Raw genomic sequence first — 144,179 nt, forward strand, 5'->3', positions numbered from 1 at the left:
GGCGTGCTGCAATTCATGGGGTCACAAATCGGACATGACTGAGCGACTGAACTGAACTGAACTGAACAGAGATTAAAATAGAATTCATCACTAACAGACCATTCTTCAAAAATACTAAAGGGAGCCCTTAAGCGTGAATGAGAGGACAACTAGACAGTAACTTGAATCCACACAAATAAGTAAAAAGTACCTGTAAGACTATAGAGAAGTATGAAATATGGTTTATGTATTTCTGTTAAATAGTACCTCTTATTTCCTAAGTGATTTACAAAACAACTGCATAAAGTAATTATAGATATGTGTTGATGGGCTGAATATGTAAAAACATAATTTGTATAATAACACAAAAGGGTGGGAACTTTGGAGCAAAGTTGTTGTTATGTGCTAGGTATTAAGTTATTTTGTTAAGTTAATATGCTAGTTGCAGTTCCCAGGGTAACCACTAAGAAAACAGCTCAGAAAATATATAATAAAAGAAACTACAGAATTAAAATGCTGTAATAGAAAACAATTAAAAGAAAGCAGCAATGGAGAAATAGAAAAATGAAAAAGACATACAGAAAACCAATAGCAAATAGCAGGCAAAAGTCCTGCCTTATCAGTAATTACATTGAATGTAAATAGAATAAATACTCGTATCAAAAGGCAGAGATCAGCAGAATGTATATTAAAATATGACTCAACTAGGTGCTACCTGCAAGAGAAACACTTTATATTTAAAGATATAAAAAGTTGAAAGTTTTAAAAAATGAGATAAATTGTACCATGCAAGGAGTAACCAAAAGAGAGTTGAGTTTCTCTAGTTGCAGACTTGCCCCCTCTCACTGAAACTAGAGAAAGCCCATGCACAGCAAAGACCCATTAAATATAACCCATTTAAAATATATACCTGGAAATTAAACAACACACTCCTAAAAACCCAGTGGGTCAAAGAAGAAATCACAATAGATACTAGAAAATAGGTGAATGGAAAAAAGAAAAAAAAAAACACAACATACCAAAATAAATGGGATGCAGCTAAAGCAGTTCTTAGAGAGAAATTTGTTATACCTAGAACAGTCTGAAATCAATAACCTAACCATCTAGTTCAAGAAACTATAAAAAAACACCAAATTAAGCCTAAAGAAAACAGAAGACAGGATATAATGAGAGAAAATATGTAGGGGATAGAAAATCAGAGAAAACCCGGCTGAACCAAAAGTTGGGTCTTTTAGAGTAACAAAATAGACATACCTTTAGCTAGACTGTTCAAGAAAAAGAGAAGACTCAAATTACTAAAATCAAGAATGAAAGAAGCGACAACTACAAACTTTGAGACCTAAAAAGGAAGCTACAAAAATGGCCAATAAGCACATGAAAAGAAAACATTAGTTATTAGGTAAATGCAAATGAAAGCCACAATGATATACCACTTCATAACCACTAGAATGGCTGTGACCAAAAGATAGAGAACGTGTTGATAAGAATATGGAAAAATTGGACCCCTCATAATTATTCTTGGAACTGTGGAATGATACAACCATTTTGGAAAAGAGAAGTTGACACAAAAGCTTGTATGTGAATGTTCACAGCAGCATCATTCATCAAGAGCACATATTACATGATTGCATTTATATGAATCTCCAGGATAGGCAAATCTATTGATATAAAAAAAAGTAGATTAATGGTTACCTGCATCTGGAAGGGCAGGGGTTAGAAATAAAAATAACTGCTAATGGGTATGACATATTTTTGGGTGATGAAACTGTTATAAAATCTGATTGAAGATACTCAGAATCACTCAACTTATACTTGAAATAGGTGATGTTTATGAAGCGTGAATTATTTCTCAATAAAGCTGTTATCTTTAAAAGTGAATTATTAATATTTATTATGAACCAGGCATTTCATTTCACATTTTTATCCTTATATAAAGGTAAGTTATAGAAACCTAAATTTTTAACATTTTATAATTTTAATATTTGATAAGAACAGTGTCTCCAAAGATGTATTGTTCTTTTTTCTTTTTAAAAAATAAATTCAGCTGGACAACTTAGCCAGTCGGCACATTTAGCTCTCCAACTGCCATATAATGTACTTGGCTTAGGTCGAAGTGCCAATTTTCTTGATCATCTTTATGTTGGTATTCCACGTCCATCTGGAGAGAAGGTGAGTAAAAATTTACAAGTAATCTGTTTTTTAATATTTACTGTTCAGATATTTGAATCTAAATATTTTCATTTCCTTTAAAGAATTTTAAAAATTCACTGGTAGTGACTGATATAAACTTATCTTACATACAGAACATTATAATTTGAAAATATACCTTAAGACTTCCTACCCCTCTTCTTCCCTGCTTTTTCTCATTTTCACCATCTACCATACCAAATATTTTTATTTTGATTACTGTCAGATTCCACCTCAACTTGAATTTTAGTTCCAAAGCAGCATTTGTACTTAACACTTTGAACAGTGCCTGCTACAAGAGTGTTCTGTAAATACTAGTTAAATTAATGTATCCATAAGACAGAAATATAATCCTTCTCTGAAAAAATGAAGAAATTTTTGCAAATAGGAGCCCTATTTGGAACCTTATATATATAAATTTAGCTTAATCCATACCTAGGATTTCAATTTATCAAAGTATACTTAAGCTTTTTCCTTATTTACAATAATCATGTTTTTAAAGTGTATTACTGAATGTTAAATGTTCTTATTCTTTTCCTAGTCTGTACGAAAACAAGAATGGACTGCAATCATTCCAAATTCTCAGCTAATTGTCATTCCATATCCTCCCAATGTTCCTCGAAGGTAATGTCCTTGCTTGAATTGAATTTGGTAAAAGTACTGTCAACTCTGAATCATAGATACATCTTTTTAAAGCTCTGTTTCTGTTGTGTTCCTATGAGTGTCATCACTTAAGTTTGCTTATAGCAAACTTTAAATGGCTAAACATACCTATACATAAGATCCCTGACATTTTCCATGAAGATTAAACCTTATTAGAAAAACAGCAGGTTAACTAGGGATTTATACATGTTCTGATTAAATAAGCTGGTTTTCAGTTATTAAATAAGCTGGTCTGATGTGAAGAGCTGACTCATTTGAAAAGACCCTGATACTGGGAAAGATTGAAGGCAGGAGAAGGCGACGACAGAGGATGAGATGGTTGGATGGCATCACCAACTCAATGGGCAAACTCCAGGAGTTGGTGATGGACAGGGAGGCCTGGCGTGCTACAGTCCATGGGGTCGCAAAGAGTCGGACACGACTGAGCGATTGAACTGAACAGAACTCAGTTTACTGGCCATAAATTCTAAACTTTCAGGCTGCTAAACTTCACAAGCAATGATCTTTTTAGCAAATGCTTTGAGAAGTGGTTTATGTCCCACAGTGGTTAGGCAGAAATTTTGAAGTTCAACATACCCAGGCACGAAACTCAGATCCACTGCTGGCTGACTAAAACAGGAAGCTAGTCCTTGTTGTCTCTGAAGGACTGTACAGTCCATGGAATTCTCCAGTCCAGGATACTGGAGTGACTAGCCTTTCCTTCTCCAGGGAATCTTTCCAACCAAGGGATCGAACCCAGGTCTATTGCAGGCAGATTCTTTACCAGCTGAGCCACAGGGGAAGCCCTTCTGCAGTGTAGAATGGGAGTTAAAATACCTGCCTTAGAAGGATGAGGATGAAATGTGCTTAACACAGTGCCGAGCATATATTGTTTTCAGTGAATGATAGGTATTTTTAACCTTACTAGCAACATGTTCCTTTTATAATGTAGCATTTAATTCTAAATCTTTATCTGTTCATTTTTCTTTAAATTATTTGGTTGATTCCATTATTTCAAAAAGTAGGTGATGAAGGTATTAACATTTAAATTTCATTGGGAAAAACAGAACTTGTTCTTAAGGCCATTCTGATGTCAATATGAAAAAAATAACCTATGAGTATGTAACTAGTGGCTTATTATATTTCTTCTCAAAATACAGGCTACACTGTTTTCTTCTTCCGGTTTTATTGAGATACAATTGACATACAGCACTATGTAAGTTTAAGGTATAGGGCATTATAATTTGACTTAGTTACATCATGAAATGATTATCACAGTAAGTTAAATGAACATCCACTATCTCACATAGGTACAAAGTTACAGAAACAGAAAAAATATTTTTCTTGTGATAAGAACTCTTAGGATTTATTACTCTTTTAACAAATTTCATATATAACATGTGGCAGAGTTAATTCTGTTTATTGTGTTGTGCATTACATTCCTAGTATGTATTTATCTTATAACTGGAAGTTTGTAACTTTTGACTGCCTTCATCCAGTTCCCTCCCCTCACACTTCCCATCCCTGGTAACCACAAGTCTGAGCTTTTTCTATGATTTTTTTAAAAATGTAACTAACCTACAACACTATGTTAGTTCCTGTTACACAGTATGTTGTTGTTTAGTCACAAAGTCATGTCTGACTCTTTGTGCCCTATGGACTGCAGCATGCCAGGCTTCCCTGTCTTTTACCATCTCCCAGAGTGTGCTCAGACTGATGTCCATTGGGTCAGTGATGCCATCCAACCATCTCATCCTCTGTCTCCCTCTTCTCCTCCTGCCCTCAATCTTTCCCAGCATCAGGGTCTTTTCCAGTAAATTGGCTCTTCATATCAGGTGGCCAAAGTATTGGACCTTCAGCTTCAGCATCAATCCTTCCAATGAATGTTCAGGGTTCGCTTCCCTTAGGATTGACTGGTTTGATCTCCTTGCTGTCCAAGGGACCCTCAAGAAGCTTCTCCAGCACCACAGTTTGAAAGCATCAATGCTTCCACATGCAGAATACAGTGATTCGATGTTTCTGTACATTTCAAAATGATCACCACAGTCAAGTCTGATTACAGTCTGTCATCAGACATTACATAATCATTGACTATATTCCCCACATTGTACATTTCATATCCGTGACTCATTTACATTGCAGCTGGAAGTTTGAACCTCTCAATCAACCTCACTCATTTCTCCTTCCTCTACCCTCCCTCTCCCCTCTGGCAAACACTTAGTTATTCTCTGTAACTCTGTTTGGTTATGTTTGTTCATTTGTCTTTTATTTTTTAAATTCCATATAAATGAAATCATACAGTATTTATCCTTCTCTTTTTTCACTTAGATACCCTCTAGATCCATCCATGTTGTCACAAATGGCAAGATTTCCTTCTATTTTATGGCTAAGAAATATTCCATTGTGTGTATATGTATAAATGTGTGTATGTGGAAAGAGAGTGAGGACTCACATTCTTCTTTATCCCTTCATCTATTGATGGGTACTTAGGTTGCTTTCACAATCTTGACTATTATATATAATGCCGCAGTGAACATAGGGTTGCATGTATTTTTTCTAATTAATGTTTTCATTTTCTTTGGATAATGGAACCAAACTATTTAAGTAGTGGAACCAAACTACTTAAGAACTCTATTACAGCATTATGTTTGAATTAGGATACCATCAATAACTCCAGTTAACATCTGAGTTCAGACCTTTTTAATGAGTCTATTAAAATTTTGAAATTTATAACACAATGAATCTACACAAAAAACTATATGAATCATAGTACTTCTAGATCATGTAATATCATGACATAGAACAATATCTTAAGAGTAGTAAAATAAAAGACAATAAACAGAAAATGCACTTAGAATATTTATAAGCACTGATTTGTGATTTTAGAAGATATCTATGCATATAGATAGATAAGATATAATGGTCATCTGAGTTAAATTCACCCATTCCAGTCCATTTTAGTTCGCTGATTCCTAGAATGTTGACGTTAACTCTTGCCATCTCCTGTTTGACCACTTCCAATTTGCCTTGATTCATGGACCTAACCTTCCAGGTTCCTATGCAATATTGCTCTTCACAGCATTGGACCTTGCTTCTATCACCAGTCACATCCACAACCGGGTATTGTTTTTGCTTTGGCTCCATCCCTTCATTCTTTCTGGAGTTATTTCTCCACTGATCTCCAGTAGCACATTGGGCACCTACTGACCTGGGGAGTTCCTCTTTCAATATCCTATCATTTTGCCTTTTCATACTATTCATGGGGTTCTCAAGGCAAGAATACTGAAGTGGTTTGCCATTCCCTTCTCCAGTGGACCACGTTCTGTCAGACCTCTCCACCATGCCCGCCCGTCTTGGGTGGCCCCACAAGGCATGGCTTAGTTTCATTGAGTTAGACAAGGCTGTGGTCCTAGTGTGATCAGATTGACTAGTTTTCTGTGATTATGGTTTCAGTGTGTCTGCCCTCTGATGCCCTCTTGCAACACCTACCATCTTACTTGAGTTTCTCTTACCTTGGACGTGGGGTATCTCTTCACGGCTGCTCCAGCCAAGTGCAGCCGCTGTTCCTTACCTTGGACAAGGGGTATCTCCTCACCACCGCCCCTCCTGACCTTGAACGTGGAGTAGCTCCTCTTGGCCCTCCTGCACCTGTGCAGCCACCGCTCCTTGGACAGTGGGTAGCTCCTCCTGGCAGCCACCCCTGGCCTCGGGCGGGGGGTAGCTCCTCCCGGCTGCCACCCCTGACCTCGGACGTGAAGTAGCTCCTCTCGACCACTCCTGCGCCATTGCAGCCTTGCAGTACTTGGATGCAGTCTCAAAAAAGACAGAATGATCTCTGTTCGTTTCTAAGGCAAACCATTCAATATCACAGTAATCCAAGTCTACGCCCCAACCAGTAACACTGAAGAGGCTGAAGTTGAACGGTTCTATGAAGACCTACAAGACCTTTTAGAACTAACACCCAAAAAAGATGTCCTTTTCATTATAGGGGACTGGAATGAAAAGTAGGAAGTCAAGAAACACCTGGAGTAACAGGCAAATTTGGCCTTGGGAGTACGGAATGAAGCAGGGCAAAGGCTAATAGAGTTTTGCCAAGAGAACGCACTGGTCATAGCAAACACCCTCTTCCAACAACACAAGACTCTACACATGGACGTCACCAGATGGTCAACACCAAAATCAGATTGATTATATTCTCTGCAGCCAAAGATGGAGAAGCTCTATACAGTCAGCAGAAAGGAGACCGGGAGCTGATTGTGGCTCAGATCATGAATTCCTTATTGCCAAATTCAGATTTAAACTGAAGAAAGTAGGAAAAACCACTAGACCATTCAGGTATGACCTAAATCAAATCCCTTATGATTATACAGTGGAAGTGAGAAATAGATTTAAGGAACTAGATGTGATAGTTAGAGTGCCTGATGAACTATGGACTGAGGTTCATGACATTATACCGGAGACAGGGATCAAGACCATCCTCATGGAAAAGAAATGCAAAAAGAGCAAAATGGCTGTCTGGGGAGGCCTTACAAATAGCTGTGAAAAGAAGAGAAGCGAAAAGCAAACGAGAACAGAAAAGACAGAAGCATCTGAATGCAGAGTTCCAAAGAATAGAAGGAAGAGAAAAGAGCCTTCCTCAGTGATCAATGCAAAGAAATAGAGGAAGACAACAGAATGGGAAAGACTAGAGATGTCTTCAAGAAAATTAGAGATACCAAGGGAACATTTCATGCAAAGATGGGCTCAATAAAGGACAGAAATGGTATGGACCTAACAGAAGCAGAAGATATTAAGAAGAGGTGGCAAGAATACACAGAAACTGTACAAAAAAGATCTTCACGACCCATATAATCACGATGGTGTGATCACTCACCTAGAGCCAGACATCGTAGAATGTGAAGGCAAGTGGGCCTTAGGAAGCATCACTATGAACAAAGCTAGTGGAGGTGATGGAATTCCAGTTGAGCTGTTTCAAATCCTGAAAGATGATGCTGTGAAAGTTCTGCACTCAACATGCCAGCAAATTTGGAAAACTCAGCAGTGGCCACAGGACTGGAAGAGGTCAGTTTTCATTCCAATCCCAAAGAAAGGTAATGCCAAAGAATGCTCAAACTACCGCACAATTGCACTCATCTCACATGCTAGTAAAGTAATGCTCAAAATTCTCCAAGACAGGCTTGAGCAATACGTGAACCGTGAACTTCCAGATGTTCCAGCTGGTTTTAAAAAAGGCAGAGGAACCAGAGATCAAATTGCCAACATCCGCTGGATCACTGAAAAAGCAAGAACATTCCAGAAAAACATCTATTTTGCTTTATTGCTATGCCAAAGCCTTTGGCTATGTGGATCACAATAAGCTGTGGAAAATTCTGAAAGAGATGGGAATACCAGACCACCTGACCTGCCTCTTGAGAAACCTGTATTCAGGTCAGGAAGCAACAGTTAGAACTGGACACGGAACAACAGAGTGGTCCCAATTAGGAGAAGGAGTACGTCAAGGCTGTATATTGTCACCCTGTTTATTTAACTTATGTGCAGAGTACATCAAGAGAAACGCTGGGCTGGAAGAAGCACAAGCTGGAATCAAGATTGCCGGGAGAAATATCAATAACCTCAGATAGGCAGATGACACCACCCTTATGGCAGAAAGTGAAGAGGAGCTAAAAAGCCTCTCGATGAAAATGAAAGAGGAGAGTGAAAAAGTTGTCTTAAAACTCAACATTCAGAAAATGAAGATCATGGCATCTAGTCCTATTACTTCATGGCAAATAGATGGAGAAACAGTGGAAACAGCATCAGACTTTATTTTTCTGGGCTCCAAAAACACTGCAGATGGCGATTGCAGCCATGAAATTAAAAGAACGCTTACTCCTTGGAAGGAAAGTTATGACCAACCTAGATAGCATATTCAAAAGCAGAGACATTACTTTGCCAACAAAGCTCCATCTAGTCAAGGCTATGGTTTTTCCAGTAGTCATGTATGGATGTGAGAGTCGGGCTGTGAAGAAAGCCGAGCGCCGAAGAATTGATGCTTTTTAACTGTGGTGTTGGAGAATACTCTTGAGAGTCCCTTGGACTGCAAGGAGATCCAACCAGTCCATGCTAAAGGAGATCAGTCCTGGGTGTTCTTTGGAAGGAATGGTGCTAAAGCTGAAACTCCAGTACTTTGGCCACCTCATGTGAAGAGTTGACTCATTGGAAAAGACTCTGATGCTGGGAGGGATTGGGGGCAGGAGGAGAAGGGGACGACAGAGGATGAGATGGCTGGATGGCATCACCGACTCAATGGACGTGAGTTTGAGTGAACTCCAGGAGCTGGTGATGGACAGGGAGGCCTGGCGTGCTGCAATTCATGAGGTCGCAAGGAGTCGGACATGACTGAGCAACAAAACTGAGATAGATAAGAAAGTGAGAAGAATGACTGCTTCTGACTAAGAAACTGAGTATTGGCCCTTTGTTGAGTATTTTTTATTACCAAAATTCCTTTATTCATTTTTAATCTATTTTTAAATTAGAACCACCAAAAAAATCTCATGAAAGGACTTTTTCTTAAGTATGAAGTAAGGTACTGAGAAGAGTTATCCTCAACTAGTTAACAGTATTTAAGGTTTTCTTCCTCTGAGTTTCTGGGAAATTCTGTTGTAGCCTTTCTTCCATAAGCTCAACATTTTTCATGTTTCTCTTGCTCTTTCTGAAAAACAAATGTTCTTTTCAAATTTATGTACATAATAAAAACCAAATTGATTTTAGTTTGAAGTATACTTTGAGATTTATTGACTAGAGGTTAACTTACAGATCAGTAAATTTTAATTATCCCCACATAAGTCAATCACTGCTTGCAATTTATCAGAATAATTCTTAGCTTTATTAAAATTTAAAATGAAAATATATCCATTATCTATTTTCAGAGAAACCAAAAAGTTCTTTACATATAACCACCTGCAGTGTTGGTCATACAGACTTCAGTTTTAGGTTTTTCATGGTTTTCAAGGGTTTTGAGGGTTTTATGTGGACTGTTTTAGAAGAAAGAGCTAGTTATATTATTTATGCTAATGTTTGTATATTGCCATTGAGGGAATAAAATCATTTTGTAAGAAGTCTCATAGTGCCATTGTAATATTGTAAACCTTCCAATATGACACTTTGCACAAGTACTTATCTACACCTGCTTGGACATATGGTTATTTTACTTAGTCATAGTAAACATGTGAATAAGGGTCAAAAAATAAGATATAGAAATCTTATCAAAATCATGTGACAATTTAACCTTAAACTTCAAGGTTTCAAATTCAGCACGTCAAACAAGACATAGAAAGAATGTCTAAAATTGCCCAAAGTACCCTTAATAAGTTTGTCAGTGGTGGTGGCGGTTGTTCAGTCACTAAGCGTGTCTGACTCTGCAACTCCATGAACTGTATGCAGCACGCCAGGTTTCCCTGTCCTTCACTATCTCCTGGAGTTTGCTCAAGAATAATTCTCACAGGAGCAAGGAAAATTATCAAAGCATTTCAATCAAAAATTGTTTTCTGTTTCATTTCTTGAAGTAAAATCTGAACTCTGCTGGTTTGTCAATATTCTTAACCCTATATAATTTTAATTGCTTTTGTTTCACTTGTAATGAATTGGATCGAGGTGGAAGAATTAATGAATGACTGAACTGATTATTGATTAATAAGAACTTTTGCTTTTTGGTCACAATAGAATTTTGTTATTTTTAAGTTAAAATGTGTAATTTTAATTCTTCTCTTTTCATCTACAGCTGGAGTGCCAAACTGTACCTTACACCAAGTAACATTGTTCTACTTACTGCTATAGCTCTCATTGGTGTCTGTGTTTTCATCTTGGCAATAATTGGCATTTTGCATTGGCAGGAAAAGGTTTGTTCACTTAAATGAAACTTTGATTATTTATAATAGTAATATGTTGCTTTTTTAACATTTTTTAAATCAAAAAACTATATCTTCAACTTTTTCACATGACTAAGATTTTCTGATTTTTCAAGTTCTGTCATATTATTGATGATAATTTCTTTCATCTCCTTAAGTTACTAATGTCTCAGCAATTCCTACAAATCAAAGAAAACTTTGTATTTTAAAATTTTGATACTACACAAAAGTAATAAAGTGAATACCCTCAAATCAACATGTATATCAAAAAGCTTAATTAGAAGTAGTTTCATAATGGCCTTAAAAATAATAATCATTTCTTAAGTGAACTTGTGTTCATTATTTGCTATTAATAATAAAGCCATGGACTTTTTTCCCAGGGAATAATAGCTATCTCTTTATAAAAAATTAGAGCAGAGAGAGTTTATGTGGGAAGTAACAAAGTGATAAACATCCTTTCCATCTATTAATAGAAGGTATTCTTTGCATTAAACAACACTGATTTCTGTTCTGTAGTATAACACCATAAATAATAATTAAAAACAAAACTCCAAAAGTATAATTTTATATAATATTAATGAGAAGCAAAGGGCTTTCACATAAATTTATTAGTAATTTAGATATACAGGAAAAAAGTTAATTTCTATTTGTATATGAATTCATTACACAATGAGGAGGTTCCAAAAATGTTCTCCAAAAAAGGGCTTCTTTGTCACAAAAATGTCTTCCTTTTTTGCACCTATTCCCTTTAGTTTGTTATGCTTATAATGATCATTTTTTAATTAAAATTACCATCTGTTTTATGTTACCAGTTTTAACTATGAAAGAGAATGTATTATTGTTCTAATAAATGTTCATAGGTTTGTCTGTCCAAAAACCACTCCTTCCATATAAAAAATGATAACAAAGTTACATATTCAGTTGATTTTAAAATTGCAACTTAAGAAGTAAGATCATGGCAGAAACCAATGCAACACTGTAAATTATCCTCCAATTAAAAATAAATGTTTAAAAAAGAAGAGGTAAGATCAGAGGTGACCCTATTTACTTTCATCTGAAGCTTCAGAACATAGTATGAAATATTATATAGCTCTAGACCTATGAAGGAAAAGAATTTTATTAATTTTACAGTAGGTCTGATTACAGTATAAACAGACTCACAATGATGATACAATGGCTAAAAACTGAAGTTTTAAATACAAGAATGGATCGAAATTCATATTTGTAAACTGCCTCTTCCTATGGTACTGTGGTTCTTCTTCCCCTTGGACCACTTCTCTTTCACCTATTGGCTGTTCTTTCTGCCACAGTGTCTGCCCTATGCCCTCTTCTTTATACACTTCTGCCACTTTGTTCAGTTCAGTCACTCAGTCTTGTCCAACTCTTTGTGACCCCATGAACCACAGCACTCCAGGCCTCCCTGTCCATCACCAACTCCCAGAGTCCACCCAAACCCATGTCCATTGAGTCAGTGATTCCATCCAACCATCTAATCCTCTGTCATCCCCTTCTCCTCCGGCCCTCAATCTTTCTCAGCATTAGGATCTTTTCCAGTGAGTCAGCTCTTTGCATCATGTGGCCAAAGTACTGGAGTTTCAGTTTCAACATCAGTCCTTCGAATGAACACCCAGGACTGATCTCCTTTAGGATGGACTGGTTGGATCTCCTTGCAGCCCAACGGACTCTGAAGAGTCTGCTCAGCTTTCTTTATAGTCCAACTCTCACACCCATACATGACCACTGGAAAAACCATAGCCTTGACTAGACAGACCTTTGTTGACAAAGTAATGTCTCTGCTTTTTAATATGCTGTCTAGGTTGGTCATAACTTTCCTTCCAAGGAGTAAGTGTCTTTTAATTTCATGGCTGCAATCATCTGCTACTTTAGTTTTATCTAAAATCATGGCATGAGCTATCACCTCAGATATGCCCAGCCTTCAGTTCAGTTTAGTTCAGTCACTCAGTCGTGTCTGACTCTTTGCAACCCCATGAACCACAGCACGCCAGGCCTCCCTGTCCATCACCAACTCCCAGAGTTCACTCAGACTCACGTCCATCGAGTCAGTGATGCCATCCAGCCATCTCATCCTCTGTCGTCCCCTTCTCCTGCCCTAATTCTTTCCCAGCCTTCATCTCTCTCTAAAGCTCCCTCCTTCCAACTGTCGCCATGACACTTCTACCCAGATCAATTACAAGCAATTTAAAACTAGTTTCTTTCTTACTCACCAGATTTACCAGTTGCCCTCCTGTCTGTGCCTTCATACAATCTCTGAAGCTGACTCCACTTCTGAATTCCTCACATCAGTACTTTAATTTAGTTCAACTCCTTATTGTACCTGCCTGTCCTCCCAAATTCCATTCTCTCCCCTCCACTCTATTTATCACATTGCTGCCAGATTACTCATCTTTTAGTCTTAATCATGTCACTCCTCTGCTCAAAAACCTTTGGTGCCTACCCCCTGCCTAAAATGTGTAACCCCATTAGCCTAGCCTTCATGGTACAGTCTTCCTTGTGACTCCACCATACACTTTTCCAACCTTTCTCTTACCAGTTGCTTTCAGATAGCCCATGCTCCTGCCAGACTTCCCAGGATTGTTCCTGCTCTTCCCCCATCTTATAGTGACTGTCCCTCTTAATTTCCATAAATGCTGTCTTTCAAAGCTTTCCCTTTCATCATGCCAACCAAAAGTAATCTCTCAAAATTTTGGTAACATTTTTCAGCTTTTATCCTGAACTAGAGTTATTTAGTATGCTTTGCTTATGTTTTAGTAACATTTTTTAATTTTTACCCTGAAATAGAGTTATTTAGTATGTTTTCAGTATGTTTTTCATTCTAGGCTTTAATAAGTTCCATGAGAGCAAGATACAAAACTGAGTAATCCCTCAAAATTCCAAGCACATGGGACTTAACCTAGTGGTCTAGTAGTTAAGACTCCAGTCTTCCACTGCAGGGGACACAGGTTCCATCCCTGGTCAAGGAACCAATATCCCAATGCAAAATCAATAGGTTAACCCCAAAATAATTAATGTACTTTAATAAAATTAGATTCAGCAGTATTAAGAACAGGAAAAATGTAATAGTTGATTCCATTCTTACAAAATCTCATGTTTACTCCTACTTTCAAATAAATAATATATAACAAACTAAGCTTTTAAGGAATAATGCTTGTTGGTTTTTTTAAATTCAATTTAAGAGATAATTATAGAATAGCTACTGTAAACTATAAAAATATTTCATAAGATTATTATATAATAAAATCACACTTTTACCTACTAATTGCTGAGGGCTTTTTTAACCACTTCATATTTCAGAAAGTCTTTGTTTGACATTTTCTTATCATTTATAAACCAGTCTAAAATTCTTTTTCAGAAAGCAGATGATAGAGAAAAACGTCAAGAAGCTCATCGATTTCATTTTGATGCTATGTGACTTGCCTTTACTGCTGCATAATGGAACAGCTATTCACTTGATTAACTGAAATGCTAAACTTGGCTTATAGAAGAAAATAGGAGATTTTGAATATTACTTATAAATGATACATCCCTTGATAATTACTGAAAACTGTTCAAATAAATATGGTCTGGATGTGTTACAGGTCTTTTTTAAGTGCTTTGTATACAACAGTTTTGGTTCTTTTTTCAGTTGTGCTGTACATTTTTTTTTTCCCTTTGTGGAATGTGTTGCATGTACTCAGGTGTTTATGTATTTATAATCTTATTAGAATAATGATGATGGGAAAAGACATGTAAATAAAAATTATTTAAATGAGCAAGGTTTTTTGTGTTCCACTTGAATCAATCTTGCTTCTTAGTCTAACAATGCAATTTATACTTCTGTGACTGTATCATAGGCAAAGTTCTTAACCATTCACCCTCATGATAGCAGGTGAGGGGTCTTTCACTGTTGTTATACAATATAGTGATTGGGTATTCTGGCTTTGGAACCACAGTCAGACTTGCTTTAAACTTTTGGTTACACCATTTACAAGCTGTTTGCTGAACTTGGCTAACTGCTTAAGCCTCAGTTTTCTTGTTTATAAACAGAGCTAATACTATTATGCAGTTGAGTTATAATATACATTAAATAGAATAATGTATACAAAGTACATAGCTGTACTCATAGCACAGAGTAAGGTTTCAATACGTGGTAGTTGTCATTACAGTTATTCTTAAATCATTTTTTACAGACTTCTGCGACTAATTATCAAAATATATAGACTTCATAGGATTTTCTTTTCAGGCATGTGAAAATCATAGTCTTAGGAAAGCCTAAATTCTTCATGGTTGACACCCTATATAAAGGTTTATTACTTTCTTATATTAACTGAAAATTATAATACCCTTTAAGAATTAATGTGCCCCAATAATTTTCATTTGAACACAGGTCCTTATCACATGGTAGTGAAAAGCATTTGATTTCTTGAAACATCTGGGAATGCAAATCTTCAATCACATTTCTATTCTCAAACGCTTGTAAGAGTGTAATTTACATTCAGACTTCAATGCAAATTTTTGTGAACTTCATCAAAAAGTTACATCTAAGTTTATATGTCAGTGCTAATAATTTCCTAACATGCAAATGAACATATGATGGATATAAAATATAAAAACTTGTTTGAAAACAATTTTGTTCTTCGTGTTTTTTTTCTTACAGTTCACTGAGAATGGCGTGTGTATAAGTAGTTTACTTTATGTACCTAAGCATGGCTTTATGTACCTAAGCATGGCTTTATGTACCTAAGTCTTCTTAATAAATATTCTGTATTGAAACAAAGTATTTGGGGGAATGTGTAAATAATTGCTTTGGCCCGTGATAAGCCTTAGAGGTTATGAGGTCCACATGCCTAACAGGGCTAGACAGGCATCTCCCAACTATAATACCCAGTTAAATTCACGAAACCTTCATCAGCCTACAACACTGGGCCAGGCTCTGTTTTACACTGTCCTTAAAGTCAGGTAGGTTTAGTATCTCTTATCTGATACAGCATGAGTTTTAAAACTCATTGTAGTCAGAGTCTATGAGGAATAGTGTTACAGGCAAATGAAATACTAATAACAAAAATACAATCAGTGACTTTCATGTTTCTGTATCTTGATACTAACCTTCAATGCAACATCAATGCCACTCATTAAGGGACAGCAAGTAAATGTGTCAGAATCATGTTCAGAATCAAATATAGCTGACCCTTGAGCAAAATGGATTTGAACTGCACAAGTCCTCTTAAAAGTGGGTTTTTCAGTACTTATGTACTACAGTAGTACACGGTTGAATCTGCAGATGCAGAACCTCAGATACAGAATCCAACAAGAAAGTTACACTTGGATATTTGTGTAGGTCAGCACATGCACTGTTCAAGAGTAGTGGAAAGAGCACAAGACTGAGGTCAAACTAATCAGGATTCAGAGCCTAACTCCCATTTTGCGACTTCTAGTCAGTCACTTTACCTCTTTGAGCTCTGGTTTCTTCCTCTATAGAGGAAGAAGATACTGAGTGGTACCTACCTTAAAAAAACTATTTTGAGTTTTAAGTAGCAATGTGTGCACAGAAGATATTTGGAAAGTGCTGGTTCTTTTCTTCTCTCCCACTTTCCATTGCAGAGACAAACAATAACTTAACATTTGACTCTCTTCCACTGACTTATATAATCCTCCTCCTCTGGGGAACTAGGAGTAATCAAGACTTAATAACCATTTGAAGATAACAATCACATGCAAACTTTTTTTCACTGTGCTTCAGTTTACTGCATTTCACAAATATTTTGTTGTTTTAAAAACTGAATGTTTGTGGCAACCCTGCATTGAGTAAGTCTATTAGTGCCATTTTCCAACAGCATTTGCTCACTTGATGTCTCTGTGTCACACTTTGGTAATTCTTGGAATATTGCAAAGTTTTAAATTATTGTTATAGTGACTTGTGATCAGTGATTTTTTAATATTACTATTATAACTAGGGTTTGTTTTTTGTATTTTTTAATCATTTTTTTTAATTTTTAATATAAATTTATTTTAATTGGAGGCTAATTACTTTACAATATTGTATTGGTTTTGCCATACATCAACATGAATCCGCCACAGATGTACACGTGTTCCCCATCCTGAACCCCCCTCCCACCTCCCTCCCCATACCAATAATAGCAAATGAAGCAACTGACAAAGAACTAATCTCAAAAATATACAAGCAACTCCTGCAGCTCAAATCCAGAAAAATAAACGACCCAATCAAAAAATGGGCCAAAGAACTAAACAGACATTTTCTCCAAAGAAGACATACAGATGGCTAACAAACACATGAAAAGATGTTTTTTGTATTCTTAAGGTATGTACATTGTCTTTATTTTTCTTTTTTTTGCTTTTTTTTTAATTTTTTTTTTTTTTTTTTTTTTTGCCACACCATGGGGTATGTGGGATCTTAGTTCCCTGACTAAGGGTCCAACCGTCATCCCCTGCATTGGAAACATGGAGTTTTAACCACAGGGAAGTCCCTAGGATGTACAGAATCTTTAAAAAGACATAATGCTATACTGTATAGACTACAATATAGTGTAAACAATGAAAAACCAAAAAAGCTCATGAGACTTGGTTTACCATGATATTCTCTTTATTGGGGTGGTCTAGAACCAAACCCATATCTCCAAGACATGCCTATACTTGCAAATACAATAAACACATTGTTAACACACCATTTATCTGAACTAACCCTTTATATTTCTCCATCTACCAGCCAAAAAAAAACTATTTTCAGAAACTTAATTCTCAAAATAGTTTCTACAAGAAGGCTTCAGGATTACTTATGAACATACTTTTTATACTCTTCCTACTCGATACAGTAGGAAGCTATTACAGCTAGATATACCTAGAGATTCACCCTCAGATTAAGTATCCATAAATCTGTGATATGCATCTCTCTACTAAAGACAGTGGTTACTAAACCAGCAAAGGTAAAAATGAATTGGCATCAAAGATACAGCCTTTTCAAGCAGAGAAATCCTACAGCAAAATGTTTCAAGATGGAGGAAAAATAAAATCACTAAGGATACTAGATTAAGTTATTTTAGAAAAACTAAAAATAATTTTACATATTGCTAAAAATAAGATCACCAAGGTAAATTAAGACAAATTTATACAAAGGTCCAGTGAAATAGTAATTGCAAAAAAATGAGTTTTATTCCATGTTTCAATTTTTTTCCTTTTGTTCTTTAGATGATCTCTAAGAAAGAATAAAAGTAAATGTTAATTTTTACAAATAGCTAGAACTGACTACTCAAAACTGAAAAACGAAATGTGTCCAAGAGACCCTGATTACTGAGGCTTAAGTTATGATTGTTGTTCGGCTGCTAAGTCCTGTCTGACTCTTTGTGACTTCATGGACTGCAGCATGCCAGGCTCCCCTGTCCCCTACTATCTCCTGGAGATTGCTCAAATTCATGTGCATTGAGTTAGTGATGCTATCTAACCATCTCATCCTCTGCCACCCTCTTCTCCTTTTGCCTTCAATCTTTCCCAGCAGCAGGGTTTTTTCTGAGTCGGCTCTTCGCATTGGTGGCCAAAATATTGGAGCTTCAGCATCAGTCCTTCCAATGAATATTCAGGGTTAACTTCCTTTAGGATTGACTGGTTTGATCTCCTTGCAGTTCAAGGGACTCTCAAGAGACTTCTCCAGCACCACAATTGGAAAGGATTCTTTGGCACTCAACCTTCTTTATGGTCCAACTCTCACATCCATATATGATTACTGGAAAAACCACAGGTTTGACTCTACAGGCTATAAGCAAAGTGGTGTCTCTGCTTTTTAATACAGTCTAGGTTTGTCACAGCTTTCCTTCTAAGGAGCAAGTATCTTCTAATTTCATGGCTATCATCACCATCTGCAGTTTTTCTGCAGCCTAGGAAGATAAAATCTATTTCCACTTTTTTCCCCATCTATTTGCCATGAAGTGATGGGAGCAGATGCCATGATCTTAGTTTTTTGCATGTTGAGTTTTAAGCCAGCTTTTTCAATCTCCTCTCTCACCCTCATCAAAAGGCTCTTTAGTTCCTCTTCACTTTCTGCCATTAGAGTGGTACCATCTGCATATCTGAGGTTGTTGATTATCTCCCAGCAGTCTTGATTCCAGCTTGTGATTGATTCACCCAGCCTGGCATTTTGCATAATATACTCTGCATAGAAGTTAAATAAGCAGGGTGACAATATACAGTACTCCTTTCCCAATTGTGAACCAGTCAGCTGTTCCATGTCCATTTCTAACTGTTGATTCTTGACTCATATACAGATTTCTCAAGAGACAGGTAAGGTGGTCTGGTATTCCCATCTCTTGAAGAATTTTCCACAGTTTGTTGTGATCCACACAGCCAAAGTCTTTCACATGATCAATGAAGTAGAAGTAGATGTTTTTCTGGAATTCCCTTGCTGAGCAATTTGATCTCTGTGCCTCTGAAAAGCCAGTTTGCACACCTGGAAGTTATCTCGGTTCATGAACTGCTGAAGCCTAGCTTGAAGGATTTTGAGCATAACCTTGCTAGCATGGGAAATGAGAGCAACTGTACACTAGTTTTTGACCATTCCTGTGCCCTACAGCCCAGGAGCCACAATTACTGATACCAACATGCTTTAGGGCCGTGCTTCCCAATGAGAAGCCTAAGCACCGCAACTAGAGATTAGCCCCTACTCACCGCAACTAGAGAAAAGCCAGCACAGCAATGAAGCCCTAGCACAGTCAAAAATAGTGAATTAAACTTAACCAGCCCTTGTGATGTCTTGCAGCCTATTTGCATCACCTAGCCAGTTATTTTAAAAGACTAATAAAGCAATAGATGAGGAGTGCTCTTGGTCAACACTTGTACTGCAGAGAGGAAAGAAGCAAGACTGGGCAGAGGTAGAAATGAAGTTGTGATGCACTGTCAGTGAAATGCCTCATACAGTGCTACAGTGAGTCTTGAGATAAAGTGACCTCTATTTCCTAACCTGTCCTAAGTTAGGGTAAGAAGACTGGGCCTTTATACCCCCACATTCATCAGTTATTGGCTATAGGCTGTCCCAAGAGCCTCTGTCAAGGAAAACAAAGCAGGCAGAAATAACTAACATCAGAAATGATAAAGAAGATATAACTATAAAGTATATATTAAAAATAGGAAGAGGTTAAGAACAATTTTATACCAATGAATTTGAAACAATAAAACAGACCAACTCCTATAAAAGCGTCACTAAAACAGATTCAAACAGAAAACCTGATTACTTCTCTGGTAGGTGCTATGATGTCCAGATCCTCCTTCAAAAATAAAGGATTTATTATCTTAATTTCTGAGAGTGCCTTCAACAGACGGCTGTCAGCCCCTTTGGGGCATCGCATTAGCTAAAGAGAGTAGACTCAACTAAGATCACTCCTCTCTTCTTGACACAGAAATCCTAAATGTGTATAAAATAAATATATAAAGCAAAACAGACATGTAAGGAGAAAGAGACACACCCCAATTTAGGTTGGAAATGTCAATTTTATTCTATAGTGAGTGATAGAAAATGTAGGCAGAAACTCAGAAAATTTACAGATGACCTGAAAAGCATTACCAATCAAGTTAACCTAATGAAATAGAAAACACTTCAACAAGAGCAAAACACAGACTTGCCGTACATGCACACGGAACATTCACTAAAAGAGATACTGATTTGGGCTATAAAAGAAACCTCTCCTAATTTAAAAGAACAGAAATTATACAAAGATCCTCAGGCTAAAACTGAACTAAATTAAAGAGATACCTGGAAAACACTCAAATATTAGAAATTAATGCACTTTAAAATAACTATGGGATTAAAGAAGAAGTCTCAAAGGAAATTTTTTTAAGTTTTTAACCAAATAAAAATACAACATAAAATTTGTAGGAGACAGAAAAGGCAGAGCTTAAAGGGAAATGTATAGCATTAAATGCATATATTAACAAAGAAAAAAGATCTAAAATCAGTAACCTAAGCTTCCACCTTAACTAGAAAAAAAAAAAGATTAAATCTAAAGCAAACAGAAGATAGAAGGAAATTATTAAAGCAGAAATCAATAAAAAGATGGTTCTTTGAAAAGATCAACAATATTGATATACCTCAAACCAGGGGAAAAAAGGAATAGACATAAATAACCAACATAATGAACAAAAGGGAAGACATCACTACTGATCCCACTGACATTAAAGGCATACTTCTTCTAATATATGAGGAATTATCTATGCCCATGAATTCAATAAATTAGATTAAATGGACCAATTCCTTAAAAGATTTGTTGTTGTTCAGTCACAAGTCATGACTGACTCATTGTGACCCCAACAGATTGTAGAATGCCAGGCTCCTCCTCTGTCCTCTACTACCTTCCAGAGTTTGCTCAAATTCATGTCCAGAGTGTTGGTGATGCTATCTAGCCATCACTTCTCTGCTGCACCTTTCTCCTTTTGCCTTCAATCTTTCCCAGTATCAGGCTCTTTTCCAGTGAATCGGCTCTTTGCATCAAGTGGCCATAGTACTGAAGCTTCAGCTTCAGCAACAGTCCTTCCAATGAATATTCAGGACTGATTTCCTTGAGGATTGACTGGCTTGATCTCCTTAAAGTCCAAGGGACTCTCAAGAGTCTTCTCCAACACCACAATTGGAAAGCATCAATTCTTCAATGCTCAGCCTTTTTATGGTCCAATTCTCACATCCGTACATGACTACAGGAAAAATCACAGCTTTGACTATATGGACCTTTGTTTGCAAAGTGATGTGTCTGATTTTAATATACTGTCTAGGTTTGTCATAGCTCTCCTTAAGTAAGCATCTTACAGTCACCATCCACAGTGATTTTGGAGCCCAAGAAAAGAAAATCCTTCACTGATTCCAATTTTTCCCCTTCTTTTTGCCATGAGGTGATGGGACTGGATGCCATGATCTTAGTTTTCTGAATGTTGAGTTTCAAGCCAGTTTATTCACTCTCCTCTTTTACCCTCATCAGGAGGCTTTTTAGTTCTTCTTCACTTTCTGCCATTAAAAGATACAAACTACCAAAACACACCTAAGGAGAAATCAATAAACACTATATCTATTTTTTAAAGTTAAATTTTCATATTAAAAACAAACTTTCCACCAAAGAAAACTCAATGGAGCAGATAGTTTCACTGGCAAATTTTACAAACATCTAAGAAATAATACCTATTCTATCCAGTATCTTGAAGAAAAAGAAGAGGAAGGAATATTTCATAACTCTTTTTAAAAGGTCAATATTTCTCTAATTCTAAATCCAGACAAAGACATTATAAGAAAATAAAACTACAGGCCAATATCCCTCATAACACAGATATAAAAATCCTCAACAAAACAGTAGCAAATTTTGTGCACAAATATATAAAAAAGATAATATATCATTACTGAGTGTTTTTCATCCCAGAATGCAAAACTAATTCACTATTTGAAGGGGAAGAAAGCAATATAATTTACCATATTTTAAATCAGAAAAACCATTTTATCCTCTCAATAGACACAGAAAGATAATTTGACAAAATCTAACATCCACTGTCAATTAAAAAAAAAAAAAACTAAGTAAACCATGAATAGAACCTCCTTAACCTATTAAAGGGCATCACTTAAAAACAAAAAAACTACAGCTAACACATACTTAATGGTGGGAGACTGAATGCTTTCCCTCTAAGATTAGGTACAAGGTAAGGATGTCCTCTCCCACTGATAATTTTTAACATAATACAGGAAATCTTTTTTTTATATCTGTTTTAATATAAGATCTTTTTTAAAATTTAATTGAAATATAGTTGATTTACCATATTGTGCTGGAAACCTTAATTAAAATAATAGGCCAAGAAAAGAAAAGAGAAGGCATACAGACTGGAAAGGAAGAAATAAAACAGTCCCTATTAGCAGATGACACAGTAGTCTAGAAAATCTATACACACACACAAGACCCTAGAACTAAGTGAATTCAGCAAGTTCAACAGGATACGAGGTCAACACAAAAAAATCAATCATATTCCTATATAAATGAAATGAGCAATTGGAAATTGAAATTCTTTTAAATATCACTTAAAATAGATCCCCAAAATGAATTTCTTATCTAAAATATAACAAAGCATGCATAGGATCTGTATGCTGAAATCTATCAAAGAGCGATGAAAGAAATAAAGGAAGAAATAAAAGTAAAGACATTGTGTTCATAGACTGGAAGATCCAACCTAGTAAAGATGTCAACACTCCCCAAAGTGACCTATAGATTTAATAACATCCCTATCAAAATTCCAACAGTATTTTTTGGACATAGATAAGATGATTATAAACTTTATATGAAAGAGTAAAGGAACTAGAATAGTTTCAAATAATTTTGGAAAAGATGGCAAAGTTGAAGGTCAAACTCCTGATTCTAAGACTTATTATGAAGCTATAATAATCCTATAATAATATAGGATAATGTGGCACTTGCAAAAAAAACAGACACATAGATCAATGGAACAAAAAAGAAAGTCCAAAAATAAGCCCACACAAATACAGCTGTTTGATCTTTGACAAAGGTTTAAAAGTGGTTCAGTGGAAGGTGGTCTTTGAAATAAACAGTACTGTTAGAATATTTGGTCATCCGTATGCAAAGAAAAAAAAGAACCTTGACCTAAACCTCACACCTCATACAATAATTAACTCAAAATAGATCATAACCTTAAATGCAAAACATAAAACTATCAAACTTTTAGAAGAAAACATACAACAACACATTCATGAACTGCAGTAAGCAAAGAGTTCTTAGAAATAAGACCAATAGTATGATCCATAAAAGAAAACAGTCTAAATTTAAAATAATTTTCATTGCCAAAAACGCTTTCAAGAGAATAGACAAGCTACATATGCAATGGAAATATTTGCAAATCATATATTCAACAGACATATCCAGAAAGTATAAAATGTAAAAGAACTCTCAAAACTAACCCAATTTAAAAGTGAGAAAAAACTTGAACACTGCCCCCAAAAATGATATATGAAGAGCAACTAAGCTCATGAAAAGACACTCAACATCATTTGCCATTAGGGAAATGAATATTAAGACCATATACCACTACATGCCTATTACTGTACCAAGAGACTTGCATTTGTTTCAATTTTAGTAAACAGGGTTAAACATAAAGTAAACAGATCTTTCAAAATGAGATTCTGGCTTGAATAATCACAACCTAAGTTTCTCAAGTAAATAGATGACCAGAAATCTTCCCGATAAGGTTCAAATACTTAAGCACTGGTTGTTGCTGTTTGTTAAGTCACTTCAGTCGTGTCCGACTCTGTGTGACCCCATAGACAGAGCCCACCAGGTTCCCCCGTCCCTGGGATTCTCCGGGCAAGAATGCTGGAATGGGTTGCCATTTCCTTCTCCAATGCATGAAAGTGAAAAGTTAAAGGGAAGTCGCTAAGTCGTGTCCAACTCTTAGCGACCCCATGGACTGCAGCCCACCAGGTTCCTCCGTCCATGGGACTCTCCAGGCAAGAGTACTAGAATGGGGTACCATTCTAAGCACTGGTAGAAGATAACATTTCTTAAAATTTTTCTTGCTTTGCAATTATACTAAGCAGAAATTTGAAAACAAGTTTCAGTTCAATTCAGTCGCTCAGTCGTGTCCAATTCTTTGCGACCCCATGAATCACAGCACGTCAGGCCTCCCTGTCCCATCACCAACTCCCAGAGTTTCCTCAAACTCATGTCCATCGAATTGGTGATGCCATCCAGCCATCTCATCCTCTGTCGTCCCCTTCTCCTCCTGCCCACAATCCCTCTCAGCATCAGGGTCTTTTCCAGTGAGTCAACTCTTCGCATGAGGTAGCCAAAGTACTGGAGTTTCAGCTTTAGCATCATTCCTTCCAGTGAACACCCAGAACTGATTTCCTTTATGATAGACTGGTTGGATCTCCTTGCAGTCCAAGGGACTCTCAAGAGTATTCTCCAACACCACAGTTCAAAAGCATCAGTTCTTGGGCACTCAGCTTTCTTCACAGTCCAACTCTCACATCCATACATGACTACTGGAAAAACCATAGCCTTGACTAGACGGACCTTTGTTGGCAAAGTAATGTCTCTGCTTTTGAATATGCTATCTAGGTTGGTCATAACTTTCCTTCCAAGGAGTAAATGTCTTTTAATTTCATGGCTGCAATCACCATCTGCAGTGACTTTGGAGCCCAAGAAAATAAAGTCGGACACTGTTTCCCTATTTATTTGCCATGAAGTGATGGGACCAGATGCCATGATCCTCGTTTTCTGAATGTTGAGCTTTAGGCCAACTTTTTCACTCTCCTCTTTCACTTTCATCAAGAGGCTTTTTAGTTCCTCTTCACTTTCTGCCATAAGAGTGGTGTCATCTGCATATCTGAGGTTATTGATATTTCTCCCGGCAGTCTTGATTCCAGCTTGTGCTTCTTCCAGCCCAGCGTTTCTCATGATGTACTCTGCATAGAAGTTAAATGAGCAGGGTGACAATATATAGCCTTGACGTATTCCTTTCCTAATTGGAACCAGTCTGTTGTTCCATGTCCAGTTCTAACTGTTGCTTCCTGACCTGCATACAGGTTTCTCAAGAGGCAGGTCAGGTGGCCTGGTATTCCCATCTCTTTCAGAATTTTCCATAGTTTATTGTGATCCACATAGTCAAAGGTTTTGTCATAGTCAATAAAGCAGAAATAGATGTTTTTCTGGAACTCTTTTGCTTTTTTGATGATCCAGCAGGTGTTGGCAATTTGATCTCTGGTTCCTCTGCCTTTTCTAAAACCAGCTTGAACATCTGGAAGTTCACAGTTTAGGTGACATCATTACCAGATGACCCAGTTTTGACTCCCTGGAGATAAGCCTTCTTCAATATCATTGGCACAGGGATAATTCTGGTCTATGACTGTATGAACTGAACTGCCTTTCCCTCCACCCAAATCCATATGTTGAAGCTCTAACCCAAAATGTGATTATATTTGGAGATAGGGCCTTTAAGAATGTAATTAAGGTTGAATGAGGTTATAAGAGTAGGATCTTAATACAATCGGACTGATATAAGAAGAGGAAAAGACATGAGTCTGTGGCTATGTGAAAACATAGCAAGAAGTCTGCAGTCTGCAAGCCAGGAAGAGAGGTCTCATCAGAAACCAACCCTACTGGTACCCTAATATTAGACTTCTAGCCTTCAGAACTGTGAGAATATAAATTTCTATTGTGTAGGTCACCCAGTCTATAACATGTAGTTATAGGAACACAAGCCAACTAATTCAATAAACTAAAAACAAATCCTCTTTTCCTTCCTTTAAAAACCCCACTGAAATCTTCATATACTGAACTCTTCATACAATGAGATTCTATATGATTTTGCTTTTCACTAAATTTCATCATTGTAGTCATATGTGCAAACTGTAAGAAAAACAGTATAAGACAAACCCCCCCTCCTTTTTTTTTTTTTACTACAAATAGATTTTCTATGTATCAGTTTGGCTATGTGTCAATTCCTATATCTTCGTTAGTTATGGTATATCTCTGTATTAGTCTGCTCAGGCTGCCATAACAAAATGTCATAAATTAAGTGATTGAAGCAACATTTATCTTCTCACAGTTCTGGAGGCTGGAATCCCTGATTAAGGCTCCAGCCAATTTGGTTTCTGGTAAGAGGGCTTGCAGGTTGCCGCCTTCTCATCAGGTCTTCACCCAGCACTTCCTCCATGCCTGTGCTCTCTACTGTTTCTTCTTATAAGACACTAATCCCATCAGGTCAGGGTCTCACCGTTATGACTTCATTTAACCTTAGAGGCCTCATCTCCAATACAGGCACACTAGGGGTTCAAACCACAACACATGTATTTTGAGGGAAACAGTCAGTTCATAACCATCTCTAAACATAACCTGCCTTTCTAGGCTATCATTTAATAAAATGTTAGAGCTCCCAAATTGCAGCAAAAGAGAGAGACAATAAAAATCTGTTTGGTACATAAACACGGAGATAAAATGCAGCATTTTTAAAGTAAGTCAATGCTCCACAACGCCATTCAAGTGCTACAGAAGACTTGGTCAGAGAAAACAAAATGTAAATTACAGGAATGATCTTGAGGAGTTTCAGAGACTAGATCTATGCCTGAAAGATCAAGCAAGGTACAATGAAAGCAGAGTTCTCAATCAAATGGGCACTGGAGGTAATCTGGGAACAGATTGGGTGCTACTGTATGGTCTTCCAGGGAAATAATATTTCAAAAACAGAACTCCCCAGCTGAGAGAGATGCAAACTGCTTTCCTTTTAATTTAGTCAACATATGGTCACACAGTAATCTCAGCTATGATCTGCGCTTTACCACATTCCGTGGAAAATCTACTATAGACAATTACATCCAAAAAATAGGTGTCTTAATAGGTACCACAAAATGAACATTCCCAAACCACTCCTTGGGAATCTACTCTCCAGCCAACATACTACAGAAAAGACTTCTTAGGTTTCACCAAAATGTTACTACCAGTAAGAGGTACTAGACTAAATGAAACAGTACCATGTATATACTTTGTTTTAACTACAGTTGTTTTAATCTGTCCCCTTTTATCTTCAACTCAACTGCCAGATTTATCTTTCCAGAACTCCACTGCTCCACTATTAAAAATTGCCCCTCTGGCCTCCTGAGTCAGGTATAAACTCCTTCACCTAGGAATTAAGCAAAATCCCCATAGACAAAACCCACCATATTCAACTTTATCTTCACTACCAATCACCACATTTGCCCCCAAAGAAAGATGCTTGCTGCTGCTCCTTGCCTGATGTGATAGCTCTTCTACCCTCTCTCCTCTCCACTTGGCATCCACAGCCTTTTGATTCTGTGTGTGTCACCTCCTTCACGAAGCATTCTCTGATGACATCATACACACATGGATTCTACTATCAGCCAATAATTATGCATTAAGAACCATTATTCCAAGGACTTCCCTGGTGGTCTTGTGGTTAAGAATCTGCCTTTATTGGCAGGGGGCCCGGGTTTTTGATTCCCAGTCAGGGAACATGGGAACTAAGATCCCACATGAAGAGGAGTAACGGAAGGCTGCGAGCCACAACTACTGAGCCCTTGCAAGGCAAGAAGACCCAGTGAAGCCAGAGAAAAATAAAAGTGCATTTAAAAGAAAAAAAAAAGAACCATTATTCCAGAAGCTGAGGGCTCCTTCCTCCTAATTCTTTTTGTCCACCACTGCCTGTGACTTAGATTTAATAATGTTAATACTGTCCTAGTCTCTCAATGAGTCACTTTATTCTATCAGTGGAAAAGGCTCCTAAAATGCTTTATTTACTAGTTGGTTCTTGCATGCAATATCAATTTAACTGTTGGTAATTTGTCCTTAAGAAGCCAAATATACACATTATGTATCTTTCATGGCACATGGTGAAGGGCTACCTTAATATTAACTGATGTTAAATATCCTTTCACTTGTAGACCTTGTTAATACTTTCTGAAGGATAGAAGGAAAGTTTCAGTTGCCACAATTTGTCCTTAACTTTGTTAGACAAATATTTATGGAGTTCCTACTATGTGTCAGATACAGGTATAAATATTCTCTTACTCTAGGGCCTTAATCATGGGTGTTTCCCCAGCACCTATCACAAGCAACTTGTTTTAATACTGTGGTAAATGAGATTCAGGTGATGAACAAATAAACAAGTAGTAGGTGGGCAAGGTAATTTCAGAGCATGATAATCACTACGGAGAAAATAAAACGGAATTAATACCACATACTACGCAGCTGTTTACAAATGTGGAGATTTGTTATCAGCAGAGTCAAGTGACACCATCAGCATGGCTTGGTGGCAAAGAGGGTATCTCTGGAGGCAGACGTGTTGGCTCACCACCCTGCCTCCTCCGCTCCCTGTGTGGCTCTGAACAAAGAATTTAACCTTCCCCGCCTCCTCTTTCCCATCCCGCATGAGGTGAATCGAGGATTACAGAGTTGGTACGTGAAGTGTTTGGTGCTGTGCCTGGCAACTCGGGAAGCGGGTCGGTAACTGTTAGTAAACATTACCGTTGGCCACGTAAACTCACCTGATGCTAAAGGCAGGTGAGAACCTCAGGCTCGCTCGGCCCCGAGCCCCGCCCAGGTGCGCGCCCGCCCGCCCAAGCAGGTAGTCGAGCTGGGCTGAGGAGGGCGGAGTTCTGACCTTGAACTGAGGTCCTAGGAGGTTGAGGGGTCAGGGCCCCCTCTCCGTCGGCAGACGGAGCTGGGCAGGCGGGCCAGGGCTGCCGAGTCCAGCGGGCGGCGGAGCCCCATCTCTCCCTCAGGCGGAAGGCCTCGAGAACTCGGACTTACTCACCCCGCGCCCCGCGGGGGGCGGGGGACGGGCCGGGCTCTCCCTCCGCGCCCGCCCCTCAGAGCGCGGGCGAGGCGCCGGCGCCCCGGACCTCCTGGCCCCGCCCCCAGCCCAACGGCGGCCCGCGGGGCGCACCGCCCACCCAGGGTGCGAGGCCGCGGGCGGGCTCGCCCGGCGATTGGCCGGGAGGGGTGGGAGGGGTGCGAGGGGCACGCGGGCGGGGGCTGGGGGCGGGCACATGCGCGCCGGCAGCGCGGCCGGCACGCGGCGCTCGCGCTCGCAGCTTAAATGAGCTTGGGCTCCCAGCGCCCCGCACTTCACTCGGGTCCGCGCTGCGGCCGCAGGCGGAGCGGCCGGTCCCGGTGCCGGCCCTGGCGTCCGCACTCCTGGGCTCCCAGGCGGTCGATGGGACGGAGCGCCGTGGAGCAGGAGGCGGCGGCCGTCGGGGGGCTGGGTCAGCACGAGAGCCCGCCGGGGGGCTCGGGCATGGCGGGCCGCAGGACCTGAGCCCTGCCCCGCGAGGAGCAACCTGGTGGCGGGCGATGGGGACGGAGCGGGGCTGCAGCCGCGCCGAGCCGTGAGCGCCCCGCTTCCGCCGCCGCAGCTGCCGCCTCCTCATCGCCGCCTCGGCCCCTCGCGAAGCGCCGGGCCGCTTGGGATCATGGCCCTGGAGCAGCTCGGCTCGGTCCTCAAAGGTAAGCGCCCGGGGCCGCGGACGGCGCCCCCTGCGGGCAAGACCGGCCTCTTCGCGTCCCTGCCTGGCGCCGGGCGCCCGACGCGCCCCTTTGTCTGGCCGAGCGGACCGCGGATCCCCGCTCCCGCCGGGATCCACTTGTTCCCCGAGCGCTTCTTCCCAGCACTCTGTGTGTGCCTTGGCGGGGTACCCGGGAAGCGCATCGGGACTCGGCGGCCCGGCGGGTCCTGCGAGCTGTGCCCTCGCGCTTCTTCCTCGGAATTCCGTACATCGCTTTGCAAAGTTGTAGGGTTCGTGTGAGTGGAGCGAAGGCCGCTCTTTTCAGCATTGGTAACAGAAAGTCAGTCCCAGCGAACAATAAAAAGCCTACTGAGGCATCGCGGAGCGGTTCTCGAAAAGCCCCGCGGTGGCGGGCGGCGAAACGGCCTGCCAGCCGGCCGGGTCCCACCTGCTGCGGCCGCGGAGGCTGCGGCACCACTGCGGGCGCCGCGACCCGGCCCGGGCCGGAGACGCTGCTCGGGGCTGTGACCCGGCGCTTCCCGGGACCTCACATACCCTGCCGCCGCTGTCTGATTCTTTCTGATTTGTTGTACCGGGAAATAAAACGGTCGGCTTGCCAAGTACACAAAGCTCCAAAGCATACTACAGCTGCTTTGCATTTTCCAGGAGGTGTATTATTAGATTAAAATTTATGTACATGGATAATTAAGATTGTGATAACAAAGTTGTTTCTGAAAATCCAACTGAATAAATCCTTTTTTTTGGCCCTCGGAGGAAAACACTATCAATAAAGGGCTTCTCTTTTCTGCTACTGACTTAGATTGAAAACTGAATAGCTGTGTATTTGTAATGTTACGAAATGTTCTCTTTTTCAAAATATTGGGTAAGGCGTTAAGGCATTGACTAGCGGTACCATATATCGCTATTCATTGTGTCTTAATATTTGTACAGTGAAAAATGTTGGGTTTTTCCCACCCATTAACACCTTCGAATTTTGTTTTACTGGAAAATTCAGTATGATTTTACATTAAATTTTAATTGCAAAAATTACCCCATATATTTCTAAATTTATAATTGAGATATCAGCAATTTAGCCATCCGCTGTATAATTTGTACAAAGGTAACCTAGGACTTTGTTTCGCAGTCAGTCCATAAATCATTAATGATTTCCTCATTATATTAAAATGTTAAAACTCTGAAATTAATTTCTGTAGTCTTTCCTGTCTGTAATTCCCAATTTACATCGCCATTCCTTGGAAATTAAGATTTTGTTTTACTTTTTCAAAATAATCATTCGCACAGTAGGGTTGTGATAGTGCTCCTTATCTGAATTTGCTTCGTTGTCCCCATTCCCTTAGGATGTTCAGTATAATAAGGACATTCCATCTGAGTAGCCCCCTCTGGGGAGAAATCACGTAGATCTGTTATACAGCTTTACCTGCAGAACTTGACGAAACTGAGCTGGATAGGACGGAATCTCTGATACCCCTGGAATGGTGAAGGGTTTTGCAGCTTTTCTGCCTTTGCGTTTGTCGTTGGTACACACTGCCCTCTCTGGCCACCAGCGTGAAGCATTTAGTGTTTGCATCTTTCAAGAAAGGATTCTGTGGTTGATGGCAGAGCTACAGTGGAAACAATGAATTTCAGTAATACCTGGCTTTTCTTTTTTTCATGTTATGCAGCCTACACTATTTTTACATGCTGGTGTATTTTTAAAGCTCAGACTAACTTCTTGTTAGGCTTACTAGAGAGAAAACAAGCTGTTTTTAAGTCTTCTACAGTTCATGGATATGTGCTTGTACATAGGAGGAATCCTTCTGGGAAGATTCGAGAAATTAACAAAAGTTGATTCTGAGAAAAAGATATGAGAGACTGAGAAATAAGAGTAAAAGGAAGACTTCCGTGTCACTGCCCACCCATTTGTATCGCTTGATTTTTTTTTTTAAACAAAATGCATGTGTTACCTATACAAACATTGGTGTTTTTAATCTTAAATACATTTTGAAAAAATACTGGCTTTTTCTGGTGCTTCCATTCATTGTGTGCACCAGTGCATGAAAAAGTAGCTCTTAAGGTGTAAATTAACATTGAAGAGGTTCTTATCAGAAGCAGTTATTTAACATCTGCATAATTACAGATATTACCTACCAAAAGCCTTGTTTGGAATATTATGGTCAGTTTCTGCTAAAACAAATCAGCCATAATGAGTGTGTGGAATTTTAAGTAGAAGGTAATTTTCTTTAAGATGCCATTGATTCTTGGTTTTACTTTCAGCAGTAAGAACAAAAGGATAACTCTGCTAGGCTTTTAAACCTTTCATATATTGTTAAAATTGAATAATTCACTTTTAACGGTTTATGATCACTCCAAGTCTAATAAAATTTGACTTGTCTTTTATCAAAATTAAGTATCATGGTCACATGAAAATATTAGGCTTATAAACCCATTTTTCACTGTTCATATTCATTCTGCAGACTTGTGTCAGGAGAATCCTATACTCAGTTATATTTAAATCTGTATAAACTGGTTAAATTTATGGTGTTACAGGGCATAACTGGCACTGTATTTTAAAAATCTTATTTGAGACTGTGACAAATAATAACTCGTGTCCTTCACTCTTAAGTCTTTTTCAAGAAATTGAACAATACAGAAAAATAAGTACCATAATGAAAAGTTATCCTTTAAAGAGGGAAGTTTTTAAAGATAGATAGCCTTGATAAAAGCTAACTTTATTCCCCCTCACCAGGAGTTAGAGAAAATGTTTTATTAGTACAGTTGAGAAATCTGACTAAATGGTGGTTTTATTATAATTTGATAGTTTGATTACTTGAATCCAATTATCTGTTTTGAAACCAAACTGACCTTTTAGGAAAAACATACAGTGCTGTAATACACGCACATGCACATTACAAGTTCAAATCAAAGCCATTTTTCAAAGTCCATTTAGGAATAAGATAGAAAAAAGATCATTATATAATTAAAGTTCATTATCTAAAATTCTAAAGAATAATTCAAGTTCTGCTCTTGGTTACTACCCATTCAGCACAGTCTGCTGTCATTTTAAAATTTATGATTCTTCAGAATAATTTATTATTTTTTTAATGTGTCCCTGGGGCACTTTGAGATCCCACTTAGTGTGATCTTTAAGTTGCAAAGGAGAATCCTAAAAGGTTTCCAAACTCTTCTTAACGGAACTCCTTCAAAGGAACTCTGGTGGAGGGAGGAGAGGTAGGTCTTAAAACTCAGCAAAAGCGAACAGGGTTGCTTTGATTGCTGTGGGGCCTCGCCCTCTCAGTCACTCATCAGAGTGACCCAGATTAACTGACACTTATTAGCATATTGTTCATAAAATTACAGCGTGTACTAATCTGAAGGTTCAATTTGTCCTAGTCAAAATGAGATTAAAATATATTGGTTTAAGTATGCCCAGAATAATATATTGGAAATTACAGTGTTAGTGGGTGAGAAGACATCAAAAATACTCATTAAAATGTGACCTGATCATGTTAAAATCAGATGGTAGCTGCTGTGGATGTCTGAGAAAGACTCCAGTATGATTAGAACATACAAATATACTGCCATCTCCAGAGCGTTTTAACTAACAAGAAGGTTGTCACGTTCTGTAGGCAAGAAAAAGCATTTCTGCAGTTACGCTTTCTTTGAAGTGATTGGCAGTGTGGTTAGCATGAAGAGGTTGGAGTGATCCCAGAGTTCAAGCTCCATCTTCCTTCTTAACTAAAAAGTAAAATTGAGTTTGATTAAATTAAGGTACTTTTTTGTTCTTTGGAACAAAAAGTTACCTCTACCTCAAGTATATGGACTCTAACTGAATTCCATTCTACTTCAGAAAACAGATGCAGGGAGACCATGTAGACAGTTGTTACATTATGGGATCTCATGATAAGTTTACCAGACCTTACCTTTACCACTTAAATTCTCAAAACAGGAAAACTCAGAAAGAGGTATGTTTAATTATTCACAAAGGTAAAGTGAGTTAGCTTGATAAAAGTAAAAGAAGTAGCATATCTGAAAAAGAAAAAAAATCTATTATTTTTCTGTCCCCTGACTTACGCTCAAAAAAAAGAAGCTAGGTCATCTGTGTGCCTATTCTTAACCAAGGTTTGTGCTTGTTAATTTGTTAGTGTGGCTCTCTGTGCTGTATGTTGTAGTTACAAAGGAGATATAACCAGGATTATGCTTAGTCACTTCATATATTCATCTAATTTTGAGTGGGCCAGGCAGTCTTCTAGTCACTAGAGATGTACAAGTGAATCAGACAAGTCCCTCTTTCTAGTAGGAAGAGACAGATGATAAGAAAATAGTGGGTAATGTAAGTAGTAATTGAAATGCTATTTATGTATTTATTTATGTATAAAACAAGATGAAGAAGAAAATATGGAGCTTCTCTAGCAGTCAGAGAGCCCTCACAAGACTTGAATAACAGGAAGGAACCAGCCATGCAGGGTGAGTCTAGGCAAAAGGAATAACTAGTCCCTAAGGCAAGAATTAGCTTGGTGTGTTGTGGAAAGAAGGCCTGTGTAGCTGTAGATAGCAGTCAGAAGGTCAGCGGGATGATCAGAACATAGGACTTCTGAAGTTAGAGTAAGAAGTGTGGATTTATTCTAAATGGACTCTGTTGGAAGATTTTATGAAAGGCTGTGATGTGATCTGATCTATGTTTTGAAAGGATCACTGGCTGGTGGGTACAGAGTAGATTATAAGGGACTATGGCAGAAGTAGCCAGTTTTCTTCCAATATCCATTTTACCTTTCAGTGGATCTCTGAACTTTAAGCACACGATCACCCAAGATAAATACTAGATTTTCCAGTTTTCCTTGGAATTAGGTGTGGCCATGTGACTAAGTGTGACAGTTACATGTGTGTTGAACTTTGGGGGAGTGGTGGTGTTTTTGTCACTCAGAATTTTTATTTTGACATCATGGTAGATTCTAAGGAAATGTTTTTAAAGGAAGGAGGAATGCCCTGTGTCATTTCTTCATTCTTGCTAAGTGTAATGCTGGCATGGTAGCTGTAAAGATATAGTACCTAGCCCTCCAGCATCTATACCGGCCCATCAGATGACCTTGGGACTGAAGTCATATTCAACTGAACAGTAAGATAGAAGAAGCTTAGCCTCTTTGTTTCTTTCAGTACACTATCACTCTCCTGTTGAAGTTGTCTTTAAAGTGTGGTTCCAGGGCCAACAGCTTTAGCATCACTAGGGAATTTGTTATAATGCAAGTTTTCAAGCCCCACCCGAGACTTACTGGATCAAAATCTCTGGAAGTAATGCCACCCCCCCTACAAGTCTGTGTTTCATAAACCTTCCAGGTGAATATGATCCACGCTAAAGTTTGAGAACTTCTGTCCCAGTGATTTATTTCTCAAACATGGATGAACTGCTGAGTAGGATGTGTACATTTTTAATCCTTGATATATATTACCAGATCAACCTCATCAAAGCTGTGACAGTTTACAGTCCAGCGACAACATTAGTCAGTTTGCTATATCCTGACCAGTACTGCTACTGCTAAGTCGCTTCAGTCGTGTCTGACTCTGTGCGACCCCATAGACAGCAGCCCACCAGGCTCCCCTGTCCCTGGAATTCTCCAGGCAAGAACACGGGAGTGGGTTGCCATTTCCTTCTCCAATACTAGAATCTATTTTTATACTAGCAAGGCTGAATTTCTCCATTGTTTTTTTCTTGGCACTTCACTCGAGTGGCATAATCTTTTTTCCCATTTATTTGTAGTTTTTATGTATGTTTCGGTCTTTTGTGAATGAAGTTGTTCCCTACCCAAAAGTATGAATTCACCTTTTTTTCATTCTACTGTTAATTTTTCTATTTAGCTCGAAAGGGGGATCTACTTTTTTCCAAATAATTAACAAGTTATCCCAGAACCATTTATTAAAACTGCTCTCTCACCAAGTATTTCAAATATTATATAAATCGTAATAAATTCTGGGATATATATGTCTGTTTCTGAGCTTCTTTTCTTCCATTTTCTAACCTAAAAGCCCATTGAGAGTAAGGACCATGTCTTTTTGTTTCATTGTAGTTCCAAGGAATGACTCAACTACCTGTAATGCAGTGAATGCTAGTAGTGTTTGTTGACAGATATCAGTTTCTTCCTCTACCATTGCTACATTTTATAATTCTTGTAGCTTTATAGTAAACGTATTATTTTTATGAATTTTTTTAATATTTTCCTTGGCAAATATGGAAAAGTCTTTAAGATGACCACCAGAAGCATTTTAAGTATCTAGAAAAAAGCTAAGATTTTTATTAAAACATCATTAAATATTATCTGACTTACTGGGAAGAATTGTTACCTTTACATTGTTTCATTATCCAAAATGTATTACATCTCTATTGTATTACATTTATTTACTTGTTTAATTTATTTTAGTCTTAGGCTCTTCCCTTAATAGGTGTAATAATTTTCCTGGTAATTCTCTTGGGACATGTGGGTTTTAAAATAACATTGTCTATAAGTAATAGTCTTGCCTCCTTTCCAGTATTTATTGCATTGGCCAGAGTTGCCACTATTAAGTAACAGTGAAAAGAATAGACCTGACCTTGATTTTTGCTTGATTGAAAAGTACAGCCTTAAACTGGAAGGTCTGGAGACAAGATTGCAGGTAGAATGCTAATAACAATGATTCAGGGTTAAAAGGAGTAGCTTGGAGGATTTGTGTTTAATACCTTGAATAGCACCTGTCTCTATCATTTAGGCCTTCATTTTTAAGTCAGATCTGTATAGTACCCTACGCTAAACTCCAAAATCAGAGGTGAGAACATACATGGTGGGTACTACTTTTTTCAAACATGAGATCACAAGCAATTCTCTGCATAACTATACTTTGGGGTTGTGGAGTTTAGAATCTTTATTTTGGCATGAATTTCTTTTCTTTTTTTTTCTTGGCATGGATTTCTTCTTTAAAGAATCAGTGCCTTCCTGGGTACGTTGTATTTGAATTCAAAGTGTGAAATCTTTCTGGATTTGAGAAACTTGACCCTTTGGTAAGATATAGAAGGGAACAAGTGACACACAGATCAGGACTAAGGACAGAGCAGAGCGCAACAGCACTGCTTCATGTACTAGATAATTCCAGCGTTTGGCATCAGTGGAGTTTGTTTTAATATCTCAGCCTGATTATAGCAAGCAATTTGCAAAGATCCTATTGTACAACTGGGAGAAACTGTGTTTATTATGATACAGAATTTAGAATGATTAATCGTTGGAACTGTATCACCACAGCTATCACTATATATTTCTATCCCCAATTGTTCTAACTTGCCTTATTCATTCCTTTTATTCAGTGGCATAGTTGATTGAGTTGTGAGTAGTAACATTTGGGGAGGGGGATTATGAGCAACACCCTATATAAAGTAGAAGGAATAAAAGGTTATTTGGTCTAATTTATTTTTAATATGATTTTTCTACCTCAGTTATATATTGTGTGCAAATTACCTAAATCATGTTTTTAAAAGACATGCTTTTTTAAGTCATTATATAGTGTAATTTTCCAGGCACAATTCATCTTTTTGCCGTTGTTTTACTGTTCTCCTGGTTTCGATTTATTGATTTCTTACTTTCCCTTTCTGCCTGACTTTGTATTACTTACATACTATGAATTACAAATGTGAGAACTGGTAAATTGTTGTGCCTGTGAATCAGGAGGAAAGGTACAATGAGCACAAGATTTTGACCAGTTGTATATCATCTGAATGGGATGATATACCTTGGGAAATAGTGTCCTCTATCAAGATACATTGATACAGTTTTGGTATTTGCTGAATTGTCAAATCTGTTGTTATTCTAGTTTGTTTTTCTTTTTTTGGCCGTATTTTACAGCTTGCAGGATCTTAGTTCCCAGACCAGGGATTGAACCCAGGCCCTCAGAGAAGGCTTAGCATCCTAGCCACTGGACCACTAGAGGATTCCCTAATTTTTCTTTTTGATCAGGAATCTTCTGTGTTTTGTTTTTGTTTTTTTAAATAGTGTTTCAAAACTCCATTCCCCTAACTCTGATCCAGTGCAAAGATGTGAAGTCTGAAGGAAGGATTGTTGCTACATAGTATGAGATCTTCAATAGGACTAGCAACCAGAGAAAAGGAAAGGTAATTACAGTTGTTGCGAGTTGACAGAGGAGACAGAGGTCAACAAGGATACAGCAAAGATGAAGATGTATGCTTAGATTATAAGATGTAAACAGCACAAGATCCCAAGAACTCTGTACATTGGTGACTTTGGGTGGTAGATGCCTAGTACATGGTACTGAGCAAAGAGTGGCCTGACCATCTGCCAGCCCCTTCACTAGCGATCTCTTCTGTGCCTCCATCTCCATCACCCCTAAACATCCTTTAAGTTACTAAATGCAGTTAACACTACATCTGAGTCGTACTCATGCCATAAATCTCTCCTCCTTCCCATTTACACTACCACTGCTCTGCTTCAAGACCTTAGCATCTTTGCTTCCTAAATAACCTCTCTTTTAAAAAATTTAGATTCCACACAATCATCAAGATTAGTGATCTGAAATGCCATGGGCAGAGTTCCTCACGCTGGCCCCCGGCATATTGCGGGGGGCCAGCGTGAGGAACTCTGCCCATGGCACTGAAACACAAATGTGATAATTTCACTGTCTAGTTTAAAAAAAGAAAACTCAGTTACTTCTCCTTATAGTCAAAGGTTTAAACTCTTTAGCATGGCATTCAAGGCTTTTTACAATCAGATCTCATCCTACTTTTTTTTTTTTTTTTGGCCTTCATTGAAAGTTTGTTGCTTTGCTTGGACTTTCTCTAGTTGCAGCAAGCCGCGGCCACTCTTCATTTTCACTCTGCATAGGCTTCTCATTGCCGTGGTTTCTTGTTGTGGAGCACAGGCTCCAGGCATGAGGGCTTCAGTAGTTGCAGAAGGCAGGCTCAGTAGTTGTGGCTCACAGGCTTAGTTGCCTTGTGTGTGGAATCTTCCCTGGCCAGGAATCAAATTCATGTCTCTTGCATTGGCAGGCAGATTTTTATCCACTGCTCCACCAGGGAACACCCTCTTCCTACTGTTTCTAACCTGATGTATCCCTTTTCCCCTCTACATGTTAACTGTACTACCCTACTCAGAATTCACTAACATTTCCTAGCTAAGTTTTCATTGTCTTAGCTGTTTCTTTCTCCCTCTCCTGGGTAGAAGTTCTGTTAGGTTTCACTAGAATAGACCTTTTTTCCCTAAAGTTTTCCTCACTGTGTTCCTCTTAACCCCCAGCAGAATGAACAAATGGTTCCCTTTTCTTCTTCCATGATGTTTTCTGTGTAACCCCTGCTAAATTCTTTTTCACCTTGTAGCTTGTCTTTGACAATACGTTGACTCCTTAAGGATGAAAGTTTGTCCTTATATCTATGGTTTAGCAGAATGCCTAGCACACATAAAGGGCTCTGTGCAATGTGCATCATCATCTCATTTCATTTTCACAACAATCTGTGTGGTTGGTGTTATTAGTACAACATCCTCATTTTACAAATAAGTAAACTGAGCTGAAAAGGTCTCACAACTGGTAGAAATCAAAACTTGAACCCCAAACCTAGATCCACCTAACTCCTGAAGTCCATTCTCTTGTAACTGTTTTGCTTTATATCTCTCCTGCCTTAATCTGTGCATCCTCTATGCCTGCTATCCAGTAGGTACTCTGACGTGCTTGCTGACTGCTTGAATGAAAAATAAAAACTCCAGTTCACACAGGAGGCTGATAATGTGATTTCCATTGAGAGAGTGAAAGATACCAGTGCACCATTCTTAAAAAGAATGTGTTATTGTCAAACACAAAACATACAAAACAATATATTATTCATTGGGAATCTGAAATGTTAAACTTGGATTTGGGGGGAGAAGCTCTATTTTCTAAATAGTGCCAGCTTTTGTAATCCAGGACACAGCATAGTGCTGCATAGCCATAGAATGTCTTGAATTGATTTCTAGGAGACTGCTGCCCCCTTACTTCTGTTTTTATTATGAATGTTCTCACAAGTCAAATAATCTAATTCAACTTTTACTGGCATAATATATTGCAAAGCTAGCCATAATGCGTGTAAGGTCTGAGGAGGTAGAGTGCAGTAAATATAGAATAATTGGGATCAGCACAGTTCGTTGTACAAGAAAAAAAAGGTATGTATTTTGCATCCATCATAAATTGAAAATGTACTTATTAGTGCTTGTATAAATGAGTGTGATATCAATTGTGTTTTTCTTGGGTTGTCTTGTCAAATAGTAACTCAGAACATAACGATTAATAGTATTGAGTGTGAATGTTAGTAAGAAATAAGGGGGTTTAGTTTTTTTTTTTGGTCATCTGATTTTTCTCATAAACTTGGTAAAATCTAATATAGATTCAACTTTTTAACTTATCTTCTCTTATTTCTCTAGTGTTGTTAGTAACAATACTTGTAGTGGAAGGAATTGCTGTGGCCCAAAAGACCCAAGGTAAAGAATTTACAATGCTAATTTACTACATGTTCAGAGCAGTAGGATGGCTTTTTGGAAGAATTACAACTTTTCATTTCCATAATCCCTCTGGGGTGTTTCAATGACCTAAGGCTTTCTGTCAGTCTATCAGCTTTAATTCACCCAGGTTCAGCTGCAGTTGAGTAAATTGTTAACATAAAATCTTACACTGATAAATGTTAAAAATTGGCATAACTAGTGACTCCTAGAACACTATAGATTATGTCCAAAAATTAAATGATTCATGCTTTATCACCAAGCAAAAATAAAAATCCCTTTTTTCCAGTGTAGACAAATGAAACATTTCCATCAATATCTTATTCAAACCCCTGAGGACATGTTCCAGTTATTGTTTATGAAAGAGGATTAGCTAGTATGATGTTTGAGCCAGATTTTTATTTCAGAGTTTAGTACATTTCCTAAATAACGTGACTTATTTTTATTTTCATCAAAGTTATACATACACCTGACCAAAATTAAAGCATTCTAAAAAGTTAATTAGGAAAAATCAGTCTACCAGCCTCCCAAACCCCACTTCTCCATGGTAGTCTACCAGCCTACCAAACTATTCTTTTAGCTGATTCTTTTGGTATTTTCTTGCATATTTCTGAATAACAAAGTATATGGTTATTCTCAGTTATTTCAGTTTGAAGTAGTAGATAATTTTCCCACCATGGAAGATAAGAATTTAGCTCTTTTTTGCACTTACTCTTCACCTCTAACTACATATAAATGTTCTTTTTAACTTTGCACCTGCATTACCCATGTCAGTATTTTGACAATTCTGGTTACATCTGTTCAAGTCACCACTGGGCTTTTTCAATATGAAAATTTTGTCTTCGGTTGTAGGTTGTAGGAAATTTTTCTTTCCCTTTTTTCTTGTTTAATTTTTAAAATTCTCTTTTCTCCATTTGCTCTCTTGTCTTTAAGGAATTCTTATTATTTGGTTACTTTTTAAAAAAATCTTTTCTTTCTTTCCATTTCTCATTTAACTGTTTTCTTCTCAGTAGTCTTCATTGAGACTTCTAAACCAAGAATTGGAAAACTTTTTTCTGTAAAGGGCCAGATAGGAATTGTTTAAGGCTTTGCAGGCCATTATAGTCACAGGAGCACCTACTCAGCTCTGCACCTGCAGGGTAAAAGCATGAATGAGCATGTATTTATTCCACTAAACCTGATTTTACAGTAACAGGCAGCAGACCAGATTTGGTCCAAGGCTCATGGAAAGTGAAAATGTTAGTCGCTCAGTGGTGTCTGACCCTTTGCAACCCCATGGACTGTATGTAGTCCACCACGGAATTCTCCAGGCAAGAATACTAGAATGGGTAGCCAGTCCATTCTCCAGAGAATCTTCCCGACCCAGGGATCAAACCTGGATTTTCATGCATTGCAGGCAGATTCTTTACAGTGTGAGCCAGTTCTGCGCTAAACTTTTTTTTTTTAATTCTATTTTTAGAAACTTTCTTTTGTTTTCTGAATAATCTCTTTTTCAGAGGATGCTGTGTTCTTGTGTTATAGATATGCATTTGACCCTTGAACAATGCAGGGCTAGAGTTAGGGTTTAGGGTTAGTCAGAAACCTGCCTGTAGCTGCTGGCGGTGCTCCATGTTTGAGGTTCTGCATCCTCACATTCAGCCAACCACAGACGAGCACTACACGATTATACTGCATCCACGTGGTTCAAACCTGTGTTGTTCAAAGGCCCGCTACTCCCTTGTTTTCTGAGATGATTAAATGGTAGTTTTGTTTAGTGCTTATTTTTTTTTAACGTATTCTATAATCTTTGCTTCTCAGAGTCGCTTTTTTGTTTTTAATCTGTTTTTCATACTGGAGGCTTCCCTCGTGTGTCTGGTGCTCCTTGAGTGTCTCTCATAGTTATGAGAGGAGCACGCAGAGCTGCTTGTTAGCCATCTGCAAGTGCAGACAGGGCTGCTTTACTGCTGCCTTTCCTGGTGAATGATTGAATCCACCTATGAATCTTTTACTTTGGACTCATTAGTTTCCCCAAAAAAGGTTAAGATTCCATTTCCTGCTTAGAGGCTCTATATCTGACCAAGAGGCCTTTGGCAAGTTGAGTGGGGGAGGAGAAGGGGAGTGTGGTTCAGCATGTTACATTCACCTCCTCTCCCTGTTTTCATGTTGATATTTTCACCCTCTGCTGTGCCTGATGTTCCCTGGCCCAGCAACCCTGTTTACTTTCTCCAAAGAAATAGCATTGTTTTCTGATGTGGTGATAGAGCAGCATCTTCCTGGGCTTGTGGAGTGAGAGAGAGGTATTAGGAGTCAAACTGATTGCAGAGACTTTTAACCAAGCCTCGTGTTTTTAAAAATACCCAACTTCACCACTTCCACCCCCACTTACCTACCACTGCCAGTAGTTATTATTGCAGCTACCTATTTGTACTTATGGGTTTATGCCCTTTAAAAAATTATTTACAGTTGTTTAAGTGGGCTCTGAAAGAGCAGAGCTAAATGCATGTGTTCAATCTACAACCTTTAACTAAAAATCCCTTTGCAATCTTTGAGTCTTATTTCACTTTGAGTTAAACTAAATATAGAGGTACCATACCTGAGATAAACTCCTGGAATTCTTTTATTTTGTGTCAGAATTGAATTTTATAGAGTTTTGCTAACTTATCAGATTCTCCCACATGGTTTTGCCCTTGGAAAATGTAAGCATTTTATTTCCCTGTTGTTTTACATGGCAGACTTGTCCTCTAGAGCAAATGGTTCTGCTGTATTCAATCTGTTATGCTAAATTGACAATAGTTCTTAAAAATTGTGTGTGTGTGTGTGTAACTCAACTGGCAGTTGTTTGGGGAAGTTGTAGGGGAAACTAACTAATGTTTTAAATTTTCCGTAAGATGGACAAAATATTGGAATGAAGCACGTTCCTGCAACCCAGTGTGGCATTTGGGTTCGAACCAGCAATGGAGGTCATTTTGCTTCACCAAATTATCCTGACTCATATCCACCAAACAAGGAATGTGTCTACATTTTGGAAGGTATTTGACCAATTTCTATCTTTCATTGGATGAATGTTAACTTTTTTTGTAAAACTAAATAATTGGTTAAATGCTCTTTTTAAACCAATTTGAACAAAATTTAAACATCTATTTTAATTAAATACTAGTCACTATAAATATTTCTTAATACTGCCAACATTAACAAAATACTGGTTGAAGTTTTATAAGAATTTTTAATCTCCTAAAATTATATTTAACTAGATGCATCAGTATTTATGAGAAACTTCTCTGATAAGAAACTTAAACTTACTGACATCTCTTATTAGGCTTTATGAAATTTATGTCCATAGTTACATTTTATGTTTCTTTCATTTCTTCTGTTTTTCCGTTCCATCATGTTACATTGTATCTCATGAATTAAGCATTAGCTTCTCAACTCTTAATTTTGCGCATTCCGCTACATTTAACTAATTTAATATATAGCATATGCCAAAGGGAAATATTACTATAATTCTACAGATAGCGTTGTTATTAACATACAGTATAACATTTATTATGAATTTTATATGTAATAACTCAGTATGATCCTCATCTATAAAACAGTAACAGAGCAGTTGTGCTTTTCTCACTGTGTCAGGACATTTTTACTTTTTCTTGTTCACATTGCCCTGATTTACTTACTCTTTCTTTCTAGCTGCTCCACGTCAAAGAATAGAGTTGACCTTTGATGAACATTATTATATAGAACCATCATTTGAATGTCGGTTTGATCACTTGGAAATTCGAGATGGGCCATTTGGTTTCTCTCCACTTATAGATCGTTACTGTGGTGTGAAAAGCCCTCCATTAATTAGATCAACAGGGAGATTCATGTGGATTAAGTTCAGTTCTGATGAAGAACTGGAAGGACTGGGATTTCGAGCAAAATATTCATTTATCCCAGGTAAATAACTTATTGTTTCAATAGCAAGGTCTCACTCTGGTCTTAGAATCTTAAGACTAGAAAACAGAAAATCCAGTCAAGTTTATCAAATAAAGGTTTTTAAAAATTACCAAGATCAGAGGAGAATCAGCCCATGAATAAATATTTAATAAAAATTAGAAATAGAGCTGTATCACTTGAATTTTGAGGCATATCATATATGGTATGACATTATTTCTTAGATTTAAGTTTTATAGCATATATCAAGGCCAAAGACATCATAATAAATACATTTTTAAAGTAATTCAACAAATTTGTCTTTTCGTGATCTCTACCAAAAATTATTTTGGCAGGTTTTTTTCCCTTGGAATGGTTGAATTAAACACTCATTTGAATAAACAGTCCCTAGAAAATACTGAACAGTAGAAAGAATAGTGCTCTGTACTTGGAGGCAAAAGATCTGGGTTTGAATCCTTTCTGTGCCACCTGCTAGCTGTAAAATTTAGTATTAAGCATGGACTTGTGCCTGAGCATTGCTGTTGATAAGACAGGAATATCTTCGTGAGGCTGCCATAAGTAATTACCAGAAACTTGGCAGCTGAAAACAGTGGTAATTTATTCTCTCAGAGTTCTGGAGGCCAGCATCCAGCAGGGTCACTTCCCTCTAGGAACTCTGGGGGAGAATCCTTTCCTAGCCTCCTCTTCGTCCAGAGGCCGCCCCAGCATTCCTGCACTTGTGGTCTCATCACTCTAATCTCTGCCTCCATCTTCACATACCCCCCGATCTTCTCAGAATGCTTAGCTTAATCACATCCTTTGCCTTAGAATGTAATATTCACTTTTTTTTTAACCTTACAAGGTAATAAGGGAACCTTTTAACCTTATATGGTAACAGTCATAGCTTCTGACAGTTGTGATGTGGACATATATTTGGGTGCTGGGAGAGGGTCTCCATTCAGTGCATTCTACCCATCTTACCTACCACAGAGTTATGTGGAAACGCTTTGTAGTCCTCAGAGCCTGTCCACTGTAAAAGTATACATATCCCTAATGCCGAAGCCCAGAGATACACTAGTTACTACTCCTGTCTTCAGAGAACTCACAGACTTAACAAGATGAAAAAGTAACTTAATGTAAGAATCATATAATCTTTTTATGTTTTCATGCAAGAAATTTACTAACTTAAAAAAAATTTTAATTAGAACAGCCAAATGAAACTATCATAACCTTATCACCCTATAAATAAAAAACCAGTATAAGCAATATGGTATGTATCACTTCAGATGTTTTTATCTTTTTATTTTGTTTATTTTATATAGCAGAGATCAATGCTATTCTTTCAACTGTGTTACCAGTCTTTATTTTCCTGAACAATATATTCAGCTTTTTTTCCCTGTTTTTAAGTGTCACTTCAGTATTTAAGTTCTCAGTGTCAAAATGATCACATTTTCAGAAAGTAAAATTTATACTTTTTTTTAAAGAAATTTTAGGCATATAGCACACTGAGTAGAAAGTACAGCGTTACGGTATACCTTCTAACCACCCCCCTGCACACACAGCCACCGCTAAAGCCTAAGGTGAGCATCCAGCACCCAGGGTACATTGTTACAACTCATGAACCTGCATCCACCTGAAGTCTGCAGTTCCCGTTGGCGTTCACTCTTGATGTCGTACATTTGGATAGATGTAGTGATGTAATGACGTATCTACCAATACAGTGTCACATGGAGTATTGCAAGTGCCCTAAAAATCCTGTGTGCTCCACGTATCCATCCCTCCCACTCCAACCCTGGCAACCAGTGATCTTTTTACCGTCTCTCTAGTTTTGCCCTTTCCAGAATATCATATCCTACAGTATGTAGCCTTTTCAGATTGGCTTCTTTCCCTTAGTAATATTTGTTTAAGGTTCCTCTGTGTTTTTTCATGGCTCGGTAGCTTTTCTTTTTTTAGTGCTGAATAATACTTCGTTGTATGAATGTACCACAGTTTGTTTGTTGTGTAGAAGGATGTCTTGGCTGCTTTCAGGTTTTAGCAACCACAGATAAGCCTGCTGTAGACATCCATATGCAGCCATTTGTGTCGACAAGTTTTTAACTCATTGGGCTAAGTACCTTGGAGTGCAATTGTTGTATCATATTAAAATTTGTCTTAAATTTTTCCTTAAATGGAGAGTGGTGATGTTTGCACAGCATTGTGAAAACACATAATGCCATTGAACTGTACACTTAAAAATGGATGAAAGGGTAAATATTATATTTTACTACAATAAAAATAAATTTTAAAATTATAAACAGGTGTCTAAAAAAACTTAATTTGAAAATTCAGATAGACATATATATAAACTTGTCAGAATGAAAAAATTGCTAGTCTAAAATATCTTAGACTCTTTAATTAGCCTATTTAAACCTATTTTAATTGACAGTTTTTTATATGTAACTGATTGCTTAATTCTTGTTAATTTCTTTTTTCTTTTTTTTGCCATGCTGCATGTGAAATCTTCCTGACCAGGGATTGAACCCATGCCCTCTGCAGTGGAACCTTAATCTGCACAAAATCTTAACCATTGACTTTAAGCATGATTATCAAAGTATATGTTGAAAAAAGTAGGAAAAAATTCAGCTTAATTTAGAATACATCACAGAGACTATTCTTTTCCAACCTCCCTAAATAAAAGAAAGTAACATCACTTCACCAGTTTTGCAGAGATGTGTCAAAGAGAAATCTAAATCTTAACCAGCATTAGAGTAAAAAAAATCATAGCAACTATCTGGCAAGTGAATCAGAACTTCACATGTAGGCAAGAATTCTAGGGATATTATCATTGCACTAAAATTTTCAGAGCTATTCCAGTTACTTCAAGGAAGTAGGAACCCATTACAAGGCTCTGCCTCAACAAATATCACCAGTAGCTCAGAGAATTTCATATATTTAAAAGATACTAGTTTCTCATCGTTAGTAGCTTTCATCCACATTTACAAATCCCTGGACAAAATTTATTTTATAAATATGGCTTAAATAACTAGACAGTCATGATTTAGCTATTTATGAATTGCCTATTTATTTTGACCTTTTTTTCTTTAGTAGTAAGACTGTGGCAACCTCACCCACATTATAAAAGTAACATGATAGAGAAAGAAAAATTGTCTAGAGAATTAGAGCTAGTCCTGATTTTGCCATTATATTATCTGAAATAGTCATCATCTGTCTCTGATTCAGTTTCTTCATCCATAAAATAGAATACTACAATATCTTAATGTTATTAGCATAATATTAAACATAAGCTATGTAGAAACTCTGAAGTACTATAAAATGCAAATGTAAGGTAATTAGTCTAGAAATCTTAAACATTTTCTTTTTATTTTAATGTGTCTATATTTTAACCATAAACCATTTGAAGTTGCTCTCATGATACATATAATAGAAGAAAAAGAGAGCTGCTTTTCTTCCAAGAATCTTTACATATAAAGTTGCCTGACTTTGTTTTTTAATATTTTTAAAAGCATTGTTCAAATGATTAAGATACCTTTTTTTTCTTTCAGGTAGTCTAAACATATTTGCAAAAACCTGACTCTGTGTAAGACTTTTTTATATAATGTATTTTTGGTGCTGAAGTATCAATTCAGTTAATTGATTTAGTTATTAAAAATCAAATACCTGACCAATTAAATCAGTTATTGTAATATAAACTATTGGTTGTCAACTTTCTGTGAACTATTTCACAGGGCAGAATATACTGTATATCATTTAGTCTTCTTTCTTTCTACTGCCATTGTGAAAATACAGCTCATTAAGCTACTACAGTGGGCTTCCCAGGTGGCTCAGTGGTTAAGAATCCACCTGCCAATGCAAGAGACGCAAGAGACATGGGTTTGATCCCTGGTCAGGAAGATCCCCTGGAGAAGGAAATGGCAACCCACTCCAATATTCTTGCCTGGAAAATTCCAGGGAAGACAGCGGAACCTGGTGAGCTACAGCCTGTAGCTTAGTCACTCAGTCGTGTCCAACTCTGTGACCCCATGACTGTAGCCCACCAGGCTCCTCTGTCCATGGGGATTTTCCAGGCAAGAATGGGTTGGGCAAGCTGCCTTGCCCTCCTACAGGGGATTGTCCCAAACCAGGGATTGAACCCAGGTCTCCTGCATTGCAGGCTGATTCTTTACCGTCCGAGCCACCACGGAAGCCCAAGAATACTGGAGTGGGTATCAGGCCTGCCTGATACCCTGAGTTAGCAGGGAAGCCCAGGCTATAGCGTATGGGGTCACAAAGAGTTGGACATAACTGAGCACACACACACACAGCTACTACTGTGGTGAGGAGGAGTAAATTATGTGTAACATAAAATTCACCATTTTAACCCTGTTAAATGTGCAAGTCAGTGGCATTGAGTACATATACAGTGTTGTGCAACCGTAGCCACTGTCCATTTCCAAAACTGTTTTGTCATCCCAAGCTGAAATTCTGTCCCCATTAAATACTTAATTCCCATTACCCTAGCCCTACAGCCCTGTGAAAACTATATTAATTTGACTAATCTAGGGACCTCAATAAATGGAATCTTACACTGTCCTTAACTATCTGCCTTATTTTACTTAGCATACATTTCAAGACTCATCCATGTTAGATAGCATGTGTCAGAAGTTCATTCCTTTTTAAGACTGGATAATATTTCATTGTAGTCTATATCTTTCTTCTAGCTACTGCAGTTGAGAAAGAGTTGTGAGTTTTCAGGTAGCATAAATAAGTTATTAATTTACAATGTGCTCAAAAATTTAAGCATTATCATTTTTAAAAACATCAGTCCTATAAGTGAGCAGTGCTTTGAAGTATACACCAATGAAAGCGTTCTCTTGCTTTGTTGTTAAATGCAGCACTAGATATAACATAAGACATTAAGCCTTAAATTAACTCTAAAATATCTCAGTGCCAATCACTTTCTTCTTTTCTCTGTTACAGATCCAGACTTTACTTACCTAGGAGGTATTTTAAATCCCATCCCAGGTTTAGTATATTACCTCTTTTTTTTGTTTCTCATGACATCTTTGGTTAGTCTTATTTTCCTTTGAACATCATTCATCTGTTCTTTCTAGATTGCCAGTTTGAGCTATCAGGAGCTGATGGAATAGTGCGTTCTAGTCAGGTAGAACAAGAGGAAAAAACAAAACCCGGCCAAGCAGTTGATTGCATATGGACGATTAAAGCTACTCCAAAAGCTAAGGTAGTATTAAGTATGCAGTCACTTCTGAGAATAATAAGATGTGATTTGTACAATGTGTTATTTGGTTCATGCAGATACTTACTGGTTAGTTAAACTGATGTTGCAACTTTTTTTTAATTTTATTTCAGTCACATTATTGAACACCTAACATCAGCATTATTGTAGTTAAATAAATTACAGTATAAACTTTAGGAATATTACACATACATTAATATCCTTATTTTAAGACTCTTAAAATCTGTGTATTCGTAACTGGACAGGTATCGATCAGTGTGATCATAGATTCATAAACATCTTTATGAGGAGGTAAAACAGGCCATAAGAGGTTGAAGTGTCTTGTCAGAGATCTCAGCATTGGTTATAACAGCTTCAAAACCAGAACACAAATACATCGTCTTAGTTCTGTGTTCTTATCATGCTGTCCTCTGCTAATCATGTAGAATTTTTATTGGAAGGTACCACAGGGAAGGATGCTTTTATAAACTGACATATTGAGACTGGTTCCTAACTACTACTGCTTTTTGCTTTTAATTTGTACTTCTGGGAATAGTAACAGTTAAAATTGTATTTATTGTGTGTGTATATATATGTGTGTGTATATATATATGTAAAAAGAGGAAAAAAAGAGTGAGGGTAAGAGAACAAACCTTTAAAGAATTAACAAAAATCAAATTTAAAGTTGCTGGTAATGTGATGGATTAGATAACCTGAAAACCTACCTGTTACAAAACACCTAGAAACATTAAATAATACATAATAGATGTCCTTTTTAAAGCATAGATAAGCCCCCCAAAGAAGATAATCCTTATGAACTAGAACTGCAAGAACTATAAGCCAGAGCAGTAAGCTGAAAACTGCAATTGATGGTACAAATGCCAAATGCCCCTTGCTGATTTCGGTAACCTGTGACTACTCGGGTGAACGTGCTAGGAGCGTGATATTACCCACACTGAGACAAATAAAAGGCCTAGGGTTCATGTGGCCTTTGCAAGGTTCATCACATAAAGCTGGAACCCACAAAGGGAGATGATTGCCATGAAATGGTAAAAAAAACTCTTCCATGAGCACAGGTTATAACAAAAGAAGCTTATCTTTTTAGGCTCAGTCTCAGGATGGGGTTGAGGCTGAGGTCTCCCCTGACAGTTTATACCTAGAAACCTATCTTTATTAGTTTGGGGTACAAATTTATGTTCCATGCTCAGCCCAGGAATCACTTAGCCCCAAAATGAACAAAATGGTCCTGGGCTTATTACACCTTTTGATGCATCTGGCACAGATAAATACAAATAGCCATGTAGGCTACAAGATTGCTGTAGATAAAACAATAGACCCCCAAATTAGACAGCGGATAGGTGAACAACCCACCGCAAGTTGAGTTAGCAAGCATAACAGCAGGAAGTTTCTTAGATCCCCAAGATCTGAAGTGTTTTAAATATCCAACAAGTAGGTATCAAAATATGAGAAAGAAAAATACCAAGTAAACTTTAAAAATAACTAAACAGATCTTCTTCAAGTAAAAAGTATAGTATTGAGAGATAGATTTGAGAAAATTACCCAGAAAGTAGCTTGAGGATGGGAGACAGTGGCAATTTATTAAGAAAATTGCAAGAAGTAACAAAAGGCATTGACATACAATGATTCTCAAAGCAAGGAAAAAAAGAGTTAATTGACCCTGAGTTACAGTCGGCATCACAGACAACATGAATATCTCCAAAACATCTAGAGAGAGAAGAGATTGCCTAGAAAGAATAACAAAGGAATAACCAAGAGCAAAATGAAAGCCAGAAAGCAATAGAATAACATAACATCTTCAAAGTGCTAAGGGAAAAAATGAACCAGCAATCTAAAATTCAAACATTCCATGTCCAACTAAACTGTCATTTAAGAATGAGGGCAAAATTAAGGTATCCGGGGGCAAAAATAATAATCAAGTGCTATGGTTAAAACCCAAATGTATCTGTTTTAGGTTAACTACAGAAAATTTTGAAAATACAAAAACAGAGAAATAGATACTAAAAGAGCTAGTATAACTATTAAAATTGAAATCAAGATGGTCACTAATTCATAACGATGATATATTTTAAATTGTATGTATTAATATAGCCTCAAAATATACAAAACATGAATTGACAGTTGTCAAGGGAAAATTGTGACAAATCCACAGTTATAATGTGTAATTTTTTTTAACCTCTCAATAATTTAAGCATGCAAAAAAAAAAAAATTTGTCAAGGCTTAGGTTTAAACATCACAGTGTGCCTAATGGAACATGGTATCCTAACTCCCAACATTCCGAGATTTTACATTCTTTTCAGGCATGCATGAAACATTTATGGAAACTGATCCATACACTGGATGGAAAAAGGAAGTCTGACATACACACCAGTGCTTGGTATCATACAGAGCATTCTCTGACAAAAGTACAATTAAATTAGCAACCAGAAACCAAAAGATAACTTTAAAACCCCATATGGTGCTAGTAAAGTTGGATAGTTGCTTGTAGATCAGTGAAGTTAGAACACATCTTCATACCATACATATACAAAAATAAACTCAAAATGGCTTAGAGACTTAAAACAAACTTTGAAACTCCTAGAAGAGAACATAGGCAGGCATTCTCTGACATAAATTGTACCAATGTTTTCTTAGGTCAGTCTCCCAAGGCAATATAATTAAGCAAATGGGACCTAATCAAACTTACAAGCTTTTGCACAGCCAAGGAAACCATAAACAAAATGAAAAGACAAGTTACAGGATGGGAGAAAATATTTGCAAATAATGCACTGAGAAGGGCTTAATTTCCAAAATATTCAAACAGCTCATACAACTCAACAAAGAAACAACCCAATCGAAAAATGGGTGGAAAACCTGTATAGACATTTCTCCAAAGAAAAAATATAGATGGCCTATAGGCATGTGAAAAAGTGCTCAACATTGCTAATTACTAGAGAAATGCAAATAAAAACTACAATGAGGTACCATCTCACACTGGTCAGAATGGCCATCATTAAAAAGTCTACAAATAATGAGGATGTGGAAAAAAGGGAACCCTCCTACACTGTTGGTGGGAATGTAAGTTGGTGCAACCACTATGGAGAACAGTACAGAGGTTCCTCAAAAAACTAAAAATAGAACTACCACGTGATCCAGCAATCCCACTCCTGGGCGTATATCCAGATAAAACTGTAGTGCTCCTGTGTTCCTAGCAGCACTATTTACTGTAGCTAAGATGTGGAAACAGTGTAAATATCCATCACAGTTGAAAGGATAAAGATGTGTTACATGTATGCAATGGACTACTGCTACTGCTGCTAAATCATTTCAGTCATGTTCGACTCTATGTGACCCCATAGACGGCAGCCCACCAGGCTCCCTCGTCCCTGGGATTCTCCAGGCAAGAACACTGGAGTAGGTTGCCATTTCCTTCTCCAGTGTATGAAAGTGAAAAGTGAAAGTGAAGTCTCTCAGTCATGTCCAACCCTTAGCAACCCCATGGACTGCAGCCCACCAGGCTCCTTCGTCTGTGGGATTTTCCAGGCAAGAGTACTGGAGTGGGGTGCCATTGCCTTCTCCGACAATGGACTGCTACTCAGCCATAAAAAGAACAAAATAATGCCATTTGCAGCAACATGAATGGAACTAGCCATTATCATACTAAGTGAAGTAAATCAGAAAAAGAAAGATAAATACCATAGGATATACTTACGTGTGGAATATAAAATAAGACACAAATGAACCTGCCTGCAAAACAGAAACAGACTTATAGACATGGAGAACAAAGGTTTGATTGCCTAGGAGGAGGGACAGTGGGGAAAAGACGGAGTGGGAGTTTGGAGTAAACACATGCAAACTATTAAATGTAGAATGGATAAACAACAAAGCCCTACTATATAGCACAAGGAACTATAGTCAGTAGATACAGTTGAGTTAAACCATAATGGAAAACAGTATCTTTAAAATATGTATATATGCATATACACACATGCCTATATATGTGTATAATTGAATAATTGTGCTGTACAGCAGAAATTAACACTGTAAATCAACTTCAATTTTTTTAAAATTGTTTAGAAATAATATATCATCTAGTAATTGATACATCACAGAAATTAGGATGAAAATTTGAACACATTCATTAAAAAAATTAGCAATAGTGAAAATACTACATATCATAACTTGTGGGATATCCCTAAATGTACTTTAGGGAATTTGTGATCATAAATACTAATTTTAGAAGAAGAAAAAGATTTAAATCTAATGAGCTAAAATTCAGCTAAAGAAGCTAAAAGAATAACTGAAGAATCCAAAGAAAGGATAATAATAGAAGAGCAGAGATAAATGAACTTCAAAATTTACAAAAAGAAAGACTCAACAAAACCAAAAGCTGTCCTTTTGTTTAAAAAATAATAGCAACAAGCATACTTCTGGCAAGAGTAATGTAGAAAAAAGACAATATTAGAAGTGGGAAAGGTCATTCACTCAACTACAGCTGAGATTAAAAAAAAGCATTGTAGGACAAACTATGAAGAATACTTGCTGAACAACAACAAAAAAGAATAGCATTTCCTCAACAAATTACAAAGGGAAAAAGAAAACCATCAGGGGAACATACAGATTAAAAAAGTACAAGTCAAATGAGTTTGCATTCAAACAAACTACAAAAGGCAAGGAACATTAAGAGACAATTAGAAGTCTGAACACTAGAATTTGATACTAAGAAATTATTCGCTTGTTTGGCTAATAATAGTATGAAGTCATTTTTTAACATCTTTAGCATGAAACTAATTACACATAAAATGATATCTCTAGAATTTGTCTCAGAATAATGTGTGAGAGGCAGAAGTGAAAGTATGAAGGGTGTGAATGTGAAAGTTGCTTAGTCACATCTGACTGTGCGACCCCATGGATTGTACAGTCCATGGAATTCTCCAGGCCAGAGTACTGGAGTCAGTAGCCTTTCCCTTCTCCAGGGGATCTTCCCAACCCAGGGATCGAACCCAGGTCTCCCACATTGCAGGCAGATTCTTTACCAACTGAGCTAGCAGGGAAGATAAAGCTAAAGTTAGGGAATGGGTAAAATGAGTTTATGATACTATTTTGTCTGCTTTTGTATGTTTGAAATTTTCCATAATCGAAATACTTTAGTTTGTTCTTTGCTAATACATTTGTGAACAGTCTAAGTGAACAATTTACTGAAATATATAATGTACGTGTATACATACATGTTTACATACATATAATTTATCGAAGTCAAAGAAATAGAAAACCGAAATAAACTCTTAACAAATTGACAAAATTAATTTTATATTAGATTGGTACAAAAGTAATTGTGGCTTTGCATTGTTGAACTTTGCCATTTGATATTGGAGTACATTTTTAAATAAATGTTGTATTATAATCATTTTAATATGCATTTCTCACTTTATTTTTTTGCTAATGACTTTATTACTTGCTGTTTATATTTATTTTAGACTATAGAAATGATATTAGACAAAAAGCGTTTTTGAGCGATTTTCTTATTCGAGTTCAAAATGGGTCAAAAAAGCAGCAGAGGCAATTTTCAACATCAGTGCATCTGGCCCAGGAACTACTAATGAATGTACAGTGCAGTGGTAGTTCAGAAAGTTTCACAGAGATGAGAGCCTTGAAGATGACCATAGTGGCTGGCCATCAGAAGTTGATAATGACCAGTTGAGAGCCATCATCAAAGCTGATCCTCTTAAAACTTCACAAGAAGTTGCCCAAGAACTCAACATCAACCATTCTGTGGTCATTTGGCATTTGAAGCAAATTAGAAAGGTGGAAAAGCTTGATAAGTTGATATCTCATGAGCTAACCACAAATCAAAAGAATTGTTGTTTTCTCTTATTGTACTCAACAACAGCAAACATTTCTCAGTTGGATTGTATATGACAACCAGCAACGACCAGCTCGGTGACCAAGAAGAAGCTCCAAAGCACTTCCCAAAGTCAAACTTGCACCCAAAAAAGGTCATGGTCACCGTTTGGTGGACTCCTGCCAGTCTGATCCACTACAGTTTTCTGAATCCTGGCAGAAGCAATCCATCTGAGAAGTATGCTCAGCAAGTCACTGAGATGCACTGAAAACTTCAACGCCTGCAGCAGAATGGGTCAGTTCTAATATATAGTGGAAATACATGTAATCTTGTTCTGTATTTTCCAAGTCTACTGTAAATGTGTTATCATACTTTCATAATGTAAAAACATAAACAATTTTTAAAAATGAGCTTCGTTTTTCTCCATAATATCTGATTCTGACTACATGTTGCACAACATGCTTCAGAAGTTGAATGAATCAGAGGTTTTGCCTCATCCAGCATATTCACCTGACCTCTAGCCAATGGACTGCCACTTTTTCAAGCATCTTGACAACTTTTTGCAGGGAAAACACTTCCATAACCAGCAGGATGCAGAAAATGCTTTCTGAGAGTTTGTTGAATCCTGCAGCATGGATTTTTATGCTACAGGAATAAACAAACTTGTATCTTGTTGGTGAAAACGTGTTGATTGTAATGGTTCCTATTTTGACTAATAAAAATATGTTTGAATCCAGTTATAATGATTTAAAATTCACAATCCAAAAACGCAATTACTTTTGTACCAAGCTAATACTTAAAATATGATAACAGAAAAGCTGGCCAAATTAGATTTTACCAAATATTTAAGTAACATGTTATATAAGCTGTTTTAGAAAACTGAAGAAGAAAGAACTTTACCCACCCTGTTTTATCAAAACTAAATAGATAGCATGAGAGAATTTTAAAACAGAATTATTTGTAAAATGAAGGAGAAAGAAAAAGACCCAAAAGACTAAGTAGCAACAAACTAAACCTAACAAGTATTTTTTAGAAAACTTGACCAAAGATGGGCTTATCTTTGACATTTGTGGACAGCTTACTATGAGAAAATAGAAAATCAAATGATATGGTTTACCATATTGACACTTAAAAGAGAGAAATCCACATATATCAATAGATGCAAAAAATCAGTAAAATTTAAAATCTATTGATAAATGAAAATCAGTAATTCCAACATAGGATATATCTTCAGCATGATGAAAAATATCTTCTAAAATCCTATAGCAAACATCATAATTAATGGTGAAACCTTAAAATCATTTTCTTTAAGCTTACGTCTATTGCCAGCACTTTTTTTGGTGGTGGTCAGTGCAGCAAATGAATGCAGTGACAGATTTTATTTTCTTGTCCTCCAAAATCACTGTGGACGGTGACTGCAGCCATGAAATTAAAAGATGCTTGCTCCTTGGAAGGAAAGCTATAACAGACCTAAAAAAGCAGAGACACCACTCTGCCGACAAAGGTCCGTATAGTCAAAGCTATGATTTTTCCACTAGTCATGTACAGATGTGAGAGTTGAACCGTAAAGAAGGCTGAGGACAAAGAATTGATGCTTTCAAATTGTGCTGGAGAAGACTTGAGAGTCCCTTGGACTGCAGGGAGATGAAAACAAGTCAATCCTAAAGAAAGTCAACCTTGAATATTCATTGGACGGACTGATGCTGAAACTCCCCAATACTTTGGCCACCTGATATGAAGAGCCAGCTCATTGGAAAAGCTTCAGATGCTGGGGAAGATTGAAGGCAAAAGGAGAAGGGGCAGCAGAAGGTGAGATGCATCACAAACTCAATGGACATGAATTTGAGCAAACTCCGAGATAGTGAAGGACAGAGGAGCCTGGTGTGCTATAGGCCATGGGATCACAAAGAGTCGGACATTACTCAGTGACTGAACAACAGTGTGACAAGAGAAAAAAAAGTTCATCAATTATAAAAATAAATTGCTTTCCAAAAGTAATTTGAAAGTAAAACACAAAATCATACCAGGAAGTAATTTTTCAAATTATATTGAAATACGGAAAAGACCTAGAGAATTGGAGGAAATCAGAGAGACATACACCATTTTCATGTATGAGAAGATGGAAATCTTTATTCCCAAATCAATCAATTTAAAATTACAATCCACATCCCCATAGGGCTTTCTGGGGAACTTGGCAAGCTAACTCTGAAATTTCACATAAAGAGGAAAGGGTCCAGAAGAACCATGACCATTTTGAATAAAAACAAAGTGAGAGTACTTACCCTTTGAGATGATACTGTGGTGGTTGGATGGAATGCATTTATCACTGGGGTATGCAAACTGATAAAACTGAATAAAGTATCTGAACATAGGACCGCTTATGTATGGAAGCTTAGTATATAATATTATAGCATGCTAGATCAAAAGGAAACAATAATTGATGTTGCAACAATTGACTGTTGATGTGAGATAACCTGTTTTGCACTTGGCGTAAATGTTAAAAGTAAAACTTCTAGAAGAAACTATTGGAGTATAGTTCTGTAACCTTTGCTTGGGAAACAGTTTATTAAAAACAGAGAAGACACAAAGTACAAATCATAAAGGTAAAATATATCAATTTTATTCCCTTAAGTGACTTCTAGAACCAGGCAAGATATTGTAATCCTACTGTAGCTTATTGCTCATATTATAACTGAAAACTAGATAGAATATAGAAAGCGATTGCATGAGGATTCTGAAAAGTAACCATTAGAAGGGGGGTTGGAAGGGAAGTATTCAAAACTTGAATACTAACCCCAAAAGGGGGTGAGAGTCAGTAGTTTGTTGTGGGTTATTTTCTTTCTCTTTGTAGAACTGATAGCAGGTATAGACACAGAAAGTTTGCTAGCCAGAACACTAAGAGAGGGGCCCCTACAAACTGCATGGGGCTTCCCTGGTTGATTTTTTTTTTCCCCTTACTAACTCTGTCCAAGGTTAGCACCAGTCACAACAGCTATAGTAACAACTAAAACCCCAAGAGAAACCCCATGTCCTAACTGGTGGAATTTAGGGGAAGATATGGTGATGTATGGAAGAAATTCTCATTGTTTTTGTTTTTTTCCTCTTTGTTCTTAGTCACTCAGAACTCACAGCAAATCAGGCGACTAAAAACTGAGGAAAATTAATCTTTCTAGCCAGCAGAAGAACTGGGAAGAGGGAACCAGGTTATCCAGAGAATGAGAAGGAAGCCTTGGAGAGCAGGGAGGTAGAGAAAGAAAGGTACTAATTCTGGCTTAGCCCTGAGCTATGTATGCACGCAACAGGCCCACAGAAACACAGCAAAGGTATGGAGGACCACAGTACATTATAAACACTGCCCAGGTGCCTGAGCAGGGTTTGCTCTGGGCAAGTCTGCATGGCATAGCAAAGGTCTTGACACTGAACAAGCACATGGAACTAACACCCAGACAGAGAGACAGTACGTGCAGCCTGAACCGCACTGAGTAGGTGTCCTGATAAGCAACAGAACTCAACATTGTCCACAGATTTTTTAAGGATCCAGAGTCTCAATATTATATTCAAAATGTCCAGGATATAATTTTTTAATTACAATATAAAGAACCAGGGAAACGTGATTATTTCTGAAAGGGGAATACAGGAGATCCCAACCATAACAGTAGTCAGATGACAATTAATCAGCGATTTTAAATCAATAATGTAACCATGTTCCATGAGATAAAGGTAATAGAAACTATAAAAAAAGAACCAAGTGAAAATTTTAGAACTGAAGAAATACATCTTAAAATTTTGAAGAAATTATTCAGTGTGTGGGCCAATATAAGAATGAAGGAAAGGCAGTAAACTTCAAGAGAATTCAGTAGAAACTACCTAATCTGAAGAATTGAGAAAAAAAGATTGAAAAATTATGCAAAAGCTTTATGGACCTGTGGGGACAGTTTCAAAAGATGTAAAATTCATGTAACTTAAGTACCAGAAGAGGAAAAGATGTTACAGAAAAAACATTTGAAGAAATAATTGCAAAAAATATAGTGAAGGACATAAATTTACAGATTCGAGAAGCATAGCAAACACTAAACAGGATAAAAACAAACAAAACACAAAGCCTACTCATATTAAATTGCTTGAAACCAAACGTTGAAAGCTTTGAGATCTGACAGAAATGATGCATTTTATATAAGGGAACAACAATTTAAATGACTGTGGATTTCTCTGCAGAAATTACCAAAGCCAAAGACTGTGTATCAAAACCTTTAAATGCTGAAATAACTGTAAAATTCAGAATTTTATATCCAGCAGAAATATCTTTTCAGAAATGAGGGCAAACAGAGCCCCAACGAAGACAGAGAATTCATTGCCTGCAGACCTGCTATAAAAGAAATGCTAAAGGAAGTTCTTTAGATAGAAATGGCACTAGGATGAATCTTCAAATGTCATGAATGAAAGTGTACAGAAATGGTAAATAATCTGATATAAACCATTTTACCAATATCAGGAACAAAAGAGGATATCATTATAGACCCTCCATTAAAACAGTGGACCTTTCTGCGCCCACATCAAATGTCTCAAATGAAATGACAAATTCCTTAAAAGCCTCAAGCTGCCCAAACACATCTACGAAGAAATATGTAATCTGTATGACTATATATTTGTGAAATGAATTCACAGTTTAAAACCTTCTTACAAAGAAATCTCCTAAATGGATATGCAGATAAATTATATCAAATATTTAAAGAAGAAATGATGCTGATTCTTCTCAGACTCTTCCAGGAAGTAAAAGAAGAGGAACACTTATAAACTCTTAAGCATCACCTTGAAACCACCAAAGACATTATATGGAAACTGCTGATCAGTATTCCCCCTATGATGTTTTGCTTGATAATAGGAAATACATATATTTGGTGTTCATCCCCATTTCTGGCACAGAGCTCACAAAATCTTTGGAATTTCCTGAATGATAAGAGCAATGAGAGCATCTTATGTTAACGATATTTAGTCTCCTGTCCTCAGTCCCTGAAAATGTTTCAGAGCCTTTATAAACCTGAAGTGGGTGTGTTGTTATTAATAACAAGCTCCTTTCAACCACAAGTTAGTTTATGTTAACGAGGTGACTTCTGGAAATCCATTGAATATGGAGGCTTATTACCAGGGTAGCCAGTAATCTTGTAAGTAAACTGATGTTCTAAGTCCTGTAAGCCACTTTATTAAACTTTTAAATTTAAACTATTAAACACTCTATTAAACTAAATTAAAGGAATCCAAAATTTAATGCTTTTGAGCTGTGGTGTTGGAGAAGACTCTTGAGAGTCCCTTGGACTGCAAGGAGATCAAACCAGTCAATCCTAGAGAAAATCAATCCTGAATATTCTTATTAGAAAGGCTTATGCTGAAGCTGAAGCTCCAATACTCTGATGCAAAGAGCCAATTCATTAGAAAAGACCCTGATGCTGGGAAAGATTGAAGGCAGGAAGAGAAGGGGACGACAGAGGACAAGATGGTTAAATGGCATCACTGACTCACTGGATGAAAGTTTGAGCAAGCTCCAGGAGATGGTGAAAGACAGGGAAGACTGGTGTGCTGCAGTCCATGGGGTCACAAAGAGTCAGACACAACTGAGCAACTGAACAACAAGAATGAGACCTTAGGAAACTCAGACTTATAAGTGAGTCAGAATCACGTGACAGCCTGGTCTTGTATTTGGCCTCTGAAGTGGAGGCCATTCCCCTGGGAGTAAGCCCTCAACCTTTGGAATCTGATGCTGTCTCTGGATAGCTGGAGTCATCACTGGATTCAATTATAGGACACCTAACTGATATTTGAGGATTGCTGTTGTAGTGGGGGTATGCAGAGGGTAGACCCACATGTTGGAATTGGTATCATAATTGTTACTCCAGAAAATAGATACAAAAATCGCTAACAAAGTATTGCCAGTCTAAATCAGCAATATATTAAAAAGTATAATACGTTGAAAAACCACAACCAAGTGTGGTTTATGCCAGGAATGCAAGGCTGATTCACATTTGAAAAATGAATATGATTCAATATGTAAAGAAAGAATGCTACATGATTATCTCAGTTTGTTAAAAGAATCAACACCCATTCATGATGAAAATATCAGAAAAAAAAAAGTGGAACTTCTATAACCTGATAAAGGATATCTACCAAAATGTACAGCTGACACCATACTGAATGCTTTTTCCCCTCAAAATTAGCAACAAGATAACTGCCACTGAACACCATACTGAAAGTTGTAGACAGTGAAACGTGGCAAAAAAACTATTTTTCCAGATGACATAATTATCTATGTAAAAAATTAACATGAAATATACCCTCAAAATCCTGGAATAAAGAAGTCAGTTTAGCAAGGTTGGATAAAAGGCTGATAGATAAATGTCAGTTGTATTTTTTTATATGTAGTTGATGCTTGAATAAGATGTGTTTGAACTGCAGTGATGCATTTGCACACAGATTTTTTTTTTTTAAGGATAAATACCTACTACTACACTGTCAGTGGTTGGTTGAATCCACAAATGTAGAACCAAGGATACTGTGGGATGAGTGTGAAGTTAGACGTGGATTTTTGACTGCAAGGAGGGTCCGTGCCTCTACGTCCCATGTTGATCAAGGGTCAGTTATATTATCTGATTCAATATTTGAAGAATGAGCAATTGGAGTTCAAAATTAAGAAAGCAGCAATACTATTTAAGTAGCCCTTGCCTCCCCCCACCCCCCAAAAATAAACACAGCATCTATAAACTGCAGAACCCTGATAAAAAATTCAAAGACCTGAATAAATGGAAATATATACTGTGTTTTCATTACAGTCCCAAAGGCAATCCCAAAGAATGTTCAAACTACCATCCAGTTAAACTCATTTCTCATGTTAGCAAGATGATGCTCAAAATCCTTCTTCGGCAGTACACGAACTGGGAGTATCCATGTGTGCAAGCTGGATTTAGAAAAGGCAGAGGAACCAGAGATCAAATTGCCAGCATCCACTGGATCATAGAAAAAGCAAGGGAATTCTAACAAAACATCTGCTTCATTGACTACACTAAAGGCTTTGTGTGGATCACAACAAACTGGAAAGTTCTTCAAGAGATGGGAATACCAGACCTCCTTACTTGACTCCTGAGAAACCTGATTGCAGGACGAGAAGCAGCACTTAGAACCAAATGTGGAACAACAGACGTTCCAAATTGGAAAAGGAGTACTTCAGGGCTATATATTGTCACCCTGTCTGTTTAACTCCTATGGAGAGTACATCATGCAGAATCCTGGACTGGATGAGTTATAAGCTGAAATTAAGATTGCTGGGAGAATTATCAACAACCTCAGATATGCAAATAATACTACTGTAATGGTGAAAAGTGAAGGGGAACTAAAGAGCCTCTTGATGAGGGTGAGAGAGGAGAGTGAAAAAGCTGGTTTAAAACTCAACATTCAAAAAACTAAGATCATGACATCCGGTCCCATCACTTCATGGTAAATAGATGGGGAAGAAGTGGAAACAGTGACATTTTATTTTCTTGGACTCCAGAATCACTGTGGATGGTGACTGAAGCCACGAAATTAAAAGATACTTTCTAAATAAATAAATTAAAAAAAAAAAACAGAATTGTAAAGTAAAAAATTAAAAATAAATAAATAAATAAATTTTAAAAAAAAATAAAAGATACTTTCTCCTTGGAAGAAAAGTATGACAAACCTAAACAGCATATTAAAAAGCAGAGACGTCACTTTGCTGACACAGGTCTGCATAGTCAAAGCTATGGTTTTTCCAGTAGTCATGTACAGATGTGAGAGCTGAACCATAAAGAAGGCTGAATGTTGAAGAATTGATGGTTTTGAACTGTGGTGCTGGAGAACACTCTTAAAAGTCCCTTGAACAGCAAGGAGATCAAGTAAATCCTAAAGGAAATCATCCCTGAATATCTATTGGAAGGACTGATGCTGAAGCTTCAATACTTTGGCCACCTGATGTGAAGAGCTGACTCAATGAAAAAGACTGATGCTGGGAACAATTGAGGGCAGGAGGAGAATGGGAAGACAGGATAAGGTGGTTGGATGATATCCCTGATTAAATGGACATGAGTTTGAGCAAACTCTGGGAGATAGGGAAGGACAGGAAAGTCTGGTGTGCTGCAGCTCATGGGGTTGCAGAGTCGAACACAACTTAGCAACCAAACAACAGCAATACTATGTATACCTATTGAGGTGGACTCAGTAGTGTTAACAGAAGTTGTTCTGAAGTAGATCTGTATAAACAAGCACAGTTCAAATTAAAACCCCTGCTATGTTTTTGTAAATGTAGACAAACTGTTTTTAGAGTATAAGGAAAATGTGAGGAATTAAGAGCCAAAACAATGTTCAAAAACTACAAATACTCACTACCTGATTTCATATCTTCAGTAACCAAGACAGTGTGGTACTGACAAACGACAGAAACACAGATCAGTGGAACAGAATAGAACTCAGAAAAGGATTCACACAAACATGATTTATTTTTTTCGTTAGAGATATGATGTCAGTTCAGTGGATAGTCTTGTCTTCAACAAATGGTGCTAAGAACAACCAGATACCTGTATTAAAAAAAAAAGAATTTTAACCTATACCTGTATTCTGAAGGAGATCAACCCTGGGATTTCTTTGGAAGGAATGATGCTAAAGCTGAAGCTCCAGTACTTTGGCCACCTCATGTGAAGAGTTGACTCATTGGGAAAGACTCTGATGCTGGGAGGGATTAGGGGCAGGAGGAGAAGGGGACAACCGAGGATGAGATGGCTGGATGGTATCGCAGACTCGATGGACGTGAGTCTGAGTGAACTCCAGGAGATGGTGATGGACAGGGAGGCCTGGCGTGCTGCGATTCATGGGGTCACAAAGAGTCGGACACAACTGAGCAACTGAACTGAACTGTATTTATACCTTATATTAAAAGCTAACCTAAACTGGATTATAAACACAAGTGTAATACTGTAAAACTTTTAGAAGAAAATATAGGTGAAAACTTTGGGTTAGGGAGAGAGTTCTTAGACAAGACATCAAAGAAGAATCTATTTTAAAAAAACTATAAATTGAACTTCATTAAAATTAAAGCTTTTCCTTTTCACTGTTGAATGAAAAGAAAAGCCACTAAGAGAAAATATTTGTAAATCGCTTGTCAAAAGATTTCTTTAATCCAGAACTCAAAACTCAACTATAAGAAAAGTACCTAATTTAAAAATGAGTAAGAGATTTTGAACAGGCACCAGAGAATATTTCGACATTTCAGAACTGCAAATTAAAACCACAGTGGAATAGCTCTCTACCTCTATTACAATAACTAATATTTTAAAACAGACAGTACCAGGTGCTGGGAGCTATATAGAGCAATTGGGAATGTAGTAAGACTCCTGGTAGGAATACAGAATGATATAGCCATTTTGGAAAACAGCTTGGTGATTTCCTATAAAGTTACCATGTGAGTGAGCAGTCTCCTGGCAGGGTAGCCAGGAGAAAGAAAAACATGTTTACACACAAAAAACTTGAAGGTAAATGTTTACAGTAGCTTTATCCATAATAGACATAAACTGGAAACAATCCAAATACTCTTCAGTTGTTAATAAACTGTGGTACATCTGTGTAGTGAAATCTATTCAGGAGTAATGAGATACAAACCATTGGGGAGGCAGGTGCATAGAAGAATCTCACATGCATTGTGCTAACTGAAAGAATCCTGACTCAGAATATACTACTATTTCATTTATATGAAATTATAACATTTATGGGAAAGGTGGAACTACAGAACAGCAAAAGATTGGTTGCCAGGAGTTAAAGTTGAAGATGGATTTGGACTGCTGAGGACCTGGACAGGATTTTCACAGGGGGAGGATGATGGAACTGTTCTTGGTTATGGTGTCTGTCACTTGACCCTATGCATTTGTCAGAGAATTTTATTTATATTACTTGGGATGTGATTGAATGTCTTGATGTGACCAAGTATCAACAAGGATTGAAGAATGGAGATACTCTCAACTTGGGAAAGCCATTGGGCATACCCTGGTAAAGATGAAAATGGTCATGTCTTATGACACAGCAACCACGTTTCTAGATGTGTACTCAGATGCTCATCGTGTGAGAGCGTAATCAGAATGCAAGAATGTTTACAGCAATATTTAATATTTTAAAAAGTGGAAGCAAGCTAAGTGTCCAAAAGGAAAATGGATAAGTAGTGACTTATTTCTACAACTGATACAAGATTTTAAAATACACAAATAAAAATATACAAAAATACTATATATTTTTATAGATACATAAATTTAAAAGTCTAAAGATGTTCATAGTAATTATAAAAATTATACTCAAAACAGGGAATGTTGGAAAGATAGTAGGAACATAGATGGCTTTAGTTGTATAGTTGACCCTTGAATGACATAGAGGCTAGGGTCACTGACCACTCGCAGTTTAAATTCTGAGTATAACATTATAGTCAACCCTTGGTATCTGAGGTTCCACATCCTCAGATTTAACCAGCTACAGACTGTGTAGCAGTGAAAGTGTTAGTCACTCAGTCATGTTCAGCTCTTTGCAACCCAGTGGTCCATAGCCCGCCCGTCTCCTCTGTCCATGGGATTCTCCAGACAGGAATACTGGAGTGGGCTGCCATTCCCTTCTCCAGGGGATCTTCCCAAACCAGGGATCGAACACAGGTCTCCCGAATTTCAGGCAGATTCTTTACCATCTGAGCCACCAGGGAAGCGTAGTGTAATACTATAGTATGTGATTATTGAATAAAATCCACATAAATGGACCTGCATATTTGAAACCCATGTTCAAGGGTCAACTGTACACAGAATTGAACTGTTCAGTCCACATATATAGGTTTTATTCAGTAAATATTATAGTGCTATACAATCTGTAACTGGTTGTGTCTATAGACACAAAACCACAAATACAAAGGTTGCATCGTAGGACTTGAGCACCTGCAGATTTTGGTATCCAGAGCAGGACCTTCCTAGAACCAATTACTCATTGCTACTGAGGAATGACTGTGCAGAGGTGAGGTGGTGTTTGTGGGTTTTGAGGTTTTTTTAATATATAATAATTATTTAAATACTTAAGTGAAATTAATACTTTCAGTGTGGCTCTTTCATAAAATACCTCATGAAGAAATGATTTTATATGCATAAGTTTTTTAGAAATGTAACCTAGAATGTTAAATATTGAAGAAGGTTACTTTTAATATATAAAAGTAAATTGATTTTTTAAAGTTAACATAAAAAACACTTGACATGGAAATTGGATCAAAATTTTTTAAATGAGTTCAACTAAAAGAATAAACAGATGATTTCATTTGAGGAATTTAAAAGAGAAAATGTTACAGACCACAATAACCCCTGAATACTCAAAATGGGGTGAACTAGTTAATGGGTGATTAAAAGTCGTTGGTGTTTGCATTTAAGTAGTGTTTTAACCCGTTTTATCAGTGGCCTTTCCATAAAAATAACAGCTTTCTGAGGATCTCATTGCATTTCTTTTGTGGTCTTTGGGGCCTCTAATAAAAAGCGTCCTTTTCCCCATTGGAGTTATGAACCAGTTGAGACAGTGGAGCTTCAGAATAGCCCCTTTATTATAATAAAGGCTAGGAAGCTTATAGTGAGAGAATCAATCTAGACCTGCTAATTCCCTACCCACCAGGTCTACCTCCTACCTAAGACTAGACTGGAACATCCCATCCGAGGAAAGTGCATCTACAGAAGAGACCCACTTACCCAGGTCACTGTTATTCACTGGTCCAGGGAAGGAGAAAAGGAAAAGTGACCAAATACCATCCCCCATCCAGGAGACTCTCTCCACTTCCCTGGGAGGGTATAGGAGTAGGTAAGAGGCCAAGAGTGTTTATGTTTAATTAAAGATCTTCTGCAGTCTGGGTGAGAGAAGAGTAGTTTGTGCCCCAATCCACCTATTTCAGTTTGTTAGCCTCATAATGTTAGAAATATTTTCTGAAGATTATTTGAATTAAACTATTGTCAATATTTAGCTATATTCACAATAGAAAAGAATGTTATTTTTGTCATATGACTTACCTTAAAACTTTGATTTTTAAAAGTTACCTGTTTAAGGCACGTTTACTATGGCCTTATACAAGTATGAAGTTTCTTTGGATTTAAAAAAACAGTAGAGAGTAAATACTTCAGACTTTTTGATGGTCTTCCTGATATTCAGCTCTATCAAAACTAGGTTTTACGAACCTACTCACTTTTTCACTGATTGCTCTTTCTGAGCAAGAATTATACTGGATAGCACATTGACACTCTAATTGGAAGACCATAGAGTCTAATGGAGAAGACAAATAAAACGAATGTTAGTGATACTCACCACCAGACAGCATTGGGCAGAATATTCTGGTTATATAAATGATGGAGAAAGTAATGAAAACAGATTGTATATTTTAAACAAACATATTACTTCTGTGTTAAAATACATTTATGAGGTTTTGTGAAGTTTTGAAATAGAAGTACATTACCAGTAATTTTGCTCGTGAAAGTGGCAAATTGGTCATTTCAAATAAGCCAGAGTTACTGGTCAAAATTTAACTCTAAGATATATTTTTCAGTTTTTGTTCTTAGTTTTATGTCATCAAGGTATTTGCTGGGGGGGGTGTTTTTGTTTTATGAAGCCCTTTAAATTACAGGGTGGGTGTGGCATACTGCTGCCTCAGAGATAGCAGTCAGCAAGGTGAATACCCACTAGACATCTCCAGTGGCAATCAAAGAAATCTTTATTCTTCATTCATTAAAATTTTACTTTAATTGTAGAGTCACATATGAGCAACTATATCCAAAAATGAACCATGTATGTGAAGAGTGTGTATGTGTGTGTGCGTGCATGTACACACATAAAATGCAACCCAGGGAATGTGAAGAACATACATCTTAATAAGATTCAGACCAACTTAGGTTCACATCCTCGCTCTAAGTAACCTGGGGCAAGTTCCTTAGTCCCAGTGAGCCTTAATTTCCTCCCAGCCCATAAAGAATAATACTTGTTTCACTCTGTTCTTTTGGAGATTTTGCTCAAGGTGTTTCTAAGCCTAAAGTCTAATGGAACTCTTCAAATAAGAATGGCTCAAGCACATTTTAAGAAGACTGAATGCTGGGTAGCAGACTGCCTGTGACATTTGAGGAAAGGGGATACTAAGCAGTAGAATACTAGTACTTATTTTGAAACTCCAGTTTAAATCTTTGTGACTGAAAAGTTAGAAATTGTTCATTTATGGAGTAAAATCATAAAACCACTTACATGTGCAACAGTAGGATAGTGGGTAAATAAATGACATCATAGGAATGATTACAATTATGAAGTGATAGGTAAGTCCTGATGTGTTACAGCAAAAGCAGAGTGTGTGTATCTTAAAATTAAGCTTGGGTTTTAAAAATGTGGAAAAAAGTGAAAAAAGTTAATCGTAGTAATTGATAGAGTGAAAGAATTATGAATGTTTCTTTTATTTTCCCCAGTTTGTCAGTACCACAAGATTGTTTTTATAACAAGGAAAATATGTACGATAGTCATGTCTCATGAAGCAGTAAGTTTCTCTTTATAGACAAAACGCAAGCTTTAGGTTCCTTAACGCTTGGTTCCATTATTAAGACGACCAAAGAAACAGAACATTAGTCTTAGTTCTTTTACCTTCTTAGGCATCAGCCTTTTATCTGTTGTTTTCTCTGTCAGCTGTTATAATTCAGTTCAGTCCGCGTTACATATTGATTGGATAATAGAACTAGAAAATTAAAATTAATGTCTTTTTAAAAGCACTGTTTTTCTTTGTTTTAATGTTACAGATTTATTTGAGGTTCCTGGATTATCAAATGGAGCACTCAAACGAATGCAAAAGGAACTTCGTTGCAGTCTACGATGGAAGCAGTTCTATTGAAAATCTGAAGGCCAAATTTTGCAGCACTGTGGCCAATGACGTCATGCTGAAGACAGGAGTTGGGGTGATACGCATGTGGGCAGACGAAGGTAGTCGGCTGAGCAGGTTCAGAATGCTCTTTACTTCCTTTGTGGAGCGTAAGTAAATCATTTCTCTAGCAGTGAGATCTTTTATATAGTTATTTACTCAAAATATAATTATTGAGCATTTCCTTTTGACAAAGACTGCTAGTCACAGAATGTACAAGTAAGTAGGTCTTAGTATGTATTCTTAAAGAATTGACTGTCATGGGTGAAAAAAAGCTTAGTAATGCATAAATTGCAACACTACCAGTTATAAAGATATATGGTAGGGAGTGCAAAAAGTGGAGACTTCTCTCAGGATGAATTCATCTTGGTAAATAATTGTGAATCCACCAAACCATGCTCCCCAAAGATTTAGATAGACTGTTTTCTTTTTTAAATTTTTTAAAGTAATTTTAAGCTTATAAAAAGTTGTAAAATGGTAGAGTTCTCCTGTGCCCTTCACTCAGATTCGCCTAATGTTAACATCTTACAATACCATAGTAAAGCTGAATGTTACCACTGATGCAGTATTATTAACCAGTATATAGACCTTACTCAAAACCTACTAATTTTCTCATTAATGTCCTTTTCTGATCCAGAATTGCAGACTGCTTTTGTCATATCTCCTTTAGTTTGCTCTGTTTGTGGCACTTTCTCAGCGTTTAATGACCTGGATGCATTTGAAGAGCACTGGCTAGCTACTTAGTAGAATGTCCATCGGTTTAGGTTTCTCTGATGTTCTCTCTATCATGAATTGAGGTTATGCATGTCTGTCAAGAATACAATAGAAATCACATTCCACCTTTCTCAGTACATTACATGGGTTTGTCTCACACTAGCTTGGATCACTTTCTTAAGGTACTATCTGCCACATTTCTACACTATAAACTTAACGATTTTTCTTTTCAAATTAATAACTCAGAGTATGCAAATACCCTTTTGCTCACTAACATTAGCATCTATTAGTGGTTTCTGCCTGTAATAACTATTACTATAGTATTTACTTCAAGGTGGTTTTCTGTTTCCATCAGTCTTTCTACATTTGTTAATTACAATTTTGTGAGGAAGAGCTATTCTTCCTCCTCATTTATTTATTCTATTTGTGTCACTATGAGCTCATGGATATTTATTTTACTCTATAATATATATATATATATATATATATAATTCTAGAATAGCATTTACTTTGGTGCTAAACGCCCCAGCCTCGGCCATTGGGAGCTCCTTCAGGTTGCATCCTGTACTCTTTGGGTAAGCCTGTTATTTTTTAACCGCTTCCTTTTCTGATACAGAAAGTAAAAATGAACCAGGTTCAACGTTTGTTTTCTCTTTTAAGCCTTAGAATCAACCATGTTTCCAAAACACCCTTTCCTTCTCTTCCAGTGAGAAATCTGACTCTGATTATCTACAGTATATTTATTTGTTCAATTCTAGAATATACATTGGGCTTCCCTGGTGGCTCAGACAATAAAGAATCCACCTGCAATGCAGGAGACTCAGCATCAATTCTTCAGTACTCAGCCTACTTTGTGGTCCAGCTCTCAAATCTGTACATGACTACTGGAAGGACCGTGGCTTGTTGGCTTTGTCAGCAAAGTGATGTCTTTGCTTTTTAATACGCTGTCTAGGTTTGTTATAGCCAAGAAGCAAGTGTCTTCTAATTTCATGACTGCAGTGACCATCTGCAATGATTTTGGAGCCCAAGAACAGAAAATCTGTCACTGCCTCCACTTTTTCCCTTCTATTTGCCATGAAGTGATGGGACCAGATGCTATGATCTTAGTTTTTTAATGTTGAGTTTTCAGCCAGATTTTCCACTCTCCTCCTTCACCTTCATCAAGAGGCTCTTTAATTCCTCTTTGCTTTCTGCCATTTGAGTGGTACTAACCTGAAGTTGTTGATATTTCTCCCAGCAGTCTTGATTAGTAGCTTGCTACTCATCCAACCTGGCATTTTGCATGATGTACTCTGCATATAAGTTAAATAAACAGGGTGACAGTATACAGAGTTGTCGTTCTCCTTTCCCAATTTGGAACCAGTCTGTTGTTCCATGTCCAGTTCTAACTGTTGCTCCCTGACCTTCATACAGGTTTCTCAGGAGACAGGGTAGATGGTCTGGTGTCCTATCTCTTGAAGAATTTTCCACAGTTTGTTTGTGATCCACACTGGCAAAGGCTTTCACATAGTCAATGAAATAGAAGTAGATGCTTTTCTAGAATTCCCTTGCTTTCTCTATGATGCAGTGGATGTTGGCAATTTGATCTCTGGTTCCTCTGCCTTTTCTAAATCCAGCTTGTACATCTGGAGGTTCTCGATTCAAGTACTAGTGAAGCCTAGCTTGAAGGATTTTGAGCATAACCTTACTAGCCCCTGGTGGCTCAGAGCTTAAAGCGTCTGCCTGCAATGCGGGAGACCTAGGTTTGATCCCTGGGTCGGGAAGATCCTCTGGAGAAGGAAATGGCAACCCACTCCAGTATCCTTGCCTGTAGAATCCCATGGACGGAGGAGCCTGGCCAGCTACAGTCCACACGGTCACAAAGAGTCGGACACGACTGAGCAACTTCACTTAACTTACTAGCATGGGAAGTGAGTGCAATTGTCAGGTAATGTGAACATTCTTTAGCCCTGCCCTTTGGAATTGGAATGAAAACTGACCTTTTCCAGTCCTCTGGCCACTGTGGGGTTTTGCCAAATGCCCTTCTATAATGGTTGTATATATTTTTAAATTATGGTAAAATATATCCTAAGCCATTTTTAAGTGTACAGTTGAGTGGCGTTAAGCACAGTCACAACATCATACAACCATCACCACTGTCCACTTGCAGAACTTACGTAACATCCCAAATTAAAATAAAACTCTATACCCATTAAATACTAACTTCCATTCCCTATTCCCCAGCCCCAGGTAACCTCTCTCTTACTTTGTCTCCATGAATTTCCCTGTTCTAGATACCTCATATAAATGGAATATTTGTCCTTTTGTGTCTGATTTATTATACTTAGTATGTTTCTAAGAATTTCCGTCCTTTTTATGGCTGAATAATTTTCCACTTTGCATATACATTTTTGTTTATTGTTTCATTTATTGTTGAACACTTGAGTTGTTTCTGCTTTTGGCTATTATGAATAAAGCCACTATGGATACTGGCATAGAGTTCTCTCTTTGAATCTCTGATTTCAGTTTTTGCATATAGGTATTCAGTTTTTGCTTCTAGGTAACTGTACCTAGAAGTAGAATTGCTGGATCCTATAAATATTGTGTATTTTTAAATTTTTTATTTTTCACTGGAGTATAGCCAGTTAACAATGTTGTAATAGTGTCAGGTGGACAGCAAAAGAATTCAGCCATACATATACATGTTTCCATTCTCCCTCAAACTTCCCTCCCGTCTAGACTGCCACATAACCTGAAACAGAGTTCCTTGTGCTATCCAGTAGGTCCTTGTTGGTTATCCTCCTTAAATACAACATTGTGTACATGTTGATTCCAAACTCCCTAACTAAATAGGAATATTCTGCATCGAATATTAAACTTTAATATCAGAATATTAAAATTTAAAATCTATTTAAATTTTTGAGGACCACCAGCTGTTTTCACAGCAGCTGTTCCATTTTACATTCCCTCCAGCAATGCAATAGGGTTAGTCCCCATCCTCACCAAAACCTTTTTATTTTTTTAACAGTAGCCATCCTAATGGCTATATGAAGTGTGATTTTTTTTCATTTGTGATTCCAGTTTGTATTTTCCCTAATGATGAGTGGTGTTGAGTATCTTTTCATGCTTCTTGGCCATTTGTATGCCTTCTGTAGTGAATACTTCATTTTACCGCACTTCACGACACTGCATTTCTTTTTTGCACATTGAAGTCTTGTGGCTCCTCTGCCTTGGGCAAGTTGGTCAGCACCATTTTCTCAACATTTGCTCACTTCAAGTAATTATCACAATATTACAAACTTTTTCATTATTATATGTATTATGGTGATCTGTGATCAGTGATCTTTGATGTTATTATTGCAAAAAAATTATGACTTTCTGAAAGCTCAGATGGCAGTTAGCATTTTTTAGCAGTAAAATATTTTTTAATTAAGGTATGTGCATTATTTTCTTAGACATAATACTATTATGTACTTAATACATTACAGCATAGTATAAGCATACCTTTTATATGCAATGGGAAACCAAAACCTTTGTATGATTCGGTTTACTACAATACTTGCTTTATTGCAGTGGTCTGAAAGTGTGGCGTGCTTGTATTTAGTCCTTTACTCATTTTCTAACTTGAAAGTGTTAGCCACTCAGTTCATGCCTGACTCTTTGCGACCCCATGGACTATAGCCCACCGTGCTCCTCTGTTCATGGAATTCTCCAGGCAAGAGTACTGGAGTGGGTAGCTATTCCCTTCTCCAGGAGATTTTCCCAACCCAGGGATCAAACCCAAGTTTCCTTTATTGCAGGCAGTTTCTTAACCATTTGAGCCACCTGGTAGGTTCTTGGTTTTTTGTTAAGTTGTAGAAGTTCTTTATATATTCTGGATATTAATCTCTCATCAGGTATATGATTAGCAAGCATTTTTTCCCATTCTGTGCATTATCTTTTCACTGTCCTGATAGTGTACTTTGAGAGAACAAAAATTTGATGTTATCCAGTTTGTCTATTTTTTCCTTTTTGTCTGTGCTTTCGGTGTCATAATCAAGAAATCATTGCCAAAGACAACATTATGAAGCTTTTCCTCTATTTTTAAAAATATTTGATAGCAAGTTTTTATTAATTTCTAGTATTATATGTCTTGTGTATACAGTGTTATATTTTTATTTTTGTACACACTGCAGCATCGTCATCACCAAAAGTTTATTTCCCACCTGTCACTGTACAGTCGGCCTCCTTTACGCATTTGTCCTCCCCACCCCCCATAACCACTGCTCTGTTTTCTGTAACTGTATGTTTGGTTTGGTCTGTTGTTTGTTTTTTTTAATAATCCACATATGAGTGAAATCCTGTGGTATTTGTCTTTTTCCATCTGATTTATGTCATTTAGTTTAATACCCTTTGGGTCTATCCATGTTGCAAATGACAAGGTTTCATCTTTTCTTACAATTGAGTACTGTCCATTTTATTTATATATATATATATATATATATATACACACACACACACACACACACACACACACACCACATGTTTATCCATTCATCCATCAGTGGGGCTTTGGTTCTTTTGATATCTTGGCTATTGTAAATAATGCTGAGATGAACATAGGGGCATAAATCTTTTTAAATTAGTATTTTCTTATTCTTTGGATAAATGCCCAGAAGTGGAATAGCTGGATCACGTGGAAGTTCTGGTTCTTAATTTTTTTGAAGAGTCTCCGTACTGCTTTCCATAATGTCTGCAACAACTTAACGTTTCCACCAAAACTGTATGAAGGTTCCTTTTCTTCATATCTTCTCTAACACTTATTATCTCTTACCTTTTTGATAGTAGCCATTCTGACTGGTGTGAGGTAGTATCTCATTATTGTTTTGATTTGCATTTCCCTAATAATTAGTGATGTTAAGCACTTTTTCATGTGCCTGTTGGCCATTTGTATGTCTTCTTTGGAACAATGTCTATTGAATACCTCTGCCCATTTTTTAAATCTAGTTCTTTGTTTTTTGGTTGTTGAGTTGTATGTGTTATTTCTATTATTTTGTATGTTAACCCTATATTGGATATATGATTTGCAAATATTTTCTCCTATTCAGTAGGTTGCATTTTCATTTCTTGATGGCTTCCTTTCCTGTACAAAAGCGTCTTAGTTTGATGTAGTCTCACGTTTTATTTTTGCTTTTAATTCCTTTGCCTGAGGAGACATATTCAGAAAACTGTTTGCTAAGACCAAGAGCAAAGTGTACTGCTTGTTTTCATCAAGGAGTTGTATGGTTTCAGGTCTTGCATGCAAGTATCTGATCTGTTTGGAGCTGACTTTTGTGTGTGGGGTTAAGGTAGTGATCTAGTTTCATTCTTTCTCACGTGGCTGTCCAATTTTCCTTTTGCCATTTATTAAAAAGACTATTCTGTCTCCATTGTAAGTTCTTTGCTTCTTTGTTTTAAATTAGTTGTTCATATACGTGTGGGCTTATTTCTGGGCTCTCTGTTGTTTTCCATTAGTCTCTGTGTCTGTTTTCTGCCAATAACATGCTATTTTGAATACTGTAGCTTAGTAATATCATTTGAAATCAGGGAGTGTGATACCTCCATTTTTGTCCATTTTTCTCAGGATTGCTTTGACTATTTGGGGTTTTTTATGTTTCTATATAAATTTTAGAGTTTTGTTCTTTTTCTGAGAAAATGTCCTTAGAATTATGATAAGAATTTCATTTAATCTATAGTTTGCTTTAGGTAATTTGGACATTTTAATAATGTTAATTCTTCAGTCCATGAGCACAAAGTATATTTCCGTTAATTTCTGTCTTCAGTTTCTTTCAACAATAATCTTATAGTTTTCAGTGTACGGGTCTCATACCTCCTGGGTAAGTTTATACTTAAGTGTTGCATTCTTTCTGTTGTGATTGTAAATGGGATTCTCTTAACTGCTTTTTTGTTAGTTCATTGTTAGTATATAGAAATGCACCATATTTTTTATATTGATCTTCTACCTTGCAACTACTATATTCTTTTTATTATTTCCAAAAGTTTATCGGTGAATTTTTTAGAGTATTCTATGTATAAAGTCTTGTCATCCACAATTAGTTACAGTTTTACCTCTTGTTTTACAATTCAGGTACCTTTTATTTCTTTTTCTTGCATTATTTCTCTGGTTAGGACTCCCAATACTGTGTTGAATAAGAGTGGCAAGATTGGGCATTCTTGTCTTGTTCCTGATCTTAAAGGAATAGCTTAAAGTTTTTATCACTGAGTATTACATTAGATATAGGTTTGCCATATATGGCCTTTATTATATTTTTGGTACATTCCTCCTATACCAATTTTATTGAGAGTTTTTATCATAAATGAATATTAAATCTTGTCAGATGCTTCTTCATCTGTTGAGACAATCATAGTTTTTATCCTTCATTTTGTTCATGGGTGTATCATATTGATTAGTTCATGGATGTTAAAACACTCTTGCATCCCTAAGGTAAATCCCACTTGATCATGTTGTACGATCTTTTTGATGTGTTGTTGTATGGTTTGCTAACATTTTATCGAGAACTTTTGCATCTGTGTTCATCAGAGATACTGGCCCATAGTTTTCTTTGAAGTGTCTTCCCTGGTTTTGCTGTCAGTGTAACGGTGGCCTAATGGAATGAGTAGTAAGTATTCTCTCTTCTTCAGTTTGTTGGAAGAGATTGAGAAAGATAGGTATTAAATCTTGAATGATTGGTAGAATTCACATGTAAAGCCATCTGGTCCTGGACTTTTGTTTTGGGGGGGAATTTTTTATTATTTCAACCGCTTTACTAGTGATCAGTCTGTTAAAATTTTCTGTTTCTTCATGGTTCAGTCTTGGAAGGTTGGATGATTCTAAGAATTTGTCCATTCTGGGTTGTCCGATTCATAGTCATATAGTTGTTCATAATATTCTCTTGTCATCCTCTATATTTCTGTGGTATCCTTGTTATTTCTCTTATTTATCAGATCCTTCTCTCTTTTTTCGTTAAGTCGCTCAGTCATGTCCGACTCTTTGCGACCCCATGGACTGTAGCCCACCAGGCTACTCCGTCCATAGGATTCTCCAGGCAAGAATACTGGAGTGGGTTGCCATTTCCTTCTCCAGGGGATCTTCCTGACCCAGGGATCAAACCCAGGTCTCCCACATTAGAGGCAGACGCTTTAACCTCTGAGCCACCAGGGAAGCAGACTAGCAAAAGTTTTGTCAGTTTTATCTTTTCAAAGGAGCATCTCTTAATTTCATGTCTTTCCTATTGTGTTTTTAGTCTCTATTTCACATATTTCTGCTTTGATTTTTATTAGTTCTTGCGGTCTACTGACTTTGGACTTCATTCTTCTTTTTATAGTTCCTTTAGATGTAAGGTTAGATTTAAGATTTTTGAAGTTTCTCAGGGTAGGCCTGTATAACTGTAACTTTCCCTCTCGGTATTGCTTTTGCTGCATCCCCATAAATTTGGTATGTCATATTTTCATTTGTCTTCATGTATTTTAATTTTTTTTTTTTTTGGTGATCTTATTCTTACTCTGTAGCATTTGTTTAGCCTTCACATATTTGTAGATTTTCTCAGCTTTCTTCTTATAGTTATCTAATTTCACACTTTTGTGCTCAGAAAAGATACTTGATATAATTCCATTCTTAACTTTATTGACGTTTGTTTTGTGTCCCAACATATGGTCTGTTCTTGACAATAATTCATGTGCACTTGAGACGAAAGCATATTCTCTGTTTGGATAGAATGTTCTGTACAAATCTATCCAGTCCTTCTGGTTTAATGTGTCTATGTTAAGTGCATATATATGAATAACTCTTATTATGTCTTCTTGATGAATTGTCCCCTTTATCATTATATAATGTCCATCTTTGTCTGTTGTTACCTTTTTTGGCTTGAAGTCTGTTTTTTCTGATGTGAGTTTGGCTACTCCTGCTTTTGATGGCTACCATTTGCTTGGAGCATCATCTTCTATCCCTTCACTTTAAGCCTACTTGTCTGTAGAGCTGAAGTGAGTCTCCTGGAGGCAGCATATAGTTGGGTCTTGCATTTTAATTCACCCAGCCACTCTGTGACTTTTGATTGGTGAATTCAGGCCATTTACATCTAGCATGAATATTGATAAAATATAGTACTGCCATTTCATTTTCATTTTTTGTTTTCTGGTTGCTCTGTATGTCCACTGTGATTTTTTCCTTATGTTTCTGTTTGGCGCTTTTCTGGGTATTTTTTCAGTTTCATCTTTTTATGTTTTGTTGTTACTATAAAGTTTGTATAAAATGTCTCATAGTTAAAATACCCTTTTTTTCTGTTGATAGCATCTTGTTTTTACTTGCCTATATGAGTTCTGACCTTTTTCTTCTCCCCTTTTATGTTTTAGATGTCCAAATTCCTCAATTATTTCTTGTTACAAGTTTGTTACCAAATTGAAGTAGCTATAAATTATTTTTATAAATTATTTCCCTTTAACCTTTTTTCTATGATACGTTTAATATTCTGATGTTAGAGTTTCAGTTTTCTCTGTCACCCTACTCAAAGTTTTGTATACTTTTTCCTTCTCATTTCAGGTAGAAGGGGTCATTTCAGCGTTTTTTTGTAAGGCAGTTACAGTGTTGATGAACTCTCTCAGGTGTAGTTGTCTGGGGGAAAGCCTTTATTTCTTCTTTATATTTGAATGATAATTTTGCTGAAAAGAATATTTTTGACTGGCAGTTTTTATCTTTCAGTATCATGTGTAGGATATGCCACTCCCTTCTGACCTGTAGAGTTTATTCTGAGAAACCTCTACTTTCTAAGTTAACATCTTCCCCCTACCCCCACCCACCCCTTCACCCCCCCACCCCCGCCACGGCTGGCTGCCTTTAAAATTCTTTCTCTGCCACTGAGTTTCAACAGTTTTAATATAATGTGTCTTGGGAAAGGTCTTTCTGCATGAAGTAATTAAATGTTCTCTTAATTTCTTATATATCCAGTTCCTTCCCCAGTTTGGGGAAGTTCTCAGCTATTATTTCTTGAAATAAATTGTCTGTTCTTTTCTCTCTCTGTTTTCCTTCTGGTATACCCATTATCCTAATGTTGCCCTTCCTAATAGACTTAGATAGTTCTCCTAGAATTTCCTCATTTTTTGGTCTTAATTCCCTCCTTTTCTACCTGTATCATTTCTAGATTTCTATCTTCAACCTTCCATATGGCCTGCTGTCTTTCCAGTGCTTTCTTCATCTCATTTGTTAAGTTCTTCAGCTCCAGAATTTCTTTTCTAGAGTTTCAGTCACTTTTATAAAGTATTACTTCTGTTCATTAAGTTTATTCCTGAACACATTGAACTGCCTTTCTGAGTTTTCTTGAAGCTGGTTGAGTTTCTGTCTGACGGTTCATTTGAACGGTCTATCAAATCTCATTGTTCTGAGACAGAGTTTGGTTTCTGGAGAACATTCATTTTCTTTTTGTGATACCATGTTACCATGGTTCTTCATTGTGCTTGATGAGTTGTTCCCCTTCTGGCACATTTGAAGTACCAAACATCTTTCTTTTTTAGTAAAGCTTCCCCCAGCCCACCCTACTTGATTTTGATTCTAAGAATTCTACAGGTTAGAAATCAGAGGCCTTTCTCTAGTTTTTCAGTAGGTGGCGCTATAGCACAAATTTTGGTTTCTCTTACCTGCGCTGCCTCTGGTTGTGTTTGCGAGTTGGCGCTTCCCTTGTCATTTTCTTTGTTGTCATTGTGCCTCAGTGGTCTTTGGTGCCTTGATGCGGACAAGGATCACAGGCACTTCACCGCGTTTGGGATCTACCGAGTTGCAGGCTTTGTTACTGTGGGAGTAGGGAGGGGAGAAGGGGAGCTGGAGTGAGGTACCTCTGCTGTGATCAGCATTGTCTGATCTCCAGGCAACACCGCTGCGGGTGAGAGGAATGGGGTAGCAGACCCCGTGCCTTTGGTTGTGAGTGCCACTGCAGCCAAAAGGCTGGTGGTTCAGGGACCACCGCCCCTGCTGCCAGCAGCTTCTCTGGGATTGCTGGCTCCGCCATAGCAGCAAAGCAGTGCAGGCAGTGATTCTGCCATTGCCTGGATTCCACCTCCTGTTGGTGTTCCATTGCACCCACCTTTAGGTATAGACATGTGCAATTCTCCAACATCCTGGTCTGCTGGGCAGAGCTGAGTTGTGGATGTTTTACTGGTTGTAGACTGAAGGAAGAGACAGAGGGAGCACTTGAACCATTGTTAAACTGACTTCACTCCCTTTTTCCATGTTTTCTTTTAAAATTTTTATAGTTTTCACTCTTACATTTAGGTCTTTGATTCATTTCAAATTAATTTCTTCAGCTTCAGTCTTTTGCATGTGAATATACAGCTTTCCAGAATCATTTCTTGAAAAGACTGTCCTTTCCCCTTTTAATCATCTTATAACCCTTGTCAAAAATCAGTTGTCCATATATTAATACATGTGACAGTCTATTTGAGAGGCTCTTTATTCCATTGATCTATTTGACTATTGTAATGCCAATTACTTTGATTACTGTAGCTTTGTAGTAAGTTTTGAACTTAAGAAGAATCTTTCAACTCTGTTCTTTTTCAGCTTTTAACTATTCAGGGTCCCTTGAGATTCCATGAATCTTACAACAAGTTTTTCTATTCTGCAAAAAATACTTTTGGAATTTTGATAGGAAACACAATGAACCTGTGGATTGTATCATCATTTGTTCCTTACTAGTGTATAGATATGTAACTAATTTTTGTTGATTTTTGTATCCTACAATTTTGCTGAATTAGTTTATTTGCTCTGAATGTATGTCTGTGTTGTGGTCTTTTCAAGTTTACTATTTGTAAGATCGTGTCATCTGCCAACAGAGATAACTTTATAGTTTCCCTTCCAATTTGAGTGCTTTTGTTTCATTTTCTTACCTAATTGCTCTGGCTAGTACACTATATTAAACAGAAATGGAAACAGACATTCTTGTCTTATTCCTGATTTTAGGGGGAAAACTTTCTACCTTTACCATTGAGTGTGATGCTAACTGTGGGGTTTTCATATATAGCCTTTATCATATTGAAAAAATGGTCTTGTATTCCTGCTTTATTGAGGTTTTTTTAAATCATGAAATGGTGTTGAATTTTGTCAGATGCTTTTTCTGATTCACGTGAGTTGATCGTGTGAGTTTTTCCTCCTTCATTCTGTTATTGAGGTGTATTGCATTAATTGATTTTTATATGTTAAACTATCCTTATATCCCTCTTGATCCTCACATTAAAATGTTGCTGAATTCAGTGCTAGTATTTTCTTGAGGATTTTTGCATTGATATTCATAAGGGATGTTGGGATATTGGTCTGTAGTTTTGTTTTCTTGTTGTTTCTTTGTCTGGCTTTGATATCAGAGTAATGCTGGCCAATAAATGAGTAAGAATCGATCCCTCCTCTTCAACTTTTTGGAAAAGTTCGAGGACTGTTGTTAATTTTTCCTATGTGTTTGATAAAGAAGGCTTTACTTTGTTGAAACATGTTTGATTACTGATTCAGTGTCCCTGCTATTTAGAAATCTCTTGAGATCTTTTTTCCTTTTTGTCAGTTTTGGTAGATTGTGTGTTTCTAGGAATTTGTCTGTTTCCTCTAAGTTAGCCTATTTTTGGTATACAAATTGTTCTTAGTATTCTTTTCTAATTCTTTTTATATATGTACAATTTATACTATGTCCCAACTTGCATTTCTGATTTTAGTAATTTGAGTCTCTAATCTTTTCCTTAGTCATTGTATCTAAAAGTCTGCCTAGTTTGTTGATCTTTTCAAAGTACCAAGATTGGTGTTTTTTATTTTCTCCAGTTTTTCCCCCCCTCTATTTTATTTATCTCTAATCTTTATATTTTAATCCTTCTGACAAAGACATGGAACTTTTGAGTTTTTGGAATCTGTTAATTTGTTGAGTAAAATCAAAATCATTGTCAGACATTAAATTTGGTTCAAATTTGGCTGATGTCCATTTGCAGCAGAGATGAATGGAGGGGAAGAGAAGACAGTGATGCTGGCAAGGGGACACTGAACAAGACTACCTTCCTTTAATTGTAAAAGCAGGCGTCACACAGCCAGCGTGGGTGACTTAGCACAGAGGGGGACATGAAATTTAATAATCAGTGATAAAACCAACATAAGTGAGAATTCGGAAGAGAGAGGCCACAGCTTTCAGAGGACAAGATGCAGCAAGGCTGTGTGGAAAACAGCACTGGGTCCAGAACTGCTGGCTCATTCAGGGAACACTGGCCACAGCGTAGCCTTCTGTGGGGTGACTCGCTCCTGGGCGTGCTTTCCACAGTAGATCTGATCCTCCACAAAGAAGTGGCCCTTCTGTTTCAGACTGCTGCCATAGTTGGCGCACACATAACACTCGGGGTGGCCGTGACGCTCCCACAGCTTCACGAACACGCTGACAGTGCTGGTGCCACACTTGTCACACGTGAGCAGCTTCTGGGCATTTCTAGTCAATGTAGCCCCTTTGGTGACTGGAGCCTTAACACTTCTGAGTCCTGCGGGCTTGTTGGGATCCCCTTTCTCCTCAGACTCTAGGATTTCCTGCAAAACCAGGAATGAAGTGGGCTGTCTCAGAGGCTCATTTAACTCCTGTTTCTCCAGAAGCATCTTGTAAACTTCAGACTCTTTGCCAAAGACAAGTCTGCTTGGAAGCTGAGGATGTTCTAAAGATGTGCCGTTCATCTGCCTGCTGGCTGCCTCTTTGACTCCAAGGCATTGTTAAAGTTGTAGATATTTTCAGAGTAGAAGCTAACTGCGTTGTTGCACTGGTTTGTGACGACCCTGGGGAAGAGCTGGAGGAAGGTGAGGTGGTAAAGGGCATAACTCTGGTTCGGGGTGCTTCCTATGTATAGGGTCTCTTGGGGTTCAGAGGCTAATTCATCTTGTATGAGTGATGTTTCCCTTCCTCTGTCACCGGAGGAGACCATATTTCTGTTCTGTTGCTACTGTGAGAGTCATGTTGCCTGTGCAGCCCTTGATTTTCTTCTGAGCTTCTAAGGTACAACATACTGCTGGTATTTTCCCCATCAATGGCTGTGGTTACATCTCCAACACAGACGTTGGCTATTGCAGCCTTGATTCCAGGAATGACCTGGGAAATGAGGAACACTGAGTTTGCTCTACTTTTTCTGGTTGTCTATGATTTGAAGTCTTTCTCCTTTATTGTCTCCTTTTTTTAAATGTAGGCATCGTAGCTTTAAATTTCCTTCTCACCACTGCTTTCTATAAGTTTCGTATGTTGTATTTTCATTTGTCTCAAGGTCTTTTCTAATTTTCCTTGTGATATCTTCTTTGAAATGTTGGTTAAGAGTGTGTAGTGTAATTTCCACATATTTGTAAATTTTCCAGTTTTCCTTGTATTACTGATTTCTAGTTTCATTTCACTGTGATTGGAAAAGATACTTTGCTTGATATGAGTCTTTTAAAATTAAGACTTTGTGTGGCCTAACACATGGTCTGTCCTAGAGAATGCTCCATGTGCACGTGAGAAAAATATCTTCTGCTGTTGTCAGGTGGGGTTTTTATGTCTATTAGGTTCAATTGGTTTATAGTACTGTTCAAATCCTTTATTTCCTTATTGGTCTTTTGAGTATGTGCCCCTCACAGCTTGTGGGATCTTAGTTCCCTAACGAGAAACTGAACCTGGGCCCTTGGCAGTGAAGATTGCAGAGTCCTAACCACTAGACCACCAGGGAATCCCCTCCTTATTGATCTTCTGTATGGTTTTATTCATTATTGAAAGTAGAGTATTGATGTCTCCAACTGTTACCATAGAACTGTCAAATTCTCCCTTAAATTCTAACAATGTTTACTTCTTATATTTTAGGGCTCTGATTTTTGGTCCATATACGTTTATAATTATTATATCTTCTTGGTGAATTGACCCTTTTATCAAGGTACAGTGTCCTTCTTTGTCATTTGTGACAGTTTTGGCTTAAAGTCTGGTTTTGTCTGATACAGGCCTATCTTAACAGATACTGCATTTTTCACAAATTGAAGGTTTGTGGCAACCCTGTATGTGTTGAGTTGCTCAGTCACGTCTGACTCTTTGCAACCTGGACTATAGCCCACCAGGCTCCTCTGTCCATGGTGTTTTCCTGGCAAGAATACTGGAATGGGTTTCCATTTACTCCTCCAAGGGATCTTCCTGACCAGAAATCAAACCTGTGGCTCCCACATCTCCGGCCTTGCAGGCGGATTCCTTCCGGCTGAGCCACTGGGTAAACCCTAGGGCAACCCTGTGTTGAAAAATCTACTGGCATCATTTTTCTAACAGTTGCTCATTTCATGTCTCTCTGTCACACTTTGATAATTCTCACGGTACTTCAAACATTTTCACTATTATTGTTTATGGTCATCAGTGATTGTTGATGTTACTGTTGTAAAAGACTGCTTAGATGATGGTTAGCATTTTTTAGCAGTAAGATGTTTTTAAATTAACATATGTACATTGAGTTTTTTTTTAGATGTAATACTACTAGTGCACTTAATAGTCTACAGTAAAATATAAATGTAACTTTTATATGCACTGGAAAACCAAAAAATTCATGTGAGTCCTTGAATAATTGCTTCATTGTGGTAGTCTGAAGCCAAACCAGCAGTATCTCTGATATGCACCTGTATTTATATCACTATCCCAGCTCTCTTTGGTGTCTATTTGCATGGAATATCTTTCTCTGTTCTTTTACTTTCGACCTAATTATGTCTCTGGATCTAAAGTGAATCTCTTATAGAACATCATATAGTTGGATCTTGGTTGTTTTTTTCCTTTTCTGCTAATCTCTGCCTTTTGAATGGAACGTTTAATCCATTTACATTTAAAGTAGCTACTAAGGAAAGACTTCTACAATTTTGCTATTGATTTCTATATGCCTTACAGCTTTGTTATCCCTCAGTTCCATCATTACAGTCTTTTGTGCTTAGTTGATTTTTGTAGTGACACTTTTGCATTTCCTTTTGTGTATATATTCTTCAGACATCTTTCTTGTGATTACAATATATTCTTTAGACATTTTCCTTCTGATTACAATGGAGATTTTGTCTTTTTTTCTGATAGCTAAAGTCTTTAAAGCTGTCTTTATTATTTTATGAGCATGTGAGAACTTCTTCACATTAAAGGATGTTGTAGTTCATGTGTAGACACACGGACCCAGCTTATAAGTGGAGAAACTTTGAGAACAGATTTTAGAATTCTTTCCTTAAAATCTTGATATCTGTGTGTGTGTTTTAGTTGCTCAGTCATGTCCAACTCTTTGCAACCCCATGGGCTGTAACCCATAAGGCTCCTCTATCCATGGAATTCACCAGGCAAGAATACTGGAGTGGGTTGCCATTACCTTCTCCAAGGGATCTTCCTGACCCAGGAATCCAAGCCAGGTCTCGTAGACTGCAGGTAGACTCTTTACCATCTGAGCCACCAGGGAAACTCTTGTTAATTCAGATGAACAAATCCTCACAAGGCAAAATGGTTCTGTGTTTTGGGATCTCCTATAAGAAGTATAAGTGACTTATCAGTAGTTCCTAATAATTATTTTGCTGACTTTGCTTATAAGTACAGATCATATTGCATTAGCTTTGACAAAAAACTGCTTTCACACCATCATGTTTTTGACTTGGTTTTGAATGACCCTAACTTTAATCTACATTTAGGCAGGACTGATTAGCCTGTTTAACAGGTTGCTTTCCTCACAGTCATCTCCTGAATGAAGAAAGTCGGCATATGAAAATTCACCCAAACTTCCTGGATATAATTACATGTGTATGTTCACATTATACATATTTTTAAAAATAAGTGGCATATCTTATCTGTTGTCCTTATGAGACAAAGATATTTTGTATCCTGACTGATGAATATGGTACAATGGTAACCTATATGATTTCTGCAACTTCAAAGTTAATACATATTTCAGTATACTAGTAAGATATTATCAGGTATTTTTCTTGAGAAATGTGGGAATTGATAATTTTACCTTGCAGAAAGGTCCTTTGAGTTTATCCTTGAGGGTAGGTTGATTTTTTACAAGGTAGAAATGTTAAGTGAGGTTGTTATTTTCAGAGTTGCTGTAATGGAAAAGGTATAGAAGCAGAGCTAATTTGGGCCACAGGAAGTAGTGGGAGAGAACAGAGAGAAATGAACCAGGAACGGTAGATTAAAGCTAGAGCTTGAAGACCTTTAAACTAAAGGCTGAAGTTAGACTTCATGTTATAGGCATTTGGGAGTTTTGAAGGATGTTATTCTAAAAAAAGCTATGCTTTTATTGGGGCATGGAGGCTATTTAGGAGGTTACTTCGATGGTTGAGGTGGGAAACCAGGAAGATCTGAATCAAAGAAGTAACAATGAGTTGAAAGAAGAGTTGTGGAGACACGCTCCCCACGGATGCAAAGTCACAAGAGAGTGTCTCAGAGGTACTTAAAATCTGGGGCCTCACTGACTTGGAAAATGAAAATTGAACAGTTAAAGGAGGAAATGTTGAGTTATTTTGAGTGTAGTGAATTCTTCAAGCAGTGGGGAAGTCCAGTTCTTTGCCACACCAGACTGTGCTGTTGCTTCTTTTTGACCTATAGATATAACCTGTTTGTTTCTAAAAATTGTTTTATTTTGAAAACTTTTCAAGCTTGAAAAAAAAAAAGGCAACCCAACCAAGGTAGTTTCATTGTTTCAAGTAACTACAAGTCAGCACTTCATACAAGGATGTAGTTAGCAGGAAAACCTTTTCACCTTCTTACTTTCTCCTCAGTACCTTTACTCCCAGCATCTGTACCCACGCTGCCCAGTACAGGGTCCATCAGCTGCGTGTAGCCGCTGAGCACTTGAAGTGCAGCCAGTCTACACTGAAATGTGCTACAGTTACAGAAATATATACCAGATTTCAAAGACTTGGTATGAAATAAAGAATGTAAAATATCTTCTTAATAATGTTTTATATTGATTACGTGTTAAAATGATAGCATTTTGGATATTGTTTCAGGTTTCCACAGCACCACCTGTATGTTAGGTGATTTCTAGGACCAGCATATATTTATTTTAACAGCTAAGATAATTACAGTGAAAGGGAAAAGACTGTCTGAGTTTGGAGAAATCCTTTCACAGGGATTATGCTCACCCCTCCCAGGAGGGGCACACTGAACATGTTCATTTCTCCAACAACCAAAAAATATAGTAACCTGTTCAATGCTTCTGCCCAGAAAAGCTGACTTTAGAGATTCAGCACCCAAGGTTTTTACTGGGGACTGTTCACATAGGCACTCTCTGCCTTGAATATACCAAAATTCTAGACTCACAGAAGGAAAGCAGTTGTTAATATTTGGCATAAATGATATTAACACAAACTCTAGGCACCATGAACTACCCTTGTCAGTCAGGGAATGGCGGAAAGCCAAGTTTCCAGATGCCAGCTAAGGGCCACCCTTGCACACAGACCCTTCTAAAGGTAGCAGCCTTGGTCCTGCTGTATTAACTTTCTGCACAAATCATTAGGTTAATAAACTATCAGTGGCTTCCCTGATGGCTCAGAGGTAAAGAGGACACCTGCTAATGCAGGAGCCAGAGGTTGCATCCCTGGGTCAGGAAGATTTCCCTGGAGTAGGAAATGGCAAGCCACTCCAGAGTTCTTGCCTAGGAAATCACCTGGACAGAGGAGCCTGGCTGGCTGTAGTCCATGGGACCACGGAAGAGTCAGATAGGACTTAAAGACTAAACACAGTCAGAATTAAAGACTAATATGGCTACTTGTTCTCATTCTTGACTCACATTATATTTACTTTGGGTAGCAGTTGTCTAAATCTTATATGTAAAGTTCTTCTCTAATGTGTTTTAGTTATTTTCTCTGTAAAACTAATGATTTCTCTTTAATACAGATCTAATAAGTAAACAGATGACAAACCTCCTTCAAGTGACATGTTTATGCTAATCATTAAAGTTCAGACTAATTGAAGGCTACTGTAGGATTAATTAATTCCATACCCCAAAAGTAGCTTTATTACCCAAGAACAAAAAGAAAACACCCCTCCAAAAAAATGTGTGTGATCAAAATAAAGAATTTTGTGAACTTTGATAAAACAAAAGTTTCCATTTTAAAATGTCCACTTGATAAGCACATTTGAGAACTTCAGTATTCTTTTCACATGCTGCTGCTGCTAAGTCGCTTCAGTCGTGTCTAACTCTGTGTCATTAATTCACATTGTTAACTGTCTTTTGTTATTCTCCAAACTGTTGTTTAGTTGCTAAGTTGTATCTGAGCTTTTGCCACCCCATGGACTGTGGCACACCAGGCTTCCCTGTCCTTCACCATCTCCTGGAGTTTGCTCAAACTTATGTCCATTGAGTCAGTGATGCCACCCAACCATCTCATCCTCTGTTGCCCACTTTTCCTCCTGCCCTCTATCCTTCCCAGCATCAAGGGTCTTTTCTAATGAATCAGCTCTTTGTATCAGATGGCCAAAGTATTGGAGCTTCAGCATCAGTCCTTTCAATGAATATTCAAGATTGATTTATTTTAGAATTGACTGGTTTGATTTCCCTGAGGTTTGATTTCCTTGTATTAACTCTAAACTGTTAATGGTTTGTAATTACTATGAATCCATCCATGAAAATATTTCCCAGGAGATTTATATAAATGCATTAATTCTGCATAAAAGGTTCACTTCCTATCTATTCATTGACTGTAGGCTGCAGATGTGACTAAAATAGTACAACTTGGCCAAAATGCATAATACAGAATAGCAACCAGGATATGTTTGACTTCTTCCCAAGCACTGAGTACTAATATATACCTTACTCTTTAAGGAAGGGAATGGTTTTAGGAACATAATTTCCAGGACTTAAACTGTGAAAGCAGCAGAAGATATTTTTGTCAGAATAAATCCATAATGTGATTTTCAGTGACATATTGCCCTACAGGTCCCCTGCAGGCTTAGCTGAAGGACAGAACCATCTCTCAGCATCATTGCCACATCTCATCAGAAGTAGAGGGAAGCTAAAATGGCAACCCCCTCCCCTCTCCTGCACCATGACCCAGCAGTGAGTAAAGGGGAAAGGAGAAAGTCCTCAGGCTGCAAGCAGAGAGCAGTTCAGAACTGGCAGTGTTTTTGCTATTCTCTTTGTCCTTTATTTATGTAATTCAGCCATTTTATATAGTTTAGAATTGAAGCATGTCATTATCAACCCATGTCAATAACTGATACTTTCATTCTCATTATGAACAGTTACTCTTGTCCACTGAAAATCCATAAAGCTTAGTACATTTGTGATTTTAAATATAACTCACATTTCTACAAAATGAAACTGACAATATCATTGCTTGTGCTGCTTTCTAATTGCTTTAAATAATGTGGAGAGCAGTTATAAAGAACTCAATGATTTTTTTTTTAAAAGGGTACTTTCCACTCACTATTCAACCAGTAAGAAACACTGAGCAGGAAACCTGGCTTTTTGCCAGTTTTGAAGCTGTGCAGAGCCATGGAGGTACTGTCACATAATGTTCTGTTGATAAACTATAAGAACTAATAACAGTCTGACTCAGAAAATCAAGAGTACAATGCTGTTTATGACTTTACCCACCCTGTCTTGAAACCAGCTTCCTTGTATTCCCACTTGTGAACTGGATAAAATAGGTAAAATAAAAGCTCAATGTGTGATAAGATCTAGTATATAATAGAATTGTGGTATGATGATTACAACGGAAAACTCCAGTTTTTAGAAATGAGGAATTTGAGAATACTATATATTCCCTAGGACATCTGTTATGCTTGAAAGTACACACATTTGTGCGATGCAGCTTTGTCATACATGGCACAACAGAAGTGGGCTCACCTGCTAATTCTGCAATTGACTGAAATACCACGATGCATCTTCATTGGCTTTTCTGTCCATCTAACAGCTTATGTCTGTATCTAATACGTACTGTCCTTATGATAAGCTTTGAGACCATTAAGGATTTTTAAAGAATTATACCAAATAGGAAATTCAATGGCATATATTCTATATGTGTACTGTGTAAAACCTTTTTTCTTTAATTCCAAAGAGTGCATTTTTATTTTGTCTGTGGTCATCCATTCATCCTTCAACAGACATTTGGGCTGCTTTCACCTTTTGGCTCCTATGCATTATATTGCTGCAGTGAACAGCAAGTATCTCTTTGAGTCTCTGCCTTCAGTTCTTAAGACTGTATACCTAGAAGTGGAAATGCTGGCGCATATAGTAATCTATATAACTTTTTGAGAACTGTTTACCATTTGCCATACTATTTACCACAGCAGCTGCACCGTTTTACATTCCTGCCAGCAAAGCACAGGGCTTCAGTGTCTCCAGGTCTTCACTAATATTTTCTTTTACATTTTGAAAAAAATGTTCTGTGTACTAGTTTCGTAAGACCTGTATCAAATATGGTTGACCCCTGAGTAACAGGAGTTTGAACTGTGCAGGTCCAGTTACACATGACTTTTTTCAGTAGTAAATACTGCAGTAGTACACGTTGCATAATGGATTCAGAGGGGCCGCCGATGGGACTTGAGCATCTACACATTTTGGTGTTGGCCACAGGTCCTGGAACCAATGCCCCACAGATACCGAGGGATGACCATATATTCATATTGTTATTACACTAAAAGCAATCTTTTGGTGCCCAACCTTGGTAAAAGTTTACAGGAGTCAGCATCAGAGAATACAGGCCTTTGTCTTATTGTTTGTGTAGTACAGAGTATATTCACAGAAAAGCCTTTGAGATAGGATATTGACTTTATAAGAGAAAATGTAAAATAAATCAGGATGTTATAATCTGTATGCTTTCTCTTCTTAGCAACAAAGTTTTCTTTTTTCTACAGCTCCCTGTACAGGCAGCACTTTCTTTTGCCATAGCAACATGTGCATCAATAATTCTTTAGTCTGTAATGGGATTCAAAACTGTGCATACCCTTGGGATGAAAATCATTGTAAAGGTGAGTCTGCTGGTGAAGGATAGCCCTTAGAGGTGTGGCCATTGCCTTTCACTAAGGAAAAAAATCTCTTTCTACAACTGTACTTGGCATAACTGCTTTGGCAGAATGGAGACATGTAAAATCAATGTTCTCCTTAATGAATCACAGACCTCTAGGATGTGGTAAAACTGAATATTATTCTCAACAAAAGCAGTTTTTATAGACTGTATTTTCTACCTAAAAGTTGTCCATAAGTTAGTTATGGTCGTTTATACTGTAAAGATACCTTTATTATTTTATATTTTATACCTTTTATACCATTATTATTGTCATAATAATGTAGATTGTAACCTAGAGTATTCTTATTTTTAAAGTTAAATGGAAATAATATTTAGTAAAATTCAACTGATAGATTCAGTCTTACAGTGTAAAACAGACTCCTTATAAGGACTGCATTTTTTATTCCATGAATTTGCTATGCTATATATCAGTATATACTCCCTGAAAGAGAAATATGCCTTGTGGTAATGCTGGTTATCAAATCACTGTTTTAGTACTACAGTTTATCTCCTTTTTATTCTCCCAAGAGTTCAATAAATAACTATGGAAAGTTAATGTATGATATTGCTATCATAAGTACTTGAGAGGAAATATTTTCAGGTAACCATTCAAAAACAGTGGACCATGGTTGTAAACATATCTGAGTGGGTCAGTGAAATCATTTTTGTTCTCCTTGCATATGGCCATCAGTAGGAATACTATGAGTTAACTCAAATCTACCATAGAGCAGAACGCTAAACTTGATAAAGCAAGAGTATTTTGTTTTGACATTTTCTATATTCATGTATTACTTTGATCTGCAAACTGTATGTGCTTACATGTTATTGTTTAGTTCTGTCTGACTCTTTGCAACCCCATGGACTGTAGCCCACCAGGCTCCTCTGTCCATGGGTTTCTCCAGCCAAGAATACCGGAGTGGGTTTGCCATTTCCTTCTCCAGGGGATCTTTCTGACCCAGGGATCAAACCTGTGTCTCCTGCATTGGCAGGCGGATTGTGTACCACTGAGCCACCAGGGAAGCCCGTATACTCATATACCTTCTGAGTAAAGAACCAAGTCCTTTTCCTTTTGTTATAGTCTGTCTGGCTGCCTTATGATTGGTTAGTTTAACCAGAAGTCATACTAGTTTTATTTTGTTTAAAAACCTAATCTTAAATTGCATTTTCTGGGTTGTATTTGACCCAGGTGTTCTGCTTTACCTAAAAATATTTTTACCAATTTGTGACAGGAATCATGAATGAATTTTCAAAGTCTCATTGTTTTTCTTTCTCTTTCTGCAGAAAAGAAAAAAGCAGGACTGTTTGAACAAATCACTAAAACTCACGGAACAATTATTGGCGTTACATCGGGGATTGTCTTGGTCCTTCTCATTATTTCTATTTTAGTACAAGTGAAACAGCCTCGAAAAAAGGTCATGGCATGCAAAACTGCTTTTAATAAAACTGGGTTTCAAGAAGTATTTGATCCTCCTCATTATGAACTGTTTTCACTGAGAGACAAAGAGATGTCCGCCGACCTGGCCGACCTGTCGGAGGAACTGGACAGCTACCAGAAGACGCGGCGCTCCTCGACGGCCTCGCGGTGCATCCACGACCATCACTGTGGGTCGCAAGCACCCAGCGTCAAACAAAGCAGGACCAACCTCAGTTCCATGGAACTTCCTTTCCGAAATGATTTTGCACAACCACAGCCAATGAAAACATTTAATAGCACCTTCAGAAAGAGTAGCTACACTTTCAAGCAGGCACATGAGTGCCCTGAGCAGGCCCTTGAAGACAGGGTAATGGAGGAGATGCCCTGTGAGATTTATGTCAGGGGCCGGGAAGATTCCGCACAAGCATCCATATCCATCGATTTTTAGTCTTCTGCTGAAGTGACGTTACTCATTAAGTATGTACGTATGCAGCCTACAAAGCATCCATATTGTTTTCAACAGCCAACCCTTTTCTCCTGTCAGAACTAGAAAGACCTTCATTTCGCATTAATGTAATGGTCAAGTTTTTATTATCTCAGGCAGTCTATATGTTAACCCAACCAAGAAACTTCGTCCATGCAGTAAAAAAGAAAAAACAAGCGTCTGGTGCTCAGTGTCCTACACACAAAGCACCAGTTACATAGTAGTGTCTGGAGAGGGGAGCAGTGTTGCGCCAGGCTCAGCTGGTATTAGCAGCAGGAAGACGGTTCTTGACTGATACAGCTCTGTCAAAATTTTGATCCCACAATAAGTTTAAACATAAGATTTTTCTTCACATTCCTTTTACTTTTTCTGTTCTCTAAATTTAATTTGTTTTAGAAGCCAGTAATGTTGCCATTTCAGTTTCTTATATAAATGGTTAATGTTTCACATGTATTTCAGTATAGGTATTTGTTCTAGAGTTTGTCAAAATATAACTAGTTACTGTGGTAAGTGCCAGTTAAGACACAGAATTATGTTTCATCCATCTGTTTCTTGAGTAATTTCCATACTGCTGCCTTTTAATTACTGGATCCTTAACCTTTATTTTCTGTGATATGGTGTAGCACCTCTAAGTCATATTTTGTTTTGGTTATATTATACGAGAAAGTTTCGTAATCCTGGGATGTATGCACCATTGCCAGTTACAACTAAAAACTGAATTAAAATTTTTTGAAATTTCCTAGGTTTTATCACATTCAGTGATAGCCCACTTTTTCCTGTGAGTAAAAAGGCATTTAATTCATTTTGGGGGCGGCCTGTCATATTTATTTCCATTGTTACTCATTACTAGATTTGTGTTTCCTATTTTTATGAAAAGGTTATTTCACTCCCTTTGTGTTGGTTTGTCCTGTAGCATATGGTAACCAAGGTTGTATGGGAGTTAAAGGAAAATGCCTAAGAAACTGTATAAGCCTTTAGATTGCTTCTTACTTGGGACAATACATTTTTCTAGTTCTTACCAAGAATAACAATTTCCACTTTTTTTTAAACTGCACTTTTGACCTTATTTTTCTTATGGTATATAAACAATAATTTATAAACATGATATAAAAAAATCATTGTGTTTTTTTAGACTTTTGATATTATTTGATACTGTACAAACTTTATTAAATCAAAGTTAAAGACCTCCACAACAGATTTCTTTTCAGTGTTCACAGTAGCGGCTTTGTATACCAATATGCTGTGATGGAACTGTACACTATAATTTATTGTAAAAATCTTGGTAATGTGTACATAAGCTTTTGTTTCCTCTTGTTATTGCACTTAGTTTATGATAAATTTTTCACTGGTATCTATTGATCTAAATCACTACACAATTCTGATAATTAAAATATACATTGTTACATGATTCTTTAATCATATTATTTATGGCACTGAGATTTAGGATCTTAAGATATATGTGGAAAGGAATCCATTTATTGAATTATGACTAATACAGGCATGACATTTAAAATATAAATTCTCATGTTTGATATTCTTTGTAGTTAAATTTTCCATGAAATGAGAAATTAAAGTTTCACTGGATTTTGTTGACTTTTTAAAAATATCACATCTTTACATTTTCTCAGATTAATGAAAACTGTGACCTTAAATATGATATATATATATAAAAATACTCCTTCAAAATGCTTACTATGTCACATTTTTTAATATATACTATCCAGAAGATAGGAAAACTTACACATAGTATTGTCTTAAGTGTTTTTAAAACTCAGTATAATTTCCAATTTTAAAAATACAACTTGGGAAGGTAAAAAGACTTAATGAATGTAGTATTCAATGAACTAATGAACCAGAGCCAGATTAGATAGCTAAATTCTTTCAGTAGTTATGTTGAATAGGCATTTTAGTAGATAACAGGCCAGACAACATTTAGTAAATCCTTAATATAATGATAACTGTGATCTCATTCTTAGTGAAAGGGAAATTATCATATTTCCTATATAAAATTATATTCATTAAGAAAATACATCTTTAACATATCAAGTAGTAAATAATACAGTATGCTTAAGTAGCACTTGTAAATGTATTTTTGTTTTTGAAATTTGTGTCCTACTCTCTTAAAAGGGTATGAAGAGGCCTACAAAATACAAAGCTGTTAATGAAGACATTTAACATTAAAACAGCACAGAAGTACATGGTTTCAGGCCACTAAGCAAGTAAAGCTTGGACAAAAAAATTGTTTCTAAATTTTCCTGCTTCTAAAACAATTGAAATCTTCTTGTTTTTCATAGTAGAAAATTCAAACTTACCTGCAAGAGGCTAGTTTTCTCTTAAACTAAAGAAAGTAGGGTCTTAATATTGAATGACATTTCCTTGTAATTTAAAGAAAATGAAAAATACAGAGAGGCCTTAATGGTAAATACTAAGCCAGTGAAGGCACATCTGAGTGTGGCCTAGGAACACTGTTTTCTCATCAGTTTACCTGCAGGGATAGAAGTAAAGAACCAGAGGATCAGTAACTATGCCAGCCCAAGACTGCCATATGTTAGTCATTGAGCTGTGGGTGGCATTAGATCACATTTATTTCTTAGTCAAACATTTGGCAGTATACAATCTGAAGAGAAGAGAATGGAACTAATAAATTTTAGGCATTATTACCAGAATAATGCTAATTGCTGTATATATAATCTTTCATCTTTGACATCAGTGAAAAAACTTTGCAGATTGTTTACTAATGTGAAAGCCATAAATTTTAGTAATTTAAGAAAAAAATTTAGCCATCTTGTGGAAGTTGTTACATCCTTCACAGAGAATATGGTGCCCAGTGTTAAACACAGAACAAAAAAGGTGAATCTGGAGGAGTGTGCGCAGCTCAGGAGCACATCTGTTAGGCTGTTGATCCCAGATTTACCACAGGGAGTCAATCCCCAAGTGCCCTCAGATTGCAGGATCCCCAGTAACCCCAGCATCTAAAGAATGTGGGAGTAAAGCGTCACGTACCTTTTGAGAGGGGAAACGTTTGACAAAAAGCAAAGGATTTTTCCACGTTTCCAATCACAAAAGCGATCAGAAACACTTCTTTGACTTGGACTTGTTAACAGCTCGTGTCGGTGTCTGTCACGTTTCATGTGACTATTAGGCGTTAAAACAACCTCCTAAATGCCTGAACATTTTTATAGTGGTGCTGTTGTCTGGTGAGGATGCTTCCTTGTTTCAGGAGTGTGTCAGCTGATGAACAGGATAGGAAAAGCCTAGTTATGATCATGGGAATAATTCTCAATCTAAGGAGCGTATGCGTTCTTACAAAATGGTGTTCATGATCAGAAGGAATCTTGAGATTTGGGTTTTTTTAAGATTCAAGAGAGATTATCTGCCCCAGTGTTATTGATGAGAATACTGAAGCCCAGAGAAAAGAAGGTAGTTCCCCATGTCTCAGAGCTCGATCAGCACCCTTCCCTTGCTCTCTGCTGTCTCCCTGCTTTTGCTTGCTGGATGTTTTAAAAGCCGCTCCAAACAACAGCCCAGATGTTTCTTGTAAGCTTGTCAGTTATTCTGGTTTAAAATGTAATTTATTCTACATTTTTCTTCAAAGCATTATATTTTACTTTTTTTTTCTATAATACTTTGTGCTTCAATTTTGTTGCCATGATTTCTTGGCACCTGCAGATTCTGGAAGACAATTACTCTTAATTCTTAATAAAGAATGTTTGTTAACAATTTATAGCCTTGACACTAGACAGAAAGAGCTTTCACTGGTTTGCTTTTGTGATCTTTTCTGAATCTAAAGGAAACAGTGTATAATCTAGAAATTAAAACACGTATGTGTGCGCTATTGAGTTCGGAGAATGATTTGAGTTGTGAGCTAAATAATATGACAGGTTGATCTTGGATATCTTTTTTTAGCTTTCTGCAAAATCAGTTGTCCATGTTTTATATACCGCTACTAATAACGAACTCATAATTCTGAATTTGCTCTTTTTAAATCAACTTTTCCTTACATTTCTGTGATTGACTTAACGACTACAAAAGCCCAAGAAACTAATGACTGGGGTGCATGTTTAGTATATGCTGTCTTGAGTATATTCTTTTGAGGCAATGATTTTTCTTTAAGAGGTGAACTTCCAGACAGTATAAGACTTCTTATATGGATTAATATAGTATTAACTTACTACTGGATTTGATACTTCACAGTGAAGAATTTGGTCCTTAAACTGGAAATAAAACTTGTACTTTGATTCCTTACTTGCCTCAATTTCCAAAATCTCTAAAAGTGGCAAAAAATCCTAATTTCCTTCCCAGGAAAAGTTGGCATTTCCTATCCAGTCACGTCCAAGCTAATCATAGTTATGACAAAAAATAAAATCATTACGTTTTCAAGTGAATCTTGAGGGGAAGAACTAAAAAAGACAAATTCAGTCTTAGCTTGCCTGCAGGATCCAGGCTGCTGCCTGCAGCACTGAAGTGACCATGAGGTCTTTCATAGTACTGTGGGCTGTCAGAACACGCTGTCTGTTGAGGTGCAGCATGCATCGGTCGTGGCCACAGCTTAGTGAGGATGGGGGTGTAGGTCTCTTGAAAGGTGCACCCCGAGGAGAAAGCAAAGGAAGGCAAAAACTCAGGTTGTGCAGTCACACAGATCAAGGAGCCAAAGAAGAAGAAAAGAAGGATAGTTATCACTGCAAATAGTTACAGAGCAATTTTAGTGTTATTTAGGATCAGGAAACAGCTTTTATCTAAAAGTTGTCTCACCCTCCAAGCTGTGTCATACTCTGTAACATCTGGTGCCTGCAGGTCACTGAGCTGGTACATTCCTTATTGAAATATTTGGAGTATCTGCAGTTTGCTAGAGGAATTTCCATCAAAATCTAGGTATTGAACCATGCTTTTCAAATCTTGTTCAATGCTTCCATTGATGACTTTGTATTAAGCCGTGTTTTGGAGAAGCATTCACAGATTTTGAACCCAAAAATAGTTTTGTCAGTTTGTTACATGTAATGCCTCAAAAGACAGTTTAGCTCCGAAAATGTGCACAAGTACTTGCTGCAACTAACTCAAATATATGGCCTCTGCCTTTCACATTCATTGTCTGAAAGCAACCTTGCATTCTCAATTGGTTTTTAATATTAAAAAAAAAAACTTGTGATAAGAGACTTCTAAGGTGGCTCCGATCAATCCTTGCTTCCCAGTATTCACAATCCTGTATCATCCCCTATCCTTGAACGTGAGCTGGACCTAGTGACTTGCTTCTAATGAATAGAATTTGGCAAAAGTGACATGTCTCTTCCAAGATTAGGTGACAGAAAGACTTCTGTCTTCTGTCTTGCTTGCCCACTGTTTCTGTCATGCTTTCCTGCTCTGATGGAAGCCAGTTGCCATGTTCTGAGATGCTCTGTGGAGAGGTCCATGTGACAGGAAACCAGGGTTTCCTGGCAACAGCAGAGTCCCCCAGTCTAATCACATGCAAAGAACTGAATCCTGCCAGCAACATGTGATGGGTCAGGAAGGGGATCCTCCCCTCACTAGAGCCTCGAGATGACCACAAACACTTTGATTATAGCTTGTGTGGGACCTTGATCCACACCCAAATTACTCAGAAACCCAAGATAAATAAGTCTTGTATTAAGCTGCTAAACTTAGAGGTAATTTGTTATACAGCCACAGATAATACAAAGCTGAAAAAGACAGTGGCAGTTCCCAATTTTCACTCTTGGGGTAAAAGTATTGATGAAATCTGACATGATGTTTTATGTTTGTGGAAGAACTATCAGTGCAGTGGGCACATCTTAAACCTGGCCTCATGGAATGAGGAGAGCTGGTCTTCCTCTTGCATGAGTACAGGTCAGCCATGTTGGCCTCCCAACCACCAATAGAAACACTTAGATCCATTCCCTCTCAAGTATGGCAGAAGATACTGCAATTTGATTCTGCATTTGAAATGTAAATAAAATTACATTATACCCTAACTCTTGAATAGTGTCCCTTTTAAATCACTCATCAAGTCTCCTTTGAGTAAGGTGAATCTATCTTAAAATGAATAAAGGATAAAATTCTATTCAAAATCTATATAGTAGTCCCATAATTTAATCAAAATCTCATATTTCCAATCATATTAACACTCAGTTTCCCAGACTACAGAGTTAGTATCATTAGCCCACTTGCAAATGTGATCCTTGGGAAAACTGACAAAGAAAAGCAGTGGAGCCCCACCTTTGAAAGAGTTTGAGGGGACTGCACTAAGAAAGAAATCTTTCATGCCCAGACCCACCCTACACCCAAATTGAGAAATATAACCAAAACATTTCTATACAGAGATTTTTCTGTTGTGATGAAAAACTCATTTCCTGGAATTTAATATTCTTTTTTTTTTTTTTTTTTTTTTTGCACTCTGGTCAAAATGATGGAAACACCAGACCAACTTCACGAAGTTTTTTCTTTCTGAAATTGTTTTCACATCTGGCTGACAGCCAGCCACAGCTACCTGCTACAAAGATGATATTGTATCTTTTATTGTATCTGTGTATAAATATTGCCTTTGAATTGGAAGCTGCTATTGCTGATTTTGTTTTGCCCAGTGGGTAGAATTATGTCCTAAATCCTTTTCTACTGTGAATGCATTAGCCTCCAGAAATAGGGTAGTACCTGTTGCTTTGGAAGCTTGATGTTTTACCCTAATCTCTGCAAGAGAGGCACCAAATGAATCTAGTCTTCCCATCTGCCATTCTTAATTGCTAGATGGCAGACAGTGACTATGCTGCTTGAAGTTTTATGGCTTTTTCTGCACGATTGGGAAAAGGGCCTGCCTTTCTGCTAGGAGCCTGTGGTTTAAAGTAAGCTACCACACACACGCCGTCCAAAAACTCTCCTCTCCTGCTATAGCTCCCTCCTTTCATGAGGATACAGTGTTTAGTTTTGTCTTCCCATTACCCACAAATGCTCAGAGATTTTCTAAGGAAATACTGCAAGACCAAACCAGGTTCTCTGAAGAAACTCCCAAAGTTTGTCCATGAAAATGAGGGAACTTCTCTGATTGGTGCAGATCAGTGCTAGACTGAAAGGTGTAAAGAGCGACTGCCTTTATCAAAAGCCATGTCTTAAAGGATATGCCAGGGAATGCTTCTGTTTAATATTTTACAAATATATATATATATTAATATTTACATATATATGTAAATATATATATAGTTTGTCATGCAACATATGTCAGCCATGTCATGCAACATGTGGGATCCTAGTTCCCCGACCAATTGAACCCACACCTCCTACATTGGAAGCACAGAGTCCCAACCACTGGACCACCAGTAATGTCACAATACTTCTGTTTCAGGCTGACACTTTCACCTCTCCACCCTAGGAAAACAGCTCGTTTCTCTTCCTCTCATCAGATAGGCAAAGAAAGTGATTGCATACTTTTTAATTACAGGTGTACATAAACCTACAGTTCTAGAGTATTGATTTGTTGAACCGTAATCTACACACTGAACTGCATTTGGCAGCAAGCCAGATGTGTAAAGTTGGAATTTAATGACATTTCAGTAGCAGCCCCAGAATTTTGTACAATACCGCTGTCGAATACTAATGTAACAGTAGCAAGAAAACAAGTAGAGAAACAGCTTCTTTCTCAAGTTCCCTTTTTTTCTCTTTCTTGGATATGGAGCAACTGAAAGCAATTAACTGTTTCATGGAAACTTCATCTCATAAAGAAACTCCAGCCAAAAGCAAACCATGGTCATTGTTGCTGTGTTCGTGGAACTTTATCAACCAACCAAAGGTAAGTTCATTTTTGACCTTTGAAACATGTATTATACTGCCTACTTAGGAAGTTTTTTTCTGAAGAAGTTTTCAAGCAGTTTTACCTTCTGAAAATATAGATGTCAGAAGTAGAATGACATCACCATGTGATCACATTTCTGGTTCTCATGATTTTCAAAAGAGTTCCATTTCCTTTCAACTAGAAAGAAGAGTGATAAAATCTAATTTTGAAAAAATGACCTTTCTTATCCTGAAGAATGGGATATCTCAAACTCAATACTGTTAACGTTTTGGGCCACATGATCCTTCGTTATAGGGGAACCACTCTGTGTATTATAGGATGTTTAGCAGTGTCCCTGACCTAGGTTCCAGTAACACCACCCCCATTTGCGACAACCAAAAGTGTCTCCAGGTATGGCCAAGTGTCCCCTGGAAAGAGGAGTCAAAATCAACACAGGTAAGAACCACTGCTATAAAGACACTGAAGGGCTTTTATTTATTTATTTATTTATTTTTTGCAGACATGTCGGTTTATTTTTTTATTTTTATTTTTTAAATTTTTATTTTTACTTTATTTTGCTTTACAATACTGTATTGGTTTTGACATACATTGACATGAATCCGCCACGGGTGTACATGAGTTCCCAACCCTGAACCCCCCTCCCACCTCCCAGCCCATATCATCTCTCTGGATCATCCCCATGCACCAGCCCCAAGCATCCTGTATCCTGTATTGAACATAGACTGGCGATTAGTTTCTTACATGATAGTATACATGTTTCAATGCCATTCTCCCAAATCATCCCACCCTCTCCCTCTCCCACAGAGTCCAAAAGTCTGTTCTATACATCTGTGTCTCTTTTGCTATCTCGCATACAGGGTTATCATTACCATCTTTCTAAATTCCATATATATGTGTTAGTATACTGTATTGGTGTTTTTCTTTCTGGCTTACTTCGCTCTGTATAATCGGCTCCAGTTTCATCCACCTCATTAGAACTGATTCAAATGCATTCTTTTTAATGGCTGTCTAATGCTCCATTGTGTATATGTACCACAGCTTTCTTATCCATGCATCTGCTGATGGACATCTAGGTTGCTTCCATGTCCTGGCTATTATAAACAGTGCTGCGATGAACATTGGGGTACACATGTCTCTTTCAATTCTGGTTTCCTCGGTGTGTATGCCCAGCAGTGGGATTGCTGGGTCATAAGGCAGTTCTATTTCCAGTTTTTTAAGGAATCTCCACACTGTTCTCTATAGTGGCTGTACTAGTTTACATGAAGGGCTTTTTAAAAAATAACTAAAAGCTGTTGAATTCTATATTGAAGAGATTCTTCAACTACTCAGCCATAAAAAAGAATTAAATTTTGCCATTTGCAATGATATGGATGAACCTATCAAATTCATAATTGGTATGGAAGGTATGATGCTTAGTGAAATAGCCAGAGAAAGACAGGTACTCTATGTTATCACCTATATGGGGAATCTAAAAAATAAAACTGCTCAATATAACAAAACAGAAACACGCTCCCAGATATAGAGAACAAACTAGTGGTTTCCAGTGGAGAGAGGCATAGGGAAGGGGCATAATGGGTAAGGGATAAAGAGGTACAAACTACTTACTGTGTATAAAGTAAGCTACAAGGATATGTTGTACAGTATAGGGAATATAGCCAATATTTTATAATAACTTTAAATGGATTACAAAATTTAAAACTTTGAATCACTTTGTTGTACATGTGAAAGTAATATAATATTGTAAATCATCTATGTTTTGATTAAGAAAAATAAATATTTCAGACTTAGGAAAAGAGGTAAAGAATAGTGAGCACCTACATGTATGGATGTGAGAGTTGGACTGTGAAGAAAGCTGAGCGCCGAAGAATTGATGCGTTTCAACTGTGGTGTTGGAGAAGACTCTTGAGAGTCCGTTGGACAGCAAGGAGATCCAGTCCATTCTGAAGGAGATCAGCCCTGGGATTTCTTTGGAAGGAATGATGCTAAAGCTGAAACTCCAGTACTTTGGCCACCTCATGCGAAGAGTTGACTCATTTGAAAAGACCCTGATGCTGGGAAAGATTGAAGGCAGGAGGAGAAGGGGACGACAGAGGATGAGATGGCTGGATGGCATCACGGACTCGATGGAAGTGAGTCTGAGTGAACTTCGGGAGTTGGTGATGAACAGGGAGGCTTGGCGTGCTGCGATTCATGGGGTCGCAAAGAGCGGGACATGACTGAGCGATTGAACTGAACTGAACAAGCCCAGAACACTGCTTAACGCCCTCCCTGTTTCATTTCCTTCCTCCTACTTCATCCCCCAGAGGTCCTGAACTGGGTGTTTATGCATACTGTGTATGTATTATACATATACTATGTATACATTAGTTAGAAGTTGCATACTTAGGGGACTTTCCTGGTGGTCCTGTGGTTAGAACTCCACACTCCCAATGCAGGGGCTGCGGGTTTGATCCCTGGTTGGGAACGAAGATCCCACATGCTGCACAACGCGGCACAGCCAAAGAAAAATAAATAGAGGAAGTGTAGTTGCTCAGTCATGTCTGACTCTTTGTGATCCCATGGACAGTAGCCCACCAGGCTCCTTTGTTGATGGGATTCTCCAGGCAAGAATACTGGAATGAATAGCCATTTCCCTTTCCTTGGGAATCTTCCCAACCCAGGGATTAAACCTGGGTCTCCTTCATTGCAGGCAAGTTCTTTACCATCTGAGCCCCAGAGAAAGTGGTAAAATAAATAGCTAGGTAAATATTTAATAATAAAAGCTTCCTGCTCTGGTCACTTCAGTTCTTCATTGTCATGTGAAGAATCTAATTAAAATTTTTTCTTAAAAAAGAAGTTACATATTCTATTTCTCACTTTTGTGGTTAACATTCACACTTTCTCATGTGTATGTAAGTCTATGTTTCTACTGTCTTTCTGAAAAAAACAAGAATCTGCCTTATCTACATCACTCCTTTTCCATACTGCATGTTATTTTATTTCTGTGTTGTTTTTTATATCTCAAAACAATTGTCCATAGTGACCATTTTTTATAGTGAATAGACTTCTCTCCATGCCTGCTGATTGATATGCTCTTCATATCTTCTTGCATCCCAGACCTTACTACTGGAATCACTTCCCTTCTGCTTTCCTTTGGAAGTTATTTACTGACACTCTGCCTAGTAATCTGTCCAATTTTTACTTTTCTAAAACAAATCTACTTCTTCCTCATGATTTGTATAACTTATCCGGGTATAAAATTGATATTGACAGTAATTTTCTCTCTGTGTTTATTTTGTGAGTATGTGGCTTCCTTTCTAAATTTAAATTCCTTTATCTATCAGTATAACCTGTCTTTTCCCTCTTACGTGAAGTGAAGTGAAAGTCACTCAGTTGTGTCCGACTCTTTGCAACCCCCTGGCAGTCCATGGAATTCTCCAGGCCAGAATACTGGAGTGGTGGCCTTTCCATTCTCCAGGGGATCTTCCCAACCCAGGGATCAAAGCCAGGTCTCCCACATTGCAGGTGGATTCTTTACCAGCTGAGCCAGAAGGGAAGCCCTTTTCCTCTTAACTGATTTTATAATATTCTCTACTATTTTGCCATTTCACTGTGATGCATTATATCTACATATGGATTCATTTTTGTATTATTTTTATAATATGTGGGCTTCTTGAATCTGAACATATATGTTTTTATCATTTATAGAAAATATGCTACATATTCTATTTAGCCATATCTATCTTCCGTTTAATTCATGGTAGTTGGTTTTCTTGGGTTCCAATGAGTCCTTAACTTGAATGATTATATTGCTTATTTCTAGAAATTCTATTAGTTGTTTTCTAAATAGACCTCTCCTTTTATGGTATCTTTTTCTTTTCCTTTGTTTTTATTCTCTTTTCTGTTTTTAACAATTTTATACATACTTTATATTCTGTATTCCACAGTTACACTACCTAAATTTCTTGAGGGTTCTTGTTGCCTCTGTTGACTAATGCAAATAGTAGTTGGTTTGCTTGGGTGATTGTTAATTTTCTTTTTATTGTCAGTGCATCTATGAAAAGGCATTATATCTCTAGGAATTTGATGAAGGCTGGTGTGAGGTATATTTCCTCCAAAAAAGATTTGCATTTTGCTTCTCTGAGATACTCCCAGAGTATTTTCAACCAGGATAAATTTAGATTAATTTTGCATATTGGGATTTTCAAAAAAATTATAAAATTCTTTTTTATTAAAATATAATTTGCATTCAATAAAAAAGCATACAATTTGTGTCTAGGTGGATGAGTTTTCATAAATACATGCACCCATATAGCCACCATTCCAATCAATATATAAAACCCTTTTATTAGGAATTTGCTGGTGGACCACTGGTTAAGATGTGGGCTTTCACTGCCAAGGGCTTCAGTGTGATCCCTGGTTGGGGAACTAAGATCCCACAAGCCACTCAGTGTGGCCAAAAATAAATAAAACCTTTGTTCTCATCCCAAAAGGCTCCCTTGAGCCCTGTCTCCTAACTCCTACTAACACTGATTTACTTTCTGTCACCATAGTGTTGGTTCATATTTCCTAGAGTTTCATATAAATAGAATTATGTGTTAAGTACTCGTGTGTGAATTTTTTTAATTCAAAATAATGTTATTCCCATTCATCTATGTTGTTGTATATATCTTAGTACATACTTTTTATTACTTAGTAGTATTCCAGAGTTGACTATGCCGCAATTCATTTATTCTTTTTTTGATGAATGTATTGATTTCAGTTTTTGGCCATTATGAAGATTGCCTCTGTATACATTCATGCACAAATCTTTCTGTGGGTGTATATGTTTATCTCTCGGTCAGTGTCAAAGGGAGCTTCCTGGATGGCACTAGTGGTAAAAAAAAAAAAAAAAAAAAAAAAAAACCTGCCTGCCAATGCAAGAGATGTAAGAGATGGATTCAATCCCTGGGTCAGGAATGTCCCCTGAAGGAGGAGATGGCAACCCAACCAGTAGTCTTGCCTAGAGAATCCCATGAACAGAGCAGACTGGTGGGTTACTGTCCATAGGGTTGCAAAGAGTCAGACATGACTGAAGAAACTTAACACAGTATCAAAGGATAGGATTGCCAGATCATATGTAAGTTCACATTGAACATTTAAAGAAATTGGCAAACTGTTTTCCCAAAATTGCCGCACCATTTTACAACCTCACCAACAATATATGAGTGTTCCATCTGCTATACATGCACATGAACACTTATAATGATTAGCCTTTTTAATTTTAACCATGCTAATGGGGATGATATCACATTGTTTTAATTTGTATTTCCCTAATGAATTGCACCCATCTCACACGCTAGCAAAGTAATGCTCAAAATTCTCCAAGCCAGGCTTCAGCAATACATGAACTGTGAACTTTCAGAGGTTCAAGCTGGATTTAGAAAAGGCAGAGGAACCAGAGATCAAATTGCCAACATCCACTGGATCATCGAAAAAGCAAGAGTTCCAGAAAAACATCTATTTCTGCTTTATTGACTATGCCAAAGCCTTTGACTATGTGGATCACAATAAACCGTGGAAAATTCTGAAAGATGGGAATACCAGACCACCTGACCTGCCTCTTGAGAAACCTGTATGCAGGTCAGGAAGCAACAGTTAGAACTGGACATGGAACAACAGACTGGTTCCAGATAGGAAAAGGAGTACGTCAAGGCTATATATTGTCACCCTGCTTATTTAACTTCTATGCAGAGTACATCATGAGAAACACTGGGCTGGAAGAAGCACAAGCTGGAATCAAGATTGCCGGGAGAAATATCAATAACCTCAGATAGGCAGATGACACCACCCTTATGGCAGAAAGTGAAGAGGAACTAAAGAGCCTCTTGATGAAGTGAAAGAGGAGAGTGATAAAGTTGGCTTAAAGCTCAACATTCAGAAAACGAAGATCACGGCATCCGGTCCCATCACTTCATAGATGGGGAAACAGTGTCAGACTTTATTTTGGGGGGCTCTAAAATCACTGCAGATGGTGACTGCAGCCATGAAATTAAAAGTAGCTTACTCCTTGGAAGGAAAGTTATGCTATCTAGTTATGCTAGATAGCATATTGAAAAGCAGAGACATTACTTTGCCGACTAAGGTCCGTCTAGTCAAGGCTATGGTTTTTCCTGTGGTCATGTATGGATGTGAGAGTTGGACTGTGAAGAAAGCTGAGCGCCGAAGAATTGATGCATTTCAACTGTGGTGTTGGAGAAGACTCTTGAGAGTCCCTTGGACTGCAAGGAGATCCAACCAGTCCATTCTGAAGGAGATCAGCCCTGGGATTTCTTTGGAAGGAATGATGCTAAAGCTGAAACTCCAGTACTTTGGCCACCTCATGCAAAGAGCTGACTCATTGGAAAAGACTGTGATGCTGGGAGGGATTGGGGGCAGGAGGAGAAGGGGACAACAGATGATGAGATGGCTGGATGGCATCACTGACTCAATCGACGTGAGTTTGAGTGAACTCCAGGAGTTGGTGATGGACAGGGAGTGCTGCGATTCATGGGGTCACAAAGAGTCGGACACGACTGAGCGACTGAACTGAACTGAATAACAATTGATGTTTGCATCTTTACAAATACTTGCATATCTTTAGTCAGCTTTTATATAAATATTTTGCCAATATTTTAATTAGATAGTTTTATTATATGTAATATATATTTATACACACAAACATACATATATCCCAAATGTAAGTCCTAAGTCAGATGCATGTATTATAAAATTTTATGGATTTTATTCTTTTTTTCTATAAGTATTTTAAACAGAATAGTTCATATTCTGTGTTCATGGATCTCATTATCTAAACTTCCAGTTGATTGCTGCTGCTCAATAGAAATGCAGCTGATTTTTGTGTGCTAACTTTATAACAATCTTGTAAAACTCATCCTAGTGGTATTTTATAGATTCCTCTCAATTTTTTATGTATACAAACATAACATCTGTAACTAAAAGCAATTCTAGATCATGTCATTTTATTTCTTTTTCCTGCCTTATTACACTGGCTAGGACCATCAGTAAGATTGAAATAGAAATGGTGAGAGTGGATATCCTTTTAATGGTTTTCATTTTAGGAAGAAAGTATTCAGTCTTTCATCATTTAATTTTATTTAGATATACATTTTTCATAGATGCCTTTTATCAAGTTGAGGAAATTCCTTTTATACCTAGTTTGCTATGAGATTTCATATGTATAGGTGTTGAATTTTATTAAGTACTTTCTCAGCATCTATTGAGATGATCATGTTTCTCCTCTTTTTATATGATAAATGACATTGCTTGATTTTTCAAATGTTAAACCAAACTTGCATTCCTGGGACACATTTACTTAGATGCAATGTATTATGCTTTGTACATACAGCTAGATTTAATTTCCAATACTTGTTAAGAATTTTTGCCTCTGTATTTATGAGGAATGTTTGTTTTAAGCCTCGTGATATGAGTTGGGAAGTAATTTACTTTCTTCTGCATGTTATAATTTTGCATAGAATTAGTATTATGTCATCCTTAAATGTTTAATAGAATTCACCAGTGGAGCCATCTAAGCCTGCCTGATGTTTTATTTGTTTAAAGATTTTTAATGGGAAATTTATTTTTTTTTAATTGAGATAAGGTTATTTAATTTCCTGTTTTTTCTTGAGTCAGCTCTAGAATTCAAGGAATTTGGGTACTTCATTTAGGTTGTTGATTTTATTGGCATAACATTTTCTTATTATTCTTTAAATACCTGTAGAATCTGCTGCGATGTCTCTTCCTTCATTCTTGATAATAGTAATTTGCATCTTTTCTCCTTTGTTTTAATCAGTCCAGTTAAAGGTTTACAATTTTATTGATGTTTACCAAGGCCCAGCCTTTACTACTCTATTACTTCTCCATGTTTTGATTTTATTGATTTCTATTTCTGTAGTCTTGTTTTCTTCTTTCTATTTAATTTGGGTTTATTTTGTTATCTTTCTAGTTTCTTAAGGTGGAAGATTAGATCATTGATTTTAGACTTTTCTATTATTAGTAATGTTTCTACTACTGATTTCCAATTTAATTCTTCTGTGGTTAAAAAACACATCTTGTATGATCTCTGTCATTTTAATTTTTAAAAACTCATTTTATGGCCCAGCATAGGTCTCTCTTGGTAAACATTTCATGTGAAATTTAAAAGGATATATGTTCTGTAGTTGTGAGTATATTCTAAATCTTAAAAGCAATCCGAAAAAGAGGCTGATTATATATACACATGTGTGTAATGATCTAAACAAATAATTAGATGGTTATAATCTTCATTACATCATATCTATCACTTTTCAGTCAATTATTAAGATAGGTGTTTTGAAATCTCAAATTGTAACCTAAGAGTTACCTATTGCCCCATTCAATTCTGTCTGGTTTTGCTTCATGTATTTTGAAGTTCTCTTGTAAGTATACTCATTTAAGATTGTCTTCTTGTTGAATTATTATAAAGCTATCCACTTTGTGCCTGACAACATAACCACTGTAGTTCTATACATTGTAACCCTGACAATGTAGACCATTTACATATAATGTAATTTTTTGTGGTTAAGTTTTAATTTACCATCTTGCTACTTTCCTGTGTGGCCCATCTGTCCCATATCCTCTTTATTATTTTTCTCTTTTTCTGATTTCAGTGGAAGTGAGAAATAGATTAAGGGACTAGATCTGATAGAGTGCCTGATGAACTATCGACGGAGGTCCATGACATTCTGCAGGAGACAGGGATCAAGACCATCCCCAAGAAAAAGAAATGCAAAAAAGCAAAACAGCTGTCTGAGGAGGACTTACAAATAGCTGTGAAAAGAAGAGAAGTGGAAAGCAAAGGAGGAAAGGAAAGATATACACATTTGAATGCAGAGTTCCAAAGAATAGCAAGGAGAGATAAGAAAGCCTTCCTCAGCGATCAATGCAAAGAAATAGAGGAAAACAATAGAATGGGAAAGATTAGAGATCTCTTCAAGAAAATTGGAGGTATCAAGGGAACATTTCATGCAAAGATGGACTCAATAGAGGACAGAAATGGTATGGACCTAACAGAAGTAGAAGATATTAAGATATTAACAATACACAGAAGAACTATACAAAAAAGATCTTCACGACTCAGATAATCACGATGGTGTGATCGCTCACCTAGAGCCAGACATCCTGGAATGTGAAGTCAAGTGTGCCTTAGAAAGTATCACTTCGAACAAAGTGAGTGGAGGTGATGGAATTCCAATTGAGCTATTTCAGATCCTAAAAGATGATGCTGTGAAAGTGCTGCACTCAATATGCCATCAAATTTGGAAAACTCAGCAGTGGCCACAGGACTGGAAAAGGTCAGTTTTCATTCCAATCCCAAGAAAGGCAATGCCAAAGAATGCTCAAAATTCTCCAAGCCAGGCTTCAGCAATACGTGAATCGTGAACTCCCTGAGGTTCAAGCTGGTTTTAAAAAAGGCAGAGGAACCAGAGATCAAATTGCCAACATCCACTGGATCATTGATAAAGCAAGAGAGTTCCAGAAAAGCATCTATTTCTGTTTTATTGACTATGCCAAATCCTTTGTGTGGATCACAATAAACTGTGGAAAATTCTGAAAGAGATAGGAATACCAGATCATCTGACCTGCCTCTTGAGAAACCTGTATGGAGGTCAGGAAGCAACAGTTAGAACTGGGGATGGAACAACAGACTGGTTCCAAATAGGAAAAGGAATACAGCAAGGCTGTATACTGTCACCCTGCTTATTTAACTTATATGCAAAGTGCATCATTAGAAATGCTGGGTTGGAAGAAGCACAAGCTGGAATCAAGATTGCCGGGAGAAATATCAATAACCTCAGATATGCAGATGACACCACCCTTATGGCAGAAAGTGAAGAACTAAAGAGCCTCTTGATGAAGTGAAAGAGGAGAGTAAAAAAGTTGACTTCAAGCTCAACATTCAGAAAACTAAGATCATGGCATCCAGTCCCATCACTTCATGGCAAATAGATGGGGAAACAGTGGAAACAGTGTCAGACTTTATTTTGGGGGGCTCCAAAATCACTGGAGATGGTGATTGCAGCCATGAAATTAAAAGATGCTTACTCCTTGGAAGGAAAGTTATGACCAACCTAGACAGCATATTCAAAAGCAGACCCATTACTTCGTCAACAAAGGTCCATCTAGTTGAGGCTATGGTTTTTCCAGTAGTCATGTATGGATGTGAGAGTTGGACTATAAAGAAAGCTGAGCACCAAAGAATTGATGCTTTTGAACTGTGGTGTTGGAGAAGACTCTTGAGAGTCCCTTGGACTGCAAGGAGATCCAACCAGTCCATCCTAAAGCAGATCAGTGCTGGATGTTCATTGGAAGGAGTGATGCTAAAGCTGAAACTCCAGTATTTTGGTCACCTGATGCAAAGAGCTGACTCATTTTAAAAGACCCTGATATTGGGAAAGATTGAAGGCAGGAGGAGAAGGGGACAACAGAGGATGAGATGGTTAGATGGCATCACAGACTCAATGGACATGAGTTTGGGTGGACTCCAGGAGTTGGTGATGGACAGGGAGGCCTGGCGTGCTGCAGTTCATGGGGTTGCAAAGAGTCAGACACAACTGAGCAACTGAACTGAACTTATTTCTTTTATTTTAGGTTTTTCCCCACCATTATTCCTTTTTTATCTTGACCCTGCCTGCCAATGCAAGAGATGTAAAAGATGGAGGTTCGATCCCTGGGTGGGGTAAGATCCCCTGGAAGAGGACATGGCAACCCACTCCAATATTCTTGCCTAGAGAATCCCATAGACAGAAGAGCCTGGTGGGCTACAGCCATAGGGTCACAAAGAGTCAAACACAAACAAAGCGACTTAACACACACACAAAAGCTTATTAGCTATTACAGCTTTGCTTTTTTTTAATGGTTTGCTCTAAGGTTTTCAATATACATTGTTAATTTATACAGTCTGTCCTCAAATAACTTTATTCCACTTCAGACGTAATGTCAGAACCTGACACCAGAAGCATTTATTTCCCCCTTTCATCTTGACTACTCTTATTATTATACATTTTATCTTAATAAGGCCCATAATACATTATTATTACTTCAGCTTAATTATATTATAAAATTTTTTTTCAGAAAGGGAAATCTCTTCTATTTACCCACATATTTGCTATCTCCTACACCATTTCTTCCTTTTTAAAGATCCAAATGTCTGTCTAATATCATTTTTCATCTGCCTGAAGAATTTCCTATGCCATTCATACAACATCTCATAGCATTTGTTTGTCTAAAAATCAGTATTTTGGAAAATAAGTTTGCTGGCTATGTAATAATTCCAAGTTGACTGATTTTCCTTGTCTTTTAGCATTTTAAAGATGGATTATTATTGTCTTCTGGCTTGTATTGTTTCTGACAGGAAGTCTGTGGTCATTCAATATTTCTGTATATAATGAGCCTCTTTTTTCTGACTACTTTTAAGATTTTTCTACTTTTCACTTTATCATTGCATTCTGGTGGAGTCCACAACCTCTGCTGACCCTGTGGATCTCTAGGGAGGGCCAGGAAAGCTTCAGTTGGAAGTCTTGGTTACTTTTGTGTCTAAATATGACTAACTGACTTGGTCTGTAGTTAAACTTGTCATAGTATCATTTACATTTGCAAATGCCAATAAATCTAGCCAAAAGGCTGGTCACTTGCACATTATTTTTTATCTATGTGAATATTCAAAAAACCCACTGCCTTATATTAAAGAAACACAGAATCTGACAGTTATTAAAGTAGTAAACACACATTTTATTAGGAACTATTGCAATAAAGGAAAAGAGACTTCAGTGTAGAACTGGGCTCAACTCCAAATACAGCAGGGAATAGTGGTGATTTGTAACTATGGAGCAGGTTGAGGCTCAGTGGATGAAAAATTACTAAAACGTCGAGGAGAAGGCCTAGTTAAACAGACTTAAACAAGATTCTTTGTGAGGGCAGGGTAAGGTGACGAGACGCCATCTGGGAAATGGTGCAGATGTGAGGAATTTGATCAGAGATTGAGAGTGATCAGATATCAGGGACGGAAGGGTTTTCTCTAAACCAGCTTAGAATGATTCTTGCAACAAGTAGGTGATGCAGGCCTGACAAGGACAGATGCCAGGTTGGGGCCTAGAGATCTTAGAGGAGACTGAATAAAATTTAGTCAAGGAGGGAACCTCTGTCATTAACAATAGCAAATACACATCTTCTCAAGTATACACAGAACTTTTTCCAGGATAGACCACTTACTAGGCTACAAAACAATTCTTAACCAATGGAAGAGGCTTGAAGTCATACAGACAATCTTCTCTAACCACAATACAATGAAATTAAAAACCAATAGCTGGAAAATCTGCAGAAATGTACAGATTAAACAACACACTGTTAAACAACCGAAGGGTCAGAGAAGAAATCACAGGAGAAATTATAAAATGTCTTGAGACAAACGAAAATGAGAGGACAACCTACCCAAACATATGAGATACAACAGAAGCAGTGCTAAGAGGAAAGTTTATAGCCATAAAAGCTTACATTGAAAAGGATCTCAGATCAGCTACCTAATGTTACACCTCAAGAAGCTAGAAAAAGAAGAACAAACTAAACCCAAAGGTAGCAGAGAGAAATTAATAATAAAGATTAGAGCAAAGGTAAATGAAAGAGAGGGTAGGAAAAAATCTTTTATTTCTTCTTACAAATTTTGTGAAACTAAAAACCTTAAATTGGTCACCCCTCTCTCAGCCTTTCTGTCCTAAAAAGTTCACACCACAAGTATATTCTTTGCAGTTCTGTTTGCTCAACTTGATGATGAAATACTAGACATACCCCAGAATCTATTAAACTGCCCTTGAGCCCCTTACTCCTTGTTTTTTCTGTGATGTTCACAGGATACACTGTTCTTTTCTACTAGTACTGTACTGAGAACTCAAATAAAAGGGAACATGTAAGAAATAACAAATCCCAGATTTATCAGCATTGAAAGGAATTAAGCCAGAAGGCTTTCTGTAGTGCTCTGGGCAGTTTTCCGAAGGAGGAAAAGAAGGACAACCCGATCAGAAGGTGGGCAGACTTCCCAAACAATAGGAAGACTTGGATCACAGAGGGATTCCTGAAGCTGGCAATGAACTAGGAGCCTGCTGTGTGAGTAACTGTGAGCAGCCCTCTTCTTGTACCTCCTCCAGGCAGGAAGGACTGCACAAGCCTCCTTGGAAGGTCTCCCTCACCCAGGCATGTTTTTTAAAAAAAATTCTGTGATGATAAAGGGAGTAGAATGTGGGTACCACATTATTAATTCTGATTGCTCAGAATATGCTTGTATACTTTCATACACATCCAGAATCTAGGATCTCACACCATCACACCTTTTCATAGGGCTGAGCTGGAGATGAAAGGGAATAAAACAAGTGCCAAGGAAGCCAGAAGAGATGAAAGGATTCATTTCTTCAAATAACTCCAAAGACTGGAGAGACTCAAATCCTGCTTGATGGAGTGAATGCTGCAGATCACATCAGCAATCAGTAAGACAGAGCGTATCTCCAGCGAGCTTTGAATAGGAAAACAATGAGCCCTAGCCCCTCAAAGCTGGGGTTTCTTTGATCTTGGTCATTATGTTGGGAGTGCTACCCCACTGGGGAGACTGTTTCTTCTCAACTGACAGAATGGACAAAGGTTTACAATTGATCACACAACCACCTTCACACCTTTGCGAAGAAAGCAATTGTATTAGTCTGGACTCTGACTTGGATATAACACAGCCTGATAGAAGTCAGTTAAGGAAAAAATGGAAATTTATATGACTCACATAGATGGGAAGAATGTAGGAAAACTTGCATAATACAGAAGTTCTGCAGGAACCCGGGCTTCAGAGGCAGCAGCCTGGGATCTGACACTTTCATCTCTACACACATCTGCTTCCCTGAGTTCATCTCATTCTCACTTCCTGTAGGCAGGCTTCCTGTATATGGCAAGTACATGCTCACATTCTCTCAGCACCTTTGTTTCAAAGGTAAAAATGTCCCAGGAAGAAATCTCATGGGCTGATTATTGTACCACTTCCTGAAGCCAGTGGGTCAGCGTATTCTAATGGGCTAGGTCTTGGTCACTTGCCTCCCTCGTGGTGTGCATGGACACCCTCACCTGGAGTAGGAGACTTTCCTAAGGGAAAAGGATGTGTGGGCGCTTTTACTGGGAGAGGAGAGCAGACTTGCTGAGTGGCTGTGGTACAGCATGATGCCCTGTCTGCTCTTAGGTGCTTTTTGTCTTTCATCTTCCCCACACTTCCCACACAACTGGCATTAAATAATGTCCTGGATGCTTCATTTACTACTTAGGGCATGCGATTGGTAAAAAAACATTATTCCCAAGACAAATGGACGGTAACCCAGAAGCCCAGAATCGAGATGAGAAGTTGCCTAAGGAAATTCAGGGAAAGGGTTGAGAGAGAAGCATGGAAAAGGCATAAGATCAGGGCAAACTTTAATATTTATTGAGCACGTACTAAGATTTATTAAGTACTTTGTTATAAACTTTATTCTGCCTTGTCTTCACGTCTCTATTTCACAGGTGATATAACTGAAGCTTAAAGAGGTTAATCAACATTCAAGGGTCACACAGCTCCTACCTGACTGTATAAGGAGTTCCAGAGCCCATTCAATCAGTTTTCCACATTGCCTCTCAGGTGAACTAGATCTCAAAAAGACTGGAGGTTAAGCAACAAATGGGTGGGTTATTGGAGTGAGTGCTTTTTACTTTCCTATATTTTCTAGATTTCTTTTCATGAATGTATATTACTTCTATAATTAAAAGCACCTTGTGCAGAACACAGTGGCACTTGGGCTATGGCTGTGAATCTGCTCTGAACTCACTTCCAAACCCTGACAAACTTTCTTTCCCCAGCTCTGCGCCTCAGTCCTAGATCATATCTGTGGCTGCTGACAGCTCAGATTTCCTGGGATCCTTGTCCTACCTCCACTCCCAGGCTTTCCTGATGGCTCAGATGGTAAAGAATCTGCCTGCAATGCAGGAGACTCAGGTTTGATCCCTGGGTTGGGAAGAGTCCCTGGTGAAGGCAAGGGCAGCCTACTTCAGTATTCTTGCCTGGAGAATCCCGTGGACTGAAAAGCCTGGTGGGCTACAGTCCATGGGGTTGCAAAGAGTCGAGTACAGCTGAGAAACTAACACTTTCCAGGCAAGCAAGGGGACCAGTTTCTGAAACTAAGTTAGGTGAGAAGACTGGATCCATGGAAGCAGAATCCAAAACAGAAAGGAAACAGAACAGATGGCCCAGGAAGCCAAAAAGTTCCAGGCACAGAGTCCAAGGCCTGGGACAAGGACAACCAGCTGGGGTGAAGGAAGGGCTGACAGAGACCAGGTGAGACAGCCCGGCTGGCGCAGGAGAGGCTCCCACTCAACCGAGCTGAGGCAGAGAGTGTGACCATCATGGACACTGCCCTGCCTCCATCTGCACCCTTTCCTCTGGGGAAATACCCCTTGCCCACTGCACACAGTGTCAACAGGGCCTGTCCCTCCTGAGCAGTGTTAGAAGGACTGAGGACAAACGAAGCACATGCTTGCTCGTGGGGACACGTCACTGTTTCTGATGTCACAGTCCCAGAGCTGTGCTAGTTCCCATCTGACCCAAAGTTTGCTTCTTCCACTTTTCCCTCAGTTAAGTGGTTGCTTAAGTTCGCCAAAGGCAGTCTCTTTTGCTTGTAACCAAAGAACCCTAATAGATACAACTCTGTTTGAATAATATAATTTTGCTCTGACAAATTACTAATCACTTAGTGAGTCCCACTGAGTGCCAAGATCTGTGCTGAGCTCTGCCACACGTGCAATCGCTTCAGTCTTGTCTGACTCTTTGAGACCCTATGGACTGTAGCTCGTCAGGCTCCCCTGTCCGTGGGATTCTCCAGGCAAGAATGCGAGTGGGTTACCATGCCCTCCTCCAGGGGATCTTCCCTACCAGGGACTGAACGCACATCTCTTAAATCTCCTGCATTGGCAGGCAGGTTCTTCACCACTAGCGCCGCCTGGGAAGCCCGAACACCCTTCTACCGAGGCCCAACCCAGTGCCCAGGATCCCACAGCACCTCATGTGTTCTCATGATGTTCCCTTGAAAGTGAAACAGCTACATTCAGGAGTGGCAGTTGGTGACAGCTTACGGTGAATGGTGCTGCCGGATTCGCGGTCACTGAAGAAGATGTAACTCCAGGACCAAAGACAGTTTCAGTCACTCAGAGCTTTGTGTAGATTTTTATTTAAGGTCAAAGTGAGAGAAAAAGTTTCTGACATAGATATTAGAAGGGGACAGGAGAGTACCTGCCTCACTCGTTTAAGCGGGGCCTTACATACTTTTCAACTGGCTACTGAGAATAGATAAAAAGAATACCTCAAGGTTGTAAGAGTTCCAGCAGACCCTTTCCCAAGGCATATGTCCTGAGATAACTTTGGCACAAGATTAGCCAGGGAGAACAGTTCTGGGCAACGTCCCTCAGCTAGATATACTGTTGCTATGTAATCATGGATCTAAGGCTTGAGAAACAGGTTTCCAGTCAAGATTTGTTACAATTATAATCATTAACACAGAGCTCAAGAAAAGCATTTCCATGAGTAAGACATTGTGCTCTGTGATTATTAGTTCTGGGACCTAAAGAAAGGCCAGTTCTTGGACAAAATATATTGTTGCACAAGGCTTAAAGGAAAGCATGAGCAAACATGTTCACCTCCTCCTTAAAAGGCGCCTAAGCTTTCACTCAGGATGTCCCAAGACAGCTGGAGATACGACTGTGGGCCTGGCAGAAGAAATGCTTCTTGGAGTGGTGCCTCAAGGTGTTAGAGAAGTTCAGCTGAGTCTCAAAGAAAGCTTCATCCCAGCACCTAGCAAACCAGAAGCAGGTGGGAAATGTTTGCCGATTGATTGGTGATTGCTCCCAGGGCTGGGCCACAAAAACAAATTTCTCCTCACTTGAGCCAGCCAATGTCCAAGCAGCCCTGGGCCAAAGAAAGGGGTGAGATGCCCAGACTGAGAGGGTGGAACCCGAGCTTGAGAGGCCGCCCCAGCCCTGGAACTCAATTTAGACGTCCACCTCCACCCCTTCCTCTGGCCTGATTTTAACCTCCATTAGCCAGTTTGTTTCCTGTTTCCACCTCTCCTCCCTCAGACTTTTCTCCTTATGCAGATACTGATCCTGCCTCTTCCTGACTCCCTGGCAGAGAGACCCAGCCCTAGCCCCTCCCAGAGTCCTTTCCTTAAGGGTGGTGCCAGCTCACCTGAGCCCACCAGGTGGGCCTTGGGCCACAAAGAGGGGAGTTCTGAGGAAGTCCTTAGTCTTCCACAGGGAACATTAAATGTAATCTTCCCTTTAAACATGTCTTGCTGAGAAAACTGGTTCAGACTGAAAGCAATGTGACCAAATGGAAAAAGCTTTAAAAAAAAAAAAAGGTTACAATATCAGAACTGAAAGTTGCACAATGACAAGAGAAGTGGAAAATTCAATTTTAGATGTAACTCAAAGTAATACTCACACGTTTGCCCCCATGCCAGCACAGCACTGTAAAGTGAAAATGTCACGTGGCTGGTGGCCATAAACAGACTCTGGGTGCCCTGAACCAACAGCCAGCCCAGCATATCCACCAGCAGGTCAGCCCCATCTGGTGCCCAGTGGTCGTCTCCCATCAAATGATCTCATTTTTTTAAGCCAATATCATTTCGGTCTGAGGCTGAAACAGCCAGTGAAGGAAGGGACACTACTGAGATTTTAATCTCACTCATTGGGAATGGGGTAAGGAGGAGTTGGCCCCCTTCTCCAAGGCACTGCCCTCTTGGACTAGAGGGAGGCTCACCTTTATCTCTACCATAGGCCTTTATGAATTATCTTAATAATCATTCATTACATAAGCAAAACATGTGAGTTTTAGCAAATGAAAATGTTGACAAGCAAAAATGAAAACTACATATGTCCAACCACTCTGAGATTACCACTCTAGCTCCTTAGTGTGTAGCCTTCCAGATTCTTTTCCATGTACAGAAAAACTACAACAAACCTAGACAGCATATTAAAAAGAAGAGACATTACTTTGCCGACAAAGGTCTGTCTAGTCAGAACTATGTTTTTTCCAGCAGTCATGTATGGATGTGAGAGTTGAACCATAAAGAAGCCTGAGCACCAAAGGATTGATGCATTTGAACTGTGGTGTTGGAGAAGACTCTTGAGAGTTCCTTGAACTGCAAGGAGGTCAAACCAGTCAATCCTAAAGGAAATCAATCCTGAATATTCATTGGAAGAACTGATGCTAAAGCTGAAGCTCCAATCCTTTGGCCACCTGATGCGAAGAGTTGACTAATTAGAAAAGACCCTGACGCTGGGAAAGATTGAAGGTGGGAGGAGAAGGGGACGACAGGACAAGATCATTAGATGGCATCACCCATTCCATGGACATGAGTTTGAGTAGGCTCCGGGAGATGGTGAAGGACAGGGAAGCCTGGCATGCTCCAGTCCCTGGGGTCGCAAAGAGTCTGACAGGACTAAGCAACTGAACAACAACAGCAGATTTGTACATGAATTGTTTTTACCAAAATGAAGTCATATTTCACACTGATTTTTTTTTCTCAACTTTTATTTTGAAAAACTTTCAGTCCTATGGTAAGAACTAGTATAACAAGCATCTGTAAGAATTTCATCTAGAGCCGTAAGTTGGCACCATTTTGCTACATTTGTTGTGTGTCTGTCTCCCATATCGATATCCAGATGTAGATATGTAAGCCTCTGTATACAGATACCTAGTTAGTGAGATGTATATAGATAAATATAGCAATGCAGATACAGAAATGTATGTTAACCATATGGAGTAAGTTGCACATAGCACAACCCTTCCCCCCTAAATACCTTAGCATTTCTCCTAAGAACAAGATAGTCACCTACACCGCTGCCATGCAATCACCGCACTCAAAAAATTTAACACTAATATAATACTATTAACTAATGTATAGCCCATAGTTCCCTAATCACCCAGTACTGACCTTTATACTCAACCTTCGGTTGAGTTCTTCAGAAACCATACATGTCAAGATGGAGTTTGGGGCACAAGATGCTTATCAGGCATCTTACACCTGTGCAAGGGAGCAGGCGGAAAAGCAGGGTCGGGCAGAGGAAGAAGTTGAACTTCCCAGTCCTGGCAAAGCCTCATTCTACTCTACGGGGAAACTCTGGAAGGAGAACTGCCCGTCAGGGTGTCCTGTACGGAGCCAGTCACTCCACGGGGCTGCTCTGGGAAAGGCTTGGCCTGGGGGGAGGAAGCTCTCTCGACAGAGCAGCTCCAAGGTGCCAGCTGCTGGCCACTCTCTGTGGTCGGGTGGCACACCTCTTGATCTCCTAGAGATGGACCTGTGATTCCCTTTAAAGTCTGGATCCAATCAAAGGTCACCTGTTGCACTAAGTTGTCACGTCTCTTGTGTCCTTCACTGTAACACTTTCTCCATTTTTTTTGTCCTTTAGGATATTAACACTTTGAATGGCCCAGTCAGTTGTGTTATAGAATGTCCTTCAGTTTGGATTTGCCTGCTACAGAGTTTCCCAACCTCCTTTGTTCAGCCAGCAGTCTCCTTTTCATTTTAATAAATTTCATGTTGTGTAACAGCCAAACAAACTGATCAGCTGCTTCATCCAACCAGTATCCAATCCTGGACCACAAACTGCATCTGGGGTAACGGTCCTTAGGTCTCTTTCCATCTAGCGCAGTAGTCTTTTCACGTGAGTAAACCTGGTGGAGAGACCAGACCGCGTGGCCTGCAGACCCTGTCCTCCGAGCTGTCTGACTGCTTCTGTGTGGGTGCTCTACCCGCTGACTTCCAGTAGTCAACCCGTTGGGCTATAATTCATCATAGGTGGTGATGTGGCCTCTGTGAGATGCATATTATTAATACCTGATCAACGTGCACTCTGAATCTTGAAGCAGGGGTCTCTCACCAAGCTGCCAGTGCTCACCGTCCCCTCTCCTGTTTTTACAGCTCCCTGTCCTCTTTCAGTATTTACAGACGCTGATGTGCCCAGTCACACCCAAGCTCCCAGTAGGGAGCAGCAGAGCAGGCGTCAGGGAAGAGGGCAGCCGTGTTCCCACCCTGAGTCTGTCCTCACCGTTCTGCGTGACTCAGGTAACACCCCTGACCTCTCCTCTCATGGAACACACAAATACAATACTTCTTGCCCAGATTAAGCCAACTTTCAGAGAAGGTCACGCATCAGCCTGCTTCTGCCACCCCTATCCAGCTCGCCCTCCCTTCAGTGACTGGCAGGCCTGAGCTCAAACGGCAGGAACAGAAAAAAGGCTTCAGACCCCCAAGGCTGAGCTCCAGGAGCCTGAGCTGGAACCTGCCACCGGCAGACTGACTTGCGGTCAGGCCAGGCCACCTTAGATTAGAAGGGGCCCCTCAGAGTTGAGAGGAAGCGACCTGCACACGCCGAGGATCCCACACAGACCGGGTGTAAAATGACTGACAGGAAGCCGCAGTGTCAAGCTCTGGGGCCCAGGGGAAGTCCATTCCTCTCTCTCCCCAGTTTTAGAGGGTGGGGAGACTTGAAATGGGGAGCTACTGGAGTCTCATAGCCAGGATGCCGGTGGTTAACTAGTGTGAATATTTTTCCTGGTGGAGCAGCCCTTTACAGGTTTGCCGACCAGAGGCCCCGTGGCCTGGTCAGATCTGTTTGTTTAGCCAGTACAGGGTTGTTGCTTCCATGGGAACATTAGTGCCATGTACCTCCTCTCCAGTATGCCACAAACACCACCCCTCTCTATTGTCTCAGTTCAGTCCTGTGCTCAATTTCACTCCCTGCCCAGTCCCTGGAGGAACTGAGACTGCAATCCCAGAGGCAGGCGCTGCTCATTTTAACATGTCCTTCAGGCAGCAGGTGATGGCCCCAGTCAGAGAATGGAGACTCTGGTCCCCAGAAGGGGATTGCTGCTCAGGATTGCAGCCTGAGTGCCCTCAGCTGTCTGCACCACCTGTGGTCTCATTCCTGGAGATTCATCCTTGAGGTTAAGTGCTGATTCCCTCAAGAATGGAGGAGACCTATTTCCTCACTAGCAGTGCAGTATAAATTGGTTCATCAAATATCAGGAGAGAAAAAGGAAGGACACTGGCATCTATTAAGAGTTTGCTCTATGCTAGGTACTGGGTGTACCATCCCAGTTAGCTTCCCTGACATGTGTAAAATAGATGTTATCCATACAAACTGGAAAACCAAGACAAATTCGCTTCCCCCGAATTGCACAGACAGTAAAAACACAGGCAGTTTTGAACTCTGATCTACATGAGAAGATGTGTTCCTTCCTCTCCCCGTATCATGCCACCCTGAGCACCTACTGTGTGCTGGACACAGAGCTAGACACAGCCTCTGTCCTCAGCCGGTTCCCAGCCCGGCAAGAGGAGTGTTAGCCTGTGCATATGGCCCACACTCTGCCCTTTCTCCTTCACTCAAAACTCAAGCCAAGGCTTTTCAAAGACTGGCAGCTACCATTGGCAGGACATGAGGTGACTTCAGGTGAAACATAACATGAACTATTTTGTTTCAGAAGCTACATATTCAGTATAAAAATATAGGTACTTCATAAATACATGTTTTCCAGACACTGCTGTAGATGAGGCCCCAGGGGTTGGCCCTGTGAGGACCACGTAAAGGCCAGAGACAGGAGAGGAAATTGCTGCTTGTAAATCAGTGGGACACTGTGCTCCTTCTGGACAGCGGGTCCTCACCGTCTCCTCCAGGTACCTGCCCCTCCCAGGGTAGCTGAAAACAAGACTTCCTCTTCAAGTCCAGGACCCTTGTGGCTCCCTGCCAGCCACATCTGGTGACCTCTCTCCCGGACTTGTTCCCCGGCCTGTTTCAGGTCAGGGGGTTGGTTTGGGAGGGCAGCCAGGTCTCTCAGGCACTGCTTCAGACCCAGCGTAGCCAAGGGGGGAGTGATGGTGCAGGAAGGACTCGCCGCTGCCCTTTGCCCAGCTTAGGAGTCACTAAGAGTTTGCCACTCCCAGTCCTGGGACCCTAGTCATCGAACATGTGTGTGCACATATGCACATAAGCACCCCAGCCCTGCCATCATCACTCTTCAGCAACCACAATACAACTAGGACAGCATTCTGGGAATTAGAGACTCCTTCAAAAGGAAAATAGCTACAAATGATTGAGAGCAGTTCTCTTGATAAGAACTCATCAGGTGGCAGAGATGTCAGTTAATTAAAAGAATAAAGTGGGGTCTTCTCTGGGCCGGGGCATCACCACCAAGCCAAACCAGTGGCCCACAAACTGTGTGATTCCCAGAGCCCTTTGCAGACACTTCCTTTCCGGAAGGAAGGGAGAGCTGTGCTCCCATCGCCAGGGTTAAGGAGAGGAGAGAATAAAAGAGACAGTTAGAAGGACAGAAAGACAAGGCAAAGAGAGATGCTCCTTAAAAACTCAGCTCAGAGGAGAGGCCGTGTAATCAGACTAAGAAAAGCTGACATTTCTCAAGCACTTGTCCTGTTCTAAGCCCTGTAACCATATTATCTCATGTAACCTTCAAAACCACCCTGTGGGTTGGTTCTGGTATTTCCCATTCTCTATTTTACAAACAAAGGAACTGAGGCTCAGGTGGGATAAATTATTTGCCACAGGTCCTACAGGTGAGAGGTAGACGGAAGGTCTACTTTCTGTGGAGATTTTGGAAACACTAAAAAGGGCCTAACCATGTTGTTTTGTTTGAAATTGCAGCATTAAAAAAGCCCATTCTTTAAGACCAAACTCATCAAAAATATCTTACTAAATTACAAACAAGTAACCCCATTTTCAGTGCTAAAGACCTCCAGTCTGAGTGTAGGATGGAGTTAGGACACAAAAGCAGAGACACCATGTGATCTTGGGACTTCACGTAGCCTAAGGAGAGCAGTCTGTACCCTGGGGTACACCAGGGAGGGCTGCAGGGCTGCCAAAGGGAAGGCAAGCCAAAGGCCCCACACCCCAGGATGCCACAGCTGTGGCCCCACCAATGTCCCAGTGGTGTGGCAGGAGTCTCCCCGCTAGGCCCATCACAGCTTCCACTGGCCACCGGCATCTCTGCAAGCAGTATGCCTGCCAGGAGCAGGGAGGGTGCAAAGAGAGACCCTGTCTGTGAGCTCCGTTCCTCCCAACTGCAGGAAGGCAGGGATGGCTCTTTGTTTGCAGAGTCAAGGGTGGGGAGGGGGACCGACAGTGAGGGATGGAGGGGGCGTGGTGCGCTATGGGTGAAAGCAAGGCGGACCGCCGCTTTTGGAGACAAACTATGAAATGAGCTCAGAGTAAAGCAGAACCATGCACTGTCACCCTAGGGAGACGGACCCTCAGTCCACAAGTCCGACCCTGAGTGCTAATAACATGTCTAAAGACAGACTGCCTCTGTCACAGCAGGGTGGCCAGCTCTGAAAGCGTAGGAAAAGGGAGTCACCAACAGACAGACCAGCCTCTCCTGAGCAGTGTCCAAAGGAGATGGTGGCTCCATTTCAGCTGATCAAAAATGGAAATGGTAACTAAGTCAAAAAGAGAAAGACAGCATATGATATCACTTATATATGGAATCTAAGAAATGAGACAAACTTATTTATGAAACAGTAACAGGCCTACCAACATAGAGAACAGATCTGTGGTTGCTACCGGAGTGGGTAGCCTTTCCCTTATCCAGGGGTTCTTCCCAACCCAAGGATTGAACCCAGGTTTCCCGCATTGCAGGCGGATTCTGTACCAACTGAGCCTTCAGGGAATCCCTCAAAAAACAGGGGCAGTAGGGTGGGGAATTTGGGATTAGCAGAAGCAAACTATTATAAGTAGGCTAGATAAACAATAAGGCACAATATAGCACAGGGAACTATATTCAATATCCTGTGGTAAATCTTAATGGAAAAAAATATGAAAAGAATGCATGTATAACTGAATGGCTTTGCTGTATAGCAAAAATTAACACAATATTGTAAATCAACTATACTTCAATAAATTTTTTGGAAATAAAAAGTCATCACACACACAAAAAAAATAATGAAAGAAAGAAATGTTTGACTTGAGAGGCTCTGGAGGAAGGTGGGGCCAAATTGGGAATGGTGGCTGACTCAGACCACTTTTGACATCCCAATGCACAAGTCATCGCTGTGTGCCCACTATGACCCCTTCTGATAACGAGGCCTGCCACATGACTGGCCAACAGAAGGAAAGGCTCTGGTTCAGGCCACATAAACCTCTGCCAGGCAGTTATAATTCTCACCAGTGACTAATCAGAGGATGTATGATTCTGCCTCCCACTTCCGTGGCTTTGGAGGTGTGGGTCAGCTTCCCTGAGTCCTGTGGCCTTGAAGACACTGACCAGATACAGATTCTGAGCTCTGAGGACTAGGCGTTGGACTAGGGGCTGCAGTAAGTCCACCAAAGGAAGAACTACCCTATAGATTCAGCCTCTCCCCCAGTGTCGGCACGCACTTTCTCTACCCAAAGTGGGTGCTTGGTGTAGGATGGATGAGAGACAGATGGACACACAGATGAACAGAAAACTTACTGCAAGATTAATTTCCTGGCCTCAAGAGCTGAGACTTGCTCACCTGGGACAGCTCCTTGGCTGTATCTTTGTTCTTTCCTCTCCCCAATGTGCCCAGCCCATTTGATCTGGAATCCAGCAGCAGGGACGCAGTCAGTGAAATTCACACAGTCGGGAGAGGAGACTGTCCTCCTCACTGGAGGTCCTGCCCTCACCCATGTCCAGCTCTAGAAAGGAGGAGTGGGTGGGATAGGAAACCCGTTCCTCAGGACAGTGCCCTGCTTGAAACCATGCAACTCAGATTGAGACTTGAACCCACAGACTTTTAACTGAGATCACACACCTGGTCTCAGGCATTAGTAAAGCTCATGTTCTTGCTGTCTTGTTGCAGAAAGAATTCAGTGAGAGACAAAGTGACAGGTAAGAAATGGATTCATTTAGAGAGAAACACACTCCACAGAGAGTTTAGACCATCTCAGAAGGCGAGAGGCCCTGAGACATGGAGTAGTTAGTTTTTATGGACTGAGTACGGGCTCCTCTGTCCATGGAATTTTCCAGGCAAGAATACTGGAGTGAGGGCCATTCCCTTCTCCAGGAGATCCTGACCCAGGGACTGATCCCAGGTGTCTGTGCATTGCAGGCAGATTCTTTACCATCTGAGTCACCAGGGAAGCCTTAATTGAATAGGCTAATGGGTGGGAGGATTATTCCAACTATTCTGGGGAAGGAGGGATTTCCAGGAATTGGGCCACCACCTACTTTTTGGCCTTTTGAACTGTCATAACTGGTGGGTGTGTTATTTAGATGCTAATACATTACAATGAGCAAATAATAAGGATCAAGGTCCACTGGAAGTCACATCTTCTGCTTTCTTGGACCTAGTTGGTTCTAACCAGTTTTGTCCTGTCCTCTGGGTACATCATTCTCTTAAAGTTGTGCCCTGCCCCCTTTGCATACTGCCCCTGTTTCATACTGAGAGCCACATTTCATGGGCAGCCATCTTCTGGGACTGTCTGTGGCTAGTAACACAAGAGAGAGGAGTGTTTTAGAATTTGTTTTTTTGGTATACAGCATAAAGAAGTCTCCACCAAGCTCTGGACATTGTCCAGGCAGTCAGCATGGACATATGGCAAATGGTTCTGAAACAGGAGGGAAGAGGGCAGGGCACAGCCTTTGAAAAGATGAACATAGTTCAAGGACAAATCGTAAACTGATTAGAATCAAATGGGTCCGAGATGGCAGACAAGTCAACTTCCACTAGACCTTGATCCTGAGTATACGCTCATTGTAACACATCAGCAAGCTAAAAGACACACTGAGAGGCACCGGGACAGTTCCAAAGCTGACCATCAAAGACCAAAAATTGAGGGGGTGGGTGGGAAATTGGGCCCAATTCCTGGAAATCTCCACCCTGTCAGCTACAAAATTGGCGCTTACCAAGAGCACTGCCAGTGACTGAACAAGGCATTTGCCTCCTGCCTCTACGGAGATTGAACCCCATGCTGCTCTAGCTGTTGACCTTCAACAACCCCTGAGGGAGTTCAGGGTGGAGTCAGACACTGTGCTCCAGGGAATCTGGTGGGACAGGTCCTCAGATAGTTGGATGTTTTTAGGAACAGATTTTATGATCTCAACCCTTGCATCTCCTCATATCTAGAGAAGCACTAAATCCCTTCATGGTGACATCAGACCCTCATGACTCACAAAAAACCTTTTGTAAACTGAGCGCTTCATGGTACTGAACTCCCCCTCCACCAAAACCTTATACACTGACTTTCCCCCACTGCCGCTTTGGAGCAGTCTCTCAGAGCTATCTGAGATGCTGCCTCCCTGGCTGCAGTCCTCATTTTGCCCCAAATAAAACTTGACTCACATCTCTCAAGCTGTACGTCTTTTTTAGTCGACAACCCCTTCCCCAAAATAGTTGGAATACGCTTCTCACTCATTAGCCTATGAAATTACCTGGCCCATAAAAACTAGCCACACCCCCTGCTGAGGCCTCATTTGCTCTCTGTAACAGCCCACACTCTTGTATGTGGAGTGTGCTTCCAAGGCTGCACTTACCCTCTGAGATGGCCCAACTCTGTCAGCAGAGTGCGTTTCTCTCTAAATAAATCCACTTCTTACCTATCACTTTGTCTTTCACTGAATTCTTTCCCCAGTGAGACATCAAGAACCTGAGGTTAGGTCCTAAAACCAGGTCTATGATCTCAGTTGGAAGACTGTGGGTTTTGGCTAGCTTTCAATATAGGCCACATGGATTCAAATCCCAAACTGAGGAAAATGGTTTCAGGTTCTGCCCAAGGCAGTTATCAGTCTGTACTTAACAACCCCTTACCCAAAGCAGAACCAGGCACCTTAGGACCAGAGGATAAAGAATCAAACTTCTCGAACCATGTTGACTTTCATGATTACTATGGTGTTCCCCACCCTTTGCACTGCCCCATTTTTTTCTGGACTGTTCTAGGGGTGGAAGGAACTAGGAATTTGGAGTTCAGAGACCATGGTTCCAGCCCAGTCAGGGCTGCTGGGTACATTTGTATCCCTTGTACCCCCAAATAACTGGCAGATTGAGTTCTGCTGCCAGCTGTGTGTCTATAGGACTGAGTTCATCCAAAGGTACTGATACCAAGCAGGACCCTATGACCCCCATTTCTTGATTACAGGAAATAAGTGTCATTGAGCCTCTATGACCTTCCATGAGTTCCAAGGAGCAGGTTCAAACTGTTGCTAATCAAGGAAGGGAAGGAATGTAGAGATAAGGAACAGTCAAAAGAGATAATAGTGCAGCCTTGGGGCAGGGTTCTGACTCCCCATCAAGGGATACACATAAGAATATCTTTGAGTTGTTTGGAAGATACTGAAACCCCCACCAGGTGGGAGAAATTAACAGAATGCTGCCCACAAGACCAGTTGTGGGCACTTTCCTCCCACTTACCTCACCACCAACCAATCAGAAGAATGTCCTCAAGCTGAGCATGCCCTCTTTGAACCACTACTATTGATATAAAACCTCTCACTACACCCTCCAGGTTAGGACACACGGTTCTGAAAGCATTAGCTGCTATACCTCCCTTTGCCTGGCAAAGCAATAAAGCTATTCTTTTCTGCTTCAACCAAAACTCTGTCTCTGAGAATTAATTTGGTCTCAGGGCATAGAAGACAGATTCAGCTTCAGTGCCATATGGGCTGGTAGGGGTCAAGGCCCTCCCATTACTCAGCTGTGAGAGTTTAGGAAAGCCATGGCATCTTCCCCATGTCTTAGCTCTCTCACCTGTAAATTGGGGGTAGTGTTGATACCCTGACCAACTCCAAACTCACTTTGCTCGCTGCACAACAGGTCAATAAATCCTAGAGACAAAGTGTTAAGGCAAGGAATATGACTTTATTGGGAAAGCCAGCAGACAAAGAAGATGGCAGACTAATGTCTCAAAATAACCATATTATCAGGGTCTGGATGCTAGATTCTTTCATAGAAGACAGATGAAGGGAAGCTGGGAAATAGAGTAAAAGGGCAGACTAGAGAGGAAGAGGTGGTGAGGAAATAAGTTAAAAAGGGATATCAATCTTGAAAACCATTTCCAGGAATGGCCAGTCCAAGGAAGGAATGTGTTGGTCTCTTCTTTCCTGTTCAGTTCAGTTCAGTCACTCAGTCGTGTTTGACTCTTTGCAACCCTGTGGACCACAGAATGCCAGGATTCCCCGTCCATCATCAACTCCCATAGCTTGCTCAAACTCATGTCCATCGAGTCAGTGAGCCATCCAACCATCTCATCCTCTGTCGTTCCCTTCTCCTCCTGCCTTCAATCTTTCCCAATATCAGGGTCTTTTCCAATGAGTCGGTTCTTTGCATCAGGTGGCCAAAGTATTGGAGTTTCAGCTTCAGCATCAGTCCTTCCAATGAATATTCAGGGCTGATTTCCTTTAGGATGGACTTGTTGGATCTCCTTGCAGTCCAAGGGACTCTAAAGAGTCTTCACCAACACCACAGTTCAAAAGTATCCATTCTTCAGTGCTCATCTTTCTTTATAGTCCAACTCTCACATGACTACCAGAAAAAATATAGCTTTGACTATATGGACTTTTGTCGGCAGAGTAATGCCTCTGCTTTTTAATATGCTGCCTAGGTTGGTCATAGCTTTTCTTCCAAGGAGTAAGCATCTTTTAATTTCATGGCTGCAGTCACCTTCTGCAGTGATTTTTGGAGTCCAAGAAAATAAAGCCTTTCACTGTTTCCAGTGTTTCCCCATCTATTTGCCATGAAATGATGGGACCAGATGCCATGATCTTAGTTTTTTGAATGTTGAGTTTTAAGCCAGCTTTTTCACTCTCCTCTTTCACTTTCATCAAGAGGCTCTTTAGTTCCTGTCTGTTTTCTGCTATAACGGTGGTGTCATCTGTGTATCTGAGGTAATTCATATTTCTCCTGGCAATCTTGATTCCAGCTTGTGCTTCATCCAGCCTGGAATTTCGCATGATGTACTCTGTATAAAGAAATGCAAAAAAGCAAAATGGCTCTCTGACCACACCTTACAAATAGCTGTGAAAAGAAGAGAAGCGGAAAGCAAAAGAGAAAAGTAAAGATATACCCATTTGAATGCAGAGTTCCAAAGAATAGCAAGGAGAGATAAGAAAGCCTTCCTCAGCGATCAATGCAAAGAAATAGAGGAAAACAACAAAATGGGAAAGATTAGAGATTTCTTCAAGAAAACTGAAGGTATCAAGGGAACATTTCATGCAAAGATGGACTCAATAGAGGACAGAAATGGTATGGACCTAACAGAAGTAGAAGATATTAAGAAGAGGTGGTAACAATACACAGAAGAACTGTACAAAAAAGATCTTCACGACCCAGATAATCACGATGGTGTGATCGCTCACCTAGAGCCAGACATCCTGGAATGTGAAGTCAAGTGGGCCTTAGAAAGCATCACTACGAACAAAGCGAGTGGAGGTGATGGAATTCCAATTGAGCTATTTCAAATCCTAAAAGATGATGCTGTGAAAGTGCTGCACTCAATATGTCAGCAAATTTGGAAAACTCAGCAGTGGCCACGGGACTGGAAAAGGTCAGTTTTCATTCCAACCCCAAAGAAAGGCAGTGCCAAAGAATGCTCAAACTGTCACACAATTGCATTCATCTCACACGCTAGTAAAGTAATGCTCAAAATTCTCCAAGCCAGGCTTCAGCAATATGTGAACTGTGAACTTCCTGATGTTCAAGCTGGATTTAGAAAAGGCAGAGGAACCAGAGATCAAATTGCCAACACTTGCTGGATCATGGAAAAAGCAAGAGAGTTCCAGAAAAACATCTATTTCTGCTTTATTGACTATGCCAAAGCCTTTGACTGTGTGGATCACAATAAACTGTGGAAAATTCTGAAAGAGATGGGAATACCAGGCCACCTGACCTGCCTCTTGAGAAACCTGTATGCAGATCAGGAAGCAACAGTTAGAACTGGACATGGAACAACAGACTGGTTCCAAATAGGAAAAGGAGTACGGCAAGGCTGTATACTGTCACCATGTTTATTTAACTTACATGTAGAGTACATCATGAGAAACCCTGGGCTGGAGGAAGCACAAGCTGGAATCAAGACTGCTGGGAGAAATATCAATAACCTCAGATATGCAGATAACACCACCCTTATGGCAAAAAGTGAAGAAGAACTAAAGAGCCTCTTGATGAAGGTGAAAGAGGAGAGTGAAAAAGTTGGCTTCAAGCTCAACATTCAGAAAAGTAAGATCATGGCATCTGGTCCCATCACTTCATGGCAAATAGATGGAGAAACAGTGGAAACAGTGTCAGACTTTATTTTTCTGGGCTCCAAAATCACTGCAGATGGTGACTGCAGCCATGAAATTAAACGACGCTTACTCCTTGGAAGAAAAGTTATGACCAACCTAGATAACATATTAAAAGGCAGAGACATTACTTTGCTGACTAAGGTCCATCTAGTCAAGGCTACGGTTTTTCCAGTGGTTATGTATGGATGTGAGAGTTGGACTGTGAAGAAGGCTAAGCACTGAAGAACTGATGCTTTTGAACTGTGGTGTTGCAGAAGACTCTTGAGAGTCCCTTGGACTGCAAGGAGATCCAACCAATCCATTCTGAAGGAGATCAGCCCTGGGATTTCTTTAGAAGGAATGATGCTAAAGCTGAAACTTCAGTACTTTGGCCACCTCATGTGAAGAGTTGAGTCATTGGAAAAGACTTTGATGCTGGGAGGGATTGGGGGCAGGAGGAGAAGGGGACGACCCAGGATGAGATGGCTGGATGGCATCACAGACTCCATGGACGTGAATCTGAGTGAACTCCGGGAGTTGGTGATGGACAGGGAGGCCTGGTGTGCTGCGATTCATGGGGTCGCAAAGAGTCAGACACGACTGAGCGACTGAACTGAACTGAGAAACAAAAGATTAATTAATTAAAGGTAACTAGATATCTAATTAAAGTTAATTAAAGAAAACTAGATATCTCAAGGAATTTAACAATTTTCTATGTATGGAAAGATCAAAAGTCTGGGCTTACTGACATCATGCCTTTGCTATGTACCTTAGCTATCTGGGTCCAGTATCCTATGACTTCACATCCCGAATTTCCTCAGAGCTCACCATAGGGAGTGGCTACAGCCTGGTGGCTGCTAAATGTCAGGTATTTGCTTCCTTCCTAAGTTCCTTTAGGGCCTACCAGCTCACTGTTGGTGGTGGTTGAAATTACTGATGACTGTGACATCCTTTGTTTACAAGGATGTCCTTTGATATGGCAGGAAATATTCCATTTCTCAGAGGCATCACATCTGCAGACCTCTGGCCATGGGAGTGGGCATGAGGGGTGAGTGTACTCTCTCTGGGTCTTTCTAGGAGTTAACCACTGGCCAGATGTGCCTGGTTTCTGGTCCCAGTCTGTCCTGGCTGCAATGAAACCTTGAATGAAATGCTTTCCCTTTCTTTACCTCAGATTCCCCATCTTTACTAATCAACATTGATCGAATTCACTGTTTTACTTGTAAATACAGTTTATTTGGGAACTTCCCAGTGGCTCAGTCAGTAAAGAATCTTCCTGCGATGCAGGAGACATGGGTTGGATCAGGAAGATCCCCTAGCGAAGGAAATGGCAACCCACTCCAGTATTCTTGCCTAGGAAATCCCATAGACAGAGGAACCCAGTGGGCTACAGTCCATGGGGTTGCAAGAGAGTCAGACACACCTTAGCAACTAAACCACCATCAGTGGCTCAGAGGTATAGAATCTGCCTGAAATGCAGGACACCTGGGTTTGATCCCTGGGTTGAGAAGATCCCCTGGAGAAGGAAATGGCAACCCATTCCATTCAGTGTTCTTGCCTGGAGAATTCCATGGACAGAGAAGCCTGGCATGCTACCGTTTATGGGGTCTCAAAAGAGTTGGACACGACTTAGGGGCTAAACAACACTTTATTTATAATATCTTTGAGTCCTAACACTCATTCCTTAAGGCAGGTATTCACTTTGTCCTTGTCCTCTTTTTTGTTACAAATTTTAAAACCTGAGGCATGGAGAGGTCAAAGGACATCCCTATAGGGCACAAGAGCAGTGGGCGGCAGAGCCGAGGTTTGAGCGATCTAAGCACAGCCCCCATGTTCTGGCTTGCCGACTCAGGAGGCCAAAAGGGGAATCCTTCAGTCCAGCGGGAGCCCCAGGCCCTCTTTTCACAAGGGACTTGGGGGATGAGGAGAGAGAGCAAGCCTCGAAAGCACTTACCAGCTTCAGACCATTCAGGGAGGCCCAGGAGTAGACGAGGAAAGCTGTGGAGTGAGAGCCCCCAGGGGCTTTCACAGACAACACAGGCTGGGCCCGGGGCAATGGCCAGAGGCTGGTTCATAGACATCTCCACCTCCCCCACCCCTCACCCCAAGATGGCTGTGGCCTCCTTCCTCTCAAAATCTCAAAGCCCCAAAAGTGAAAGAGGAGAGAATGGGGCAGGGTACAATCTTTAAATACATCCAAGATGGTAGATGAGTCGACTTCCACTAGACCTTAAGCCTCAGTATACTCTCACTGTAAGACAACAGCAAGCTAAGTGACACACCCACAGACATCATGACAGTTCCAAGGCCAGCCATCAAAAACCAAAAAGTGGGCAGTGCCCCAATTCCTGGACATCTCTGTCTCTTCCTCAAAACAGTTGGAATAATCCTTCCACTCATTAGCCTATGAAGTGACTCAGCCCATAAAAACTAAGCACACCAGATTTAAGGGCCTCTCAAGGAAATGGCACCCCATTCCAATATTCTTGCCTGGAAAATCCCATGGATGGAGGAGCCTGGTGGGCTACAGTCCGTGGGGTCACAAAGAGTCAGACACAACTGAGTGACTTCACTCACTCACTCACACCTTACAAAATGCCCCACACTCTGTCTGGAGTGTTTCTCTCTAAATAAATCCACTTCTTACCTATCACTTTGTCTCTCACTGAATTCTTTCTACAACAAGATATCAAGGAGCTGAGCATCATTAGGTCCTGAAACCAGGTATGTGGTCTCATTTGGAAGACTGAGGCTTTGGCTTAGGTTTTGGCGAGGTCCAAGTCTTAATCTGAGGTGAACAGTTTCAACAGGGCCAGCCCCGCCAGTCACCTGAGCATTTCCCCCTAGTGCAGTGATCTGGGGCTTCAGCTGAGGACTCAGCCTCAGCTCACTTGTCCTTCCCTGGGGCTCTTTTGCAGGCACGGGGACCTACAGGCCCTGCTGCCAAGGAGGGGGGTGACTCCAAGAACTAGTGGCCCATCAAGGCTGTCCCCATCCCCCCAGACATGTCTTGAAAAGAGAGGCCCAGGAGGCCCTGGACACCGGTGCAGAAGGAATGAGACTCCAGTTCCTGTCATATACACACTTCCTGGGGGACCACACTGAGGACTGCGGCTTCAAGAGAGAGAAACCTGGATCCAACAAGCTCCAGAAGAAGGGGGTTTATTGGAAGCTACTGGGGCTTCTCACCACTCATGTGCCTCAGGGACAACTAGAATAAAGGGCTCAAATACTACAGGGTGCAGCCTACCCTGCCCTGCCCTGTTGCTACACCTGTCTTCCTGACTTCCTCCACATGGGAGTGGCCTCACATGGCCTCAGCCAGCAGCGGCTTGAAGCAGGGTTTCGATTCCTGGCCAGAGGCTGAGTCCAGGCCACAGTGGTGAGAGCACCAAATGCTAGTGCTAGACCAGTGGCCAGTGATCAGGTCTTGGCTCTCTGGCTTTGAGGAAAAGAATTCCCACAAAGACAAAAAGGAGTGAAACAAAGTATTTATTAGGACAAAAAAGAGTACAGCACCTCTGGATAGACATACAGGCAGACTCAGAGAGAGAGCTGTGCCCTCATGGAGGTTTAAATTGCTTTCTTTGGGGTTTCCTTTGGCCAATTATTTTGATTTGCCTGGTTCAGAGTCCATATTTGGTATATCTCAGGATCTTCCCATGCGTGTACATGCATCTCTTAGCCAACATGGATTCTTCTGAAGAGGCCTATGGGTAGTCATCATCACTTGCCTTTTGACCATCAGGGAACATTTCTGCACATGTGTAGTCAGAGAGGTCTTCTGACTTTGAGAATGAGAAATACATGGTCTCTTATCTTCCATCAGAGCAGGGCCAAGACTCCTCTCCCGATTTTCCTGCTATTCTCATCTTGAAGTATTAATCCATAGTGAACAAATCTCCAATTGCTCCTCTGGGGTGAGGAGGGGGCCCATCAACCTCCAGCCTCAGGAAATACAAGGCTGCCACAGCTCCAGCCATCACCAGAGGGGGACTGCTCCCTTGCCTTACTTCCAGCCTGTCAAATCCAAGAAAGGGGCTTTGATTGGCCAAGCTTGTGTCAGTAGCCCATTCCTAGCCCAATCAGGTTGCCAAGAGGGCAGGGCAACATGACATAGGCAAAGCCATTTACTAGAGAAGGAAACTGGAGAATGAGACTCACTGAGGGCCAGGAAGTCAATTCAGTTGTTATCTGTTACACCTCTGTGAGATTTCATTTCCTCACAGTGAATTGATGCTGACGTCAGTGACCACTTCATGGGTGGTTGCAATTTAATGATGAGATACTGAAGTAAATAGTTTGGTGCCTAGAAGTAATCCACAAATATTGGCTTTATTATTGTTGATGTTGTTAATAGGATTTGCTATAGCCAAGTGAGGAATAAGGTTTCCACTGAGATGGTTGTGCATGGAGCAGGGCCTCAGCTGTTGGTCTTGCCTGAACCCCAGTACTCGTGACGTCACTCAGTGGCCCGTTAACACGCCCCAGGCAGCAGAGAGGAGGGCTTCCTCCCCAGCTGAACCCCACCCCACCCCCATCTCAGTTTCTTGGTCATCAAACAGACAATAATCCAGACTTGTTTTCCTTTGCTACAGTTGTGAGCAGCAAGCATGACAACCTGTGAAGGGGAAACTGCAACGTCTTACTAGCACTTTATTGTTGTTGTTATCAGCTCCAGAAAACTGCTGGGATTATGAGCGGGTGTTTTCCCCACGTTTCCTCTAAAGGCCATTACAACAAGGGAAGCCAAGCAGACTTAATTTGCTAATGCCAACCACTAAATTATGCAAAACCAGATCTGCTAATGAATTTCTCCCCTCTGGCTGCCGGTGCTGATTTGTTTGGGGTGCCTTGTTGGAGGGAGAAGCAGGGAAGGGGCCCAGTGCTCAGCTCCCTCTTCCACACCCAGGCAGCAGTTTGCCTGCACACGCCCCCTGGATGAGGACCTCTTAAGATGTGGGTCCCTACCCGAGAGGCCTCAAGGGGGCTGAAGAGCTTCTTTGGTAATTCAAGATGGTTTTCAGTTTTTTCAGTTTGAAAAGAATCACATAGCTTATTTCAGAGGAAGAAAAAGAACACCTTTGAATTAAGTGTGAGCCCACAAATGACTTCTCTCTTTCTCTGCTTTATTTCTGATGACTATTTATAGATCTGAGTCCCATCACTGCAAAGGAAGGAACTTTTCATTCTCCCTCAGCCTCCACTGCTCCCATCCCAGCTCATGAGGATGATGGTCATTGGGGGGCTCAACTGAGGCTCCCCTCCTGACAAGGAGCTCCTCCAGGAGAGGGGCGGGGCTGCATGCCCAGGGCCAGGTGAGGCGGGCACAGGACTGGCCTCATATCCACTTGGTAAGTCACGGCAAGCTAAGGAAAAACCCTTGGCTTACTTAAGCCAAAGAATGTAGTTTATCAGAAGGATGCAGGCAACTCACAGATGAAGAGAAAGGCCTGAATGACCTTTCCCAGCCTAGGAAAGGGCAGGAGCGGGGCAGCCTGGGGACCCAGGTAACAGGAACTGTATTTTCACTGTTCTTCCCCAGGGAAATCCAATCAGTCTATCCTAAAGGAAATCAGTCCTGAATATTCATTGGAAGGACTGATGCCGAAGCTAAAACTCCAATACTTTGGCCACCTCATGCGAAGAACTGACTCACTAGAAAAGACCCTGATGCTGGGAAAGATGGAAGGCAGGAGGAGAAGGGGACGACAGAGGATGAGATGATTGGATAGCATCACCAACTCAATGGACATGTGTTTGAGTAAATTCTGGGAGTTGGTGATGGACAAGGAGGCCTGGTGTGCTGCAGTCCATGGGGTCGCAAAGAATAGGACATGACTGAGCGACTGAACTGAACTGAACTGAGATACTCCCCAGCTGTTCTTAGCTGAAGTTCAAATCCCTCAGTGCCAACCCCGTGTGTGACCTTGGATGGGTTTCTGAATCTGTCTGGGGTTAATTTATTCTGTGAAACAGGGCTCACAGAGCCTTTCTCCCCATCTCTCACAGTTGCTGTGTGTATAACCCAGATGCCAGCTGCAGTTAGACACTGTTCTTTGAAATTTAAATTAAATTGGCTGGGACTTCAATCCCTTGTGAACAAGAAATCCAATAGTTTCCCCCAAGATTTCTATGACTCCCTGGGGATGGCTGCACTCAGGGCCACCTCCTGCCCCTGCTGGCCTCTCCTGATCATTCGTATCTCACTCCCGTGGCTGTTGTGGTGTCTGCTCAGCGCTGACCCCAACGTGCAACTCAGCACCTCCCTAAAGGCTCCCAGGAGACATTTACTTACATGAGAGATTTTACTGAAAATGAGGGCCAGGGAAGAGGAGGTTTACTCTGTCGATCACAAACAACTATATATAGCATATTAGACTGTTTTCAAAGACACAGAGAGGCAACGTAGCGTAGTGGTTAATAGCTCAGGCACTGGGAGGGGGCCCGTGGAGGCTCAGATCCCAGCATTGCCACTTACTGGGCATGTGGCCTGGAACAAGTGACCTCATATCACTTCCCTACAGAGTGAGGATTAGAAGCTTCATGATGTGTGCATGTGTGCGTGCGTGTGTGCAGGGCTTATGACGCGCCCAGGACACAGTACGTCGTATAAGGGTTACGGACTCCTGTGAAGAATCAGCCTCCTGCCCTCTTGCCTGGCACTGCCCACCCCACCTCCTTTCCTCTCCTCTGTCCCAGGCCCACCTAAAGTCTCCTTGCATTTCTATGTAGAGCAATAGGATGCCTCTTTGCTTCACCGTCACCTTCTAAACCAGGATATTACCTTCCACCTCTGGACTGTTCTATCAAGGACTTTCCTAAAGTTGGTGTCCTTTAGCAGTCCCAGTCAAAATAATCGTTTCATATTCAGTGCATGAAGAGTGTAGAAATGTGAAAACGCTTTGAAAACCCCGAAGTACAGCCCAGAGATGAAGGGTCATTTACCTGTGTCTATAAGTAACCCATTTTGTGGACAAAGCTTCCTCGGAGGTACCTAAGTCTCTCTTGGCTCATGTTACTGATATCCGTCTCTTCCCATTGTTGGTCATGAATAAGATCGTAAGAATTTTTCTGAACGAATCCTTTTCAGGCGCAAAATGAACTCAGTCCCCTGAAACTAAACAAATCTATCTCTAACCATCCCTTCTCACTTTTTAAACTTCTTACTGGAAAATAATTTACATAGGCAAAGTCACGTCATCAACTTTCACACCTGCACCACCAGCCCTGCGCTGAAGACACAGACAATGACCAACTCCCAGAAGCATCCCCGTGTCTCCTTCCATCCGACCCCAAAGGGTGCCCGCCAGCCATGCCGACCGCTACCAGCTCCCTCAGCTCTGCCTGCCTCTGTCCTTTATGTGCACGGAGTCTTACCTGGTACACAATACTGAGTCTGGCTCCTCCACGTGTCTGTGAGATTCACAAATATTACTGCAGGTCCCTGTTGCTGCACAGAACTCTGTCCTGTGCAGCGTCTACTGCTGATGAACACGGGGGTAGTTCCCACTGCTTTGGACATTCTAGGGGTTGTTTTTCAGCACACATATGGATGTATTTCTGTTGGGTAGCTACCTAGGAGTAAAACTGTTGACTCACTGGTACCCTTGTGTTCATTTTAAATAAAAGTTGCCAAGTATTTTTCTTCCCACCTTCTTTTCTGAGTGTCTGCTCTCAGATCACATTCTGTGGGTCACACGCACTAAACAGCAGTGCTGGGATTGGAGTCTATGCTCAGAGGCTGACCTCCTAACCACTAGGCCACACTGCCCTCCCATGTTTCTGAGAACAAAGACTCTAGTGTACAACAGAAAGCTGTGTGTATTTTGCAATGTAAACCTCCAAAAGAGGAATCAAGAACTTAGGGGAAGAGAGCATTCTATAATGTGCAGTGGGCATGTCTGCTCTTCACTCCAAAAGGAAACACTACCACTCACTTCTAAGGTTGTTTGCTATTCAAACATCCTAGAAATGATCATCTGGAAAAAATGCAATCAGAGCCTCTGCTCACAAAATGTGCAAAGTGCGAGAGACCCTAGAAGATTGTCTCTAACACCCAGCTCCTCAGCCTGGAGGCCAGGCTCTGGCCACCTACAGCATGTACTGCCTCCGTCCCCAGCAGAGGTGCTCGGGGTGTAACATAGCTGGAACGCCTGGGAGCTGGCCTGGAGGGGTTGCAGTGCCATCTGGAGGACACCAGCTGCTGCCACTCTTGGGGATGGGGCGGCACACCGAGGCCTCAGCCCAGGCCCCGCAGGGCTCTCTCCATCTCTCCTCTGCCCTTTGCCTCCCCCTCCGTCATCTCTGCTCCCCTGACCCTCTCTTTCTCCTTGTGCTTTATCCTCTCCTCATTGCCTCTTCTCCTTCCCTCCTTCTTGCCCTTCATGTATCTCTCTTACTCTCCTTCTCATGCTTTCTCTCTGGATGATTTTATCTCAGGGACTGTGAGACTTTAAAAGGCAAACTTTAAAAAACAAATTAAACAAACATGAACCACAAATGTGAGGAAGGAAGCAAGTGAGGCTCACCCACAATCCCCCACCCAGAGATAATGACCGTGAACACCCACTCCAGAGTTTTATACACACACGTGTCCCCACCTATCAACATACTTCCCACCAAATTGGGACCCTAAGTAGACAGAGCTCACACTTCCTGGCTACTCCAAAGAAGGGGAGGCTTGTGGAAAGAGCTGAAGGAAGGCTTTCTTCCCCTTGAGAAAAAGAATGAGAAGGAACCCAGGACCACGGCAGGCTGCCCAGGGCCTTGAACTTCCAGGGCCCAGACAATCCTAAGCCCCCTCTCTCAGCCCATTCCTGTCAGCAGGGTGAGGCCAGGGGCAAAGTCAGGGAGAGGGCTTGGCAGTCGCGGCGGGGGGCTCCCAGGACTGGCCTGGGGCAGAGAACTACATGTGAGCCCTCAACCCCAGGCAGAGGCCAGATCAGAGGCAGGTGTTGGGGGCAGGAAGGTAACAGGCCTGGTACGTGTGTCTGCACATGCTCACACAGCAGCCACTGGGGTCCCTGCCACGGCCGCACAATTCTCTTTCCTTTGACTCAACTCTGGACTGATTCCCACCCTTAGATGTGTCTCACCTTCAACCCTATCGCAGGCTGGGCTGGAAGGGCAGCCTGACTAGACAGACCGGGGAGCCCTCCAGGGTTGGCCTGGGGCCTTTGGGTTGTCTCTACATTTTCCCTGTTACAAACATTCCATTTCCAACGTTCCTGAAGGATAAGGATTGCGACAAGACACTCAGACAGCAGCCAATATCGCGGAATATCTCCCTACCCTCCCCCTCTGCAATTCCACTCCCTGTGGAGGTGACCACCAGAGACAGCGGTTAATACCCTCTCAGAGTTATCCCTCACAGAAACAAAAATATGAGCCCACGGGACATCTTGTTGCCAGTGCACTGGCCTGCAGAGTTCCACACTCCCCTTTTCACTCACTCATCAAGGCTTCGAAGGCATTTTGCCAGGTCAGCACACACAGAACTGCTTCGCAGAGGGGGCTGCTCAGAGAGAGAACCCCGTCAAGATCTGGCAGGTAAGAACTATCAGTTTTTCCACATCTGCATGTCCTGGGCACTGTTCACAGCCTGAGCAAGACTCAGAGAGCCCTATGCTCAGAGTCCCTACCTTCCAGCTGTGCGGCCCTGGAGACGTCACTCAACCTGAGGGCCTGCCCATGGTGCTGTGGGGATTAAGCGATCCTCTGTGTGGGAGGCTGGGAAGAGCACGAAGGGCGCACAACTGTGGGAGCCACGACAGTTACCCCAGAAACAGACAAGCGAGGGGAGCAGTGGCTCAGCCTTCCGTGGGCTGGAGGCATGGAGCCTCTTCACCCCAGTTTTCCACAGCGTTCTCGTTTATTCCACAAACAAGATCACTTTCCTCTTGCTGCACTGATCAGATCACTACGTTTGGAGTGTTAGTCTGAAAAGAGGCTATTAGTCTGACCACTCTCTGTGGTCACCTCGGGCAGCACTTGGGGTCCCTGAACACTGCCTCCTGTCTCTAAAATGGAGAAGTGGAGAAATCAATTCCATCCCTCAGCTGCCCAGATGACAGGAGAAACTTCCTGCAGAAGTGTAAACTGAGGTCTTGTGGACCTAGGGGGAATTGTGTGGGGTACAGGCCGTGCTCCACTAGAAGCTTCCCTCTTGTGAGGGCGGAAACATGGGCTCAGTAAATGCTAGCTGCATAACGAAGAAGCCTGCTCACCTGAAATAAGAAAATCAAAGCCCTGGGTCCCTAGAATATTTAGCAAACGGACAGGAGGGAAGAGGAAATGCTGATCCCACCTAGAGTGTGCCTCCTGCCTTCTTTCCTCTCCCTTCACTCTTTCCTCCTTCCCTCCCTCCTTCCCTCCTTTTATTCAACACTGTCCTGACTTTTTTAGGGGAAGAAGAGATTAACAATGATACTAGCCGACAGCTCCTCATTATCGCACACATTTTATGGTTTACAAAGCACTGTCACATGGTCACATGTTTTCTCTTTTGACCACTGAAATTCAAATTGAACTAGGCCATCCAGTGTTTTCTCTGACAACCCAATACCCAGCCTCTAGGAGACCTCCCCTCAGTTCCCATAGGCCCAACCGACCCAGGGCCTCCCAGTGAGATAAACTCCCCTTCCTGATTCATCTGGAGTTCATTGACCCTGAACACTCATTGGAAGGACTGATGCTGAAGCTAAATCTCCAATACTTTGGCCACCTGATGCAAAGACCAGACTCTTTGGAAAAGACCCTGATGCTGGGAAAGATTGAAGGCGGGAGGAGAAGGGGACGACAAAGGATGAAATGGTTGGATGGCCTCACTGACTCGATGGACATGAGCTTAAGCAAGCTCTGGGAGTTGGTGACGGACAAGGAAGCCTGACGTGCTGCAGTCCATGGGGTTGCAAAGAGTCGGACACGATTGAGCAACTGAACTGACATTGACCCAGGCTTCAGAAATGGCCCAAGCATCCCCCACCTGCCCACTGGCTGTGAAGAGATCCCTGTGCCAGACTCTTCAGGGTGAGATGACGTGGCAGGGTCTGCCCGGGAGAACCTCAGTAGGAGAGGATGCATCCATGAGCAACACTGTTAACAGGTGGCAAGTGCCAAGTACATCCATGATGTGGAAACTGAAAAAGAAGTTATACAGTCTAAGTGTGAAAGCCATGGTGTGATTCCTACACCACTTTCACTACGGCTCTCTCTTTCTGAAATGTTCCCTTCCCTCCTGTGCCCTCCTGCCCCTTCTCCTTCCCAGGCATCCCTCTAGACCACCATCAGTACCCTTAATGCTTGGTTCTCAGTGCTTCCCTTCCTGGGGGGCCACTCATTCTCTCTTTCAACCAGTGTTTCATCAAGCATCTTTGGTGTGTCAAGCCCTGGGCTGGACCACTGAGATCACCATGTGGGTCCTGACCCAGCAAGAACAGCGGCCTGTCCTCTCTCCTTCACCCTTCTTCCCTCCCGCCTTGCCTTGCCTGCCTGCCTTCCTTTCTCCCTCCCTCCTTTCTTCTCTCTTTCCTTTCTCCATTCCTCCCTCCCTCCCTCCATCCAGTCCAGTACTTCCCGCCCACCGCCTAAGTGCACCTCTGAGCCCCTTGCTCTCATGGGGCTTTCAGGAAGACCCCTCGCTGTCACAGAGGAGGGGATGTACCCTCGGTTTTCTCTCGTTTAGTTTCAGAGCAAAGAAAGAGAACCTCTAACCTGAATGAAACGCAGGGCGTTTTCCTCCTGGTGGCGGAGAATCATTTCACAAGCCAGCGCGCCCTCTGGTGGCCAGAGTCGGGGCCCGGCCGTGGTTGCATTACCCCGACGAGCTCAGGAGGCTGGGCTTCCCGCGGCATCGCTCCGCCCCGGCTCCGCGCCCCCGCTCTCGGGCCCCTAGGTGCCGCCCTCCCGCGGGGTGTCCCCCTCCAAGACCACCTCCTCCTGGAGCCTTCCGCCCCAGCCCACCTCAATTCGAGAGTTAAAGGCGGCACTCGTACTTGGAGCTTCCCACGTTGTAACAGTGATGCGCTCCCGCGGAACTGGAACTAGGGGTTCACCCAGGCAGACCGTGCCAGGTCGTCTCACCCCCCAGTCTGGCACGGGGCTTTCTTCACAGCGGTTGGGCCAGGGGTCGGAGGTGGGTGTTGCTCGGGCCGTTTCTGAAGCCCGGATCAATGAATTCCGGATAAACCAGGAACCGGCTGGGCGGACCTGGGCTTGCTGGAGCTGAAGGAATTCTCTCAGAGGCTGGGTATTAGGTTATCAGATAATACACAGGACATCTCAGTTAAATTTTAATTTCAGATAAACATAAATTAAAAAAAAAACTTTTTTTTTCCTTTTGTTTAAGTAAGTCTCAAATACTGGAAAATCCCATGAATGGAGGAGCCTGGTAGGCTGCAGTCCATGCTGAGGGTCGGACACGACTGAGCGACTTCCTTTTCACTTTTCACTTTCCTGCATTGGAGAAGGAAATGGCAACCCACTCCAGTGTTCTTGCCTGGAGAATCCCAGGGACGGGGGAGCCTGGTGGGCTGCCGTCTCTGGGGTCACACAGAGTTGGACACAGCTGAAGTGACTTAGCAGCAGCAGCAAATACTGTAGGGTGCACACGTACTTAAGCTAAAAAATGTTTTTGTTGTTCGTTTGAAATTCGAATTGTGATGTCCTGCAATTTATTTGCTAAATCTGGCGACCCTACTGAGTGTAATGGCCATATGGAGCCCATCTTAACAAGGTGGGGGTGAACTGGAGGGAGGCTGGGCAGACAGGTCCCCAGAGGAGCCTGGGGCAGGTCAGGTGTGGGGCGGGAGGCAGTGGTCTGAGTCTAAATCCTGCTTGGGACCACAGAGAACAGTAATGCAAACTTTATATTTTTACATGGAATTTACATCCACATCATGGTGGTGAGGTGTGGGTGACAACAAGGAGAGCCTTGTCTGTTCTCAAGGTTCTGCTCAAATGCTGACCTTTGCAACCCGGGCCCTGCTTCCCTGGGACTGTAATCACACATACATTAGCAACACTGTTACCAGCCAAATACAGATAGACTTTACCCACATGAAATTTGAGGACTGAAAAAAAGTTATACAAGGTAAAAGCATAAGCCCTACCATTCCTCCACCACTTTCCTCTTTCCTCTCTCTTCCTGAAGTTTCCCCTGTTCCTGTCCCCTCCCACCAGTGGCCCTCCCTTCAACATCTTCAGACTTGTGTCTGCAGGGCACACCAGCACATACCACAACCAAAAGCACCTAGAGGGTATCATCAACAATTGGTGTGAACTGAATGGGTGTCAAGAGGAAAAGCTGCAACCTGGGAGGGCTACCTCCAAGCCTACCTTGTAAGGTAGGTAATCGGTGTCAAGCCCCTAGAATGATACCTCGCAACCCAGTCAGTGCTCTGTAAACCTCAGCGCTTTCTTCCGTGACAACTGTTAAAACACTGATTCCTGGGGGGGGGGGGG

At 39.7% G+C, this 144,179-nt stretch overlaps 2 protein-coding genes and 1 pseudogene across 3 annotated transcripts in view; all 3 read left to right on the top strand.

Moving 5' to 3' along the window:
- The window catches only part of ITFG1 (integrin alpha FG-GAP repeat containing 1), a 285,005-nt gene extending 269,537 nt beyond the window's left edge, over window positions 1–15,468 (top strand). The window contains exons 15-18 of the mRNA XM_040253601.1: window positions 2,024–2,148; window positions 2,708–2,790; window positions 10,568–10,685; window positions 14,065–15,468. Coding sequence (XP_040109535.1) covers window positions 2,024–2,148; window positions 2,708–2,790; window positions 10,568–10,685; window positions 14,065–14,124 — 386 coding nt within the window. The 3' untranslated portion in view covers window positions 14,125–15,468. The remainder of the gene's footprint in view (window positions 1–2,023; window positions 2,149–2,707; window positions 2,791–10,567; window positions 10,686–14,064) is intronic.
- A 13,820-nt stretch (window positions 15,469–29,288) lies between these two features.
- NETO2 (neuropilin and tolloid like 2) lies at window positions 29,289–97,290 on the top strand. 2 transcript variants are annotated; one of them, XM_040253602.1, is made up of 9 exons: window positions 29,289–29,692; window positions 40,110–40,166; window positions 43,052–43,192; window positions 43,848–44,096; window positions 49,029–49,073; window positions 49,163–49,290; window positions 68,945–69,173; window positions 90,582–90,695; window positions 92,015–97,290. In XM_040253602.1, the coding sequence occupies exons 1-9, from the start codon at window positions 29,659–29,661 to the stop codon at window positions 92,593–92,595; spliced, it is 1,578 nt and encodes a 525-aa protein (XP_040109536.1). In that variant the 5' UTR covers window positions 29,289–29,658; the 3' UTR covers window positions 92,596–97,290. The 2 variants fall into 2 exon arrangements, with proteins under 2 accessions (XP_040109536.1, XP_040109537.1); XM_040253603.1 differs by having other exon boundaries at window positions 29,473–29,692; window positions 49,029–49,052; window positions 92,015–94,224.
- Window positions 54,763–55,840, top strand: LOC120872989 (annotated as a pseudogene).
- Window positions 97,291–144,179: the final 46,889 nt, after the last annotated feature.

Source organism: Oryx dammah, unplaced genomic scaffold (genome assembly GCF_014754425.2).
Source record: "Oryx dammah isolate SB20612 unplaced genomic scaffold, SCBI_Odam_1.1 HiC_scaffold_13, whole genome shotgun sequence".
Taxonomy (NCBI): Eukaryota; Metazoa; Chordata; class Mammalia; order Artiodactyla; family Bovidae; genus Oryx; species Oryx dammah.

Excerpts from the sequence above, each read along its gene's own strand:
- NETO2 (XM_040253602.1), top strand. The coding sequence starts at position 29,659 with ATGGCCCTGGAGCAGCTCGGCTCGGTCCTCAAAG. Across the intron at positions 69,174-90,581 it reads CTTTACTTCCTTTGTGGAGC|CTCCCTGTACAGGCAGCACT; the intron begins GTAAGTAAATCA and ends TTTTTTCTACAG. Across the intron at positions 90,696-92,014 it reads GGATGAAAATCATTGTAAAG|AAAAGAAAAAAGCAGGACTG; the intron begins GTGAGTCTGCTG and ends CTCTTTCTGCAG.